Source organism: Schistocerca serialis, chromosome 4 (genome assembly GCF_023864345.2).
Source record: "Schistocerca serialis cubense isolate TAMUIC-IGC-003099 chromosome 4, iqSchSeri2.2, whole genome shotgun sequence".
Taxonomy (NCBI): domain Eukaryota; kingdom Metazoa; phylum Arthropoda; class Insecta; order Orthoptera; family Acrididae; genus Schistocerca; species Schistocerca serialis.
The window spans coordinates 181,586,894-181,731,072 of NC_064641.1; the positions used below are offsets into that span (position 1 = coordinate 181,586,894).

At 41.3% G+C, this 144,179-nt stretch overlaps 2 non-coding genes across 2 annotated transcripts; one reads left to right on the forward strand and one right to left on the reverse strand.

Annotated features, from left to right (window-relative positions):
• Positions 1-97,513: 97,513 nt before the first annotated feature.
• Positions 97,514-97,588, reverse strand: Trnas-cga (transfer RNA serine (anticodon CGA)). The gene has a single exon. It is a non-coding gene; the product is annotated as a tRNA-Ser (tRNA).
• Positions 97,589-97,683: 95 nt separating this feature from the next.
• Trnas-cga (transfer RNA serine (anticodon CGA)) lies at positions 97,684-97,758 on the forward strand. Its single transcript has one exon. It is a non-coding gene; the product is annotated as a tRNA-Ser (tRNA).
• Positions 97,759-144,179: the final 46,421 nt, after the last annotated feature.

The window sequence follows — 144,179 nt, forward strand, 5'->3', positions numbered from 1 at the left end:
GACCGCAGTTAAATGGATTTACTCGTGCTGGATAAGTTCTGTGTGATCTGTCTTCGTTGCCTAGCCCTACAACCCTCTGTAAAATGCTCAAAACAATACGAAAATATTAAACTTCGAAATTTAGTTTCTACAGAAGCATATAAGAACTGAGATGTGATTCTGAATGTATGGAATGCTATGAACGTACTCTTGAAAGTTTTGGCATTCAGACGATCCCTATATGTTTTCCTGTTCCAGTAGGGTCACATATCAAACGTTTAGGAACATTGGGCCAAAACATATGTTCGAAGTTATATTGAGTGAATGACACAGGTACATGGTCTAGCGAACAGCTGTGAGGCTGTATCAGTTTTAGCAGTCACCTCCATTCTGCACTCATTGTATCGTACCGGCGTCAGCTGGATTTCGTAATACGTGTAACAGTTGGAGTGGAAGAATGGGGTGTGAAGTGAACAGGGCTGGGTCTGTGAAGATGTAATGATAATTTAGCAGTGACACAATTTGTTAAGACTACTGATGATCACAATCGCTAAACTATTAAGTAAAATTATTGTAAAACGATTATTTTAGGAAGCGTAATAACATAAGAAAGATCATACTGGTTCGAAATCAAGAATAATTTTTCCCAGAAACCGCAACATTACCTTGCCCGCACTTGCCCGCGAAAGGCAAAGGTCCCGAGTTCGAGTCTCGGTCGGGCACACAGTTTTAATCTGCCAGGAAGTTTCATTACCTGTTGATCATTAACAGTGGAATTGGATCACTGCGTATGAAGGGCGCTCAATTTAGTAATGAAACATATTTGTCGGTCATTTTGGGTTGAAAAATACAGAATCTGATGTGGGATATTCTGGAATATTCTCGCTTCAGCTCCTATGATGTTCCGATGGATAGCGACCCAATGCGAAGGCTTCTACATAGTATCTGTAAAGGAGGTGCATTCCAAGCAGAGAGCTGTCATTGAGCTCCTTTCGGAGGAAAATCAGAGCAACGTAGATATTCATAGGCTCTTGCAGAATGTATATCGAGACCTGGCAGTGAATAAAAGCACGGAGTACCGTTGGGCGTGGCATCTGTCATCGCATCAAAGTCGCTCAAACCTGCCGGATCTCCGGCGCTCCGGGCCGCCGCACACGGCTGTGACTCCTGGAGTACTGTGAACGACGGGTCACAATCAAACACTCAGAGAAGGATCCTTTCCGCAGGAAGCAGTACGTCGATGGTTGTGAGGTCAGTGACACTGCAATACGTTGGCTCCAAAGTCGACGGGTGGAGTGGTACAACGAGAGCAACAGGCTCTCCCAGTAAGGTAGTGGGAGGCCGTCGCACTGAACTGACATTATGTTGAAAACTAGGGATTTGTAAGCAAAAGAGTGGGAAATAATATGGTATTCGAATCCTGAATTAAACCAACCTATTTTTACAAAAAGAAAATGTTGCATTACTTATTAAGCGCCACTAGTGTTTAACAAGTCTCACAATCCATATTGAGTTCCAACAAGGGGAGGCCGCCAATTGTGAAATTCAGATTCGATTCATACTGCGCATAATAAAAGCTCATGGCCAGAGGTGTAATGTGGCAAAGCACCAAGATGCACTTCTCAGCCGTTGTCGAGAAAATCGACAGTTAATAGAAACCGTTGCGGTGAAATACTCTCTACGATTAACAATTCTCTACAGCGTCGTGGCGCAGCGGTAAGCGCTCGGGTTCGTAATGTGAAAGTCGCCGGATCGAATCTCGCGCCATGTAACTTTTTTTTATTATTACTTTTTTGTAATTAATATATATATATATATATATATATATATATATATATATATAAATATAAACTATTAATGAATTGCTTATGCATGTTGGTGAAGGCGGATCGCTCTCCAAATGCACCGCCTCCATTTTTCCGTTTGTTTAACAGGGTGCACCAAAGCTCTCACGTCCGCACTGATTTTCGACGATGTTATAAGTTGCGCTAGGGACCACATCTACCTTCCTTCGAAGTTAGCAGGCAACTACGCTGTTACGCGGCGGCTCGTTTCGGCCCATTCAACATCTGTCCTTCAAGTGTAACGAACGAGTAACTGAGTGTATATTTCATACCTGCCACAGCAAATTTGTGTTCGTGGGGTCTCTATTCTAATTCGAACGTTTGACTTACGCTATACGTATTCGTTTCGGAATATCGTTTCTACGTCTTCCGATAACTATACGTAGTTAACATTATGAAGACAATTAATAACATTTGTGAAATACAACTTTGTTTCCGGAAAACATAATGATGTTCGAAGTCGCCAGTTTTTCCACGACAAACGACTTTCAAGAACTTATTATATGCATAATTGATGCAACTCTATATATATATATATATATATATATATATATATATATATATATATATGTGTGTGTGTGTGTGTGTGTGTGTGTGTGTGTGTACACACACATTTGAATTACAAAAACAAACACTAAAAAAAAAATGTTGCATGGTGCGAGATTCGATGATCCGGCGACCTTCGGATTACGAACGCGACCGTTTACCGCTGCGCCACGACGCTGTAGAAACGCATTAATCATAGAGAGTATTTCACCGCAACTGTTTCTTTTAACTGTCGATTTTCTCGACAACGGCTGAGAAGTGCATCTTGGAGCTTTGCCACGTTACATCTCTGGCCATGAGCTTTTATTATGCGCAGTACAAATCGAATCAGAATTTCACAATTGGCGGCCTTCTCCTTGTAAGTCAATAATACTCGAAATCATCTATGAGAGATTAGTCAAGAAATTGACGCTAAAACCATAATCCAAGAGGTATAGTATGATATTATAATTCAGACATATATATTGCACAGTACATCATAATCGAGCAGGTAAACCGTAATTCTACCTTAAGGGGAGTAGGACGTCAAACGGGCTGACTTGGAGCAGGAGAGTCACCACAGGACATTTTAATTTCCACTGTCTATACTTTTACAAACAAATTCATAAAACTTTGTCGCCATGACCAGGAAGGATTGAGGACTCACAGTCATCGCAGTGGAAGTTCAAAAACGTAGCAAAATACCTTTTTTTAAATGTGAAGTTTCATTTTTTTTCTCTTATTACTGGCTGCATTTGTTGCTATAGGTACACTTTTCTTCCTAAGTAAGAGAGATTTCTCGATGAATTTTTCATAGCAAACGAACAGTATGGTTCTTGGTGTGGGTTCCTCTAGTCATGTCCGAGTTCATGAACCGAGGGCAACGTATGAGTGGCCAAGTAAGTCGTCCCGACAGTCGGGATACCAGTTACTTTGGAATAAGGCTGGGCATCTCGGAAATATTCTGAGTCGTGGTCACCTTTGTGCTCATACGGCAAAGACTACCAAATCCACCGGTTAGTCCCTCAGCCGTTAAGTGTAAAACCCAATAGGACTCGGGGCAAGTAAGGCTAGAACCTGCTTCCCTGATACTTTAAATATGATGCTGGCAACACTCAGAGCAACATGCCTCGGACCTTTGGAGGTGACAGAGTCCCACCTCTAACTGACAAACCAGGGACTCCTAAGATACGACTTCGCAAACAAATGGTAATGAGATGGGGAGCTATTAATATCAATGGGGGCTACTCTGGGAAGAAGGTAGAGCTGGCAGAGGCTGCAAGTAAGATGGGGCTGGACGTTTTAGCTGTTAGTGACATTCGGATAAGGGGTGAGAAAGAAGAGGAAGTGGGAGAATACAAGGTCTACCTGTCAGGAGTCAAAGCAGGAATAGCACAATGGGGTGTAGGGCTTTACATCAGGAAAGAAATGGAAACCAGCGTAGTTGCAATAAGGTATGTAAACGAACGACTGATGTGGATAGATTTGACAGTGTCTAGCAAGAAAATTAGGATTGTGTCAGTATATTTGCATTGTGAAGGGACAGATCTAGATAAGATGGATAATCTTTATGAGGCACTCAGTGATGTCGTTGTTAAAGAACAAGGACAGTGTTCTGCTCATGGGTGATTTTAACGCCAGGATTGGAAATCGAACAGAAGTGTATGAAACGGTTATGGGTAAATTTGGAGAGGTTATGGAGGCCAACAGGAACGGGAAACAACTCGTGGATTTCTGTGCCAGTATGGGCTTAGTAATCACAAACTCCTTTTTTAAACATAAGAACATTCATCGGTATACTTGGGAAGGCAGGGGAAGCAGATCTGTCATTGACTATATAATAACAGATCAGGAATTCAGGAAGGCTGTGAGGGCACACGTGTATTCAGGGGATTCTTTGATGACACTGATCATTATTTAATCTGCAGTCAAATTGGGATTGTGAGGCCGAAAGTGCAGGTCAGGTCCGTATGTAGGAGGATAAGAGTGGAGAAACTTCAGGATAAGGAAATCAGGCACAAGTACATAACAGCGATCTCAGAAAGGTACCAGTCAGTTGAATGTAGTCAATTACAGTCATTGGAAAAGGAAAGGACAAGGTACAGGGACGCAGTACTAGAAGTGGCTAAAGAATGCCTTGGAACAGTAGTGTGTAAAAGTAGGATGAAGCAAACAGCTTGGTGGAATGACACAGTCAAGGCAGCCTATAAAAGGAAAAAGAAGGCGTATCAAAAATGGCTATTTACTAGAACTGAGGTAGACAGATAAAGTTATGTTGAAGAAAGAAACAAAGCCAAACAGAAAATTGCAGCATCCAGGAAGAAATCTAGGGAAGACTTTGGAAACAGGTTGGAGACTATGGGTCAAGCTGCTGGAAAACCATTCTGGAGTGTAATTAGCAGTCTTCGAAAGGAAGGTAAGAAGGAAATGACAAGTATTTTGGACAGGACAGAAAACTGCTGGTGAACCCTGTGGATGCCTTGGGCAGATGGAGGGAATATTGTGAAGAGTTGCTCAATGTAGGTGAAAATACGATCAGGAATGTTTCAGATTTCGAGGTAGAATGGGTCCATGAACAATGGACCTTGCCGTTGGTGGGGAGGCTTGCGTGCCTCAGCGATACAGATGGCCGTACCGTAGGTGCAACCACAACGGAGGGGTATCTGTTGAGAGGCCAGACAAACGTGTGGTTCCTGAAGAGGGGGCAGCAGCCTTTCAGTAGTTGCAGGGGCAACAGTCCGGATGATTGACTGATCTGGCCTTGTAACATTAACCAAAACGGCCTTGCTGTGCTGGTACTGAAGCAAGGGGAAACTACAGCCGTAATTTTTCCCGAGGACATGCAGCTTTACAGTATGACTAAATAATGATGGCGTCCTCTTGGGTAAAATATTCCGGACCTAAAATAGTCCCCCATTCGGATCTCCGGGCGGGGACTACTCAAGAGGACGTCGGTATCAGGAGAAAGAAAACTGGCGTTCTACGGATCGGAGAGTGGAATGTCAGATCCCTTAATCGGGCAGGTAGGTTAGAAAATTTAAAAAGGGAAATGGATAGGTTAAAGTTAGATATAGTGGGAATTAGTGAAGTTCGTTGACAGGAGGAACAAGACTTTCGGTCAGGTGATTACAGGGTTACAAATACAAAATCAAATAGGGGTAATGCAGGAGTAGGTTTAACAATGAATAAAAAAATAGGAGTCCGGGTTAGCTACTACAAACATCATAGTGAACGCATTATTGTGGCCAAGATAGACACAAAGCCCATGCCTACTACAGTAGTACAAGTTTATATGCCAACTAGCTCTGCAGATGATGAAGAAATAGATGAAATGTATTACGAGATAAAAGAAATTATTCAGGTAGTGAAGAGAGAGGATATTTTGATAGTGATGGGTGACTAGAATTCGTCAGTAGGAAAAGGGAGAGAAGGAAACATAGTAGGTGAATATGGATTGGGGGACAGAAATGAAAGAGGAAGGCGCCTTGTAGAATTTTGCACAGAGCATAACTTAATCATAGCTAACACTTGGTTCAAGAATCATGAAAGAAGGTTGTATACCTGGAAGAATCCCGGACATACTAAAAGGTATCAGATAGATTATATAATGGTAAGACAGAGATTTAGACCCCAGGTTTTAAATTGTAAGACATTTCCAGGGGCAGATGTGGATTCTGACCACATTCTATTGGTTATGAACTTCAGATTGAAACTGAAGAAACTGCAAAAAGGTGGGAATTTAAGGAGATGGGACCTGGATAAACTGAAAGAACCAGACGTTGTAGAGTGTTTCAGGGAGAGCATAAGGGAACAATTCACAGGAATGGGGGAAAGAAATACAGTAGAAGAAGAATGGGTAGCTCTGATGGATGAAGTAGTGAAGGCAGCAGACGATCAAGTAGGTAAAAAGACGAGGGCTAATAGAAATCCTTGGATAACAGAAGAAATATTGAATTTAATTGATGAAAGGAGAAAGTATAAAAATGCAGTAAATGAAGCAGGCAAAAAGGAATACAAACGTCTCAAAAATGAGATCGACAGGAAGTGCAAAATGGCTAAGCAGGGATGGCTAGAGGACAAATGTAAGGATGTAGAGGCTTGTCTCATAGGGGTAAGATAGATACTGCCTACTGGAAAATTAAAGAGACCTTTGGAGAGAAGAGAAGCACTTGTATGAATATCAAGAGCTCAGATGGCAAACCAGTTCTAAGCAAAGAAGGGAAGGCAGAAAGTTGGAAGGAGTATATAGAGGGTTTATACAAGGGCGATGTACTTGAGGACAATATTATGGAAATGGAAGAGGATGTAGATGAAGATGAAATGGGAGATATGATATTGCGTGAAGAGTTTGACAGAGCACTGAAAGACCTGAGTCGAAACAAGGCCCCCGGAGTTGACAACTTTCCATTAGAACTACTGACAACTTTGGGAGAGCCAGTCCTGACAAAACACTACCATCTGGTGAGCAAGATGTATGAGACAGGCGAAATACCCTCAGACTTCAAGAAGAATATAATAATTCCAGTCCCAAAGAAAGCAGGTGTTGACTGATGTCAAAATTAACGAACTATCAGTTTAATAAGTAACAGCTGCAATATATTAACGCGCATTCTTTACAGACGAATGGAAAACTGGTAGAAGCGAACCTCGGGGAAGATCAGTTTGGATTCCGTAGAAATGTTGGAACAGGTGAGGCAATACTAGCCTTACGACTTATCTTAGAAGAAAGATTAAGAAAAGGCAAACCTACGGTCCTAGCATTTGTAGACTTAGAGAAGGCTTTTGACAATGTTAACTGGAATACTCTCTTTCAAATTCTGAAGGTGACAGGGGTAAAATACAGGGAGCGGAAGGCTATTTACAATTTGTACAGAAACCAGATGGCAGTTATAAGAGTCGAGGGGCATGAAAGAGAAGCAGTGGTTGGGAAAAGAGTGAGACAGGGCTGTAGCGTCTCCCCGATGTTATTCAATCTGTATATTGAGCAAGCAGTAAAGGAAACAAAAGAAAAATACGGGGAAGGTATTAAAATTCATGGAGAAGAAGTAAAAACTTTGAGGTTCGCCGATGACATTGTAATTCTGTCAGAGACAGCAAAGAACTTGGAAGAGCCGTTGAACGGAATGGACAGTGTCTTGATAGGAGGACATAAGATGAACATCAACAAAATCAAAACGAGGATAATGGAATGTAGTCAAATTAAAACGGGTGATGCTGAGGGAATTAGATTAGGAAATGAGACACTTAAAGTAGTAAAGGAGTTTTGCTATTTAGGGAGTAAAATCACTGATGATGGTCGAAGTAGAGAGGATATAAAATGTAGACTGGCAATGGCAAGGAAATCGTTTCTGTAGAAGAGAAATTTGTTAACGTCGAGTATAGATTTAAGAGTCAGGAAGTCGTTTCTGAAAGTATTTGTATGGAGTGTAGCCACGTATGGAAGTGAAACGATAACTAGTTTGGACAAGAAGAGAATAGAAGATTTCGAAATGTGGTGCTACAGAAGAATGCTGAAGATAAGGTGGGTAGATCACGTAACTAATGAGGAGGTATTGAATAGAATTGGGGAGAAGAGAAGTTTGTGGCACAACTTGACTAGAAGAAGGGATCGGTTGGTAGGACATGTTTTGAGGCATCAAGGGATCACAAATTTAGCATTGGAGGGCAGCGTGGAGGGTAAAAATCGTAGAGGGAGACCAAGAGATGAATACACTAAGCAGATTCAGAAGGATGTAGGTTGCAGTAGGTACTGGGAGATGAAGAAGCTTGCACAGGATAGAGTAGCATGGAGAGCTGCATGAAACCAGTCTCAGGACTGAAGACCACAACAACAACAACAACATGGGATAGGAATGATGATGGAAATAGGATCACATTTGAGGAACTGGAGAAAATGGTCAACAGATTGCAGTGCAATAGGGCAGCTGCGGTGGATGAAATTAAGTCGGAACTCATCAAATACAGTGGAATGTCAGGTCTTAAATGGCTACACAGGATAATTGAATTGGCCTGGGAGTCGGGATAGATTCCATCAGACTGGACAAAAGCAGTAATCACACCAATCTTTAAACATGGAAACAGAAAAGATTGTAACAACTACAGAGGTATCTCTTTAATCACTGTTGTGGGTAAAATCTTCTCAGGTATTGTTGAAAGGAAAGTGCGAGTATTAGTTGAGGACCAATTGGATGAAAATCAGTGTGGGTTTAGGCCTCTTAGAGGTTGTCAGGACCAGATCTTTAGCTTATGGCAAATAATGGAGAAGTGTTATGAGTGGAACAGGGAATTGTATCTATGCTTTATAGATCTAGAAAAGGCATATGACCAGTTCCTAGGAGGAAGTTATTGTCTGTTCTACGAGATTATGGAATAGGAGGCAAACTTTTGCAAGCAATTAAAGGTCTTTACATGGATAGTCAGACAGCAGTTAGAGTTGACGGTAAATTGAGTTCATGGTTCAGAGTAGTTTCAGGGGTAAGACAAGGCTGCAACCTCTCTCCACTGTTGTTCATATTATTTATGGATCATATGTTGAAAACAATAGACCGGCTGGGTGAGATTAAGATATGTGAACACAAAATAAGCAGTCTTGCATATGCGGATGACTTAGTTGTGATGGCAGATTCGATTGACAGTTTGCAAAATAATATTTCAGAGCTAGATCAGAAGTGTAAAGACTATGGTATGAAGATTAGCATCTCCAAAACGAAAATAATATCAGTGGGAAAGAAATATAAACGGGTTGAGTGCCAAATAGGAGGAACAAAGTTAGAACAGGTGGACGGTTTCAAGTACTTAGGATGCATATTCTCACAGGATGGCAACATAGTCAAAGAACAGGAAGCCAGGTGTAGCAAAGCTAATGCAGTGAGCGCTCAGCTACGACCTACTCTCTTCTGCAAGAAGGAAGTCAGTACAAAGACTAAATTATCTGTGCACCGTTCAATCTTTCGACCACCTTTGTTGTATGGGAGTGAAAGCTGGGTGGATTCAGGTTACCTTATCAAAAAGGTTGAGGTTACGGATATGAAAGTAGCTAGGATGATTGCAGGTAGTAGTAGATGGGAACAATGGCAGGAGGGTGTGCACAATGAGGAAATCAAAGAAAAACTGGGAATGAACTCTATAGATGTAGCAGTCAGGGCGAACAGGCTTAGATGGTGGGGTCACGTTACACGCATGGGAGAAGCAAAGTTACCCAAGAGACTCATAGGTTCAACAGTAGAGGGTAGGATGAGTCGGGGCAGACCAAGGAGAAGGTACCTGGATTCGGTTAAGAGTGATTTTGAAGTAATAGGCTTAACATCATAAGAGGCACCAATGTTAGCACTGAATAGGGGATCATGGAGGAATTTTATAAGGGGGGCTATGCTCCAGACTGAACGCTGAAAGGCATAGTCAGTCTTTAATGATGATGATGATGATGATGATGATACAAACAGTAGATACAGGTGAAACTTCCTTTGCCTTTCGCGAGCTAGTGCTCTACCGAATGAGCTACCCAAGCACGACTCACGCCCCGTCCTCACAGCTTTAATTCCGCCAATAGTAGTTACAGGTGTATGAAACTCTAGAAGTTCCCAAATTTATTAAAAAACTGTGGAAAAAATTGAGATAATTACCTATAAAACTTGAATTTTTACTAAACATGAAGTTTAAAATGTAACAGTTTATTCATTTCTTTATAAATTAAATAACTTCTAGAGCTTCATACACCTGTAACTATGGTTTGTATGCTGTGCAAAAGTCATCGAAGAATCTCTCTTACTTAGGAAGAAAAGTGTATCTATAACAACAAATGCAGCCAGTAGTAAGTGAAAAACTGATGAAATTTCACATGTAAAAAAAGGTGTATCTTTACGATTTTGAGCTTCCACTGCTATGAGTATGAATCCTGATTCCTGGTCATGCTGTTAAGATTTTATGAATTTATTTGTAAAATTATAGACAGTGGAAATTAAAATGTGCTGTGGTGCCTCTCCTGCTCCAAGTCGGCCCGTTTGACGTCCTACCCCTCCTGAAGCCTGAATATTACAACAACTGAAAACCTTGCTCACAAACACACGTCATCCGACTACACGAATAACATCATTTGGCGAGAGCATTACAAGCTCCGGCTTCACTTTGAGCTTCCATTAACGAATAGAACAATCCGTAATGGCATACAGATACGAAAGAGGTAACCAGTGGATGATATATACGGACTCGACTAATGGGCACCTGATCGGTACCATGCTCCCATTTATGTTCGAGTGGTACGTGGTTTTCGCAACATCCCTCTACAAAGTAAGTTATTTTCGTTTATTTTTGTGCTCTTTCTCCCTCTGACAGGCCTTCCTTTTGTCCCGGCACGAGCAGTCGCCTACGCGTGGCGCTGGGACGGGGAGCCAGTCGGCTACGCCCCACCCGCGCCGTCACACGGCAGCCAGTGGGCCCTCTCATTAGCGGCTCTGCGTGGCCCGGCCGTCATTAAATCAGGCAGGGATGCCGGCTGCCACTAATGTATTCATCCGCCGCGCGCCCGCAGAATGCAGTGCGGTGCAGCGCAGCGCCGTGGCGCCGCACGTGCCACATCGATCAGACGCCCCAGAGTCCAGCCGCTACAGCTGCGGGGTCTCACCACTCACTCAGCCCCCTCCTCCAGCACACTGTGCCGCTACCTCCCACGGCGTCACCGTTACAGATGCCACCCGTGCGCGACACTGCACTACGGATGGGAAAAACCGACACCGGTATTTTATTTCTGAATAACTGGTATTTTTCAATATTTCTTCCGTCTCTGTTATACACCACTGGCCATTAAAATTGCTACACCAAGAAGAAATGCAGATGATAAACGGGTATTCTTTGGACAAATATACTGGAACTGATATGTCATTACATTTTCACGCAATCTGGGTGCATAGATCCTGAGAAATCAGTACCCGGAACAACCACCTCTGCCCCTTGATATGCCTTGGCACTCAGTCAAACAGAGACTGGATGGCGTGTACAGGTACAGCTGCCCATGCAGCTTCAACACGATATCACAGCTCATCAAGAGTAGTGACTGGCGTATTGTGACGAGCCAGTTGCTCGGCCACCATTGACCAGAAGTTTTCAATTGGTGACAGATCAGGATAATGTGCTGGGCAGGACAGCAGTCGAACATTTTCTGTACCCAGAAAGGCCCGTAGAGGACCTGCAACATACGGTCGTGCATTATCCTGCTGAAAATTCAGGGTTTCGCAGGGATCGAATCAAGAGTAGGGCCACGGGTCGTAACACATCTGAAATGTAACGTCCACTGTTCAACCTGCCGTCAGTGTGAACTAGAGGTGACCGAAACGTGTAACCAATGGCACCCCATACAAGCACGCCGGGTGATACGCCAGTACGGCGATGACGAATACACGCTGCAAATGTGCCTTCACCGCGATGTCGCCAAACACGGTTGCGACCATCATGATGCTGTAAACAGAACCTGGACTCATCCGAAAAAATGATGTTTTGCCATTCGTGCACCTTGGTCGTCGTTGAGCATACCATCGCAGGCGCTCCTGTCTGTGATGCAGCGTCAAGGGTAACCGCAGCCATGGTCTCTGAGCTGATAGTCCATGCTGCTGCAAACGTCTTAGAACTGTTCGTGCAGATGGTTGTTGCCTTGAAAACGTCCCCATCTGTTGACTCAGGGATCGAGACGTGGCTCCACTACCCGTTACAGCCTTGCAGATAAGATTCCTGTCAACTCGACTGCTAGTTATACGAGGCCGTTGGGATCCAGCACGGCGTTCCGTATTACCCTCCTGAACCCACCCATTCCATATTCTGCTAACAGTCATTGGATCTCGACCAACGCGAGCAGCAACGTCGCGATACGGTAAACCGCAATCGCGATAGGCTGCAATCCGACCTTTATCAAAGTCGGAAACGTGATGGTCCGCATTTCTCCTCCTTACACCAGGCATCACAACAACGTTTCACCAGTCAACGCCGGGCCGGCCGCGGTGGTCTCGCGGTTCTAGGCACGCAGTCCGGGGCCGCGTGACTGCTACGGTCGCAGGTTCGAATCCTGCCACGGGCATGGATGTGTGTGATGTCCTTAGGTTAGTTAGGTTTAAGTAGTTCTAAGTTCTAGGGGACTGATGACCACAGCAGTTGAGTCCCATAGTGCTCAGAGCCATTTGAACCAAGCCAGTCAACGTCGGTCAACTGCTGCATGTGTATGAGAAATCGGTTGCAAACTTTCCTCGTGTCAGCACGTTGTAGGTGTCGTCACCGGCGCCAACCTTGTTTGAATGCTCTGAAAAGCTAATCATTTGCATATCATAGCATCTTCTTCCTGTCGGTTAAATTTCGCGCATGTAGCACGTCATCTTCGTGCTGCAGCAATTTTAATGGCCAGTAGTGTAAATCTTTTTTACTAATAAGTGCCTAAAAACCGGAACATCAATTAGCCGTGGTACTGCTAAAATGTTTCGTTTTTAAATACACAGTTTTTAATGAAATAATAAGTCTTATTAGTTAATTAATAGTTTTGAAATTGTTAAAAAACTGAAAAGCGGTAAGTGCTATTTTAGTAACAATGTTGACAGAAATGAGCAACAAACACTTGGCATTAGAATTAGTACAGCGCTGCAGACACATTAATGTGCGTTTTGCCGTGTGTCCTTCCTTAAGGTAAGCGTGTACGTGCAGTGTGTATGACTTCCACCACTCTCCCCCTAATGCCGGACAGTGTGGCCGAGCGGTTCTAGGCCCTTCAGTCTGAAACCGACCTGATTTCAGAAGTAAATGTGGTGTGTTGTTTACAGAAGTCCCCTTGTACAATGTCACGCCTACTGCCGAAGCGGAAGCCTAGCGGTAGGGGCCAGCCCCTTGGCTCAGTTTATACTCAACAAATTGTGCTTCTTGACGATTTCAGAACTTTTTCATTTTAACACCATTTTGGGCAAGTTTAGGGGTAGCATAAAAACTGTGATAATTCGTCACTTCAGTTAATCCACGTATGTTAATGTAGCTATGAAAGTACAAAAACTGTTCGACTTAACTCCGTAAATTATTGATTTCCTATATAATTTATGCCCAATCGTACTCTTTTACAGATTACAATGAGTATTCAGGGTTAACTGAGCCAATCAGAAAGCTCGTATTTGTGGTAAGTTTATATGCTACCGTCAAGTATTGCGTGCCAACCCGCTTGGTCGTAGATTTTACATAGGACATCATTGTACCCACAATAAGAACGTCGAACTGATACAAGATTTACATTTCTTCAGATTGTGCACAATTCCCTGCGCGAGGAAAGCAAACAAACGTCAAACACATGATGGGAGTGTTAAGACTCAAATGACGTTTTGGTGCCCCTCGTGGTTAGAAATTACATAGTAACTCATGCAGAGAGATCTAAGAAGAAAATTTTATACATCTGTCAAAAAAGACTTCGTGACTATATTTCAAAATACCAAGACCGTAAGATGGTGACATCTTTCAAGCTGGCAATAAAACTACTTTCGGTTGATGGAACTTATTTCTTCATACTTAATGTTTTTCTCCAATTTCATTTATTATTCATCCGGTCATTCACCATGGTCGGTAGACCCCATCAGAAGGTGAACTTTCTGATATGTGGTGCGAGCCAAGTATATGCTGTGTAACTAAAGGGGCAATCAGACAGAAGGCGGCATATTTTTACTCCCGATACTTTTACAGGGAGCGGAGAAAAGTATGGAAACTGCAGATTGCCATTTTTAATACGACACAGGAAACCCGTCGGCATTCATGATAGCTTCCAATCGTCTCGGAATTGATAAATGTAGGACCTTTGTGTTTTCAGGGCAATCTTGTACCATTCTTTTTGGGAAATAACGATAAATTTAGATGACGTTGGTGAAGATGGATAGCCACCTGGCACTCTTATCTCCAAAGCAGATCACGGATCAACAATGTTGAGATCTCATGACTTTGATGGCCAGGGGAGGTGCGACAATTCGTCGTCGCGCTCACCAAACAGTCTTAGATGATACGACCAGTGCGCACAGGGGCCCTGTCATCTTGGAACATGAATCACCACCGGGGAACAACCATTCTACCATGGGATGAACATGACCAGCGAAAATAGTGCTTGGTGCTAATGAGATCTTACCTAGTAACCATGAGGCCCATGGTGTACCACGATATGGCAGGCCAAATCATCACCGAAGCCCAGATAAGTTTCCCTCTTGGGACATAAACTCGGCCAAAAGTTGGAAACGATGTGAGACAAGTCTCCCCCGCCAAAATGACTTTTCTTCCATTGCTCAGTTGTCCAGGTGTTGTCGCTTTGGCACCACGTTTTCCAGTTACGGGCATTTTCATCATTAATGAGTGGTTTTGGAATTCCAGTTCGCCCTCCAATTACATGGTTACGGAGCTCCCTTAGTGTCATTTTGGTGATGACAAGAGTTCACTAGTGCGACATTCGGCTCTACAGAGATTTTTGCAGCTGCCGCCCTCTCCAATGACCGTCTTTCACGGTCACTCAGTGCACATTTTTGTTCTTGCTGTTCTGCTTAACGTGCATGCGATAAAAACCTCTACAAGTCGCTCCTTGAAACACCACACTTGATTACTAAAGCATCCATCATACGAGCACCTACAGTTAGCCCATATTCGAAATCTCTTAGCTCCGACGTAATTCACTGGCAACTACGCAGAACTCTGTTCTGACCACGAGTGGCACTTGCAACGTGTTGAGGACACTGCACGGATGCCACTCTTGATCAAATACAGCAGCTCCACCTGTAAGCTTGGCTGGCTTCTGCATTTCTGTTGTTGCAAACATTTCTCGCGGTTTCCATATTTTTGTCTCATTCCTGTATTTCATTTGTATATGACTAATGCCCCCGGTAGATGAGTGGTCAGCGAGACAGAATGTCAATCCTAAGGGCCCGAGCTCGATTCCGGGCTGGATCGGAGATTTTCCAGGCTCAGGGACTGGGTGTTGTGTTGCCCTAATCATCATCATTTCATTCCCATCGGCGAGCAAGTCTCCGAAGTGGCGTAAAAACGAAAGACTTGCACCCGGAAACGGTCTACGCGACGGGAGGCCCACGTCACACGACCTTTACATTTCCATGACTAATAGCTACCTTTTACGCCGTTTTCAAGTAATTTTCTGTGCAAGAAAGATTGCATTACACTGTCTCCACGAATAGAAACGCACTGATATGAATGTCACTTATTACAACCGTTTGAGTCTTAAGATAGAAAAACGTGACATGTGCAGTAATAAGGCAGCGTTTCTAAACTTGCGTTTTCTGTTCATTTAAGTTCACACACTTGCTGTCTTGTTCATTTAGTAGTTTGATATTTTAATACGGCGCAACATTTGCCAAAGAATAAAGATAACCATGATCATAAATTTTAGATAACTATCACTGCATATTTACGTTCGTAGTTGAGTCAATGAAGATAAAAAATTTCTAATAGGGGAAACAATGCATGTAGTCTCACATTTCTGTGCAGGGGTAGAAGGCTATGATCCACATACAAATTCCTGGCGTTCGATAAAGAGAATAGGGGTGGGTGTGCATTTGAAGATACCTTTTTCACGTTTATCTCGAAAAACACATTCTGTAACGAAAAGGTGTACAAGTATAAAATTAACATTAATTAAATTTCTGACGAAACGGTCCCATTTCTTTTTTTCTCTAGTACTAATAGTTTGCGAGATGTAGAGGACATAAAAATTGCTAATTATTCAAAATGGTTCAGACGGCTCTGAGCACTATGGGACTTAACAACTGGGGTCATCAGTCCCCTAGAACTTAGAACTACTTAAACCTAACTAACCTAAGGACATCACACACATCCATGCCCGAGGCAGGATTCGAACCTGCGACCGTAGCGGCCGCGCGGCTCCGGACTGAGCGCCTAGAACCGCTAGACCACCGCGGCCGGCTGCTAATTATTAAAAATAGTTTTATTGTGTTCTGGTATTGTAACTGAGTTCAGGGGTAGGTGCGTAATGGTATAAACGTGATCTGACGTAGGTCGCCGGATTGTTGTCTTGCACTCCCCTCCCTCGCAGGCCTGTACACTAGATAGCGAACTGGCGAGTTCCCGTTCTCTATACCTCACTGTGCCATAAGATTCAACTAAATGCTGTCTCACAAAGCTAGACCCACCCTTCCGCAGTGCGGCTTACGAATCGCCAAAGACGAAGTGAGCAGACAGGCTTGAGCAGTCTTAATTCTCCACAGGGTGCGTTAACACCACATTAAATACAGCTATGTGTTACTAACATTACTAAATCTAGAAACACTTACTTGCAAAATCTACCTAAGGCTCTGCCCATTGTTCTACACTCCAACAGGAGAAACTGCTTATTATTAATAACGGGAAGTACCTCCATTACATAAACGCCAGATCAGTCATGTCATTCATCCCACTCAATTTTAATAAAATATACAACCTAACGCAAAGGTCACCAGTCTCCTCAGGACGTACAAATGGCCTCATTTTCCGAAAGGGAGTTTTTTGCTCTCGAAGTTTCAAAAAACCAATTTTTTCATATTTGATTCCGCATAATTTTAATAATATGTTAACCTAAATATCACGTTTCAGTGGAAGCACGCATACGCCTGCTCTAACCACTCTCGGTGCTTGGGCCGTTTACGACACCGATCAATATCTCCTTCTCTGTAAAGTTACTGCAACATTGTAGGTCGAAGTAAATATCGATATAGATGTTTTACTTGCCCACCAGATCTCTCAAGTTTTCACAAAAATGTGGTGAAAAGAAGCTGTTATGGCCAAACATAGTCACAGGAGTTCAACGAATGACAATGCACAGCGCGATTACTTTTCTGAACGTCGGTGTAAATGGAAGCAAGCTGAGATGAACAGGACGCCCGATACTTCTCATCATCAGGCAGCACTCATGAATGAAGTGACTGAAGGTATTGCATATATGTACAAACATAAGACTGACGAAACTTTAATGGAGATATGCCTTGGAGCATGTACGCAGAACATCAATGAAGCACTTAATTGATCAGTTTGGACTGCATAACATGTGCTTTCGAGTGTAAAAATCGTTCATATTATAACAATCGGACGTGTGAAACATATTTAACGACGTATGTAAGGGTGTCCTGCATAACATGAAAGTCATGGAAGTCGTTATCGGCACCGTGGCTTGCTTACTCGCCTTGAGAAGGGACGAGACAGAGAGGAAGTGTCCATTATGAAGAGGTGTAACATTGAAATTTCAAAATGGCTGTGAGCACTATGGGACTTAACATCTATGGTCATCAGTCCCCTAGAACTTAGAACTACTTAAACCTAACTAACCTAAGGACATCACACACATCCATGCCCAAGGCAGGATTCGAACCTGCGACCGCAGCAGTCGCGCGGTTCCGGACTGAGCGCCTTAACCGCGAGACCACCGCGGCCGGCCATTGAAATTTCGAGCGAGTACTTTCGGGGTAGGGTCGGACAACGTCTCACGAAATGACTACGATGAAAAAATTCGAGAAATTAGAGCTAATACAGAGTATTGCCGACAATCGTTCTTTCCACGCGCCATTCGAGAGTGGAACAAGAAGGGGGGATCAGTTAGGTAACAGAAGTACCCTCTACCGCATACCATCAGGTGACGTGAGGGCGGGCGCTCGTTCCACAGCAGGATTGAAGCTAGATTTGCTGTCAGGGGGGTTCGCGCCTAAGAAGATGAGATCTGCGAAGAGAGGAAGGTTTGCTGTAAGGGCCAGGAATAGCAGTTTAGTGGTAAGGTGAAAACTTTTAAGGTTTTACTCGTACACACAAAATTTGAACTCAAACATTTAAATGCGTCTTTCTCGAGACATCGTTTGTTAAATGGTTTGCATGGTTAAAAAAATTAAAATAAAAAAATAGGTCTTGATACTATTGGATTCTGTGTTGAATGTAATGAAATAGGCACTTTTAATTTTGGGGTGAACCTCAGAAAACAATAAGTTTTTCATAATATCTGTTTTTTATTTACAGTTAAAGGCAGCAAAATCGCTCGATTTTCGCTATCTATGTCTCCAGGTGGCCGCGATTTTGAAATGCACTTCAGGAGCTATGATTTTCGAGGTTCACGCCACAGAAAATTTAATTTTGATAATGTACGTGTGCTTAATTTTGATTACAGACTTGCATTTTACCCTCAGTCGGTCGAATCATTTAGTTGCGCAATCCGCACAGAAGTATTTCGACCGCCATTCTGTGCTACAGTGTCTCATCAGTTTACTAGCCAAAAATTATCTACATAGTATTTGAGATAAATACTATTGTTTGTTAATAAATATTTGTATAAAAACACAGAAAATAATGTGGAACATGAGCATAGAACAAGGCTCCGATACCAGAGAACTGTCTTAATAAATCAACACGCAGTCTCACTCAGCTGCTTGGCTGAGGGATTTATTATTTATAGTTTTGTAGAGAGCATCACAACATGCTCTCTGATATACGTCCGAATTTCCGTGTTTGGCGTCCGCGTATCCTTCCTCTGTGCAGAGTTCGCTATGGCCCAGGTGACCATAAATCCACTTCCTCATCCAGCAATTTGACCTAGTGACTATCCATCTTATTAGTCATGTCTTGTCGTCGGCATAATTTATTTTCGCAGTGGTTACTACTAGTAGGAGGAAGGAGTAGACATCGGGAGTCCATTTTCACGATTCGTTACCAAAATGTATATGGAACATTTGCTGGAGGAAGCCCTACAATCAGCCAAATAAAATATTCTTTTTCTAGCGAATCATCTACGGCTGCTGCCGTTTCTCCCCCCCCCCCCCCTCCCCCCTCCACCGTCCTTCTGTCTTGACTTTCCTCAAATTTCATATTACCTGCTTCCACTGCGTTGTGGGAAACCCCATTTCTTCTGTGGTATACTATCTGATATCCTTTCTTTATTCATTCTACTCACATGACCAAATCATATCGGTTGTTTTTATTGGGTGTTGTCACAGGCATCCCTAGCCACTTTCATCCTTTGCTGGATTACGTCATTTCTCACACTACTGATCTTTTTTTTATGATAACGTCACAGGCCTCTGTCCGTACAAAACTACACTCTTGACTATTATCTTATAAGTTTCTTCTTCGTTGTTGTTCTTATACTTTTAGTTCCACAGAACAGAGTTTATTGCACTTGTTACAGATGACCCTTTATTAATCCTACAAGTGATTTCATCATTACTTGTGCCTAGAAGAAAGAGAGACTTATACAAATAGAATTATTCGTCCAGAAAAAGTTCTCAGTGACTAGATAGAAGTTCTTAAACAATTTCAATGATAATTGTAAATATTTTAGAGAACGTCTTTAAGCTGCTTTAATGTAACTTTTCTCAACTGCGCACCCCTCCTTTATTCCATCCGTATCCTCCACCATCCACAAGTAGTTCCCAATGAGCAGATGGAACACAAAAAGGAAAGTTACTTAAACAATTTTGTTGAGAATTTTAAATACTTGTGTGCATCTCTAAGCTATTTTTAATATGTTGTTTTTGTTGTGGTCTTCAGTCCTGAGACTGGTTTCATGCAGCTCTCCATGCTACTCTATCCTGTGCAAGCTTCTTCATCTCCCAGTATCTACTGCAACCTATATCCTTCTGAATCTGCTTAGTGTATTCATCTCTTGGTCTCCCTCTACGATTTTTACCCTCCACGCTGCCCTCCAATGCTAAATTTGTGATCCCTTGATGCCTCAAAACATGTCCTACCAACCTATCCCTTCTTCTAGTCAAGTTGTGCCACAAACTTCTCTTCTCCCCAATCCTATTCAATACCTCCTCATTAGTTACGTGATCTACCCACCTTATCTTCAGCATTCTTCTGTAGCACTACATTTCGAAAGCTTCTATTCTATTCTTGTCCAAACTAGTTATTGTCCATGCTTCACTTCCATACATGGCTACACTCCATACAAATATTTACAGAAACGACTTCCTGACACTTAAATATATACTCGACATTAACAAATTTCTCTTCTTCAGAAACGATTTCCTTGCCATTGCCAGTCTACATTTTATATTCTCTCTACTTCGACCATCATCAGTTATTTTACTCCCTAAATAGCAAAATTCCTTTACTACTTTAAGTGTCTCATTTCCTAATCTAATTCCCTCAGCATTACCCGATTTAATTTGACTACATTCCATTATCCTCGTTTTGCTTTTGTTGATGTTCATCTTATATCCTCCTTTCAAGACACTGTCCATTCCGTTCAACTGCTCATCTAAGTCCTTTGCTGTCTCTGACAGAATTACAATGTCATCGGCGAACCTTAAAGTTTTTACTTCTTCTCCATGAATTTTAATACCTACTCCGAATTTTTCTTTTGTTTCCTTTACTGCTTGCTCAATATACAGATTGAATAACATCGGGGAGAGGCTACAATCCTGTCTCACTCCTTTCCCAACCACTGCTTCCCTTTCATGTACCTCGACTCTTATAACTGCCATCTGGTTCCTGTACAAATTGTAAATAGCCTTTCGCTCCCTGCATTTTACCCCTGCCACCTTCAGAATTTGATAGAGAGTATTCCAGTTAACATTGTCAAAAGCTTTCTCTAAGTCTACAAATGCTAGAAACTTAGGTTTGCCTTTTTTTAATCTTTCTTCTAAGATAAGTCGTAAGGTTAGTATTGCCTCACGTGTTCCAACATTTCTACGGAATCCAAACTGATCATCCCCGAGGTCCACTTCTACCAGTTTTTCCATTCGTCTGTAAAGAATTCGCGTTAGTATTTTGCAACTGTGACTTATGAAACTGATAGTTCGGTAATTTTCGCATCTGTCAACACCTGCTTTCTTTGCGATTGGAATTATTATATACTTCTTGAAGTCTGAGGGTATTTCGCCTGTCTCATACGTCTTGCTCAACAGACGGTAGAGTTTTGTCACGACTGGCTCTCCCAAGTCTGTCAGTAGTTCTAATGGAATGTTGAATGAGACACTTAAAGTAGTAAACGAGTTTTGCTATTTGGGGAGCAAAATAACTGATGATGGACGAAGTAGAGAGGATATAAAATGTATACTGGTAATGGCACGGAAAGCGTTTCTGAAGAAGAAAAATTTGTGAACATCGAGTATAGATTTAAATGTCAGGAAGTCGTTTCTTAAAGTATTTGTATGGAGTGTAGCCATGTATGGAAGTGAAACGTGGACGATAAATAGTTTAGACAAGAAGAGAACTTAAGCTTTCGAAATGTGGTGCTACAGAAGAATGATGAGGATTAGAAGGGTAGATCACATAACTAATGAGGAAGTATTGAATAGAATTGGGGAGAAGAGGAGCTTGTGGCACAACTTGACTAGAAGAAGGGATCGGTTGGTAGGACATGTTCTGAGACATCGAGGGATCACCAATTTAGTATTGGAGGGCAGCGTGGAGGGTAAAAATCGTAGAGGGAGACCAAGCGATGAATACACAAAGCAGATTCAGAAGGATGTATGCTGCAGTAGGTACTGAGAGATGAAGAAGCTTGCACAGGATAGAGTAAGATGGAGAGCTGCATCAAACCAGTCTCAGGATTGAAGACCACAACAACAACAACCCTCATTTTTGGACAGTATAATGATTAACTTTAACTATGATCCTCAATGATTTCGGCTCTCTGGTCAGTAACACTGATCAAAATCTGTATATTGTTATCTGTGTTCCATTTTTTTTTAAAATATTTCTGACAAGAAACACCATGTATGTTATTGTGGCTATAATTTTTATTTGATCTCTTTTTAACATTTCCGTAAGATCTATAGCTTTGTAGAGGCAATGCTCCTTAGTTACATACTCTTGTAACGTTTTATGACTATTAATTTATGAAACCATGTGTTTGTTATTTTTATCACATATTTCATTCCTTTCCCTTGCCCTTCTTCTTATACACATCTACAACCCCATAGTATTTCATTATTTTGACAGTAAATTACTTTCATAATGTTTTTAAGGTCAGGGTTAAAAAGGCCACTCTTATTTTTCCCATTTCAGCTTCTTTTGTGTCTATATAATTGTTGTATAACATGATCATTTCTCTGTATTTTGATTTTGTAACTGAGTATTGTCTTCCTTTACTAATTTTTAGTCATAAGTTACATGGTCTTTTCGGATTTTGTCTTATGACTGTGTAGTAATTTTGGTGAAGTTTATTTTTTAACCAATATGGTAAAGTGTAGGTTCATACCAAGTCTATTTATTAATTTTTATCTCTATGACAAATAGAATCTTAATTTCATTTTATGACTCTCTACTCGCTGAGATGAAATGTTTTTATAATCAATACGTTAAAGTTTAGATTCATATCATATTTCTTCATAAAAATTATTCATTAGATTTTGCCATATGTATGAAATTCTGTACATTTTGCATTTAAGTATTTTACACTCATTTTATATTTTCCTTCACTCTAAAAATTCTATTTTCTTCTTATGATTTTAATTTAATATGTATTTTCGTCTGGTGTGTCATCATTAATTTAAAATTCATGGACTGATCTGTAGCTTGTTCTTCACGTGTTTACAGTTTTTGAATGGATTGTTAAATTGTTTGTATTTTCACTTTCATCAGTCCTATTTATCTGTTACTTTCTATTTTATGTTATTCGCGTTTTCATGTAATCTCAGTCAAGTGTTAAATTGTTAATACTTCAATTTTATAATCTGATTGTCACAGAACTAGTTAATGACAACTTCTTTGGATTCAGTCTACACTGTGTTTGACCTTGAAGTTCTTTGATTTCTTCTGCACTACATCACTTGTTGTTCTTGTGTCAAAGTGCCATCATATTTTTATCTTGTTACAATTTTTGAGTTTATATTCTCTTGGAAATTATGCTTTACTGTGACAACTTATATTAAAGCATGTATTACATCTGATACATTTGTGATAATTTTCGTAAGTATTTTGATCGATTTTAAACTTTTATGTTTTTCTTATTTTGTTTAGCATTGTGTCATTGTCCACATTTGTATGTTGTACAACTGCTGTTGATGATAGCTCAGGATCGAAACCAGTAGGAAAATACAATAATGTTATTGTAGACAGCACGATGTTACACATTATTCACAAGTTGGGTATCTTGTTGCATGCTGAAATATTTTGCCTGTTATAACGGTACTTGCAGGTGTGTCAGTTAGCAGCACATAAATTTAAATTGGGGATAAATAAACTTTATTTTAGAAGAATTAAAAAGGGGAAAGTAATACGAAACTTTAATAACTGCACAGTATTACTAAGAAGCAATATAATGAAAAGTAATAAAAAGCAAAGTAGCAAGACCAAGCGGGACATAGAGATATAGGGGCGCGTTTGTTTTTTAATACTTATAAAAGAACATGTAACACATTATTGAGCTCTCTACCTTCAGTTACAGCGATCGGGCTAGTGGATGAAAAAGTGGAACGCGACTGCGAAATTTATTAAGGAGACTATTTAAAGACTCTTCAAGCACGTTCAAAATACATTACATGTGACGAAGTGATCAGAGACGTTAACTGTCGGGTGAAGTGAAAATGATTCGCCGGCCGAAGTGGCCGTGCGGTTAAAGGCGCTGCAGTCTGGAACCGCAAGACCGCAACGGTCGCAGGTTCGAATCCTGCCTCGGGCATGGATGTTTGTGATGTCCTTAGGTTAGTTAGGTTTAACTAGTTCTAAGTTCTAGGGGACTAATGACCTCAGCAGTTGAGTCCCATAGTGCTCAGAGCCATTTGAACCATTTTTTGAAAATGATTCCGACAACATAATTCGAACTTTGTATTAGCTGGGAAGAATACTCTTGGGAAGCTATTATGGTTGTGGAACCCACGAAAGTTGTACGCAACGGAAAGCTATACTTTAAGTAATTCTGCATTTTATAAAATTGTGAAACGCGTGTGCGCGGAACATTAAGAGAATCTTATCCTTGGACGATTGCGGGGGTAACGGATACAAGCAACGCGCCAGCATAAAAATAGTTCGCTTATTAACTACTAGATATTAATTAATGGGGACCTAAAATACTAAAAACAGTGCATACACCGTTAAATTGAAGGACAATCCCATCGAACATTTCGAGAGCGAAGAATAGACATTTAAGTGCCGAATTGAGAGCCTGGGTTGTGTCGATATTTTTACATTATATGACACGCGTTATCCAGCACACGATATCGACCATCCTAATACTGAAAAGATGGATAGGATCATCACCTCCAATCCCGATTCATATTTCGTATTTAGTTAGTGAAGAGAAAAGTGTTAATATACAAACTACAGTACAATTTTATCCACGATTTTGGCGTCATTACAGAGTCATGACTACATGATAAACAATATCTGAGGAAGTTGTATACAATGTATCGTCATAATATTAGCCAACCAGTATTGTGGGACACCAAAAATGTAAATGCATGAAATTGTTCTTACAGCGGATGTATAATGTGTGATTGCGACGAACTATATTGAGAAACGGAACATCAATTACGTACTTGCATGTTTGTCTCCGAAAATGGTCCTTGTCGGTACATCAGCATAAAGTTCAAATATAATCGCTGGAACATTGCAAACCATTCAGATTAATCGAACATCTAAATACGCATAATGCTGGTATCACCAGGATGTGTTTTTTCTCCTCACCCCCGTGGCAGTAATTGAATTAAGAGTCAGCCGGGAATAACATTTAAATCAGCTGACGACCATTGAGTTAGCGCCACGAATTTTCAAACGTCCACTGCCATGTATGAAGGTGAGTGACATTACGAGTGCTTGTGTCGATCGAGGGGTGTCGTAGTGATCGCATTGAATGACATTGAGCGGTCACACAGTGGAACACTGATAACAGGCTTTTAACCTATGAACTATTTCATCACGAATTATGCCAGAAGAAGCGGAAAAATCACGACACAAATGAATGGAGATCAGCCGTTTGATTGCTTTGCGGTTGAAGATCTGGGCAAACACGGACTGAACACCTTCGGTTATACAAATAAATTTCAAATTAACAGTGAAAATGAGTAATATCAGTATAAATTGGAGAGAATAAATTTAAGCACTGATGCCTCCACCTACTTGTTGAAGTTTGAATAGTTTGTTACACTCCGCATAATTGAGTGGCCCAGGGATGTGGCTGGTCTCAATTTTTGGCTACGTTTTTCGTCATAGGGTGCTAGCTCACACCTGTCGTAAACTCAGGTTTCAGGCTGAAATAAAATACAAAACAATAATGCAGGTAAGTTTTGAGGTGAAATTTAAAATACTGAGTCACTCACGTTGATTTATTGTTTTAACAAATAGTTTATTTCTATTTTTCCACGAATAGTCCACAGTATATTCACTAAACATTTAAAATGCAGTCTGAGGGGCTTTTACGGAAACAACAACTGATGCTACAAAGCTTCACTGTAAAATTCATTTGTCGCGATAACGGTACTCGACAGTCTGTTCTGATTTCACAAAATACACTCTTGTCTGCTGTCCTAAACCACTATTTTGCGCTCCACGTGATCGCTTTCGATAGTCCCTACATACATATTTCTCCCCGAACGTGGCTCCCAACCCACTACTCCCCCGAGATGCACGGCATTTCCCGCTCTTAGCGTCGCTCAGAACCAACTCCTCAAAGATCAAAGATGGACGCCCTATGCACCCTCGAAACGACTGCCTAACTCAAAACAATGTTTGACAAAAAGAATCACAAATATTCTAAAACTAAAGACAAGAACACATATGACACATCGAAAAATAAGGAAAATTTCCGGGCAATAACATTTTAAGGTCCAATTTTCTATATCTGCCACAGTTTTGTCACAAATAAAATTCTTGTGGCGTGATATGGCTTTTTCCAAATTTTTAAACTAAACATAAATAAGCAAATAAAAATACATATTTAATTACTCATCTATCTCTTTAAACTTTAGAATTCTGCCGCTAATTTCGTCTCTTTAAATTTTTTATTACCAAAAACCGTTTCTCTCAGTCAAATCCCATATTCCGGCCACTCATTCCAAAAATGGTACTTGTTTTTCTAAATTAGTAATGATTCCTCGATGCAGATCTACTAGCCGCATCCGTATTCCCTTTGTTTATATTAATCGGCCAAGGCATGCCGAGATATGAGCTTTTGAACGTCCATAAATTTACAATTTTTAAGACGACAGTAACTTTTAAACTACAACCTATTTTTGTGGCGCGTCTTGATAATTTAATTTTAAATATCTTTCTGTCCATGAGCACCAACTGACACCTCCATGTCACCCTTAGTTCTGTTTTTATCAATTTTTCTGTGGAATATAAATTTCTCCAAGAGCGCAAACACGGCCAAGCGTCCACTCCGGTTTCTCCAACGCCGCGTACACGCTAACCACTCGCAACGGCCCCGTAACAACGGCCAGCCACGTGCTCTGCGGCGGGAAACTGCCGCTCTAACCTCCTGCCACAGCTTGTACGCTCACATCTAAAACATACCTATTTAATATCCTTGAAATGCATACAATAACAACATATCAAGTAAACAGGCTACGCACTATAATTAGTCACAAGAGTCTCCGTCTTTTAAAAACAAATTGAATTTATCCATCAATACAATCAACGTCAAAAAATTTTGTCCAAATCGGTGATAAGGATACACACCCTAAACCAGTTTTCAACAAATTCAGAGAGCAAATACGCTATGCACAAAGATCAATAGCAAAGATGCGCCCAGAGAAGAACTAGAATGCTCACTTCAGATTACTCAACAAGTTCGACAGGCATTTAAGTATGCGCTTGAAACTGACTCAAAACCCAAGCAGTTTTAATGTAAACAGATGCGCCCGAAATTAACGTAGAAGCATGGCCTGAATTTGTTTAAAACAAGACTCTACAAACAGCAATTATATAATAAACAGACATGCGCCCAAGAAACCATTACAATAAGTACCTTACATTAAACAAGTACCAAGTTATCTATCAAATGGGCTAGAATCAAACACAATCAGTGAACGAGAATTTGGATACGCTTACCCGCTTCGTCGTATTATCCCTTGACTGCTGGGAATAAAGATCACTTTTCTGAGATAACTTGCAGGTGGGAATGACTGTCGAAATGGTTTGAGGAAGATTTCTGTGTACACATACGTAAACTGTTGATCTCAGAACATAGCAGCTGCAACGTAACAAGAATATATTAAAATATTTAATCTTCATCTTCAACTAGTTATGTAGTAATATTCCACGCAGAGTTTCAGATGGTTCAAATGGCTCTGAGCACTATGGGACTCAACTGCTGAGGTCATTAGTCCCCTAGAACTTAGAACTAGTTAAACCTAACTAACCTAAGGACATCACACACATCCATGCCCGAGGCAGGATTCGAACCTGCGACCGTAGTAGTCGCGCGGCTCCGGACTGAGCGCCTAGAACCGCTAGACCACCGCGGCCGGCAATGTTGGTTGCTTTTCAATAAACATAAGTTATTGACATTTAACTGACACGAGTCTTCAATCATTCAGTATAACTAATCATTATGTGAAAGTGAAAGGAGTACCTAAATAAAGATGTCTCAATTTATTGTGTCTAGTTAATCTTCTTAAAACCAACTTCAGGAATCACAGTCTACGAACTACACAAGAAAAAAGAAGATAATAAGATTTTGAAATGACAGTTTATGAACATTACCAACAATACCAACTAGATTGGGTTTGGATATCCCGAAAGCCACGGAAGAGATAGTTGCTTATTGCAGGGTTTGATGATTTCCGAAATGCTTCTGACTAAGTTCGATATTCAGCAAACAATAGTACGGAGTATGAAGCGAAATTGGTGACTGGATTGAAGATTTCTTGGTATGTAAGTTACAGTAAGTTAGCTTGAATTATTAGTAATCGACAGATATAGAAGCAACTTCAGGTGCGCGCCACAGAAGTCTCTTAGGAGCTTTGCTGTTATAGGTAGTACGTACATTGTCCATTTGCTTTAAATATTCAGAAATGTAAAACTGTACATTTCACAAGACTAAAATATTAACGTAAAAACGTACTCGTGATACTCATACAAATATCTTGATGTCACCATTTGTAGGGACATAAAACGGAAACGTAACATAGGCGCTGTTGAAGACACAGCAGGTGGCCGATGTCGGTTCATTGCTAGGATAATGGAAAACATACAACTTGTCTGATAAAGAGGTTGCTTAAAAAACACTTGTGCTCAAGTGTTTGAAATCCTTACCCGATAGGACTAACAGACTACATCGAACGCACACAAAAAAAAGAGCAGCACGAGTGGTCAGAGGTGTGTTTGACCGTTGGAAGAGTGTGAAGGAGATGCTGAAAAAACTGAATTGGCAGACGCTTGAAGATACACGAAAACCGTCCTATTAAAGCCTACTTACAAAGTTACGATAATCAGCTTCAAGTGAGAAATCTATGAATATACTACAACCCTTTATGTAGCGTTCTTGTAAGTTTGCGTTCCTGTGCCCCATCATAATTGGAATGGGAAGAAACCTAAGAACTAGTTCTTTAGAAAGTAAAGTTGTTGCAGATGTAGATGTAAACATAGAAGTGTCATGTTATGTGTGTCTCATAACACCGGGAAACTCAATACCATCCCGAAGCATCACATGCGGTGGTTGTCTGCTATGCTGCTCGAAGTACTGACTGCCAGGTATCCCTGTAGCTTTCAAATCGTATGAAGCGTAGCTCTGGGTCACGTTGCATTTTTCTATTCAGTGCGCCACGACTTTTTGGTCCAAAATGGTTCAAATGGCTCTAAGCACTACGGGACTTAACATCTGAGGTCATCAGTCCCCTAGAACTTAGAACTACTTAAACCGAAGGACATTACACATATCCATGTCCGAGGCAGGATTCGAACCTGCGACCGTAGCGGTCGTGCGGTTCCAGGCTGAAGCACCTAGAACCGCTCGGCCTCACCGGCCGGCCGACTTTTGGTGCCGATGCAGTTTGAAGACATGTGCTACGACGAAGTCCATTCCTCGACATCTACAACTATTTCGCTATGACTCGTTAACAAGCTGATGGCTCCTTATTTGATGACCACGAAGTAAAAAGACACTTGTTATTAAACTGTCACTTCGTTTAACGGATTATAACAGACTGAAGTGTGTGCAGCAGTGACCTTTACAGTGACGCTGAGGTACCTACAGGCAGGCTACAACAGAGATGTCAAGAAAAGTGTTTCCCACATTTGAAGATTATGTAATGTGTTCAGCAACGAGAGCATTAAGAATGTGAAATAAGTTGTAAAACAACAAACAGTGTTCAAATGAAGGAAAATCTAAGAGAAATTCGATAAAAATCTCAACGCTTGTTAAATGTGCATGGAGTAATTATTAGCAAAAAGGGCCTAGTAATAGCTAGTAGTGGTAGCTAGTGCGAAAGCCGGAAGGGTTGTTCTGTCTCCTGGAGGTAATGGCCCGTCTTCCCTTAATCCAGGAAACTGGGTGGTGGTCTGATACGATCAGGCTGTTTGCAGAGGGCTGGCCGTAACTAGCATGTTGTAGCTAGTGTACCGTGAGGCGACACACCTTTGACGTGAAGTAAACTGTGCTGGACTGTAGTGTTACCCCGAGGCGGTGCCGAGAAGTGTGTTCGGCAGCTGCTGGGGCGTTCACCTTACAGAGCAGTGTGAGACAGAAGGAAGGGACTTATAGCAAAGAAGATGTCCAAACAAATTTCGTTCTTGTAGCCGGTCGTCATTTAATTCACCCCACGATATTTCGACTGGGCGCCTGCCAGCCATCTTCAGGTGAGCCATCGAGGACTGATGAAGACTTTTTTCTTCCTTAATTGAGTTTAGATCCCCCCCCCCCCCCAAGGGGGCGGGCTGGCAGGCGTTTAGTATGCTGCTCTTCAGCCTACAGAATTTTTAAGATATAAGAAGAAGATAATCAACAATAAAAGCAGGCGACAAAAACGGTGACTTAAATTGTAAAATGGTGGAAATTTGTGGAAGTTAAAACATAAAACAAAGGGTTGGCGATGCTAATAAAATAAAAATGTAGCAGACAGGTAAAATAGTAGACAGACAATTAAAAATACACGGCGACAATCTGGTTTCTGTTCGCAAGAGATATAAAAATCATAGCCAGCGACAGTATGATTTCCGTTCGCAACACTGAACACCCACTTGAAACACTGCACTAAAAAGTTGGCATGAAGATGACACACCACAGCCAAGGGCAAAGGGGGGGGGGGGACCGAGACAGATGAGGGGAGAAAAGAAGAATTGGTGGAGGGGGGCTGGGACCGACGGAGGGAGAGGACTGATAAGGGAGAGCAGGGCAGACGCGAGAGGGAGTGAGGAAAGGCAGCGGAGGGGAATGCAAAAGGACTAGGGGGAGAAAAGGGAGGCAGAGAGAGGGTAGGCAGGAAAAAAACAAGATGGAATGGGGGAGGGCAGAGGGAGCCCAGGAAAAGGACAGAGGAAGAGAGGGGCAGGTGCGGATCAGAGTTGATAAGAGGGATGGAGGGAGAGATGGCATCATCCGGGAGATGAAGACTTCATCCTTTCCCATATATATAGAGCGCTGCGAGTGTTCTGCACGTGTGTCAAAATTCAAGTTCACAGACGGACGAGACGTCCCGGCTGCACCGCTCTCGCTAGTGGAATTACAGAACTCAGCTGTCCTCTGCATTACCGCTCACCGTGGCTGCTGGCGCACTATGTCTGTTGTGGATTGGCCAGAGCGCCAACCCACAATGAGAGGAGGCCGAAAGGCACGCGTTTAAGCTCACGCAGGCTGGCGTGAGGTCTGGAACAGGAAAAGTAATGGAGACTAGCAAATAAAGTACGTAGCTTCTGGAATACTTAACTTTAATCCATAATTGGTGAACATCGCTCTTGACGGTACATGCATCACCAGATAAATAGTAAATGATAATGGCGCCTTGCTAGGTCGTAGCAAATGACGTAGCTGAAGGCTATGCTAACTATCGTCTCGGCAAATGAGAGCGTATTTGTCAGTGAACCATCGCTAGCAAAGTTGGCTTTATAACTGGGGCGAGTGCTAGGAAGTCTCTCTAGACCTGCCGTGTGGCGGCGCTCGGTCTGCAATCACTGACAGTGGCGACACGCGGGTCCGACGTATACTAACGGACCGCGGCCGATTTAAAGGCTACACCACACTGTCGTCTTTCATGAGAACAAATCGTGGATATGATGGTTTTCTATGTTCTGTTTAGTCGGTAGCCGCTATCACGGTTCATGAGATTTTCCGCCAGACTTATTTCCTCGGATTCTTTAAAAATGCTTTTGTGGGCAACATTTCTTTTAAAACAGCAAGAATCCTCTGTAAATTTCAGATGAAAATGGTTTTAAGTCAACCATCTTAAATTGCCGACCTTTTGGTATCAGTGATGACTTGCTATTTCGGAAGGCTGGAATTTGCCAAATATCTTGTCGACGTGTTATATTTTGCGTATGACTGTCAACAGATATTGTGAAAGAACGCATCACTTATCATTAACGTTGCACTCGCCTTTTGCTGCCAAGCAATTCCACTATTGCGGAACACTGTATTTCAGTGGGACATTCAGTGGAGTGTGAAAGGACTATGATTCTGACCACAGCTACATGTTTTTGGGACTCGTTTATTAAAGAATCCGTGGAAATCTGCCTGACCCAAAAGCTAATCAACCGTGAAAGTGGTTACCAGTTGGACAATGCATGGAACCCCGTTATCGCTACGATTTATTCTGACTGCAGACGACAGAGTATACCAGCATCCGTGGCGAGCGGGAATGTAAAGGACAGGTGGATTCTGCGGTTTCACCAGCGACGTTGCTGTCACCGTGAAGCTACATATTGCGGAACGGAGCAAGTCTTCGGCAGTCTTCGATGGCTCACCTGAAGGTGGTTGGAAGGTCTCCAGTCGAAATATCGCGGAATGTGTTAAACGACAACCAGCTGCAAGCCCGAAATTTGTTTGAACAATTAATACGCCAAGAAAATTTTAAAATTAATGAAGGTGATGTCTGTCGGACGGGCCTGAGTACGCCAGCGCGGTGGAAGTGGTGTAGTCCTGCTGGATTAGACTGGTTTCTGTAGTTTGGAAGGAAACGCTGCCCAGCTTGGGCTCCATGTCGCGTTACCGATGATATGCTTGTGGCACTGCATGAAGAACTGAGTCTACTCAACAGAACAATGCAGTCGGGCACTGTATGGAAACGGTACGTGAACTTTGCTAAATAGACCACGGCATGAGAGTGTAACTTCCATTACCTTTCTGTTTTATGCAAAGTGGAAATCTATCCTGTGTTTCCGTACGGTATGTGGATAGGTAATTGACTAATGGAGCTTGAATTAATATGTGCTAAGCTATATTGCTGTGGCAAGACTGCCGGCCAGAGTGGCCGAGCGGGTCTAGGTGCTACAGTCTGGAGCAGCACGACCGCTGCCGGCCGGAATGGCCGAGCGTTTCTAGGCGCTACAGTCTGGAACCGCGCGACCGCTACGGTCGCAGGTTCGAATCCTGCCTCGGGCATGGATGTGTGTGATGTCCTTAGGTTAGTTACGTTAAGTAGTTCTGAGTTCTAGGGGACTGATGACCACAGCAGTTAAGTCCCATAGTGCTCAGAGCCATTTTTTTTTTTTTTTTTTTTTTTTGCACGACCGCTGCGGTCGCAGGTTCGAATCCTGCCTCGGGCATGGATGTATTTGAAACAGTTAACGTAGAACAGGGAATCAGCGATCATAAAGCGGTTACGGCATCGACGATTTCAGCCGTTAATAGAAATATTAAAAAAGGTAGGAAGAGTTTTCTGTTTAGCAAAAGTGACAAAAAGCAGATTTCACAGTACCTGATGGCTCAACACAAAAGTCTTGTCTCAAGTATAGATAGTGTTGAGGGTCAGTGGACAAAGTTCAAAACCATCGTACAATATGTGTTACATAAGTATGTGCCAAGCAAGATCGTGAGAGATGGAAAAGAGCCACCGTGGTACAAAAACCGAGTTAGAAAACTGCTGAGGAAGCAAAGGGAATTTCATAGCAAACATAAACATAGCCAAAGCCTTGCAGACAAACAAAAATTACGAGAAGCGAAATGAAGTGTGAGGAGGGTTATTCGACAGGCGTTCAATGAATTCGAAAGTAAAGTTCTATGTACTGACTTGGCAGAAAATCCTAAGAAAATTTGGTCTTATTTCAAAGCGACAGGTGGATCAAAACAAAATGTCCAGACACTCTGTGAGCAAAATGGTACTGAAACAGAGGATGACAGACTGAAATCCGAAATACTAAATGTCTTTTTCCAAAGCTATTTCACAGCGGAAGACTGCACTGTAGTTCCTTCTCTAGATTGTCGCACAGATGACAAAATGGTAGATATCGAAATAGACGACAGAGAGATAGAGAAACAATTAAAATCTCTCGAAATAGGAAAGGTTGCTGGACCTGATGGGATACCAGTTCGATTTTACACAGTGTACGCGAAGGAACTTGCCCCCCTTCATGCAGCGGTGTACCGTAGGTCTCTAGAAGAGCGTAGCGTTCCAAAGGATTGGAAAAGGGCACAGGTCATCCCAGTTTTCAAGAAGGGACGTCGAACAGATGTGCAGAACTATAGATTTATGGTCGATGAGTTGTAGAATTTTGGAACACGTATTATGTTCGAGTATAGTGACTTTTTTGGAGACTAGAAATCTACTCTGTAGGAATCAGCATGGGTTTCGAAAAAGACGATCGTGTGAAACCCAGCTCGCGCTATTCGTCCACGAGACTCAGAGGGCCATTGACACCGGTTCGCAGGTAGATGCCGTGTTTCTTGACTTCCGCAAGGCGTTCGATACAGTTCCCCGCAGTCGTTTAATGAACAAAGTAAGAGCATAGGGACTGTCGGACCAATTGTGTGATTGTATTGAAGAGTTCCTGGATAACAGAACGCAGCATGTCATTCTCAGTGGAGAGAAGTCTTCCGAAGTAAGAGTGATTTCAGGTGTGCCGCAGGGGAGTGTCGTAGGACCGTTGCTATTGACCTTGTGGATGAAATCGGAAGTTCACTGAGGCTTTTTTGCGGATGATGCTTTGGTATATCGAGAGGTAGTAACAATGGAAAATTGTACTGAAATGCAGGAGGATCTGCAGCGAATTGACCCATGGTGCAGGGAATGGCAATTGAATCTCAATGTAGACAAGTGTAATGTGCTGCGAATACATAGAAAGAAAGATCCCTTATCATTAAGCTACAAAATAGCAGGTCAGCAAGTGGAAGCAGTTAATTCTATAAATTATCTGGGAGTAGGCATTAGGAGTGATTTAAAATGGATTGATCATATAAAGTTGATCGTCGGTAAAGCAGATGCCAGACTGAGATTCATTGGAAGAATCCTAAAGAAATGCAATCCCAAAATCAAAGGAAGTAGGTTACAGTACTCTTGTTCGCCCACTGCTTGAATACTGCTCAGCAGTGTGGGATCCGTATCAGATAGGGTTGATAGAAGAGATAGAGAAGATCCGACTGAGAGCAGCGCGCTTCATTACAGGATCATTTAGTAATCGCGAAAGCGTTACGGAGTTGATAGATAAACTCCAATGGAAGACTCTGCAGGAGAGGTATACCGACAATCCTTCTTTCCACGAACAATACGAGACTGGAATAGAAGCGAGAACCGATAGAGGTACTCAAGGTACCCTCCGCCACACACCGTCAGGTGGCTTGCGGAGTATGGATGTAAATGTAGATGTAGATGTCCTTAGGTTAGTTAGGTTTAAGTAGTTCAAAGTTCAAGGGGACTGATGACCTCAGAGGTCAAGTCCCATAGTGCTCAGAGCCACTTTGTTGCAAGTCTACGTTACGATTTTTGTGATTGGGACCGGGCAACTGTTATCCTTTGTAGGCGCGGGAACACTGCGCACTCTTACGTACGTTGCATGGCTCTTGCAGTTCCATCAAGTTATACTGAGAACTCGTTTGACGTTTCAGTTTGTACTGTGATTGAGATTGTCTGTCACTGCCGAACGCAAATTCAGGCAAATACATGAGCTAAACTGCGGTAATCTGTTTGTCCTTGAGTTACCACTTGCTGTAATGCTCAGTTAAAATGTGCCTTGTTTAGAAGTGATAAATTTAAGCTGGGTTAGCACAAGCATTGCTTGATCTGGTTGAGGAAACCAAACGAAGAACACCTTTGGCGACACCCCTTCTGTCGGGTTGCTTGAATTGGCAATCGCGGATACCTGATTGGGTAACTTCAGCGCTAAATAACGGGGAAACGGCGCGACGTATCAGATATTTTGTTATCAGTTGTTTCTCAGCATAGCCTCCCCTGCAAGTCCCTTACAAGGTTTTCAGATTGCTTCTGACCACCCTGCAGATATCAAAGGCAACCTGTTTGAAGTGACGAAAGGTGTGACGACTACGTAAAAAAGGCGCTTGAACGGGAATTGCCACAATTCTAAGAAAATGTATTTCAGAAATAATAGATGTTTCTTACGAAAGTACCGTTCGACCGATTCATGACTGTCGCTCGTTACTCTGGGACTCCAAACAGGTGGAATTCCCATAAGAGAAGGAGGAGGTGATTAGTGTTTAACGTCCCGTCGACAACTAGGTTCCAATGGCTCCGGGCACTATGCGACTTAACTTCTGAGGTCATCAGTCGCCTAGAACTTAGAACTACTTAAACCTAACTAACCTAAGAACACCACACACATCTATACCCGAGGCATGATTCGAATCTGCGACCTTAGCGATCGCTCGGCTCCAGACTGTAGCGCCTAGATCCGCAAGGCCACGACAACTAGGTCATTAGAGACGGAGCACACACTCAGATTAGGGAAGACGGAGATGGAAAGTGGCCAAGCCCTTCCGTGGTACCATCCCGGCATTTGCCTGAAGCGATGTAGAGAAATCAAGGAAAACATAAATCAGGATAGCCGGACGCGGGTTTGAACCATCTTGCTCCCAAATATGAGTCCAGTGTGCTAGCCGCTGCGCTATCCCGCTCGGTCAAATAAGAGAAGCGCGTTTCGTCACAGATTCACTTAGTACGGGCGAGAGTTTAGGGAGGTGTTCATCTTCAGCGGTGACAGAGGTGCAAGGGGCACGGTGCAGCAGGAATGGATTAGGATAAAATTCTGTGAGCGCACGTGCATAGAAGCCTCAGGCGATATATTTCTTTTTGCCACAGATATCTTGGTAAATGGCTGTGGTGGGCAGATGAGGGAATTCGTATGGAGGCTCACCGGCTGCAAACGAGAGTGGTATCCAAAGCACCTTCCGCCGCACACAAATGGTGCCGATAGAAGCCGAGGAGTTCACTCAAACGTGTGCATTCAAGCGGTGAAGACGTTCGCAGCTTTGCGGCTCGCAAGTCCAGCGGTGTAGCAAGAAAGTAATTTCGAGAAAAAATAAGACAGTGTATAGTGCTAGATTGTTTTAATTGAGCTATAAGGTGGTGTGGTAAGTCCGCTGTTGTTTCTGTCTACATAAATGATCTTTTGGATAAGGTGGATAGCAATATGCGGCTGTTTGCTGATGATGCTGTGGTGTACGGGAAGGTGTCGTCGTTGAGTGACTGTAGGAGGATACAGGAAGACTTGGACAGGATTTGTGATTGGTGTAAAGAATGGCAGCTAACTCTAAATAAAGATAAATGTAAGTTAATGCAGATGAATAGGAAAAAGAATCCTGTAATGTTTGAATACTCCATTAATAGTGTAGCGCTTGACACAGTCACTTCGATTAAATATTTGGGCGTAACGTTGCAGAGCGATATGAAGTGGGACAAGCATGTAATGGCAGTTGTGGGGAAGGCGGATAGTCGTCTTCGGTTCATTGGTAGAATTTTGGGAAGATGTGATTCATCTTTACAGGAGACCGCTTATAAAACACTAATACGACCTATTCCTGAGTACAGCTCGAGCGTTTGGGATCCCTATCATGTCGGATTGACGGAGGTCATAGAAGCAATTCAGAAGCGGGCTGCTAGATTTGTTACTGGTAGGTTTGATCATCACGCGAGTGTTACGGAAATGCTTCAGGAACTCGGGTGGGAGTCTCTTGAGGAAAGGTGGCGTTCTTTTCGTGAATCGCTACTAAGGAAATTAAGAAGAACCAGCATTTGAGCCTGACTGTAGTACAATTTTACTGCCGCCAACTTATATATCGCGGAAAGACCACAAAGATAAGGGAGATTAGGGCTTGTACAGAGGCATATAGGCAGTCATTTTCCCTCGTTCTGTTTGGGAGTGGAACAGGGAGAGAAGATGCTAGTTGAGGTACGAGGTACCCTCCGCCACGCACCGTATGTTGGATTGCGGAGTATGTATGTAGAAGAAACACAGCCGTGTATTTTTGAAATCATAACTAAAACGTACCACAGCGAAAGCCAGTGCGGCACAACATTAAACGAACATACAGTGCGTTAATACGATTTCGGCTGCAGGCAGTAGTGGAGAAAGGCAGAAAGTGAAATCTCGGTGTTCACAGTAATACCGAAAAATATTTGTCATTTAGACGCCTAAGAGAAGTGGCAGTGAAGATGTTTGCATATAAAAACTCAGATTTCTGTTCACCAGAGCCATGGAATCTGAAGGCAGCCAATAATTTCTCGAAAGGAGTAGTTGCTTTTCTTATCGGTATCTTGCTTCGTCTTTTTCCTATTGAACAAGGTCTAATAGAAATCGATAATTATCGTCGCTCATTCGCAGTTAATTTAGAAACTAGTATTCATCCTCAATAAGCATGTTTTGAAAAAAAGGTCTTGTGCCCTCTCCACCCTTCAGCTTACCCGCATTTTTTACTCACGAAGGTTGTTTTCGTCTTTTTATGGTGTTCCCTGCTAGGACGCACAATACAATGGCCGTACGATGGGCGCAGAGAAAGCGCCGCTGTGCCCCACCGACATCACAGGACAGGATATTGCCATGTGAGTGCTTTCGAACTGGGAGTGATTGGTCTGTCCTTCCGTGGTTCCGTAAAACTGCGGCTCATACAAGGCCACGCTGCTTCAACAGTTAGGCGTACGTGGAACCACTGAGGAAATGAGGGCAGTACACGGCGCCGACAGGGTATTGGAGTACACAATGAGAACACAGCGCTAGTGGCCGCCATCTTGTCCGCTTGGCAATAACGGACGGAACAGTTTCGTCCAATTTGTTTGGAGCACTGCAGCGGATGTAGAAAGTCTGTGTCGACGGTTCAGCGTATTACTGACACTCCTGCCATTGCGTCGGCTTCCATTGACTGACGCTGTGGACTGAAATGGGCACGTGAACTGAGTGGCAAAATGTAGTATTTTCGGACGAGTCCTGTTTCAACTTGTCCTACAGTGATGACCCCATAAGCGTACTACGCCGCCGTCGTGGCCGCAATCGGGTACACCAGAACTACGGTAGTAAACAAAAACTACGTGTGATAATTTGAAGCGCTATTGACTGTAACAAGCGATTTCGCCTCCTACGTCTGGAGTGCAACCTGAACACCTACCGCTACATCACGGGGGTTTTAGTCGGCCGGTGTGGCCGGGCGGTTCTAGGCGCTACAGTCTGGCGCTACAGTCAGGTTCGAATCCTGCCTCGGGCATGGATGTTTGTGATGTCCTTAGGTTAGTTAGGTTTAAGTAGCTCTAAGTTCTAGGGGACTGATGACCTTAGAAGTTAAGCCCCATAGTGCTCAGAGCCATTTGAACAAATTTTGAACTGGGGTTTTACAGCCCGAGGGTCTGCCCCTCCTGCAGGCCGTTCCACACGCAGAATTTCAGCTGGATAACGGCCGGCCGTATGTAGAAAGGAATGAATGTGCAAGACCTGTTCGAAGAACGACGAGTATAACTGCTTCCCTGACCTGCCCGTTCGCCTGACATGTCGCCCATTGAACATGTCTGTGTTATGGTCGGTCGGCAACTTGTTCCCTCAGACCCTCCTGCAGCACAGTCGATTCATTGTGAACACGTCTTCAAACCACGTATTCCACAGCAGGATATTCAAGCGCTCTTTGATTCCACGCCACGATATCTCGGATTGCAGCACGTTGTGGCACTAATCCGCACTGAATTTCCACAACCACAGTACACATAGAGATCTGTAATACTAATCATTCGTGTGGTGTCATAACCCTAATCGGCGATATAAATTTCATTGTGATCACATGTCCCTGTCTTACTGTCTCACTTTTTCCTAACAGTAACGTTGATGAAAGGAGAAAATATAAAAATGCAGTAAATGAAGCAGCCAAAAAGGAATACAAACGTCTCAAAAATGAGATCGACAGGAAGTGCAAAATGGCTAAGCAGAGAAGGCTAGAGGACAAATTTAATGATGTAGGGGCTTATCTCACTCGGGGTAAGATAGATACTGCCTACAGGAAAATTAAAGAAACCTTTGGAGAAAAGAGAACCACTTGTATGAATATCAAGAACTCAGATGGAAACCCATTTCTAAGCAAAGAAGGGAAAGCAGAGAGGTGGATGGAGTATATAGAGGGTCTATACAAGGGTGATATACTTGAGGACAAAATTATGGAAATGGAAGAGGATGTAGATGAAGATGAAATGGGAGATAGTATACTGCATGAAGAGTTTGACAGAGCACTGAAAGACCTGAGTCGAAACAAGGTCCCAGGAGTAGACAACATTTAATTAGAACTACTGACGGCCATGGGAGAGCCATTACTGAGGAAACTCTAGCATTTGGTGAGCAAGATGTATGAGACAGGCGAAATATGGTTCAAATGGCTCTGAACACTATAGGACTTAAAATCTGAGGTCATCAGTCCCCTGCAACTTAGAACTACTTAAACCTAACTAACCTAAGGACATCACACACATCCATGCCCGAGGCAGTATTCTAACCTGCGACCGTAGCGCTGGCGCGGTTCCGGACTGAAGCGCCTAGAACCGCTCTGCTACATCGGCTGGCACAGGAGAAATACCCTCAGACTTCAAGAAGAATATAATAAGTCCGGTTCCAAAGAAAGCAGGTATTGACGGATGGGAAATTACCAAACTATCAGTTTAATAAGTCACAGCTGCAAAATACTAACGCGAATTCATTACAGACGAATGGAAAAACTGGTAGAAGCCGACCTCGGGGAAGATCAGTTTGGATTCTGTAGAAATATAGGAACACGTGAGGCAATACTGACCTTACGACTTATCTTAGAAGAAAGATTAAGGAAAGGTAAACCTACTTCTCTAGCATTTGTAGACTTAGAGAAAGCTTTTGACAATGTTGGCTGGAATACTCTCTTTCAAATTCTAAAGGTGGCAGGGGTAAAATACAGGGAGCGAAAGGCATTTGTACAGAAACCAGATGGCAGTTATAAGAGTCGAGAGACTTGAGAGAGAAACAGCGGTTTGGAAGGGAGTGAGACAGGGTTGTAGCCTATCCCCGATGTTATTCAACCTGTCTATTGAGCAAGCAGTGAAGGAAACAAACGAAAAATTCGGATTAGGTATTCAGATCCATGGAGAAGTAATAAAAACTTTGAGGTTCACCGATGACATTGTAATTCTGTCAGAGACAGCAAAGGACTTGGAAGGGCCGGTGAACGGAATGGATAGTGTCTTGAAAGGAGGATATAAGATGAACATCAACAAAAGCAAAGCGAGGATAATGGAATATAGTCGAATTAAGTCGGGTGATGCTGAGGGAATTAGATTAGGAATTGAGACACTTAAAGTAGTTGAGGAGTTTTGATATTTGAGGAGCAAAATAACTTATGAAGGTCGAAGTAGAGAGGATATAAAATGTAGACTGGCAATGGCAAGGAAAGCGTTGCTGAAGATGATAAATTTGTTAACATCGAGTATAGATTTAAGTGTCAGGAAGTCGTTTCTGAAAGTATTTGTATGGAGTGTAACCATGTATGGAAGTGAAACGTGGGCGATAAATAGTTTGAACAAGAAGAGAATAGAAGCTTTCGAAATGTGGTGCTACAGAAGAATGCTGAAGATTAGATGGGTAGATCACATAACTAATGAGAAGTTATTGAATAGAATTGGGGAGAAGTGGAATTTGTGGCACAACTGGACAACAAGAAGGGACCGGTTAGTAGGACAAGTTCTGAGGCATCACGGGATCACAAATTTAGCATTGGAGGACAGCGTGGAGGGTGAAAATCGTACAGGGAGACCAAGAGATGAATACACTAAGCAAATTCAGAAGGATTTAGGTTGCAGTAAGTACTGGGAGATGAAGAAGCTTGCACAGGATAGGGTAACATGGAGGGCTGCATCGAACCAGTCTCAGGACTGAAGACCACAACAACGACAACAATGTTTCGTTTTCTTATGCGTGCTTTAGGAAACTTGGGAACTGGCAGTAACGTCGCTTGTTGGATTTAGATGCTCAAATGGCAATAAGCACTACGGGCCTTAACATCTGAGGTCATCAGTGCCCTAGACTTGGAACTACTTAAACCTAACTAACCTAAGGACATCACTCACATCCGTGCCCGAGGCAGGATTCGAACCTTCAACCGTAGCATCAGCGCGGTTCCGGACTGAAGCGACTAGAGCCGCTCGGCCACAGCGGCCGGCGATTTAGAGGCCGGTGCCCTTGAAGAATCGATGGTGTCGAAAGAAAGGTGCACAGCAATTTCGAAATACACTCTTCGCCAAAATGATTTAGTGGTTTAGCTTGCACGTTTCATAGCAGGTGGCAGGTCGAGAGGTACCACTTGCCGCACTGGACCGGGCTTGTTTCCGCGCACGTCGCCGCCGCCGCCGCCGCCGCCGCCGACCGCGGCCGCGGAGCACGGCGAGCGCTGGTGACGCGGCGCCGCCCCGTGACGTCAGAGTGGCGCGACCCACGGCGGCCGAGTCGTGGGCGGAGCGCGCACTGCGGACGCCGCGTGTCACCGTGCCGCTGTTTCGCTGTCCACGCGAGACAAGCTGTCCTCATTACGGCGCGTAACCTGCGCGCTGTGCGCTGGCTCGCAGCAGCTGCGAGTAGCTGCTGCGCTCGAATAAATCCACGTTTCCACAGGCAACGAAAACTCACGGGTGCATTGCCCCACCGTCGCCCTTACCAGCCAATGGTCCCACGAGCGTGATCTGGTTCTGTAACACCACTGTATTGTGTACTTCGTCAGTCGAAATAAATAGTGCACGCATAAATGTCATTGTGTAGCACGACACAAAGACATTACGTGCCAATGAGCATTGATTTAAATCAATGGGAAAAATCAAAAACTTGTGGGAGACTGGGATTACAAACTAGGTCTCCTGCTTACTAGGCAGATGTGCTGACCAGTGCACTATACGGACTGAGTGGGCAGCATAACTGCAGAAGACTACCCCAGCACGCCTCCAGTCAGACCCACACTCTCACCTTGTCCACACAAGTATTGGGACAACCTGCGTAAGTGATTTCCCCAAATCGTTGCATGGGGGCTTAATTAAACATGTTTGAAAATACTTTTTTAGTTTTTAATAGCTGTAAGTCCGATTACGCTGTTTCGTAAACGGTTGGCCCTGACTAGAATTATTACGCAATCTGACTGCAAAGAACAACAACAAAGAATGAAATGAAAATTTTCGTTAACACAATTAATTAATTAGATCCCCAGCAACTATGAAACCTACGAAACCAAAGCATAAGTATAACTGTTCTGTATGTGGAAGTATGACTCAACGCACATCTGGCACGGTTCTTCTTCAACAAGACAGGAATTTTTAAATACCAATTATACTGATGTGACAAAAGAAAATTAGAAATACTATAATTGCGCAAGAAACTAGAATTAAACTCTAATACAAGAACACACGCCAGATGCTTTGTTGACTGAACCTGTAATGACGCATTACTTAGGACACTGAAATAAAAAGAAACGGAGTTTATTACCTCATTTATATTGATGAAAATCACTCTAATCCTTACATTATATCTCACACCGACTCTCTACTATCACATCTCAACCAGAACTCTCCAATATCACATCTCAGCAAGCACTGCCTACTAGCACATCTCAACAAACACTCTCTGCTACAACATCTCAGCACAGACTACTCCGAGTCCTCGACAGGCACTGACTAGTACGAGCTCTCGACAAGCACTGACTTCTACGAGTTCTCTCCAAGCACTGTGGAGGCGGCAGAATAATACTCTTTGGCGCAATCTCTGGCGCAGTGGCTCAGTGAAGCCACCTTTCATATGCCCCTCCTCCACAGGCCAGAATTGGATGGTATTTTTGCAAGCATTGGTGGTGAAAATACAACCAAAATCGTCCACAAAAATACAGACAAAAGTAAAAAATAATATTAATACCTAAATATCACATAATTAGTTAAAATTTTGGCTTTGCACTGACCTTTCAATAACCTAATATATAAAATGCAGTAGGCAATACAAATTCTTTCATACATGTGGCTTTACATAATAGTTTACACAATACACAAAAAATTAGTTTATACAAATGTTCACATAAAATACTTTTAATTATTCAAAAAAAAAACAAATAATTGATAATTTCATCCCAGCAATGGTCAACAGGTGCAAACACCAACAAGTGACATCATTTCAGCAGAAACAGTCCATCAGTTGCACCCAGCAATGTTGAGAGCAGGTGCAGACACCAACAAGTGACATCATTTCAGTAGAAGCAGGCCATCAGTTGCACCCAGCAATGTTGAGCAGGTGCAGACACCAACAAGTGACATCATTTCAGTAGAAGCAGTCCATCAGTTGCACCCAGCAATGTTGAGCAGGTGCAGACACCAACAAGTGACATCATTTCAGTAGAAGCAGTCCATCAGTTGCACCCAGCAATGTTGAGCAGGTGCAGACACCAACAAGTGACATCATTTCAGTAGAAGCAGTCCATCAGTTGCACCCAGCAATGTTGAGCAGGTGCAGACACCAACAAGTGACATCATTTCAGTAGAAGCAGTCCATCAGTGGCACCCAGCAATGTTGAGTAGGTGCAGACAGCAAGAAATAACATCATTTCAGTAGAAACAGTTCTAACAGTGGCACCTAGCGATGTTGAGTAGGTGCAGACAGCAACAAGTGACTTCATTTCCATACAAGTAGTCCATCAGTTGCACCTAGCAATGATGAGCAGGTCCAGAGAGCAGTCCATGATATTCACTATCACTGATCACACTGTTCATCAGAGTATATAAGCACAAATTAAACATGTCCTAGTGGCACCAATCATGTAGAAAAAGTACAAGTAACAGTCCATAATATTCACTATCACTGATCACAGAGTTCATCAGCAGAAATTGAACATGTCCTAGTGGCACCAATCATGTAGAAAAAGTGCAAGTAACAGTCCATAATATTCACTATCACTAATCAGACAGTTCAAGCATGAACAATAGTTTGAATACACATACTAATCACACTGTTTATCAGCAGAAATTAAACATGTCCTAGTGGCACCAATCATGTAGAAAAAGTACAAGTAACAGTCCATAATATTCACTATCACTAATCAGACAGTTCAAGCATGAACAATAGTTTGAATGCACATACAAATGCTTTTACACTAAACATACAAATCATAACAAACACACAAATGATGTCAGTTAATTTTCATATTAACTACTACAAATACTCAAATATTAGTAAACCTATAATATTTATGAGTGTCAGTGCAAGCCACAACAAACAAATAAAATAATATTTAGGAGATAAGTGGGTAGGATTAGGAAAGGAAAACACACAAAACACACTTACTCATCTTTCATCCACAATTATTACTTCTGTGTAATTGAATAGTGTTAACTGCGTAAATGCAATTCTGTCAAAATCTGATGTTCATCATGTGTATCAAGTAGTAGTGGCAGCAATGTATAACAGTCAATAATAGCTAAGTCAACGTCATAGTCATCATGTCAAGACCAATGTTTGCCAAGCCAGATCAAATGTACTGTTGTTGAACAACTGTCAGTGAGCCAAGATATGCAAATACTTCCTCTCTTCAAAAAAAAGTATATACTGCTTAGTGATTTAGCAAAGTGTGTGTAGACAATCTTCCTTCCACTTTAGTGTTCTAGTCTGCTATCTTCATCCTCCTTGTTCCATATAGACCAACAAAAAAAATATGCTCCTCACTTACTTTACCTCTTATACACCAAAACTCCAATAATCATCAGCATCACATAATCTCAATACCTCAATAATACCTCTTACGTCGATACATATAAATCTTATCATCAATATCATTTACCTTACCTCTTGTCCACAAAAACTCCAATAATCATCAACTTCATATAATCTCTACACCTCAATAATACCTCAATAATACCTCTTCAATACATCGATACATTTGAACCTTATTGCCAATATCATTTCACTTCCACAACAACTCTTTCCTCAAGTCAGTCTCCTCGAACAAGTACAGATAAAATCCTAATGCAAACCTCATCATCCCATACAATCCGAAGACACATTGTCAACACACAACCTCTGTGTAATCCGTCTGACCCAAATCTTCTACTCATTATGAATTATAAACAAAAGAAATGCATACATGACCTCTAACAGACTTAGTTCGAATAACTCTCAGTAATTAAGTACGATTACGGAATGTGAATGATCATAATATTTCACAGTGTGTACACCACTTCAAGAATTATGGCAGAAGCAAACATGTGGAGTATTTCTTTGTGTCAAGTGTCACTTCCTATTTCAATTGCTCGCGAAAAATGCAGTGCAATAACTGTCAATGGTCTAAACCTAGTTTCGGTATGTCATTTCGTTAGCTTCCTTCCTATTAGCATAAATTTATACAGCTTCCATAAAACCTCCAGCTCATGTGACTTCAACGAAGTTCTTTGTACCAATGTCGTTCGTCGAATTATAGCAGTTCATTTTCTTATCTTAAAAATATAAGGCACTGAGCGTAAGCAAAACAAGAAATAGCGAGTAAATATACCAGTAGAGAACAGAATGTCAACAAGTGGATGCAGCACAATTCTTACAACGAGGCTCTGCCAAGCGAACAATCTATAATTAATCCAATAGTGTGACCTAAACTCTCTGTTTGTACACAGTATATCAGCATTTCTATACACCAAATTAAAGAGTAGTTATGACAACAACAGATATGTATAAATATGCAATCCATACGCAAAGCAGTAAACATGTCATTAGCATCATATCAGCATAAGCAAATAAATGTTCATATGTCATCTTAATAAGTAAACATGAAGGCGCAAGCAGATAAATCACAAAGTATAACTTACATACCTAACCACATCAGCACAATTAATCAGGTGACAATTATAATTTAAATAAATAAGCACAGCAGGCACATAATTAAAAAATATGACATCAGTGAAAAAGCAGTGCAGCCAAGCGATGCATAATATATACAAATAACAATCCAGTTCATTAATAATCATTGTCAAAATCAGTTAACGTACGCAAGCACGTCGCTCCACAAGTAAATTCATAAAACATGAAATTAGCACAAAGTATGAATCACGTAATCGCGAGCAGCAAATTACGTCTAAAGTACGTACCTAAGTGGAAATATGTTACCTGAAAAATAAACTCAATTAATAGTTACCTTTTTTAGTTTATTAGTTTCTTCTTCGAAATTACATTCTTCCTGAAAATTTCTCGATAGCAAGTCCTCTTAACGTCGGAGACACACAGAATTTACCTGAAGTTCTTAAATATTTTATAGAACCGTATCCTGAAAAATACTGAATGTTAATAACATAATTCATCAAGTCACTATAGCTTTATACTGAATTTAATCGGAGAAATTAAACTGTGTATTTGTTTACAGCTGTCAGTGCATTCGCACTGAGCGCTCGATCAGCTGTAGGCGCGTGACGTAAGAAGCAATTGTTCGCGGTCAACGACTGCCTTGTGCGGCGCGAAGACTTGACTGTTGCTTTGGGTATATGCCGCCGCCAAAACACAGCGCGGTATCCTTGTACTCTCCGCATGTTTACATCTAGCTGTTAGTTTCTCTAAAGTATGTCATTCCACAAAAATTTTAACGTTTGATATATGATGTATTCCTTTAGAGCGTCGAGATTTAAGGGTTTCCACTTCGACAGTGTTATCATGAATAATTTTACGAATTCTATATGGACCGTTATAAAGCAGAAAAAATTTGCGACACAAGCCTTTTCCTTTGTGAGGCAAACGATGAGACTTAATTAACACCTTCTGACCAACTGACAAGATTTTTGAACGACCAGGACGCTTAGCTGATTTCTCTCTTCTAGCAGCCGCAGATGCAATATTTCAGAGAGCCAGGTTGACAACTTCAGAATGCCGCAGTTTCCGTGAAGGCGGAAAAGGAACGATTTCAGATATGCGAGTTGTCGGTGCTTTGTTTTTTAATATCAATATAGGCGGTAAAGAAGTTGAATCATTAGGGAGTTCATTCATAATGTTATGAAAAATATGAAGATACTGATCCCACGTTCTGTGATTCTGATGACAATAAAGACGACACAATTTATTGATTTCCTTCATCCATCTCTCTGAAGCGTTAGATTGAGGGTGAAAAAGTGAAATGAAAATTGGTTTCATTTTACGACGCTGTAGAGTACGAAGCCAAATTTTAGAACGAAACTGTGATCCATTATCTGATATAACCTTATCAACATGACCAACTTCTTTAAGAAAATGTTGATGAAAGCGTTAGATACTGAACGAGCTGTTGCTTTGCGTAAAGGTGTAAAACACACATATTTTGACGTCAACTCCACTGCTACGAAAATGTACGCAAAACCATTAGTAGATCGAACCACTGGACCGAACAAATCGACTGCAGCCATCTCCTTTAATTTCGCTGGAATGATAGGAAACAACGGTGCTCTGTGAGAAACTGTTGGCGGCTTAGCCTTTTGACATAATTTGCATTTGGCCAGAACAGATCGAATACGTTTTTCCATATTACTGAAAAAACAATTTTCTCGTAATTTGTGAAAGCACTTTCTGGGACCAAAGTGTGCATAACTGAAATGCGTATACCAAATCAGCTTATTAACCCACTCATCAGGAATACAAACTAATCAAACAGAGTTGTCGACCGATTTTCGTTTAAAAAGAACTTTCCAGATAGATCGCAAAAACGAGGTGTGGCCAAATCGTCCAAACTAACAAAGCGTCTAGGAAAATTAGAGACACCAAGGAAACTACGAACATCACGTTTTGTGGTAGGAACAGCATAGTTACGAATAGCGTCTAATATTTCTGGATCAGGAAGAATACCTTCTGTAGAAATAATGTGACCGAAAAATTTCACCTGAGAACGACCAAATTCAGATTTTTCTAAGTTCACTGTAATGCCAACTCTTGCAAAAATACGTAATAATGAATCCAAAATTTTGTTGTGCTCACTCCAAGAACGTTTAGCAATAAGAATGTCGTCAACATATGAAGTAATATTGTTACGAAGATAAACAGGTATAATCTCATTTAAGCTACGAATGAATGCTGCTGAAGGTACAGTAACTCCACATGGTAATTTCCGAAATCACTTTTGGGTAAATTAGTCATATCAGGTTATTGTTTACTTACTGTCTAGATAGATTGATAGTCGAAGAGTTGTTTTGACAGATGCAAAGAATAGTAAAAGAGTAGGCAGCGGTACAGAAAACTAAAAGAGAAATAGCACCACTACAGCTCGGGGCCCTATGCTCGCTACGGCATATATTCACTTACAGTAGTGAATCCCCTGAGGACACATATCCGGTTACTGTTTATCTACTGTCTAGATAGATTGATAGTCGAAGAGTTGTTTTGACAGATGCAAAGAATAGTAAAAGAGTAGGCAGCGGTGCAGGAAACTAAAAGGGAAATAGCACCACTACAGCTCGGGGCCCTATGCTCGCTACGGCACATATTTACATAGTGTAGTGAATCCCCTGAGGACATTAATAGCCGCGCATTATTTCCAGTTTGTGACTTAGAGGCAAATTTGGCGGAAGTGCGTACGTAAATTGACCTGACCATGAACATGGATGTATGTCGTTCTTAGAATTGCAAAAGATCTTAAATTTCCGAACAGTTAAGAAGTGTTTATAGTCAAAGTTTTCGCCTCGTGGCGACAAAGACCTACCGCGTCTGTCCCAGTCCGAATGTCGATTATTGTCAAGTTCACGCGTCTGGCGCTCTCTTGTTGCTTCTCGTAAATGAAATAAATTATTTTCTTCAAAGCCCTCTGCTAAACTAACACTTGTCAATTTATCTGAGAGCTCCTCAACTCTTTCCGATGAGTCACTTAATTGTTCTTTCTGTTTATTTACGTCTTCTGTAAATGTCGCGACTCGGGTTTCGGTGTTGTCACATTTAGTAGTTAACTGTTCACACTGTTGCGTTAAGTCATTTATTCTGTCATTTGGTACGGATTCCTCGATTCTTTCCATTATTTCTTCCTTATCTTTTGCACGTTGTAAATTTAACTCTGAAAATTGCTGTACTATCACGCGATCTCTTTCTTCCTGTTCTCTGCCCTGTTCCTCTTGTCTAATTTCTGTTGAAATTAAGCTATTATTGTGAGAATTCAAAATTGTTGTACTTCTTCTCTGATTTCTTTCTTTAATTCATCTTTCATGTTTTTGAAGCATGTCCCTATTCGTGAGTCTAACCGTGTTTCCATTGTTTCCATCTCTGTTTCTATACGTGTTGCCACTGTTTTTAATTCAGATCCCAAAGTTCCCATCTCTGTTTTAATTGCTCCAATCTCTGTTATAAATTGAGATCGAAACTGTTCCATTGTTCCCCTATCTGTTTTTAATTCAGATCGTAATTGTGATCCCAGTGAGTCTAACCGTTTTTCCATTGTTCCCATTTGTGAGTCTAACCGTGTTTTTAATTCTGATCCCAAATTTAATATTACACCCATCAACTGCTCCATGTTAACTGTTTCAAAATTCTTTTCGCCCCTAACATTTCCCGCAAAACCAGCTTCCTTCGTCATAGCTGTAAAGCTATTTGTGTTCGATACTATTTCAGAATCTTCTATCGTTAATCTCGTATTCTGTGAATTTTCTGATTGAGAAAAATTTTGAAATGGTTCCGGACTGTCTTCCCGACTTATTAAATTGTTTTCAACTCCATTATTCATCATACTGTTGTCCTGTGTTGGCGAGTTCGCCATGTCAACAATTTCGTCATTCTCACTATTCATCATTTTCGCCTTTTTCATCGACCGCGTAATCATTTACAAAACATAAAAATTTCGTCACTGTACGAAAATTATACACAATGACTCTTTATCTCCAACAATACCATTTACATGAAATGTTTCCCTCAAACACGATTAATCGAACAATTGAAATAATTGCACTAAATTGTCAAACGCATATACAAGACAACAAATCAAATTCTGAGAAAAAATACCATTAGAAGAATGACAATTACCAAATCTACACATGCAAAATAGACTACAATTACTAAACTACAAATTACTACAACAATACTACTGTCGACTATTTTTACAATCAGAAGAATTCCAAGGGACGATCCTGGCAGGGTCGCCACGTGCATGGGGGCTTAATTAAATATGTTTGAAAATACTTTTTAGTTTTTAATAGCTGTAAGTCCGATTACGCTGTTTCGTAAACGGTTGGCCCTGACTAGAATTATTACGCAATCTGACGGCAAAGAACAACAACAAAGAATGAAATGAAAATTTTCGTTAACACAATTAACTAATTAAGTCCCCAGCAACTACGAAACCTACAAAACCCAAGCATAAGTATAACTGTTCTGTATGTGGAAGTATGACTCAACGCACATCTGGCACGGTTCTTCTTCAACAAGACAAGAATTTTTAAATACCAATTATACTGACGTGATAAAAGAAAATTAGAAATACTGTAATTGCGCAAGAAAGCAGAATTAAACTCTAATACAAGAACACACGCCAGATGCTTTGTTGACTGAACCTGTAATGACGCATTATTTAGGACACTGAAATAAAAAGAAACGGAGTTTATTACCTCATTTATATTGATGAATATCACTCTAATCCTTACATTATATCTCACACCGACTCTCTACTATCACATCTCAACCAGAACTCTCCAATATCACATCTCAGCAAGCACTGCCTGCTAGCACATCTCAACAAACACTCTCTGCTACAACATCTCAGCACAGACTACTCCGAGTCCTCGACAGGCACTGACTAGTACGAGCTCTCGACAAGCACTGACTTCTACGAGTTCTCTCCAAGCACTGACTACTACGAGCTCTCGACAAGCACTGTGGAGGCGGCTTAATAATACTCTTTGGCGCAATCTCTGGCGCAGTGGCTCAGTGTAGCCACCCGTCATCGTTTCAGGCAAATGCCGGGATGGTTCCTTTGAAAGGGCACGGCCGATTTCCTTCCCAATCCTTCCCTAACCCGAGCTTGCGCTCCGTCTCGAATGACCTCGTTGTCGACGGGACGTTAAACACTACCCACCACCACCACCACAACCTGCGTACGGGGACAAAGTACCGTTATCCATGATGGCGGCCGTGACGTCAAAAGACACACCCCCATTGACGTCATCCAAGATGGTGATTGTGACGTCACAGACACAGCACCAGTGACTTCAATCAAGATGGCGGATTTTGGCGGGAAGTTTGAATTTTGGCAGGAAAGTGCACGCCCCTATTCCCCAGAAAAAAGGCGGGAAATTCAGACATGATAATGCGTCACATTTAGAAAAATGGCAGGAAAAATGTCTTTATTATTTAATCAATTTCAAGCACATGTGTCCACCACGAGCTCTAGAGCCCAATTGCCTTAGTTCACATCGTCGCTACCAGAGAACGCCACCGTGATATAATCCGAGATGTTGGATTTTGGCGGGAGGTTTGAATTTTGGTGGGAAGTTTGAATTTTGGAGGGAAGAAAGTCAATTGGGCTACCTCCACTAACCTAATCCCCCTCCCCCCAGAAAATGGCAGGAAGTTCAAATTCCAGTGCTATAATGGCGAGAAAAACGGACTTGTCTTTATTATTTAACCTATTTCAAGCATGTGTGATCGCCACCGGGTCTCGACTCCAACTAGCTTAGTTCATATCGTCGCCACCAGTGAGCGCCACTTTGACGTCACATGATGACGCAAGTGCCGTCATTCAATATGGCTGCACCCCATCTATCCACCACGAGCTCCAGAGCTCAAGTGGCTTATAGTATGAAAGCTTTCACGACCGAATGACATATCTTATGGTAAACCTTCCGGGATGTAAGGTCGTGGTCCATGTAACTCTTCGGCTCCTAACGTTTCGTCCTGAGCTGCGCTGGACGAAACGTTAGGAGCCGAAGAGTTTCATGGACCACGACCTTACATCCCGGAAGGTTTACCAGAAGATCAAGTGGCTTAGTTCATATCGCTGCCGCCAGAGAGCACTCTCCTGATGTCAGATCATGACGCAAGTACCATTATTCAAGATGACAGCACCCAATGTGTTCACCGTGAGATCCATAGCCCAACTGACGTAGTACACATCGTCAACACCAGACGACACCACCGCGACGTCGCGTGATGACACAACATAGTCTGCTCTCTTTCTCGCGCGCGCGCTTTACAACCGGACATGCGCCGTGCCACCGGCCCGCGGGTGTCCGACCGCTTACCTCAAGCTCCCTCGGCCACCACCTCCATACACGCGCCGGACACCGTCTTCTGTAAATATGCTAACTAAACTAACACGTACATTGCGCATCTAACCTATTAATTACTTAACTACAGACCGAGCGAGGTGCCGCAGTGGTTAGACGCTGGACTCGCATTCGGGAGGACGACGGTTCAATCCCGCGTCCGGCCATCCTGATTTAGGTTTTCCGTGATTTCCCTAAATCACTCCAGGCAAATGCCGGGATGGTTCCTCTGAAAGGGCACGGCCGACTTCCTTCCCCATCCTTCCCTAATTCGATGAGACCGATGACCACGCTGTCTGGTCTCCTTCCCCAACCGACCAACCAACTTAACTACTGAACTCCATTTCAATTTTAATCATATTCAATAATTGAATTTACAATTTCAATATTCAATGATCAAATGAGAAGTTCCACATTTTCCCACTATCAGCGTGGTATTCATTCATGACCTAGTACCCTCCACCCCTAGAATTGTGCATACTTATTGGCCACGTGATTCGATTTCACATAGGTATGAAAAGGTGTTCACTATACTTTCAACTATCTAGTTTCAACTACTTTTCAAGGTCCAGACCGCCACCTCATCCTAGGAACCAGCGCCGAGTTTGAATTCTGCCAGTAAACAAAGCTCACTTGCGTTTTCGCTACCAGCGTAAGAAAATTTGCTGCAAACGAAGCTCACCACCACCACTAACCTATGCCGCCAGACCGCCACCGCTTCCTAGGGGTGGGTGGTAAAAGGACTCAGCCTGCACGAGATGTAGGAGTGTACTTTATTTATTTGTGAGCAATTTATTAAGAATGGAGTTATGTATCACAGGACATACGCTCTGACATGCCCCACAGCATACAGACCTGCATACTACTCCTACATATCTCATGTATAGGGCTCTTCACATACTTTGGCTAAGTGTAAACTGTCAAAAATAACACATTGCACAACATACAGAGATGCAGACCACTCATAATAATGCAATGCATTTACGCGCAAACAGCAAAAAAATTCCTAAATTGTCAAAATAATAATCCATCTAAAAGACTCTGCTTGGTATTCGTCAACTGTCGAAATCATACACCAGAATTTATTTAAACAATTAGAGGCAGCACCACCACCAAGTGTATTCGCCACTGAGTCCATAGCCCAACTGTCTTAGTTCATATCGATGCCACTAGATGACGCTGTAGTGGCGTCAGGTGATGACGCAAGTACCGTAATCTTAGATGGCGCCACCTAGTGGGTTCATTATGAGCTCCAGACCCTAACTTGCTTAGTACATTTCCTCGCCATCAGAGGGCGCCACAGTGACACCAAATGATGACGTAAGTACAGTTATCCATGATGCCTGCAAACACTGTTTTTTCCACGAGGTCTAAGACTCAGTACCACCAGCAGAGGACGTCCTTTTCGTGACGTAAAACAAGATGGTGAGGGAAAATGATGGGAAAACGACTCAGCCTGCTCTGGGCTGCTGGGGAGAGTAAGGATGAAGTGCACTCTATTTATTTTCAAACAACTAATTTAACGTTAGATTATATATATCACACTGATATAAAAGATCACACTTGGTTTAAGAATCATGAAAGAAGGTTGTATACATGGAAGAACCCTGGAGATACTAAAAGGTATCAGATAGGTTATATAATGATAAGACAGAGATTTAGGAACCAGGTTATAAATTGTAAGACATTTCCAGGGGCAGATATGGACTCTGACCACAATCTATTGGTTATGACCTGTAGATTAAAACTGAAGAAACTGCAAAAAGGTGGGAATTTAAGGAGATGGGACCTGGATAAACTAAAAGAACCAGAGGTTGTACAGAGATTCAGGGAGAGCATAAGGGAGCAATTGACAGGAATGGGGGAAATAAATACAGTAGAAGAAGAATGGGTAGCTTTGAGGGATGAAGTAGTGAAGGCAGCACAGGATCAAGTAGGTAAAAAGACGAGGGCTAGTAGAAATCCTTGGGTAACAGAAGAAATATTGAACTTAATTGATGAAAGGAGGAAATATAAAAATGCAGTAAGTGAAACAAGCAAAAAGTAATACAAACGTCTCAAAAATGAGATCGACAGGAAGTGCAAAATGGCTAAGCAGGGATGGCTAGAGGACAAATGTAAGGATGTAGAGGCCTATCTCACTAGGGGTAAGATAGATACCGCCTACAGGAAAATTAAAGAGACCTTTGGAGATGAGAAAACGACTTGTATGAATATCAAGAGCTCAGATGGAAACCCAGTTCTAAGCAAAGAAGGGAAAGCAGAAAGGTGGAAGGAGTATATAGAGGGTCTATACAAAGGCGATGTACTTGAGGACAATATTATGGAAATGGAAGAGGATGTAGATGAAGATGAAATGGGAGATATGATACTGCGTGAAGAGTTTGACAGAGCACTGAAAGACCTGAGTCGAAACAAGGCCCCCGGAGTAGACAATATTCCATTGGAACTACTGACGGCCGTGGGAGAGCCAGTCCTGACAAATCTCTACCATCTGGTGAGGAAGATGTATGAAACAGGCGAAATACCCTCAGACTTCAAGAAGAATATAATAATTCCAATCCCAAAGAAAGCAGGTGTCGACAGATGTGAAAATTACCGAACTATCAGCTTAATAAGTAACAGCTGCATAATACTAACACGAATTCTTTACAGACGAATGGAAAAACTAGTAGAAACCAACCTCGGGGAAGATCAGTTTGGATTCCGTAGAAACACTGGAACACGTGAGGCAATACTGACCTTACGACTTATCTTAGAAGAAAGATTAAGGAAAGGCAAACCTACGTTTCTAGCATTTGTAGACTTAGAGAAAGCTTTTGACAATGTTGACTGGAATACTCTCTTTCAAATTCCAAAGGTGGCAGGGGTAAAATACAGGGAGCGAAAGGCTATTTACAATTTGTACAGAAACCAGATGGCAGTTATAAGAGTCGAGGGACATGAAAGGGAAGCAGTGGTTGGGAAGGGAGTAAGACAGGGTTGTAGCCTCTCTCCGATGTTCTTCAATCTGTATATTGAGCAAGCAGTAAAGGAAACAAAAGAAAAATTCGGAGTAGGTATTAAAATTCATGGAGAAGAAATAAAAACTTTAAGGTTCGCCGATGACATTGTAATTCTGTCAGAGACAGCAAAGGACTTGGAAGAGCAGTTGAATGGAATGGACAGTGTCTTGAAAGGAGGATATAAGATGAACATCAACAAAAGCAAAACAAGGCTAATGGAATGTAGTCTAATTAAGTCGGGTGATGCTGAGGGAATTAGATTAGGAAATGAGGCACTTAAAGTAGTAAAGGAGTTTTGCTATTTGGGGAGCAAAATAACTGATGATGGTCGAAGTAGAGAGGATATAAAATGTAGGCTGGCAATGGCAAGGAAAGCGTTTCTGAAGAAGAGAAATTTGTTAACATCCAGTATAGATTTAAGTGTCAGGAAGTCATTTCTGAAAGTATTCGTATGGAGTGTAGCCATGTATGGAAGTGAAACATGGACGATAAATAGTTTGGACAAGAAGAGAATAGAAGCTTTCGAAATGTGGTGCTACAGAAGAATGCTGAAGATTAGATGGGTAGATCACATAACTAATCAGGAAGTATTGAATAGGATTGGGGAGAAGCGAAGTTTGTGGCACAACTTGACCAGAAGAAGGAATCGGTTGGTAGGACATGTTCTGAGGCATCAAGGGATCACCAATTTAGTATTGGAGGGCAGCGTGGAGGGTAAAAATCGTAGAGGGAGACCAAGAGATGAATACACTAAGCAGATTCAGAAGGATGTAGGTTGCAGTAGGTACTGGGAGATGAAAAAGCTTGCACAGGATAGAGTAGCATGGAGAGCTGCATCAAACCAGTCTCAGGACTGAAGACCACAACAACAACATAAAAGATCCACCCTGATGTGCCTGGAGTCATGTTGCACAGCCCCCAGACACGCAACCAATTCGCCATTTCAGTACACAATAGCAAACTGCTCCTAAATAATTCTTCATACTGATGTGTAGACACGCTCAGTACTCGTAAACTGTCCAAATAGGGCATAGCAGGGTGTACTAAGCTGCTAACGAAATAATGCAATCAACATGAGCACAGTCCACTGCCCCTGTCCAGTAGAGTCCACAGGAGGTAGCGATAAGTGACGCATCAGTGGAATGTCAAACTGTGCACAGCCCCTGCTCAGCTTCCGCAAGCATGAGATGGCAGCACCCCCATTCATACGTACCACCTGAGAAATTCCTATCCGCTAGACACAGATGATCACACAATCACATGTACGGTCGATGCGGCCGTCAGCTGTCAAAGTACTCACAGACCACCATTTAGGGCCGCGCGCCACAATACTCACAAAGTGAGGCAGCCTTAGCTCAGGTCCCACGCGTTCCGCCACTGTCCCCGAGACGGCATCGTCAAACACCAGTGAAAGTTGCATACCACTATACAGTCACCGTTATACTGTCATAGCATTCCAAAGTGCGTTCACATCAGTCACATATTCGATTCATCTCCAGGCGCCACTTGTCTGTACCATTGAAGGCAGAATAGCACAGAGCATGTTGACACATGCGTTCAACCGCACGTACCCTCACACATCGCCATCTAAAACCTTCTCAGTCTTATTCTTACATCACATGGCATTGTGAAAAAAAAATATCTGCCAAGTCCAGCTCTACATAATTTTATAGTGCCCCAGAAATAGTTAATGCTCGCTTACTTGCTGTCTCAGTTTGAATGCTCCAAAATTCCTGCCCTAACAGAACCTGTTTACCAAAATATCGCCGAATCCAGTCTTCCTCATGCACATAATGAGATATATAGCCTTCCTGCTCTCAACATACGAAAATGTTCGCAAAGTTGTCTCCAGGTCATCAAATTCATACGATACTTGCAAGAATATTGGAGCATCAAGCCGATCTCCTAACATGCAATTCATATCCCCCACCATACCAAATCATCCCCTTTACATCATCAAACCAAAGTCACTCTCTCAGAACTGATATCCAAAGACAGGTTCGTTTCACCCCGGCACAAACGCGCTACTGTTTCCGCTTTCTTGCTCGTATTTCTACAGACATCTCCATACTCATCGATTAAAGGAACGAATATATTTTCGCTATAATATTATAAAATTACAGCCCTACTTGTCGATATCAAGCACACAGCAGTAGCGACCAGATCGCTAATACGACATAATGCTCTAGATATAGACTGCAAATTATTTCGCCACAAACACCAAACTTTAACGAGGTGTAGCGTGCTGTAAACCATTGTCTAACTAGAAACGAATAGAGTAAACATATATTTGCTCCCTCGAATACCGAAGTCGGTGATGTAACAGATTCCAGATGATCAGTATCGTTTACAAACCAACTACAGTCTTTCCCACGTCTAGAGAACAAGCAAACGTGTGTCCAATACACCACAATCGATATTCCCTCAACTAAATAAAGACACCAAATGTACAGAAGCAGTGGACGGAACAAATTACATGGGAGGGAATAACGCTCCACCGCAAATGTAACATCTTCTCAAAGTTACACCTGATCACGAAAGCCGCCCAACAAATGCTAAGTATTAGTTCGCTATTCAGTCATCTAGAAGATGGTAAAGTTAACTATGATACGTTCCTACACTCCAACAGGCCTCTGCATTCAGAAGACTGCTACCATTAACATGCGAACGCCAATCAATACCACCACAGACTTTGCATACACGAACACATTCTAGAAAACCCCTCACATATATCTCCTATCACTATAATTACAATTAAATCTTACGATCGCGGTCTCAACTGAATGGTATTCGGCAATGAGCGAAATATTGGAAATACGCTGTGTTGAATGCCGTGGCTCTGGAAATACCTGTACCTTCCATACCACTAGACATACTCTTCCCTTCGCTATCACAGTACTCCAAGTCAAATCCATACCCTTCCTACAACAGCACATAGACATTTCCTTTACACAAACAGATATACTTTATAAACCTGATACTCAAATCGAACATATCACACACCCAGCACTAATACTAAGTATAATATTACGTCCTCAATAACTGATTACATACGGCACCAAATAATACTGACCGAAAATCAACGATGCCTGTGCATGTCTCTTACGTTCTCCCTGCGAGTCATACCACCGTGTCACTTACCTAATCGAGCACATGTTAACGAAAAAATGGCGATACCAACAACTACTGCATGTTATTCTCACAAGCGCCGATCGTTCTACAGGTGCACCCAACTATCCATGTTAAAACCTATAACCGCTTTGCGAATCGATGTACTACATTACCTCTGAATGCGGTGGTGTTTTCCGGACAAATATCGTGACGGTGATCGTAGAAATATGTGTATTATGAGCCAAAGATACAACCTCGCGATATACTCAATGAACTTGGAAAGTCATTCGGCTAAGGATCAGCTATTTGTGACTCCATCTCACCGCAAGCAACTGCATAAATCAGTAGTTTTTGCGACGCATTCTGTCTCCAGACCATATCAGATATTCTACGATATATCCGCTGGGTTATAGGCGATAACAGACAGTAGTAGTAGATGATGTGCTGATTGAGGTCCTAAGAAGAAAAATATACAATAACTTCTCAGATCTCTAGCCTTACGCTATATATTAGAAATTACAACCATTCAAACATATACTTGCATAGGCTCACACCCACAAGTCAATCATATTTCATGCACTCTCATATCTCTAAACGAGTCACCTTCCTCGAATTTGTCTGCTATAATAAAATTACAACCTCCTTTTAATCACACCCTACACATCCTCCAATCGCACCCATTTCTACAGCATTTCACAAGTGCTAGTTCCAATTTAAATCGGAGAAACACATATCCAACACATTCTGCAGCTCCTGTAGAAACAAATCGAGCTGAGTTAATGCAACAGGACCGTGTTTTGAGCATTCGGTGGACATGCGCGCAATTTGGTGCGTACCCAAACCAGATACAAGTACTACAGATCCCCAACAACCTATATTCGTTACCCTATACCCACTGCAACGTAGAAAAATTACGAATTATAATAGTTTATACTATTTATAAGTCACCCAGGTGTTGATGCAGGCACAATGACGAAGTCCTACGGTGGGCCTTTCGTGCAAAGAAAGACATTTCACAATAATTCTCCAGAATAGCGAAGCGTACAGCCACCTCGGCATTCCTAATGGTTCACCAAGTCCGACACATCAAACCGCAGCTGCCTGTGTGGAGGCGATCATATTAAACATACAAACACCACATAGACAACTTTAAACTTACATCACCTATACTCTAAGCGAATCATCGTATGAGACGCTCCCTCTGCTCCTGTTTCAAACACTGTTTTCTAACACGCATTTGTACATTGCCAAATATTTCGTTTTCTGCCACGACTTCGAGGTTTGTGTCAGATTCAAAAAAATGGTTCAAATGCCTCTGAGCACTATGGGACTCAACTGCTGAGGTCATTAGTCCCCTAGAATTTAGAACTAGTTAAACCTAACTAACCTAAGGACATCACAAACATCCATGCCCGAGGCAGGATTCGAACCTGCGACCGTAGCGGTCTTGCGGTTCCAGACTGCAGCGCCTTTAACCGCACGGCCACTTCGGCCGGCGTCAGATTCTAAACTGATATTAAGACGCTCTGATCCACGATCTCTCACAGAAAACTAGACATCACACGATATGTATCATATTCTTATTGCGGATACCATAACACACTTACAACATAAGGAAACTAGAAGAGTTTGGCAGCGTTGTGGAGAGTTTAGAAACTACCGTCCGAAAGTGATTCATGACCTCTACATTTAAATTTACATGTCACCGTGACGGAATAGATGATGGCTCTGCGATCCATTTCGAGTTATTCCTAATTTTGCACTATGTACGCGATCACTGTTTAGCTGCTAGCAACCCCCAGAAGTTGTCACCCATCCACAAAACGTCTTCCCCAACTCAAACAAGCGATGTCACTCAATCATTATGTGGTAACCAATGCAAGGATGTGATGGAAAAGACACCGTCGATGTACTGTAATATTAAGCAACAGACTTGATAATGCGAAGAATTTTGCACTAAGTTTAGATCCTGCCAATGATGTGACAGCATGTTTCCCCAATTTCAGTATCATAGCTAAACCATACCCTCTCCACCGTGCGTGTATCATTGCGAACATCGATAGATGACTGAGCAGTATGTCCATTAACTCTTAATTCTCCAACACGTAAGTGATCAAAGTATACGAGACAGCGCTCTACATATTTATATCACCTCGAGCATAGTGTTTACTTTACGATTTATCTCTCAGCGTATGGGAGTCACAGAGCATTCCCCCCATCTTAGGGTAAAAGACCAACCTCACACAGCCATTGACCAACCCACTCTGCCGTCAGGTTCGCTGTCACATCCGAATGCTCCGCAAACGTGCATATTGCACAATTCCATCACCGGCCAATGGTGTCCCTTCCAATTTTCATCATGTGCTGATAACGCGGCCTCACACATGTACATGGCGTCTCCGTGCCCTTGCCTATTATTGCCCCTTATACACCCTAACAGGATCTGTGTCTATGCTAAACACGTACAGTTCTAATGCAATCTTGTGGCCGTTTCACGTGTCATAGGGAAGTTACACAGAGTTTGTCACTAACTATTGCCAAAAGTATGATAGGAGCTAACAAGTTTGTGGGACGAAAGTGGCATGGGACAACAGGGGCGATAATATGACGTTGATTTTTTGTTGCTAGGTGGGGTCGCTTCAGAGATATAAAGGTCATATTCGCCTTTTTTTTTTAACCAGATGCTATAGTTAGCTACTTATTTTCTGATAGTGGTTATCGAGACGAATCCAATGATATGGAACAGTAAGGTCTTTGAAGGTCAACGAAAGTCAAAAAGGTGGTATGAACGTCCATTTAAAGAAGGTTTTTCGAAGTGATGACCATTGGTATCAATGCCGTGGTGCAATCTTCTTATCGTGGACTGAGTGGTAGTCCTTATCACATCGGCACTTATCGAAGTACATGCTCTGACGATTCTTTCTCGCAAATCTTCAGGTGTAGTTGGAACGCCTTTACAAAACAACGTCTTTTACGGATCCCCACAAGAAAAAATTCAGAGGCGTCAAGCCACGACACATTTCTTCCGCGTCCAATCTCATCAACGAGTGCTACAGTGCGCAAACCGCCTCGCCTGTTCCTTTGTAGAGTGCTGCGTCCGCGCTGTCGGTATTGGAGTGTGTTCCTCGCTGTGTCGTTTGGAGGATTGATGACGCCGCTCGTCTCGGTACACGGCTACACGCCGACCCGTTGCAGCACGCCGCACTGTTGAAACTAGTACTATTCGAGGAGACGCACTCGTAGAACTCTATCTGACGAGACCTCGACTGTGCATGCGATATTCTGAGGGGGCGGACTAGTGACAGACTGAGTCCTGCTACTTCTAATCTTTTCGCTGTTACAAGCGTTCTCTGCATTCCGTGCTGAGGGCGGCTTTTAGTATTGCTGTACTGCTAGCCAAATTCTGGTGCCTGTGATGAGACACGGCATTCTAGACAATATGAATCATCCTAATTCTCCAATGCTTTTAAATGACAAAAATTAATTTTTGCATGCATGTATCAAATTAAGTAAAACATTGCACGAAATTTTAAAGATTTTTCAGAGCCAAAAACGAATTGAGTAAGCATTGTGTACGGTTGATTTCAGATCATACGTTGCAGTGAATGAAATACAGAAAGATATCGAAATTTTATGTAAAATTGTGAGCGGAATTACATGTCATTTCGCTCTCGAGTTATTGGATTTTATACCGATGGATGGTCGAGCGGGACGCGCCCGTTCACGTCCTTGCGCATCGCGAGTCATGTGGTCACAACAAGCGCCATATCTCATTAACTGGTGAAGATAACGAAACGAGGTTTTTGTAAATGATTGCACGCAATGATGCACATATTTTGTATAATAAATACGAGACAGCCTTTTATTCACCGAGATGTGGAAACAACTCGTTCGTAGCAGTGACAAGCTGGCAGCTGAGAACGCATACAGATGTCCATAGCACCGTACGAAAATCCAAGCAGCGCACTTATAAACGTCCAGAGCACCTCGGGAACGGCGTAGTAGGGCATGTATACACATCCACAGCAGCAAAACGACTAATAAGGTAGCAGCTGTCTACTTCGTCCGCATCACCGCCGAAAATTAACCCGGTCAGAAGCCTGACATAACACACGCTTTCAGTTTGCCTGTGAAATGAAATGATTGTGTGGCATTCCTATCGGGGGAAGTTAGCCCGCCGAGTTGCAAGTCTTATTTCAGGCCATGCCCCATTGGGCGACTTGGGTGTCGGTGATGATGATGAACACAACACCACATCCAGTCAACGAGCGTAGAAAATCTCCAACCCCATCGGAGATCGAACCTGGGCCTACTGCATGGTAGGCAAACACGTTGCCACTCAGCTAGGTAGGCGGACTGTTTGCCTGTGCACCACAGCGAGCGACATGGATGCACGTGTGATTACAATGCGAACTTTAACTAATCCATACTTCTGTTCAGCTTTATTTGCTTCATTAGTGTCATAGCAGTGTGATCTGGCTATTGTGTGAAATGCAGAGGCTTCCTAAAATGATAAAAGTAACAAACCCTTCACCAATTAGCAAATCAGAGAGACACCCAAATCTTAGAGCTGCCACTTGAGTATTACACATTATTTCACGACTGGTAAAATGTCACCAAATGTAAAACACTCTTCAGTGGAATCATACCGCAACCCAGCGACCCTCTCCCGCGCCCGAGTTCCCGGGTTCGATTCCCGGCGGTGTCAGGGATTTTCTCTGCCTCGTGATGACTGGGTGTTGTGTGATGTCCTTAGGTTAGTTAGGTTTAAGTAGTTCTAAGTTCTAGGGGACTGATGACCATAGATGTTAAGTCCAATAGTGCTCAGAGCCAGCGACCCTCAGCGATTTCAGTTAGTGTCAAGAAGGCGCTAACATGACGCACTAGTTCGTAGATGATGTCGAGATGCGAGGCAATCTGATAATAAGAGATAGCCTTATTGTAGCTGCTGGAATGATTCGTTGATGCTGAAGCTGCCCACAGCGTAATATAGCGTGATGGAGCGCAGAAGAGTCTGGTAGCTGCTCTGTAGCTCTTGTTGTGGTTAACTTCACAATATCTCACGCACCTACGTCTTTTTCTCATAGCAAACTCATACAGGTTTCCGTCCTGTACCCTTGTATCCGGTCACTAATCCCACTCGCCGGGAAACCATAAGCCGTTCGTATTTATAGCCTTGTTTCAGTGAGGCGCAGTTACTGTATCGACTAGACCTTTTTCAGTTTTGTTAGGGAGCTTAATAAGGTTAATTCATATACTTTCCTTCACCTCCATCTTTTCAAAACAGCGCCTCCAAGACCTGAAAAACTTCGCATTAGTTCGTATCTTTCTCCAGCTAAGGCAAAAGGGACGGTGCCATTCCTGCGGGGAAGTGGCGTCCTCGCCGAAAATCTGCGTCTTGACTTGAGGAACCAGCAGCATTATTACTCTTCCAACTCCTCTGGAAGCTTCCCGACGCCCATGTATTCCTTTCTGAGGAGAACTCGCCGTAATGTCAGTCACGTTCGCACTCAATGCTTTCGCGCATAGATCCTCCTCCGGTGCGCAGTTCGAGCCCACATTAGCTCTTTAACATCAGTTACATGCAATCAGAATTTTCGATAAGGATTTCCCACCGCATCACCTTTTATTAACTTGAATAATTGGACCCACAGCAGCTCCTGAAATAAATTATTCACTAATGCTGGTGGAATGTGGCTGAATGGAGCGTGAACGCTACGAACTGGGAAGGCCTAAACTTTAGAGCTCACATGAACAACAACATGTTGTGTGAGCATGACCCTTGAAACTCTTTATTTCCTTTATAAAACCTGTCTGCTACTGCGCTTTGTAGTACAGCAATTATGAGAAACACATAGGAACAGAATGTACTAGCATACCGAAAGCAACGCTTACATGAAGTGTTCAAAATGCCCCGTGTTTAACTATGAGGCGCGCTTCAACACTCAGTAACACTGAACCCCGACGCAGGGATGGATTTCTCGAGTATTGGGCATATTACCGCAACGTTCCTCCTGATCTTTGAAGCTGTCCGACTCTGTTTGTTGCAAAGGAGGTGATACGACTTTTCAAATGCTCCAACAAATAAAAGCCTAGTGTATTTGGTCTGCACAATATGAACGCTACGGATCTGATACACCACTTTGTGTCCATATGGCACGGAGTTTATTTACATGCTGACAAGAAATAACAGAGGAATGCGGTTCAATTTTGTTGCGAATGATGTTTCGTCGCACTGATAAAAGAATATCTCCCAGCACATGAGATAGAGTGTTCTCTAAGACAGTATCGTTACTTCGTCCATTAAGTGTAGATAGGAGAAACTGAGGCCGAAACATCACCAGCGACGCAGGCCCAAATATTAATAGAAAGATTTATACTGACGTTGAGACTTAAAGGTTCCGTGGGAATTTACGTCAGCCTATACATGCTGACTGCGAAAAGTTACAGCCTGATAATGTCTCATACGTGAACAGCTCTGTTGAACTACACGATAAGCTGTCAGTAAGAAGACTTAATTATCTGAATAGTTTGTCGTCATTCGCTGGTGTTTCCTCTTGCTCTATGTTCCCTTTGACTATTGTGTTATCAAGAGCTGTAGAAAACAGAATATGGAAATAAAACGTAGCCTCACACAATTCACATCAGTTATTTTCTTCTTGCAAGTGTAGGCATGTGCCCTAGGAGACTGGTCTTACCTTTTTGCTACACGCTGTATAACTACAATAGAGAAAAAGAGTCTGCGGCATTGTAGTCAGTCAATACCACACGGGGGCAAATAGTTACAGGTTCAGAGATTGGCATTGGGGGTTTCGCTGTTGTCCGACACCGGTAGCGACAATGATCGGCACCAACAAAACGCTGGCCGCCCGAGTGCCACGCCCCCTGAGCTGAGTCGCCACCGGCGCCAAGTATCACGGGGATAAAGGAGATACAGTTCTGGCAGAGTTTCTGCTGAGTTCTTGCCCAGTTGGGGCTAGCACCATTGGCAGCAGTTAGATTCATCATAGTGCAGTCGCAACTTTGTCTACGCAAGCTGTACATAAAAGACGGTCCTAAGGCTTATGTTAGTTAAAGTGTTTAACTTATCCAGGTCTCACCAAGGAGTCGTAAAAGGATTTCGTCAAGGAGTTGTTGTGCTAAAGTAAAGCACAACAAAATATTTCTTCTCTCAGACCGTGTGTCCTCTCATTCTTTTGATTTCTCCCACAGGACCTATACGCCATGTGACGGAACTTTTGGCAACGAGATATTGCCTGCACACTTCAGAATGAAGCGCAGTTGTTGGGAAAGTTTCCAGTGCTCCATCCTCCCTCTCACATGTGCCTTAAGCGGAAAGTGGCAGGCTATCGATCGTCAATCACTGACCTGTAGCACTGCTGGGGCACTCAAGTAGTTCTTCACCTATAAGAACAATACCGGTAGACGAATGTGTCTTCGGCCCTTCTTCCGATCTCGGTTTGACCCCTACGACCTTTACAAAGCTTGTCTACCTCGATCGTTGCCTAGATAAAGGATTTGTGCGCAGGTATTCCGTCACGATGCAATCTGCCGCGATTTTTAGAAAACCGGTCTATACCGAAACGTTCTGCGTCGTACAACACATCTGTTGCTGCTTCACTTTCAACACTCGCATCACACGACGTTGACGTAAATCTACATCTACATCCATACTTCGCAAGGCTGTGGGTACTTTGAGTATCTCTATCGGTTCACCGTTCTATTCCAGTCTCGTATTGTTCGAGGAAAGAAAGATTGTCCGTATGCCTCTGTGTGGGCTCTAATCTATCTGATTTTATCCTCATGGTCTCTTCGCGAGACATACATAGGAGGGAGCAATATACCGCTTGACTCCTCGGTGTTGGTATGTTGTCGAAACTTCAACAAAAGCTCGTACCGAGCTACTGAGCGTCTCTCCTGCAGAGTCCTCCACAGGAGCTTATCCATCATCTCCGTAACGCTCTCGCCATTACTAAACGATCCCGTAACGAAGCGCGCTGCTCTCCGTTGGATCTTCTCTATCTCTTCTATCAATCCTATCTGGTACGGATACCACACTGGTTAGCAATATTCAAGCAGTGGGCGAACAAGTGTACTGTAACCTACTTCCTTCGTTTCCGGATTACATTTTCTTAGGATTCTTCCAATGAATCGCAGTCTGGCATCTGCTTTACCGACGACTAGCTTTATATGATCGTTCCATTTTAAATCACTCCTAATGTCTACTCCCAGACAATGTATGGAACTAACTGCTTCCAGCTGCTGACCTGCTATATTGTAGCTAAATGATAAAGGATCTTTCTTTCTGTGTATTCGCAGCACATTACACTTGTCTACATTGAGATTCAATTGCCATTCCCTGCAACATGCGTCAATTCGTTGCAGATCCTCCTGTATTTCAGTACAATTTTTCATTGTTACAAACTCTCGATATACTACAGCATCATCCGCAAAAAGCCTCAGTGAACTTCCGATGTTATCCACAAGGTCATTTGTGTATATCGTGAATAGCAACGGTCCTGCGACACTCCCGTGCGGCACAGCTGAAATCACTCTTATTACTTCGGAAGACTTCCTTCCATTGAGAATGACATGCTGCGTTCTGTAATCTAGGAACTCTTCAATCCAATCACACAATTGGTCTCACAGTCCATATGCTCTTACTTTGTTCATTAAACGACTGGGGGAACTGTATCTAACGCCTTGCGGAAGTCAAGAAACACGGCATTTATCTGGAAACCCGTGTCCATGGCCCTCTGAGTCTCGTGGACGAATAGCGCGAGCTGGGTTTCACACGATCGTCATTTTCGAAAGCAATGCTGATTCCTACAGAGCAGATTTCTAGTCTCCAGAAAAGTCATTATACTCGAACACAATACGTGTTCCACAATTCTGCAACTGATCGACGTTAGAGATATAGGTCTATAGCTCTGAACATCTGTTCGATGTCCCTTCTTGAAATCGGGGATGACCTGTGATCTTGTACAATCCTTTGGAATGCTACCCACTACTAGAGACCTACGGTACACCGGTGCTAGAATGGGAGCAGGTTCCTTCAGGTGCTCTGTGTAAAATCGAACTGGTATTCCATCGGGTCCAGCGGCCTTTACTCTTTTGAGCGATTTTAATGGTTTTTCTGTCCCTCTGTCATTTATTTTGATATCTACCATTTTGTCATCTGTGCGACAATCTAGAAAAGGAACTACAGTGCAGTCTTCCTCTGTGAAACAGCTTTGGAAAATGACATTTAATATTACGGCCTAGCGTCTCTCATCCTCTGTTTCAGTACCATTTTGGTCACAGAGTGCCTGAACATTTTGTTTTGATCCACCTACCGCTTTGACATAAGACCAAGATATCTTATGATTTTCTGTCAAGTCAGTACAGAGAACTTTACTTTCGAATTCATTGAACGCCTCTCGCATAGCCCTCCTCACACTAAATTTCGCTTCGCGTAACAAGTGTTAACCGGCATGGAATAAAGTTGCAGCTCAGGAAAAGGCCTATTCAGCGAGTCTGCGAGGCGTGCCTCATGCCGGAGGAGGTGAGGTGTAGCACTGTTTCTCGTCTTGCCAATCGTTGACATTCTTTTGAGATACCGATACGATTCAAATGCATCGACCAACTGATCAGACTGGTGAGGAATGAGATGGAGGGGCTTGGTAAGTCTAGCGATCTATATCACATCCGTGCTATGTAAACATCTGTGAAATGTCTTGTTTAACAATCGGGTTTCTGCCGGCTATTAGTGTCTTTCTTGCACGATATTTCAACTGCGTGACTTGCAGTCTTCTTCACATTGTGTCTGATACTGATTGCAGTGAGAAACGAGTCCAGCATTAATGCTTACGTTGAGGTAGGCACTCCGTTTGCGGTCTCCACCGCGTCAGGCTCTGTATCCGTGGTATGCTCCGACCAATAGCAGCGACTGTAGCGTTTTCTTCTAGCCGTGGCCGTTCTGAACGCTGTGCGCGTATCACAAAGTACGCAGAAACCCAATTGTTCAACTTGACAACGCCTCGCCGCGAAAGCTCAAAGAATTACAACTGTTCTGCCGGGTATTAGAGTTTCTTCGCGTTTCATTTTCATATGGAGTGCGAGAATACTGACTACTTAAAAGGCTGTGTGAATGCTGTAGTTAGTGTAATCTGTCTTCCTGATCTCTGCGGGAGCCATACGTAAAGGCCAATAGTATAATCCAGACACTTTGCAGATTGCTGGTCCTGGAAAAATTGTGAGTAAGGTTTCGTCGAATTGTTGGAATCTAGGTACAACTGTCTGTCATTTCAGAGTTTCAGCATTTCTTTGACGACCTCCGATAGATCACATAAATCTGTGGCCATTCGTGCTGCCCTTTCACATACGTTACATATTCAATACCCTATTTGGTAAATATCCCACCTACTTGAATAGCACTCTAGAATGCATCGCACGAATGTTTTGTAAGTTATTTGCATTGTAAAATGATTGTAATCTGCCAGTATCCTATTAATCAACAGAGCCACATTTCGATTGAACTTATTATCATTCCATTTCAGACTTCACAAATTGTTTATATGGTTTGACAGATTACAATTGAAACGTTTAGTCAGTGTAGTCGCAGGATATTTTTTTGATACGGGATAATATCTCCCTGCGTTTTCTTAGGTGTACAGTTTTATAATTCTGAATCTGTAAAGCATCTTATCGGGCTTAATGCCCATTTAAAAAAAAAACGATTCGCCCAATGTTTGTGTAGCACATTCTGCAAAAATGTGACGTTATTATTGACATTGCCATGTCATAAGTATTAAATATCAATAGCTAGTGTCTCAAAAAACTTCTCTAGAGGAACCCTAGACTTACTTCTGCATTTTTTGATGACTCTCCAACCAAGATAATAATATGTTTCAGCCTAGAAATCGCTAGTCCAGACCATTATTTCGTTTGATATCCCATATGACAGTGCTTTCGCTGATAAACTTTGGAATGGTGTCGAGACAAATGTTTTTCGGAAGTCAAAAAATAAAGCAGCCACGGGACCATTAGACTTCGGGACCGAAATGTTTATTCGGTCAACCGCACTACAAGTGTGATATGGAATCCAACAAATCTTACTGTTTTTAGGGATCGCAATCTTCTATAGTATTCTGATCGCGGGAAAAATCAATAATAAATGAAACCGTCAAAAAAGACTATTTTATGATACTTTCAAGCTTCTGCTATAAACATGACTCGTTTCACGACTCCAAACTTCGGCACCTATGAGGTGAACTACATCACCTCTACCATGCGGCTGATCTTGGCTTCCGTATTTCAAATAGTTATTGTGACACCTATTTCAACTGAAGAAAAGAGTGTGAGGATAACAAAACTGGTATCAGGGAGAGAACTTTGCCGTATAGAAGCTGGCTCCTGGTGTAAGTGTGTGCACAATATTGCCTTTGTATCACAGAAAACTGGTGCTAAAGCTAGCACTCAAAAATGACGCGCTTCTGGCGATCCACTTTCATCTTAGTTGGGACACTGCTCCAATGCACGGTTTTTGTATACTAGCGCTCAAAAGCATCTCTATGACACGTTTGGCTTGGTATGCGGTACTGTATAGCCTTTGGGTTTGAATGACGCTCTCAACAATACAAGCAGGCGCGCGCCTCTACTACCTGCATTGCCGCGAGGGACTTCCTCATATATCACGTATGTATGAAACAACTACCACTGCAGAACACCTAACTAAAGTGAAACCTGACTAACATGATACTTTCTAGCAGCCTGCAATCTAATCGCTTTTGTGGTCTTTCGACAGAAAGACCACTAGTCACAGCACGAATTTCAGTTAATGCTAATTTCAAAGCAAAAAAAAAAAAACACCATTTTTCTTATATCAGTGAATGTCTATGTTTCATGTCCTCACAGAACATTTCCTTACATATCTAGAACTGTTTCAATGGAAAGAAATCTTTGTCTCTAGTAACACATTTCTACAAGCTGAGCATGTAAGTTGTGAAATTTATATATTGAGTGGTACTTCTTATAAATGAACACCCCTTATGATAGACATGATTCTGTCATAAAGACTGTTCATTTATAAGAAATACCATTCAACACATAAATGTCACAGCCCCCAAGTCCAGCTTCTTTTAAAGGGCGAATTGAGGTTATTCTTAATAATAATAATTTCTCATTTTACTAGTAACTATTCATTAATATAATATGTAGGTTATGCACCATGTTTATTATACAACCTCATGTGGTTTTAACAGAAAATCACATGTCAATATATATATAATATGTTTGTTAGACGAAAACTCATAATTCTAATGTGTAAACAATTCTTCAAAGTCTTGATGCTAACTGAAAATGGAGAACATTTTACTTATCAGCCTTAAAACTGGTAATGGTTTTACAATAAAGAAATCTTGAATACGACTTGATGAAAGATCATTCTGAGGAAGTCGATCAAAGTCTTGTATATTTGCAAAGCTTTCTCTACTTGCGTTTTATCTATAAAAATTCCATCTTTTGGTTTGGTAATATTTGATGAAAAGCGCATTTTTTAAAGTTAAATGAGCCATGATTTTTGTTCTGTTGAAAGAATATTGAAACAAGTTTACAAACATGAGCAGATTGAATTAGAAGGTTCTGACTCACTTCTGTTTCAGTAACTCACTCATGTGGTTACTCTACTTTCGAGACACAACTTACCCAGAACCTACCAATGCAATCTACTATTATCTAGTTTTCAAGTGTAAATCAATGTTATCTCACAAAAGGTGAAAGATAGAAAAAGAATTTAAATAATTTTTTTTATAAAAGGTGCTTGTAAGAAAAAATAAATGAATTGTTTAATGAAGGTAAAAAGATAATTCACTTTTGCCTAAAATTTTCCTAATTCTTCCTTCTACAGCAGCGATAAGATTTTTATTAACTTCTGGATTTTATGTACTTTTAGTGATATGTTGAGAATATATAGTTCTACCACCTTCACATGTAGGTTTATTTTTCTGGTATCCGTTTTTACATTCTTTACAAATCCAACATTATCCATCTCTTCGATAGTTATATTTCTAAAATTCATTATTTTTCTCTAGACAGTCACCACACTGCTTTAGATGTTTGATATTGTCCAATTAAAGATTATAAAATTTTATAGGAAAAATTAAATTTTCAAAATATTTTTGTTTTTTATATTCTCTGTTTCTGAAAACACTTTTAAATGAAATACAAACAAACTGTGAAGACTTATTTAAGTTTTTCTAATGTTTTATTCATTTATTTAATCAAAAATTTTCAGTAAGTATTCTGTGCTGTGCACCAAGGTTAAAATTTCTTAACATGCATTGATACATACATTAAAGTATCTTTGTCTACGAGATATGTTTATCACATAGATAGGATAGTTCGTTATGAAATTATCTGGAGATGAGTAAGTGTTTGGTTTAGGTAGTGTAACCCATTTAAAATCGAGAAAAGAATCGTGTATTTTGAGATAATTATTTGGAGGATTAATATTCCACATTTTCTGTGGGAAAATTTAGTTTTTTTCCATTTTTCATGTATATATTCTGTACACTGATGTGGTCGAATAATGTTGAAGAGTCATGTGCCTGATTATTTTTTACGATTTGTCTGAAATGTAACAAATACAATATATGGCATATAAATTTCCACTGAGCTATAGCAATTCATGATATCTTTTCCCAAATTTTTACCACTCAGTCCTGTAACTTCTACAGATGGTAGTTGATAAAAAGACATTAGGATTTTGATTTTTCAGAATATTTTCTCATTGTTCTAACTCTTAAGTTGGTTCATATTTAACAAATGGTACACGAATTTCTATCAATTCTATTATAATTTTTCCATCCTTTGAAAGTGTATCTGCAGTTACATCTCCAACATCATTATTGCCAGACAATCTCAGAAGTGCATCTGCAGAACTAGAAGACCAAGTAAATATTACTATTAATTGTCCTTCCATATAATTTTTTTATAGTCCATACAAAATCCACCAAGCATTGGTGAATAAATTACTTAATTTTCCTTACTACTTATTTCTCCATTATGAAGAATAAGTCCTTCAAAGCTTATTTTATCTGTAGGATGGCTGTTGATGAAATAAAAGGATGTTCCATTCCAGGTAAAATATTATATCCTTCCTGTATGGTCACAAAATCAAACGGTTTTGACACATAATTATCGATTAATTTATTATTGGAGTTTCTGTCTTATATTGGGTAATCCATTTTTATCCATCTGGACTAGTTACTACAGTTCTAAATTTCATGTATAATTGACAATGATTCGGATGAAGCAATCCATCTCCAATATTTATTTCAATTTCTTTAGTCCTGTTAGGTGCATTTAAATTATTTTTTGTTTTCTCAATCACAAGGAATGAGTAAATCTAATAATTCAAAATTTTGTTCATCTTTTATAGGGGATAAAATTTATTAAGCCATTTTTAAAATAACTGTAAGATAAGCACAATTATGGTCAAACACATTTTCATTTTCATCAGTTATATTAATTTTTTAATCTTGAATAGGATGGGAAATAGGAATGTCTACAGGATAATGTGGTTTATCAATTATTGGTCCTCCAAAATCAGTAGTTGGATTAAACAAAGCAATAATATTATTTCTTTATGATAACTATCAGTATGTTTAGCAAACATTCCATCAGACAAATTAAAATTCACATTAATTAATTAAAATGGAATAATTATTGGAACATCCTTTGCAACAGACTTTTTATTATCTTCAATAATTTGATTATTAAATCCTTGCTCACTTGCTCTATTATTTTCTTTTATATCCATGTTTAATTTTACATAACTTTCAGTAAGAACTCTACTTAAAAATTGAGTATAAATATTTGGATTTTTCAAAGGGACAATTTTTTTCTACATTTTTAAAACTATATTGACCAATAGGAATTTCCATTGTTTCTCCACTGCAGTAAAGTTTATTATTATTCGATATTTGTTGTGAAAAAAGCTGAATAAAAACCAACTAGTGAAACATTTTAATAATTCTCTCTTCTGGGAGTGGTTAATATTTTTTAAAAATACATGAATTATTACTTAAATGAAATAATCTACTCATTTGACATTAAAAAATTTATTAAATGAATGACAGATTGGGTACTAAATGTTAAAACTCCAGAAAAGAAACATGGTAAGCTTTACCAAGTTCAGTTTCATTTACAGTCATAGGACCATGTGGTTGTGGAAAAACATTATTGATAAAAATTATACTCTAGCTTCAGAATAGTTGAATTTTAATAAAAGTAATCATTTGTATGTTTATTTAAAAGTATCAAGAATTTGTAAAAAATAGGACAAAAAACTGAAGATAGAAACAATGAAAAAATACTACTTGTTGGAAAATAATGAAGAAGTAATTCCATTACGCGAATGTCAAAATAATTCAGTTGTTGAATTTGATGACTTTATTCTGGAAAATCAGGATGTTGTTAGAGAATTTTCAGTTGAGGAAGACAACAAAGGAATCGATCGTTTTTTAGCTCAAAATTATTCAAAAATAGCAAAACAATTAGAGGTAATCTTAATTTTTCAAATATTTTCAGACCAAAAAAAAATATTTATCATGAGTTTGTTGGTGGTAATTTCAAGTTTGATGATTTTAAAGAAGAATGCAGGAAACCCTGGAAAGATCAAATTGGATTTCTTACAACAGACATTACTAGGAAATCTAATGAAGCTAAATGCAGAAGTAAAATACAGAATTTGATAACAACATAAACAAAAAAAATCCTTAATAGAAAGAAAACCGAAGAATAGGAAGAATAAACCGAGCTTTGGATAACTACCACAAACTCAATATGAATCTCATCAAAAAGGTCAACCTGCTATTGATGCTATTGAGCAAGTCAATCAAGGAATTGAAGGATAAGTAGATAATTTATTGAAAGCTATTGAATAAAATATAGAAGTTAAAAACAAATGGTAGCTATCATCAACATTTTTTTCAGAGAGTCGTTCTTCCCGCGAACCATACGCGACTGGAACAGGAAAGGGAGGTAATGACAGTGGCATGTAAAATGCCCTCCGCCACACACCGTTGGGTGGCTTGCGGAGTATAAATGTAGATGTAGATGTAGATCCTCATTTAGAAGAATTTGCAGAATCTGCACCAATTGGAAAAATACAAGATTGGTCCAATGATGTCATAGTAAGTATGACTATACTTTAATTGGATCAGAAATTGAAGCTACATTGAATAAATTTGAAAAAGAGAATATATGTGCTGTTAAAAATTAAAAGAAGATAATATTAAAAAATAAAAGAGATGGATGGTGTTAAAAAATAAATGTTAGTGAAAGAACGTGACAGTAAGGTATTTGTACATATAAATTTGTTGGTAAATTACCTATAAAATTTAATAGAGATAAATTAATTAATGACGGTAGTACATATGAAGATACAAATAATTTAATGAATCTTTAAAACAAAAAACAGGTAACTTTGGAAGACGTGAATAAACTATTTAGTGGTTCAGATTTATCAAATTAAACGGATATATAGTACCGTTCAGGAGCGTTATATTCTGATAATAATCCTAATAAAATTAAATCAGCTTAGAGGAAATAAATTTAAATACTTGATAAAAAAATTGTTAGTGACTTTTTCCTTTATTGATTTGAAAAAAATTAGATGATTCATTACAATGTGAGGAAGGAGAAATTGGTGAAGTTAAGTAAAGAACTATTAAAACTGTTGAATAGATTTGGATGAATGATGTTACAGATTTAATAGACAGCTTAACAGTAATTCATGGTGAAATTTAGATATCAAACTGTAAAGAACTTCAGTCAGCTGCAAAGGAAAGAAAAACCGAACACATATTAGTTTGAAAGAGAAAATAGCAACTACTGCAGTTTGAGGAATAACATATGGAAAATGCAAATTAGGATTGGGTTTGGAATGGGACAAAAGTGGTTGGGGATTGTTTAAATATTAAGTCTTATGAATTTTTATCGATATAAATGAATAACTTTTTAAATGATTATATTTTCACTATGAAGTGGCAGGACTAAACCAGTATCAACTAAATTGAAAGTCAACAACGAACAAATAAATAGAACTGAACCATTTTTAAGTGGTGTTGGAAAAAATTTAATGTCTGTGAGAAATTTACTTACTACATTACGTATTCCTGGTGTGAAAGAGATTGTATTTCAAAGAAAAAATAAAGAAGGTGCATTTCTTCCATCACTATCAGCTGCTACCAATATTGGTGCACTTCCTGGTGGTTCTGCAGCAGTCTCAAATTCATTAATAAACTAGAAAACAGCTAATTCAGAATTTGTAGAACAGTGAAGACAGAATTTGAATATGGAAAAGGAAGCTAAGGGTACACACGAAATTTCGAAAAAACAATGAGGAACTGTGACAATCCTTTATCCAGATTTGACATTAAAGATTAGGTATTCAATTAAAAATTAAAGAATTCCGTGTAGTTCTTATGATTGATGATTTACCTAATGTGCCAAAAAAATTTGGAGTGTGGAATAGTTAAATCAGATACATCTTATAATCGTGGTACTTACTGGATTTGTTATTATAAGAATAAAATTCACAGATGTGCAGTCTGATTCAATTGCTGAAATTATTCCAAAATAATTCGTTAAATATCTCAGTTCAATTGAGTTATATTATAATGGACAACGAATTCAGAGTTTTGATGAAGTAATATGTGGGCATTTGTGTATTTGTTCCTATACTATTATGCATGAATTACAAATTTAATGATATTTTGACTTTAGTAAATGGACATTTTTTGAAATATGGTACAGTCTAAATGTCACAATTAATGATTATAAAAATTAAGTAAACATAAGAAATGAACATCAAGCAAAAGAACCAACTTTAATTAATTGAATCCTTTTTTAGAGTTACGTTTTTAAAATCACGAAAGGATACATTGAAACTAAAGGTAGCAGAACTGCGAATGTAAATGATCTAGCAAATGGCTATGATGCTTTTTCTAAACAGTACTTAGAAAAATAAATTGTTCCACAACCTGGATATACGAGTATTATAATGTTGTTGAAAAATTATGTTACTAAAACACCTTTTACCGAAAAACAGTCACAGCACAGATTCATCAGGATATTTTTAACAATGTAACAAGTCTTGATGAAAAAATGAAAAGCTTGCACACAGATCTTACAATTGCTTTAGGTATGTGTTATAGACTATAAAATATGGTAAACAATAGACAAATAATTGGTTTTATTTTTATGATTGGAGGTGGGAATTTAAGGAAATGGGACCTGGATAAACTGATAGAACCAGAGGTTGTACAGAGTCTCAGAGAGAGCATAAGTGAACGATTCACAGGAATGGGGGAAAGAAATACAGTAGAAGAAGAATAAGTAGCTTTGAGCGATGAAATAGGGAAGGCAGCAGAGGATCAAATAGGTAAAAAGACGAGGGCTTGTTGAAACCTGCGGGTAACAGAAGAAATATTCAATTTCATTGATGGAAGGAGAAAAAAATGAAGTAAATGAAGCAGGCAAAAAGGAATACAAACGTCTCAAAAATGAGATCGACAGGAAGAGCAAAATGGCTAATCAGGGATGGCTAGAGGACAAATGTAAAGATGTAGAGGCTTATCTCACTAGGGGTAAGACAGATACTTCCTACAGGAAAATTAAAGAGACCTTTGGAGAAAAGAGAAGCACCTGCATGAATATAAACGGCTCAGATGGAAACCCAGTTCTAAGCAAAGAAGGGAAAGCAGAAAGGTGGAACAAGTACATAGAGGGCCTATGCAGGGGCGATGTTCTTGAGGACAATATTATGGAATGGGAAGAGGAGGTATATGAAGATGAAATGGGACATATGATACTGTGTGAAGAGTTTGACAGAACACTGAAAGACCTAAGCCGAAACAAGGCCCCAGGAGTAGACAACATTCCATTAGAACAACTGACAGCCTTGGGAGAGACAGGCCTAACTAAACTCTACCATCTGGTGAGCAATATGTATGAGACAGACGAAATACCCTCAGACTTCAAGAAGAATATAGTAATTCCAATCCCAAAGAAAGCAGGTTTTGACAGATGTGAAAATTACCGAACTATCAGTTTAATAAATCACAGCTGCAAAAGACAAATGCGAATTCTTTACAGACGAATGGAAAAACTGGTAGAAACTGACCTCAGGGAAGATCAGTTTGGATTGCATAGAAATGTTGGATCACATGAGGCAATACTGACCCTACGACTTAACTTAAAAGAAAGATTAAGGAAAGGCAAATCTACGTTTCTATCATTTGTAGACTTAGAGAAAGCTTTTGACAATGTTGACTGGAACACTCTCTTTCAAATTCTGAAGGTGGCAGTGGTAAAATACAGGGATCGAAAGGCTATTTACAATTGGTACAGAAACCAGATAGCAGTTATAAGAGTCGAGGGACATGAAATGGAAGCAGTTTTTGAGAATGGAGTGATACAGGTTTGTAGCCTCACCCTGATGCTATTTAATCTATATATTGAGCAAACAGTAATGGAAACGAAAGAAAAGTTCGGAGTAGGTATTAAAATCCATGGAGAAGTAATAATAGCTTTTAGGCTCGCTGACGACATTGTAATTCTGTCAGAGACAGCAAAGGACTTGGAAGAGCAGTAGAACAGAGTGGACAGTTTCTTGAAAGGAGTGTATAAGATGAACATCAACAAAAAGCAAAACGAGGATAATGGAATATAGTCGAATTAAGTCGGGTGATGCTGAGGGAATTAGATTAGGAAATGAGACACTTAAAGTAGTAAAGGAGTTTTGTTATTTGGCGAGCAAAATAACTGATGATGGTCGAAGTAGAGAGGATATAAAGTGTAGACTGGCAATGGCAAGGAAGGCCTTTCTGAAGAAGAGATATTTGTTAACATCGAGTATCGATTTAAGTGTCAGGAAGTCGTTTCTGAAAGTATTTGTATGGAGTGTAGCCATGTATGGAAGTGAAACAGAGACAATAAATAGTTTGGACAAGAAGAGAATAGAAACTTTTGAAAAGTGGTGCTACAGAAGAATGCTGAAAATTAGATGTGTAGATCACATAACTAATTAGGAGGTATTGAACAGAACTGGGGAGAAGAGGAGTTTGTGGCACAACTTGACTAGAAGAAGGGATCGGTTGGTAGGACACGTTCTGAGGCATCAAGGGATCACCAATTTAGTACTGGAGGGTAGTGTGGAGGGTAAAAATCGTAGAGGGAGACCAAGAGATGAATACACTAAGCAGATTCAGAAGGATATAGGCTGCAGTAGGTACTCGGAGATGAAGAGGCTTGCATAGGATAGAGTAGCATGGACACCTGCATCCAACCAGTCTCAGAACTGAAGACCACAACAACAACATTGGAGATGAACAAAAAATAGCCAATTTTCAATTAGATTTAAGGCCTAAAAGAATATTTGTTGCTGGTAAGAATATAATAAGGGATTTGGTATTTTTACAGTTTTCCTCTTACACTATGTGTATCTAAGAAACTATATGAGATAGATAATAATAATTAATCAATAACTGTAGACAAATCAATTTTTTTAACAAAGAATCAAAGATTTTGTTAAAACTGTTCCATTTGTTGTAAAGTTAAATGTGTTTTTGAAAAAATTTAAATCTTGTTAAATTTTTATTTTACATAAATAGAAAACCATATGAATTTTTTCAAGTGCAAACAGATTACTGAAACACATAATCGTCACAGACTAACAACTAAAGATGAATTGTAGGTATTTTATGTATGTAAAAGAAAAACAGTAAATTCATAAAAAAATGGTAACTGAAGCGATTGTCTCTGAGACACCTCCTTCAAATATTTCTGAAGAAATTATTAATGAATAACAGAACGTAATGAGAAAAATATTGAAACTGGAAATGTAATTTCCTTTGGAACAGGTGGTATATGGCAAGCTGATTTAATTGAAATGGATTCAGGTAATCTGAAAGGAATTTCGAAAGTTAATAAAGGACATAAATAATTTTCAACTATTACAGATGTTTTCTAGTATTTGCTTTTACTATTGCAGTTAAAGGTAAAATGGGTAATAATGTAGCGATGCATTTGAAAAAATATTTATGGCTAGAAACCCAAAAAAATAGCAAATAGACAATGGAAAAGAATTTTATAATAGAGAATTTCAATAATGAAAAGAAAAAAATAACATTCTGCATTATTCAGCTTTTGGGGAATTAAAGGCAACTGTTGTTTAACGATGTAACAGAACAATTAAGGAAAACACACTGAAAAATTGTCTCCTCAAGAGAAATTAATAACAGGTAGACTTATTTTGTAAATCAGTTAATGAAAATAGTATCAGATTACCTCTTCTATAAAAATAAAGTCGAATAGTTAATGAAAAAATTTAAGACCTAGGTTGGCATCTAATGAAGAAGCGAATATTTGACAAAAGAGGTAAAGTTAGAATTAAAGAAATTAAACAAATTTTTGAAGCTGGATATTTGGCAAATTCATAAAAAGATATTTTTGAAATTGATCATGTTAATCATTCAAATCCAATGATATATCAATTGAAAGATTTAACACCAGACAAATAAAATGGAATTTTTATGAGTACAAATTAAAAAAAACAATATATATATATATATATATATATATATATATATATATATATAGATCTTATTGAAAAAGTTTTCAGAAAGAAAGGAGGTAAAGATATGTTAAATGGTTAGGATTTGATATTTCACACTGCAATTGAATAAACAGAGATAAAATTATTATATAAGTTTGAGTTTCCCCAAGGGCATGCACTTTACTGTATGGATAAATGATGATGACGTCATCTTGGTTAAAATATTCTGGAGGTAAAATAGTCCCCCATTCGGATCTCTGAGCAGGGACTACTCAGGAGAATGTCATTATCAATAGAAAGAAAACTGGCGTTCTATGGATCGGAGCGTGGAATGTCAGATCCCTTAATCAGGCAGGTAGATTAGAAAATTTAAAAAGGGAAATGGACAGGTTAAAGTTAGATATAGTCGGAATTAATAAAGTTTGCTGGCAGGAGGAACAAGACTTTCAGTCAGGTGAATACAGGGTTATAAATACAAAATAGGGGTAATGCAGGAGTAGGTTTAATAATGAATAAAATAATAGGAGTTTGGGTAAGCTGCTACAAACAACATACTGAACGCATTATTTTGGCCAAGATAGACACGAAACCCATGCCTTCAACAGTCGTACAATTCTATATGCCAACTAGCTCTGCAGACGACGAAGAAATTCAAGAAATGTATGATGAGATAAAAGCAAATATTCAGTTAGTGAAAGGAGTAAAAAATTTGATAGTCATGGGCGACTGGATTTCGATAGTTGGAAAAGGAAGGGAAGGAAACGTAGTAGGTCAATATGGATTGGGGGGGGGGGGGAAGATATGGAAGAGGAAGCTGCCTGCTAGAATTTTCCACAGAGCACAACTTAATCATAGCTAACACTTGGTTTAAGAATCATAAAAGGAGGTTGTATACATGGAAGAAACCTGGGGATACTGACAGGTGTCAGATAGATTATATAATAGTAAGGCAGAGATTTAGGAACCAGATTTTAAATTGTAAGACATTTCCAGGGGCAGAGGTGGACTGTGACCACAGTCTATTGGTTATGAGCTGTAGATTAAAACTGAAGAAACTGCAAAAAGGTCGTAATTTAAGGAGATGGGACCTGGATAAACTGACTAAACCAAAGGTTGTAGAGAGTAGCAGGAATAGCATAAGGGAACAATTGACAAGAATGGGGGCAAGAAATACACTAGAAGAAGAATGGGTAACTTTGAGGGATCAAGTAGGTAAAAAGTAGGTAAAAAGACGAGGGCTAGTAGAAATCCTTGGGTGACAGAAGAAATACTGAATTTAATTGAAGAAAGGAGAAAATATAAAAATGTAGTAAATAAAGCAGGCAAAAAGGAATACAAACATCTCAAAAATGAGATCAACAGGAAGTGCAAATTGGCTAAGCAGGGATGGTTAGAGGACAAATGTAGTGATGTAGAGGCTTCTCTCACTAGTGGTAAGATAGATACTGCCTGCAGGAAAATTAAAGAGACCTGTGCCGAAAAGAGAACCACTGGTATGAATATCAAGAGCTCAGATGGAAACCTAGTTCTAAGCAAAGAAGGGAAAGCAGAAAGGTGAAGGAGTATATGGAGCATCTATACAAAGGCGATGTACTTGAGGACAATATAATGGAAATGGAAGAGGATGTAGATCAAGATGAAATGGGAGATACGAAACTGTGTGAATAGTTTGACAGAGCACAGAAAGACCTGAGTCGAAACAAGCATATCTTAGAAGCTAGATTAAGAAAAGGCAAAGAGCTGCATCAAACCAGTCTCAGGACTGAAGACCACAACAAGTACAATAACAACAAGTTTGAGATAGGTCTGCAGAAGTACAATATTGTTTACTTACAAAAGTTTTTCTATCTAAATACAAAGAGCAGATAGAATGAGAATATTAACACTTTAATTTTTTCTGACTGTGTGTTATCAATAAAAAATATTGTCCCTAAATTCATAGATCAATTAACTGATTATAATGATAACTATTTTAATACAGAAATCTGCATCTTTTATGAATAGTTTCAATGACAGAGCTACAACAATGTTTCATTTTTATTTCTACATTTATATTAGATTTTATTTTTCTCAAACCTAGTAGATTTTTGTACGCAAATTGAAGCAATCAGTACCAAATCGTGTAAATATTGTCATTCTGAGATGTCAACTGATAATTTTACTTCACAGAAAAATACAAAAGATGAATATAAAACGACGTGTAGCCAATGTGTAAATGAATAGTACATAAAAATTATAATAATAATCGAATTCCTAGTGTAAGTGGAAAAAATGTTTCTATATATTGTCATAAAAATAATTTTCAACGATAATCGAGTGAAGAACATTCAAACTCACTGTTTCGAATTGAAAATGAAGAAAAACGTGAAACTGATAGAGCATTCAGTTTGTCAGGAGAAAAAAAGATATAGATTATTTCAGAAAAATCCTTCGCATGAAGATAACCATAATTCTAAATGTATAAAAATGTTTTAGAAAAATGTGGATAATAACACATGACAATCAACCCATTTCAATTTTAAATAACTATTAAATAAGACTTCTCACTGATCAGCTTTGTAAAATAATTTTTTAGAAATTTTGTGAATTTTATTTTCTAAGAATGGAAGACCAAATGGTGCGATTCAACTTTGTTATTATTGTAAAAGAAATAATTTAAGATGGTGTAGTAATTTAAATGAAGTCAATCTAATTAGATTTATGAAGTGATATATAACTAATTTAAATCTAGAATGGGTAAACTTTGGAAGCGACTCACTGATCATAAAGTTAAAAATGATAATAATGTTTTGGAACTAAGGAAAATAAAGTATTAAAAAAATATTTCCATTTTTTACTGGTCCTGTTAGCAGGACAAAAAACTGAAACTAATGATGATAAGCCATTGAAGAAATTTCCATTTTCTAACAACATCTTCAAGAAACAAACCTCAAGATGTAATGAGGATAAACCACTAAAATTTTGCCATTTTCTACAAATGGTTTTACGAATCAAAAATTAGAACCTATAAATAAATGTTAATTCCTTTTTTACCCATTTATTTGGGAAATCAAGAGACAGAATAGCAGTTACAGATCATTTAGTTGATACTGCATTTAAAAACAGATTACAAACTACAAATTTGGAAAACTCATGTTGAACCTAATCATTTCTTAACTGCAATAAATCCGAAAATCATGAAAATTGTAAAAGATAATCTAAACATACATGGTGGGTTGAAAATAACTCTAAGCCTTTTTTGTGAGTACCAAACGCAGGCAAATAGAAATATTAAGGAATTTCAGTTCCAAATTGAAAAATATGGAATCACAAATGAAAAAGAGATAATTAAACAATTTTAGACTGGTAAACAAAACATTTTATCAAAAATGGGTGATGGACATAAAATAGAACATCAGAATACAACTAGGAATTAACAGATATGTTCCAATGAGATGTTCATTTTACACTTAATTACAGGATATAATAGAAAAAGCAAATATTAATGTAAAAAGAAATGTCGAAAATGTTTTCCATAGGCTATAAAAGCTGCCTTATATCCTGCAGATAAAAATACTGAAAGAGTTACGAAATATAAAAACGTTGGTCTTAATCTTGATCAGAAACTAGGAAATTTTTAATTTGCTACACTGGTTGATCATAGTCCAAAAATTGAAAATACAATTAATACACCTATCTAAATTTATTCATTTGATAGAACTATCAAATGTATCGACTAAAAATTACGAAAAGTAAGAAAGACTAACATGTAACTTTAAATATTTAAATGGATACTGTAAAAATCCTGCTGTTTGTGGAGGAGAAAACTGTCATTAAAAATTTATTGAATCTAAATGTTGAAGAAATTGGAAATATTTATTCTGAAGCTGATGAAATGAAACTCTTACTTCACTGACAAATATAGTGATTCATCATCATGACAATTTAGCCAGAAAATTGATAAAACCAATATGTAATAAATGTTATCTACAGTTAAAACATCCTAGTTTTTTACCAGTTTATTTACATTATTTACCAGGATATGATCCACATCTGCTTGTGAAAGATAGGTGTCATGATAAGAAAGAAATAGAGTTAGTACCAAACAACAACGCCAGAAAAGTTTAAAAATAAGATTTAATGACACATTTAAATTAATGGGTTCTTCACTTTCATCCTATATGAAGAGAGATGGAATGAAAAACCTTAGAAAATTTTTCCCAGGGGAGTTATTCGATTTAGTCATCAGATAAGATGTATATCCATATGACTACATGGACTCTTGGAAAATACTGGAATGACACAACTACCTGCAAAAGAATTTCATTAAAGTCAATTAAATGACTGAATTGATGAAGCTGTAAAAATAATTTGGAAAAAATTTAATATTGAAGTTCTATGTGAATAACATGATCTATTTCTTAAGACTCATGTCCTGTTATTTTCTGACACATTCGAAAATTTTAGAAAAACTTTATTGTAGCATATGATTTAGATCCATCTTGGTATTTATTGCACCAGTATTGTCTTGGGATGCAATGTTCAAAATCACTAAACACCCATTTGATTATTACATGATCCTGATATGGTTCTAATGGTTAGAAAAGGGACTAGAGGAGGAATATCACAGTTTTGTAACCGATATGTTAAAGCAAACAATAAACATATGAAGGATTTTCATAGTAAAAGGTTATCAAATCATCTAATGTATATAGATGCAAAAAATTTATGTGGATATACTATGAGTCATTATTTACCATATGATGAATTAATATGGGATAATCTAGATTCTTTTCAAAGTACAAAACTAAGTGAAATTTCGCATACTGATAACATAAATGTTAGTTTGAAGTAGATTTAGAGTATCCAAATAATTTCGTTATTTACATAAGGATTTACCACTAGCTCCTGAAAATTAAATAGTGCCTGGAACTAACCAAAGTAAGTTCTTAACAATTTTGAATAATAAAAATAAATATGTAGTTCATTATAGAACTCTTAAGCAGTATTTACCCTTAGGAATGAAATTAACAAAAATGCACACAGTTTAAAAATTTATACGATCAGATTGGTCGGGGAACTATATAGATTTAAATACTGAAACGAGAATTAAAGCTAAAATTTATTTTGGAAAAGATTTCCAATAATGTAAATAATTCGGTCTTTCCAAGATAATGGAAAATATTAGAAATAGAGTCGATATAAAATTAGTGTCATTTGGTCAAATATGTGATAAATTAATAGCATAGCCAAACTTTAAAACAAGAACTATATTTAGTGAAACTCTTGCTGCTATTTATGTAAATTAGACAAAAATCATATTTAATAAACCATTCCTTGTTGGAATAAGTATACTTGATTTATATAAGGAACTAAGAATGATTTTCACTGTAGACCAATGAAACCAAAATATGGAGAAAATACTGAGTAGTGTTGTCAAGATACAGACAGTTACATCTGTTATTTACAGACTGAAGGTTTTTATGAAGTTATGAAATCGATGATTCATAAATTTCAAACTAGTGATTATCCTCAAAATAATATTTAAAGTATTCCACAAATTAACAAGAAAGTGTGGGAATAATGAAAGGTTAATGGAATGGAAAATAATGGATGAATATTGTGGTCTGATGGCAAAAATGTATACTTAGAAAGTTGGTGATTAAATAGGGAAAAAATCTAAAGGAGTTAAGAAATGTACTGTCAAGAACAGAATAATCTTTGAAGACTATAAAGATTTTTTGTTAAACAATAGAAAACAGTGTAGATGAATCAATATGATAAGAAGCAAAAAACACAAAATATGCACACTTGTAATAAACAAGAAAGCATTGAGTCCTCATGAAGACAAAAAATATGTCTTGAAAAGTAAAATAGATGTATTACTGTACTGACATTACAAATGATAAAAAAATTTAAAAATTTCATACATTAACCATAGTTCATTTACTTAGTTTCTTACATTCACCTTTCATAAAGAAATATTAAATTTTATTTTCTTACATTCACCTTTTGTGAAAAAAGTGAGTTAGACCTGAAAAGTGAATTATGGTACATTGCATTGGTAAGTTCTGGGTAGGTCTTTGCTCACAGAAACTATTTGAGTCAACTAGTGAGCCAGTAGTAGCCAGAACCTACCAATGCACTCTACTAACATTACGAAAAATGTTCCTCCAAAGAGGTGCAATAACCTTTTAGCGTTAAACTCTAATATACACAAGCAGAAAACTTTAAATAGTTACATTTATTGCCCCATTTGTGTAAGGACCTCATATCTTCAGTACACAGATATCGAGTCAACTTTGGTATGTAGAAAGCAATGAATTTTTTTGCAAGTGGGAAAGAAGAATATTGATATATAGGGTGCAACTTAAATTTAATGTGTTTTCTTTATTTCTAACGTGGAGTCTACCTTCCATCAGTCCCAAATACGTCATTTACTTTTCCACAGATGGAGCAGAGGAGGGACGTACAAATATCCAGAGATTATCTATTATAAATAATCTCCCACATGACATAAATGCGATTCTGCAAAAACTCAACCTACTGACGACTCCCTGTCTTGCAACATAAATGTACAGAGCTGTTCAATTATATTCGAGTCTGTAGACTTCACTGACCACTACAATATCTATATCCCTTGCATCGTTCCTGATTAATTTCATAATGTTAAAATGGGTTGTAAGCACCTCTTGCACTGGTGTGATATGTTAGAACTATTATTATTTGATATTTTACCACATTGCTTGTACTGATACATAAAGCATTGTGAATCTTAGGGTCGCATTTGTATATTCACTAATGTTCAACCACACCATTACACTGTTTACTATATCATTTAACATTAGACAGTAAGTAGACTGTAGCTGTTCACTGTATACACATCAATAGATCATACCCAAAAGTGTTAAAAACATGGATAGGAAAGCAAGTTCTGGATGACATGCCACAAACTCGAAAATATCTCAAGCACAGATATATTCTGATCTCTTTGAACGAAAATAAAATTACCAATTGCTTTTCACTTCTGATAACGTGTGTGGCCAGAAGTGACTGTTGATTGTTCTTTAGTATATGAGTAGTTCCAGAATTTTTTCTTTGTGACCTAGTTTTTAACTACTGGCGTCGAGTTGTAGGTTATCAGGTAATGTTACTTAAGTTTTTCAGCGATACTGTGGGAAAAATCTTGACAGTAATGAATGCTGACATGTCACAAACACTATGCACAACAACACTTTCCATTTGTTAGCGAATGCATATATTGTATATATGTTGTTTCACAGGATTCTGCATAAAATTCAAACCTCACTGAAACAGAGAATTAGTAGAAACAATAGCAAGTGCGCCTAAAGCGATTTATATTAAGATATGGTACTCGCTAGCTGTTTTGGCTGTACCTGATAGATGCTGACTGTCTCATGACTGTACTGGGGACACTACTAGCACCGGCGACAGCGTTTCAAGTAAAATTACAAGCACTGATGAGCAATGTAAATGTACAGATATTGTGGAATCTCAGTAAACTCAGATTCAGGCGCAAACCGTTGTCCACAGTTTCTATGACATTTAGAAAATGTAATAAAACGCAACACAGTCTATAGAAAAATCAAAAGGTATTATACTAAATCACATTACTAAACAATTACCTGTATAGTTGCTGAAAAGTGAAGGAAATAGATAAAAGTGACAAATTATTACAATAAACAGGAGACTGTATGGTCATGAGAGTGAGATACAATATCCTACAGAAACTGCTTAAGCTAAATACAGCTGGTCTTCTACCTAGACATTAAACTGAAAAACCTTTCAGATAAGCACTGGAAACCACAACAAAGAGACTGATGCATTTTCTCACGTCACACCGCACAACTCATATTTTCTGTCTTTGACTTCCATAAACGAAACTAAATGGATAAAAGGACAATAGAGAAAGAAAAACCTAAAAGCACTATATTGTGGGGTGGCAGGTGGAGTGAATTGCTTATTATATAAATGTTTGGATGTAGAAACACTGCAGTTTCGCGGCAGATTTACCATATATGGGGCGGCTGGTGGAATTATTATTTGTTTATATAAAATGTTGAATGTTTTTCCCAGTCGATGCACCATATGTGGGGCGACGGGTGGAATTATTATTATGCTGTTATATAATGTTTAGTGTTTTTCCTGGCCGATTTACCATATGTGGGGCGGCAGGTGGTAATTTTTTTGCTGTTGTATAATGGTGGGTTTGTAATGTAATATAGATGCAGAAAAGATGCATTTCCTGGCCGTTTAACCATACATGGGGCGGCGAGTGGAATTAATTGTTATATAAATGTTCCTATTATTTATACTGTCTTTTGCCGTTCTCAACACTGGCTCTCTAACTACAATATTGGCAACCAGAAAGTGATTAGCAAAACGTGAAGCCTGAAATTAGAATTCCTAGTGCCCACTTCATCTAAGAAATACACTTATAGCTACAGCTTATAGCTCTGAGGAATTAGGAGATTGTCTGGGATTCATAATCAAAAAAGATCATGAAAAAATGTTCGCTATATTCTGAAAGTCACAGATGAAAAAACAGAATCCACACAATCCAACTACCAGAGCAGTTCAGAGTCTAATGCACTGATGCAACTATAACTGTCCAAATTAAATGTTTAAGTGAATGCTCGCCATAATTTAATGATAATGTTCATCAAACGCCACGCTAAATAATGGTAGAATGTTTGTCCCGCGACGGCACGTGAAAATACGACATACGCAAACTGAAGATAGATCATTAAAGTCATCCCAGAATTAACACTTCACTTGAAAATGATTTCATGGTTACGCGTAACCCGAGTGACTTAATATGGCATCCGAGGCTGTTTATAGCAATGATACCGACGCGACGCGACTCCTGACACAGATGGTGTGCTATTCAGCGTCTGGAGAGAACTGGGGCCTTTCTTCCTCACGCAGCGTTCTCATATATAAAGCCGCGGTGCGGACAGCTAAGGGAACGCCTGATCAAATCGGCTCTCCCGACTAGCCGCTGGGCTGGTAATGCATCACATTAAGATATTGAATAAATCATCGCTTCCTTTGCTGATGGCTGATGAAGCTCTCAATTTAAATGTGCAATCAGCACACAGGTAAGTAATCGTAATAAAAGTCTGACGTGCCTAAGTCAAATATTTTGGGCGAGAGAATTAATTTAATTACACTACACGCAATAGACGAGCTCTGAACTTTCCCTTTGGAAATACGCTATCGCTATAGTTTTATAGTTATTCAATTGAAACTTCTCACATCTTTACGATTGTAGTGGATCTCCATTCCACTTAAAGTTAAACATCCTAGCCTTATTTATTCGCCTACTTAATCTATCTTGCTTCCTTAATTTCTAAGACAAAAATCAGAAAATCATGAATTTCCACTAAAATTTTAATTTGTGAGATCCAAAGTACTGTTTCTATTAAATTATTATGAAAAAGGAATCTAAATATAAATTCTTAAGTCTCTAGCTCTTTTCTGTTGCGCCAATGATTTTTACAGAAAAACATCCAAATTTCGAAAATGGTTTGTTATTGAACTGACATTCAACACACGTTGATTTAGTATTACTCCTGACACACTAGAAACGTTTCAGGTTATTTACTTGATTTTTAAAGTATTGTGCAACATTTATGACATCAGAGCTAGTTACAGCGGACACTTAACGGAAAGACTGATGTGAATTTTATACAGTGTGAGTAGGCTGCTTCCCTACAATATGTAACACTTTCGACACTACACACTTACACTTCAGGCATACACACACATTTAGGTTTGCCATACCTAGACGGGACCATGTCAAGACACTCTGAGATGGGGGTGTAAAAATGAAGTGAAAAATTTATTTAATGTAATTATTTGTTGTTTAGAACTCAATTACAAGGAACTTGTTGCGTCAGAAAGATTTTATCGAACCTTTTTTTTTTGAAGATTTCTCCTATTTCAGAAAGTTTTTTTCACTTTTATGTCTTTATAAAACGCAATGCAAGTCAGCTTGTAGTTAAACTAGCACTATAAGATTGATTCCACAGTTCCTGGCAGCAGTCAATTTCTTTCGTTGATCCACTGCGCCGACATCAGCGAAAATAATCTTTCCACGGAAGGGTTGAGTGCGGGAATAGATAACAAATACCCTCGCAATTTTAGCAATTGACATTGTGTTTCGGTTTCCTTGAGAAAGTAAATCCACCTTTTTTCCATGGAGTGGTTACGCTTCCATTCCTCCAAGTCACACTTAATTCCGAAAAAGCTCTTCAGATGCATATATCCCTGAAAACAATTGTCACCTGAAATCTTCACAGCATTTTTAGCCAGGTACATAGTAGTGTTTTCAATTATCACCCAATCTGGGGTTTCAGATAGCAGCATCAAATCAAATACTTGATATCTATTAAAAGAAGTACCCCATTTCTCTATGTATTCAAATGCTGTCGTATAGAAAGTCATTGCCTTTTCCCCATATTTCGAAATAAATTAATTACTTGGTTAGGGTTCTAGTTCTTTAATTTGTTCAAAATCATCACCCTTTCTTTCATAAATCTTTGAGTGTCGATTAACATATTTCTTATTTCAATTACCGAGACTTCATTCTTCTTGCGCTTTTCATATTTTTTTTTCAAACAGAACCATGTTGACTGCTAAAACATGGAAGTATGTATCACAAACCGGACTACTAAAAAAAATCTGAAATTATGTTAAGTGGTGAGTCTTCAGCCTCAAAAAATTGTTTTAGTGGAATCCGAAGCTTAATAATTCTCTCAACTGTGTGCATCAAGGACAACCATCTTGTTTTTGAGTGAGACAGAAGATTGTGATAATTGGCATCAACGCATAAACAGAACTCTTTCAGCTTTTCTATCTTTAATGTGTTTATTCTAAAACATTTTTCATGAGGATCATTTGAATGTCGACAGTTAAGACTCCGGCAGCGCCTGATATAGTATTGTGGAGAATAGTGGCAGGGTGTCCAAATCCTTCTACATTTCTTTCTAGTTTCTTTAATTTGGTGAACACATTCCGCTGGCCGCTTCGGTAAAGCCCTTCGTAATTTGTAGTGATATTGTCTCTACAAAAATTGATTAATTTATCTAATAGAATTTCCAGTTGTATAAAGTATGTAGACAAAACTTGGAAGCGGTCTCTGATGTTTTGTGATTCAGCGAATAAAACTTCTATAGCTTCTGTTGGATTCCCTCAGTTTCAGTAAAGCATTGAACAACTAAAGGAAACATCTGTTCAGCCTTGTGGTTCGATGCGTCAGTGCCTATGGAATAAAATGAAATTTCTTGCAATTGTTTTACGCATTCGGACGTGGAGAGTGGTGCGAAAACATTTTTAACAATCACTGCCGCTTTCGCCTTGGCTACTGACTGCCTTGCCGTGACTTTGAAGTCAGGATACATTGCGGAATTCAGTTTTACTGTACAGGCCAGGGAACTGAAGGATTCATGATGGTTGACAAATTTATATGGTGTTGGTACTTCTGCAGCAGCAATGATCAATCGGTTTTTACGACTCTTCGTAGAAGAGTGATGCCTGACATCTGCTTTCCGTCTGTAAGTTACTGAGATGAAACAGCTACAAACCCCACACCACGCTTCCTGATCCATACATTCTTTTTTTGACACAAGACCAATGTTTTGTGAAATAATCTGAAAAGTGATACTCTGATATTTTCGTTAGCTATGATAAGTCTATTGGAGAGCGGTGTGCTGACCACATGCCCCTCCACATCCGCATCAAGTGACCCCTATGGTCTGAGGATGACACGGCGGCCGGTCGGAGCTATTGGGCCTTCATGGCCTGTTCGGGAGGAGTTTAGTTTTTTTATGATAAGTTTATTAGACCGTAAACAGTCGACAATAACGCTTCAGTTATCGAAATACACGCCACCATACACTTCACGCCCTATATACTAGCAGTAAACTCTGCAAATATAACTAACTTGCCCTCGTCGATCGTATTCTGTTTAGAAACAGTCGTCTTATCAGATCGCTTTGTAAATGGAAACGGCATGATTCTACATAAATAATTTCAGCCCCGTTCTGTGGGAGAAGCCTGGTATTTTCTCGAATGATGGCGCTAAATCTAGAAGATGCTTGAATCGTCAGTACAGGATACGCAACATGCAACGCCATCTGCTAGAGGACCATGTCAACATAAAATTGTTCACATAAATAAAGCTGCCTGCGCTAACAGGTCACGTTACTACAGTGCTTGAGGGGAGCTCGTAACAATATTTTGCAGAATCGTGTCAATGCTTGTTGTCGGGATGTCGGGACAAGAAGGTTCTTAGCGGTGAAGGTCCCGATACATCGGAGTTGATGGCAACTCTACACGCGCTACACTGTGAAAGTGGTATGGTCATTTTACGAAAAGAACAGCTGTGTAGTCTCGAAATGCAGCTTCGCAGCTCGTCGGATTATGTTCACTCATGCCGTACATGGAAAGAAACAGAAAACACGAATATCTACGTCTGTGTTCTTTACCAGTCTTACTGTATACCAAACATATGAAAGGCCTGAAGTGGCTGCCTAACAATATACTGGAGTACTTAAAACAGAATCTAGTTATCAATTAAGTCACGTAATGCTACAGTTGTCTAATAGAGAAGTTCAGCGGAATAAAAGTAAATGACGTCTAGAAGTATATGAGAATTCTGCAATCAATAAGAATTCTGTGCTCCAGATTTCGGGAGGGGGGCGGGGGAAGGGGGGAGCGTACTATCAATTGCCGACCATTCCCCACCCCTCCGCCTACTGAAGCCTAAGTCCGTGATACGCATTACGATACGGTACAGTCTAGGTAGCCGCTTCTGTGAATCCAGGCACGTGCTAGCTGCCTCGTGTCCGTACTGGCATCAGTGACCATCTCTGGCGACTAAGTCTTAAACCAAAACACAAGCGCCAATGCGATAAATACTTAGTAAGTTGGAATGACAGGTCGCTACAGGATGTTATAGTGTGCAAAGTGAATGATGGTAATTTATTGAGCTGGATAAAATTTCTAGTAGTTGGCAGCAAATATTCGTTTGAAAGGGGTACGTTCTTGCGAGTCAATTCTGGATGAAGCTTCTACCGGTTCTCGCACTCCAGCTAAAGTCATCAAACACTAAATAGCACCCCTTTCTTATGCGTCCAGAAATAAAAACCTGCAATCCTCATCGTTGTTTTGCATGTTGGGAGGTTCTGGACAAGAGGACACTGTTATGGTATTGTTGGCTGACATACTCGAGATAGAGACAGAACACTATGCTTTGCTTTTAAGTTTTTACATTTACGAATACCATAAGCACCGCAATTCCTACATGCTTCCAAGCCCATTGTGTCCAAACATTGTAAAAAAACATTTGCAAGGCTTACTTATGTAGGCAGTATTACTACCCTAAAGCTGTGGCCAAGAAAAGAACTGCAAAGCAGTCGTGTTACGTGACATGGTCAATAGTAAGTACATTCATTGGTTGTTCTAAGGAATATTGCATAGCAGAGCCGTAGAAGGGCTGTTAACAAATAGACAAGCCCTATTTGTCGGTGTTCACGTAGGAAAGTATCATCGACCATGAGTCGGTTTTATCAACGTGCAAAGGGCAACTAAAACAAGTAGAAAGGTTTATACGTTCAGTAAACAAGGCCAAGAATCAGCAGAGACTCGTCTCAAGGACGAAAGGAAGGGAGTTTGCAAAGGACCAACGCTCGAGTTTAGAGGAATAGATGTTCAAAGACTATTTACATATCTACATACTACAACAGGTCGTACTGGGACCTTGTTAGGAGTACAGTCTCTATAAAGAAACTTGTAGGAAACAGCGACTACTGCACGTTGAGTATAAAACAGAGCTTTGTATTATACAGTATACCTACTACACAAAGGAAATGTATGAAAAGGGCAGTGCATCAAGACGTCCCTAAATACCGTACTAAAAAATTTGAAAACTGTGTCTCAAAACGCAAAGACATTCTGTTCATATGCAACCGCTCCCAGTATTACTGCAGTTAATGTCAAGACACGTATGACATAGCAGCTGAAATTAAAACTAGCGAAGTAAGATTAGAAAGCCTATACTCCACTTTCAAATGTTGGTACACAAAGGAAAGTCTGCCATTGTTACTGCTGCATTTTAATTCTCACAACTTTGCAATGTTGAGTGTCATAGACATTAGTGTCAGCAGTGCTTTTTACAGCTTACATTACCAAAAACTGGACCAGATGCGAGATTCCACTGGAAACCCTATTAGATTATACTCTGCATTTGTTACTGAGTTAGCTAATCATTTAACCATGATCTACCACAGTCATACCTAGCGAAAAACTTAGTAAAGCAGTTGCAACAAAGAACAAGTCATACGCATATACAAGAAGGGTAACAGTTGTTCCCACAAAATTACGGTCCAATATCCGTGACCCATATTCTGATCCAAAACATAACGAGACCTCTCCATGCAACGAGAATGGATTCGCCAAACATCGGCCATGCAAATCCTGCTCTTGCGTTACTCACATGACGTCCTGAAAGTCACGGATCGAGGTACTCAGATGGATGTGGTACTGAATGAAATTCGAAAATAATTACATTCAGTACAAAGCCACATTTATTAATGGAAGGACGATCATGTATGGAACCAAGCAAAATTTGTGACTGAATTGTGGTTGAGAGAACTCAGCAAGTTATTTTGGATCGAGAGCCATCGACGAATCTAGAAAAAGTAACTTCACACGTGCCACATGGAAGTGTCCTGGGACCCTTGCTGTTCATATTATTGTTTAGTGACCTGGCAGACATTATTACCAGCAGCTTCAAACGTTTTTACAGATGGTAAAGTTGTTCATGAGAAAAAGCTATATCATTATTCAGACAGATAGTGATATCAGAGTGGTGTAATGATTTGTAAATTCCTTTAAATGATCGGAAATGTAAAATTATGCACTTCACAACGCCCCCTATTCCATGACTACAATATCAATGAGTCAATATTCGATGCACTATTAAAACAGAAAATGATGTAAATAAGTCGCCGATCACTGCAGATTTGTTTTATGAGTTCCGTGTTGGAAGAAACAACGCTAACTGCTAAGTAATTACTGTTCTTGCAGTTTCGATCCACAAGGCTTACATCAGACCACAGAACCATATCTTACCATGTGAGTAGCTAATCAATAAAAATTACCTTTATGTTAATTCCTTGTCGAGTTTCAAATAAACGCGGTCAAATCTGCATTGAAGTATCAGATATGAACAAAATTACCAACTGAGGATATTCTGTGGCTCCCAGTCCAGTAAATAGTGTCATTTGGAAAATGAACACCTCTCTTCAAATGATCTGCTTAATGTCATCCATTGCAATCTATCAACATAAAGTATTCTTTACATGTGACATTTCAAAGATAAAAATCTCGGAACATACTTGACATTATAGGTTTAAAACTTGTGACGCTATCGTTGTTGTCGGAAAGTCGTGTTGTTTATACATAACGTGCAAGATAAAAGTGGTCCCGCTTCGTAAACAAAACACTGTGATTTTAGTGTTTACATCCCCTCTTGATCTTCGGATCACTTGACAGGTGTTGTTAAGTGTCGCTCTTCAGTTGTTGCTTGTTGCTTGAGAGTGCTGTGACCGTTTTTGCCGTTATCTGATTTTTCGAGTACAATATACGGTATTCTCCTTATAGCATAAGCTTATATCTGCACTGAGTCATTTACGAGGCCTATTGAGGTTTTATTGTGACCAAATCCCGGACTTCACGATTTTTGCGAAAAAGGTATGTTCCGAATTTTATGACAAAAAGGCATACCAGAGGTGATGTCTCTCATTCTAAGCGTAACGATAAGCCGTCAGTTCGAACCATCGAAGGGGTCATAAACATTATGCAAAACATTTGCATTACCCCAAAAAAATGATTTCAGGTGTCTTTCTCAACAGATACTTTTTGAAGTGCTGTATATCTTTTTACCTTGTTTGCTTCAGTTCTTACTCTTGAATTCTCACCGTATTTTATGCGCTATACCTACACTTTCAGCTGATAAGAGAAAGAGGCATAAGGCCGACGGACTACTATTCCCGCAACGGAGATACTTAGCGCCAATTTCTGCTCCGATTTTGCTACAGCATGGAGCTATCCCCTGAGCAAGACAATCACAGTTATGATTTTGCAGAAAACGCGGGAATTTGCCCGCCAAGACTGCCTGGGAACACAAGTCATTCACATGCCTCACTGGTAGCCCGCTAGAAAGTGTTTTCACGAAGTTTCAGCGAAGCTACGGATCTAGCCCAGCCGCTCCGTCATGCCCCTGTGGGCGTGTTGCCCCTGCTCTTATGACAATGTTGGCGTCTAGAAAGCATCAACTCGACTCCCTCACAGCCGTCACCTTAACCCTTTCCTGATCAGCAGAACCCGCCTGTCACCGGACCACCTGGGTGACGAGAGAGACTGCGTGGGAAGCCCGCATCTGAAGGAATAGCAACTTTCCACTTCATGCAATTAGAGAGGAAATTCGAATTGCTCAGAGTAAGATATAAATATGAGAGGGGGCTCATGCCACCTCTCATAATGCACCGTTCAAAGTATTGGACATAAGTAGAGAAAAAGGGAAACGGCATGGGAGCAAAAAACAAGCTAGCCTGCAGTCTGTATCAAAGCAACCATTTCCTCTGTCAAAAGAAACATTAAATGACCTGAAATCTTTGATGCCATTCATAAGTAGCAGTGGCAGGATGTACTACGCCACTTTCGTCAATACTTTGGCATGCACCTCCGATGGGGATGATGACACTATTGTGAGTTCGAAGACGGGGAGAACTAGTGTTTGTTTTAACTGACCTAGCATCATTCTTTATCTCATAAAGTTCTAATTTATAACTTCTAATGTATGTGTACAAACAAGTTGTAATCAGAATGAGATTTTCACTCTGCAGCAGAGTGTGCGCTGATATGAAACTTCCTGGCAGATTAAAACTGTGCGCCCGACCGAGACTCGAACTCGGGACCTTTGCCTTTCGCGGGCAAGTGCTCTACCAACTGAGCTACCGAAGCACGACTCACGCCCGGTACTCACAGCTTTACTTCTGCCAGTACCTCGTCTCCTACCTTCCAAAGTTTGGAAGCAGTGAGTACCGGGTGTGAGTCGTGCTTCGGTAGCTCAGTTGGTAGAGCACTTGCCCGCGAAAGGCAAAGGTCCCGAGTTCGAGTCTCGGTCGGGCGCACAGTTTTAATCTGCCAGGAAGTTTCAAGTTGTAATCAGTTACACAATCACTTAAAACTAGTAATAACTAAACCGTTTTTACATGTTGTATCTGCATTGTTTCTTGAACAGTTTGAAAGTATCATCTGCATGTTGTACATGAAATATTACCACAAAATAAAAGAAACCTAGACATACAGTATTGTAATTGTGTGTTCATTCCTCTTACATAATGTTCTAATACTTTCTAAAATGAGTATATATGGGCCACAATCTACATAAAATAATAAAATGAAAGAAAAAATGTTAGTACAGCAATTTGTTGCAGTTTAATTCTATTGAGAATTGCGCAGCAAAACTTCAATCAGCCGTAGCTGAAAATGGAGATTTTGGACATTTGCCTTTTTAGCACCAAGCCACAGATATATCTATCAATTAATGACATCCACCTCTCTCTCCACATACACCACTGCTGGCGGCTCATGTCCAACTGCCCAGTGCTACGCGCTGTTCACATCCAACTGCCCGACACTACAATAGCGAATATTCCAACAATGAGTCCAACCAGCCACATACTGCACACAGCGCAATAAGCGATTTTCTTACAGAGCACTACGTGGCGTCACCGACATAAAAATCTGAACAGCCTACTTACACAGTAATAAGACTTCGTAATAGGAACTTTAGATTGCAAGATTCGACGTCTAAAACGCAAATGTGTATGTAATTGCACGCTGATGGCTCCCAGTCTTCGTCCGCAAACCAATCGCTTTGTATTGCAGTGAAATAACTGAAAGACTAACTCTATATGCATCAATATTATAAAAATATTGACCATTTCCAGCCACACAGAAACAGCAATCAGCTTACATAATTATTATTACTCAATTATTTTTAACAATATGGAACATGAAATTACAGAAGCGACACTATCATTTTCAAAGATATACGCTACATTTTGATCTCTGATACGTCGAGATATATGTTAATTTGTTGCAATGCTGTATGTTTTGTAGATATTGCTTCCCACATCCTTGTTCCATTCGTGAATGGCGTGTGGGACGAATGAAAATCGGTATCCCTCCCTAGTAGCTCTAGTTTCTCCGATATTTTCGCTGTTCTGATTTCGCAGCTCGTAGTTACAAAGACGGAAGTCTTGTTACCCTACTCTTTCCGGAACGCACACTCTCCGAATTTCAAAAGTAAATGATGGGCCATTTTTATCTGTCTGTCTGTCTCTCTCTCTCTCTCTTCTATTAAATTAACGTCGTTAGGTTCTCAGAAAGTGAGCAATACACAACCGTTTGTTGAAGAAATGTTCGGTAAACCACTTCTTTCTCAGGTACTGTAAATTACGTTTCCTCAAGATTCTTCAAGTGACTCTGCTTTTGCAGAGTGTATGTGTCATATGTTCAATACACAATCAGTTACTATGGATGGTTACTTCTTGATATTTTACGACACTTAGTGTTTTCAGAGGATTTTCGCTAACAGTGTAATATAACAGTAGTGTAATTAGCCTCTTTCAGCCGAATATGTTAGATTCCCAGAATGAAATTTTCACTCTAGAGCGGAGCGTGCGCTGATATGAAACTTCATGGCAGATTAAAACTGTGTGCAGGATCGAGCCTTGAATATGGAACCTTTGCTTTTCGAGCACTTTCCCGCGGGTCTTGGTCTGACACTCAGTTTTAATCTGCCAGGAAGTTTCATGTCAAATTTACTTACGTTCCAGCTATTAGGCTCTGCACAAGTCATCGACAAACTGCAGGTCCTTCTGCAAACCGGATACAGTCTTCCAGCGTTAGTGGACACTTGTATTTTTCGATTACCCTGTAAGCTTATTTCGTTGTCAATTGCTATTGCACAGAAGTCGGACACTCCTAAGAACAACATATTGACTTCTGGCAGCAATGAAATACTGAATCCAGTCATAATCTGCTCTCCTACTTAGTAAGCACATTTTTGTTCGCTTGAACCTGAACCTTTCCAAAACAAAAGTAATGTCCTGTTGGAGAGGTGAAAGTCAAGGACAGTCTACTAGAAGAGGTCAGTGAATATGTCTACCTTGGCCAGATTATAAATATGAAGGGAGACATAAGGCCAGAAATCTATCGACGCATCAAGCTTGGCTGGCAAGCATTTCGGACGAATTCAAAAGTATTCAGATCAAAAATGCCAGTAAATCTAAAGAAAACAGTATTTGATCAATGCATTCTTCTTGTGAAGACGTATGGCTGCGAGACATGGACACTGAACTCATTTAGAAAAGGGAAACTTAGGACAGCACAGAGTGCCATGGAGAGATCAATGCTGGGCTATACAAGAAAGGACAGGAAAAGGGCAGATGACATCCGGCCTGTGACGAAGGTTAATGACATCTTAGAGAGAGTAGGTTCCTTGAAATGGCAGTGGGCTGGCCACGTCGTAAGAAGAAAAGACAACAGATGGACGAAGCTAGTACTGGAGTGGAGTCCGATGAAGCACCGGAGGCCTAGAGGAAGATCACCAGACAGATGGGGCAAAGACATCAAGAAGATCGCTGGTAACACCTGGCAGAGAACTGCCGAAGACCGTCCCACTTGGAGAAGACTTCTGAAAGCCTAGCTGAATCCACGACTCGAAGAGCCCACATCATCTAACGATTGAATTGGCTGATGATGATGGTGAAACCACTCTGAGGAACTGTATGAAATGCCTTCCCGAAGTGAAGGAGCACGGCATCGGGGGAGGATAGTGTTGCCTACGGCGCTTTTATAACTCAGGACGAGCAGAGAGCGCTCAGTTCTGTAGGACCCATCCTGGATGAATCTCTGCTGATTTTTCATTTTACAACAATGTCATATTACCTAAGCAGAAATCTGGTTCCATAATTCTGCAACAGACTGACTTCAGGAAAAAAAGGCATATAATTACAGTATGTCCATCTGTCTTACTATCTTTCCTAACAACGGAAGTGACCTGTGCTTTCCTTCTGTCACTAGGTACCGGGTTGTAATAATTAAAGTGTAATTACTCACGGAAGTCCGATGTGGATTGCAATAATCACACGGCAGCAAACTTTTATAGATATGCTTATGCGTTAATGTGGGACAAATCTACGCTGCTAAGAAACTTGTTCCAGTTTCGGCCAGCAGGTACAAATCTGACGATGTACCTCATCGAAGTCTCCGGTGATAGTATTGAACCAATTTGTAAGCAGTATTTATTAATATAGTCAAAATTATGCCTTTCTCACTTGTTTGAGCTTTCCGCCCACGTTCCGTTGTTAATCGAATAAAAATGGGCACATTTATTTATGTCGTTTTTTGCATTAACGGCGCCAGATTTGTACCTGGTGGCCATAAATTGAACTAATTTTTTCAGCGTAAATCCGTTCCCCATTGATGCAATGGAATATCTGCCAAATTTCGCCACCATATGATAAATACAGCCCACACTTGAGCTCTGCACTTTATAATCGCCCACAACGTCCTGTGGTTGCAGAAAGCTGAAATAAATTAGTGGTGATCTCGTGAATCGAAACTGGTTGTACAACAAAGAGGTCCATTAGCAACTGTCGGTGTATGTTTCTAACACGACTGCCTTAAATTACACTACTGGCCATTAAAACTGCTACACCAAGAAGAAATGCAGATGATAAACGGGTATTCACTGGACAAATATATTATACTAGAACTGACATGTGATTACATTTTCACGCAGTTTGGGTGCATAGATCCTTAGAAATCAGTACCCAGAACAACCACCTCTAGCCGTAATAACGGCCTTCATACGCCTGGGTATTGAGCTTGAATGACGTGTATAGGTACAGCTGCCCATGCAGCTTCAACATGATACCACAGTTCATCAAGAGTAGTGACTGGCGTATTGTGTCGAGCCAGTTGCTCGGCCACCATTGACCAGACGTTTTCAATCGGTAAGAGATCTGGAGAATGTGCTGGCCAGGGCATCAGTGGAACATTTTCTGTATCCAGAAAGGACCGTACAGGACCTGTAATATGCAGTCGTGCATTATCCTGCTGAAATGTAGGGTTTGACAGGGATCGAATGAAGGGTAGAGCCATGGGTCGTAACACATCTGAAATGTAACGTCCACTGTTCAAAGTGCCGTCAATGCGAACAAGAGGTGACCGAGACGAGTAACCAATGACACCCCATACCATCACGCCGGGTGATACGCCAGTATGGCGATGACGAATACTCGCTTCCAATGTGCGTTCACCGCGATGTTGCCAAACACGGGCGCGACCATCATGATGCTGTAAACAGAACCTGGATTCATCCGAAAAAAATGACGTTTTGCCATTCGTGCACCCAGGTTCGCCGTTGAGTACACCATCGCAGGAGCTCCTGTCTGTGATGCAACGACAAGGGTAACCGCAGCCATGGCCTCCGAGCTGATAGTCCATGCTGCTGCAAACGTCATCGAACTGTTCGTGCAGATGGTTGTTGTCTTGTAGACGTCCCCATCTGTTGACTCAGGGATCGAGACGTGGCTGCACGATCCGTTACAGCAATGCGGATAAGATGCCTGTCACCTCGACTGCTAGTGATATGAGGTCGTTGGGATCCAGCACGGCGTTCCGTATTACCCTCCTGCGCCCACCGATTCCACATTCTGCTAACAGTCATTGGATCTCGACCAACGCGAGCAGCAATGTCGCGATGCGGTTAACCGCAATCGCGATAGTCTACAATCCGACCTTTATCAAAGTTGGAAACGTGATGTTACGCATTTCTTCTCCTTACACGAGGCATCACAACAACGTTTCACCAGGCAATGCCGGTCAACTGCTGTTAGTGCTTGAGAAATCAGTCGGAAACATTCCTCATGTCAGCACGTTGTAGGTGTCGCCACCGGCGCTAACCTTGTGTGAATGCTCTGAAAAGGTAATCATTTGCATATCACAGCATCTTCTCCCTGTTGGTTAATTTCCGCGTCTGTAACACGTCATCTTCGTGGTGCAGCAACTTTAATGTCCAGTAGTGTATGTTAGCAACAGGCTTGCAAGACGGCTAACAGTGGAACAACGCAGTGCAGTGGTTGCCAGCAGGAGCCTCCTGACACTGCGGACGCCCTGGGGGCGGGCCACGTACAGCGAAGCGTGTTCAGCCGTCAGTGCTGCCAATGCCGCCGGCTGCGCCTGTGGCAGCGCTAATTGGGCGAACGTGGGGGCACAGATTTACCGCAGTCTGCCGACGGCCAGTCACGCGTGACGGCGGCATAACAAACGGTCCGCCCACGCGTCCAAGCGCTCTCTCACATCACCGAGGTCAGTACATCAGTAACGCCAACAGCGCACGAATTCACAGGGGCCGAATCTCGAACCAATCTCAGCCAGAACCTCAGTTATCGAGAGCTTCCCTTCAAATAATAGCACATAAATAATAGAAATTAAAGGGTTGTACATACACAATTTAAATTTTTGTACGTTAATTTTGGTACGTCAGTTAGTCAGGATTCATTGTAAGTTTAGGGATTAAGTTTACATGTTTAATCATACAAGAGAACTGTTAGTAACGTCCCCGCGTAGAGGAGTCACTTAAGTGAAGGAATGGGTATTTATTTTAATTTTTTACTTATAACCGATTAAAAATGAGAAATATCAATTAGCCATAGAAGCAGAGCTAAACTTTTTCGTTTTTAAATAACCTTTTTTAAAAAAAAATGTAAGAGCAATTTTTATTCGTAAAAATTTCATTGGTTTTAAGTAGTGTTTTATTATAGAAAACGGGAGAAGCGATCAGTGCTTCTTTAAGAACAATACCGACAGAAACGAGCAACAGACACGTGACATCAGGCAGTAATGTCCCTGTCGGCGTGTGTCGAGGCTTCAGGCAGGTACATGTAGTCTCCAAGAGTTGCCCCCACCTGATCTATACGGTAGTCTCTCGCTGTCCTCGCCTGACATCCGTTGTGTTGTAGAATGACACTAACTGTAGTGCGGAAATATATTTACGAAGTAGCGTAGCAATGAGGCACGATGCGTCGTTTGCTTAAAAAGTTAAAGATATTTGTCTACCATTTCTGTGAAATAATGACAGAGGAAGGAAATTATGGTAAAACAAATAAATTAAAAAATTAACAACAGTTCATTCAAAGTGTGCAGTAAAAAATAGAAAATCTGATCTCCTGCCTATGCTTGAGGAATATTCCTGTATTTGCCCGTAGATCTTGAAAACAGATACGTTAACACGAAAAACAGGGTCCTTCAATTCCACTTTTTACTCTTTAGCACTGACTATTCGTAGCGCCGAAATAAAGGTATGATACCCGATTACAACATGATTTTTAAGCAGTGTTTCAGAAAATTAGAATCAATGGGTTAAAACTTTCGATTTTTTGCAGGATCAACCACCTACCACGTTTCTAGAAAAGCATCGAACTGCGGACGCACTAAGCTTTTTTTTCATTTCCTATTTAATGAAATATTTTGATTTTATGTATCCAGAAACTGACTGAGACAAATTTTTCAATCTTTGTTCTACTTCTACGTTTATAATACGAAAAAATACCGATAAAAAATCGGAAATCTGTTATTTTAGAAACCGACTTTTTTAAACGGTTTTAATTCTTAGATTAAACTGGCGTGAAAGAAAGCGATATAACCGAAAATCGGTTATTTCAGTTATAACGGCCACCCATGACCGAAAGTTCCGGTTTCATGGCATTACTTCTTAGTTCATTAATCCAAATTCGCAAAATGGAGGCTGATAAGAAGCAACAGCTGTACGTTTCAATGTGGCTAGGCTTCTATGATAAGGCAGCCCTCCCCTAGGATGTTAGAATGTAGGAAGGCGCCCTTACGCCGGTAAAGTGAAGTATGTTTCCGCAATGTAGGTGTGTCTTGCTGAAGTTGTTCCTATCGCAGTGATGCTCTATGGTCTTATTTAAAACAGAAATAAAACGTCCTGCTGTTTTCCTGCGACGCACACCGTGTTTAACGAGTGAGAAGTGGCAGTAAAAATTGAGTTTTCCACTCTCTGATGAATATTCTTCATCGATAATATATTGCTTCAAATTTCGTACTGAGAACAGATTGTCAATTCAACGCTTTCATTTAAAAGCTTAGTTGTAAAATTGGTCTTTAACGGACAAACAGTCTTCTAAGACTGCCCAAGAAGGCGGACAACTTTCAAGTGACGCCTGTGCTCTGCATTGATAACGCCGTTTCTCCTTGTCCCCCCCCCCCCCCCCCTCCTTACACAGAAGTTGGCAACAAGGTGTAGTTACAAATAGTTCCTTCTTCTATAGTGGTTGGTTACAGGCACCGCTGCCATAAAATCTAGACTGTAGCAGCAGAAGAAAGCCATTTGGTCAACTTCTGGCTAAATTTACCTTCTATGAATGAAAACACTGGGGGGGGGTTCGGTGATGATTTGGGCAGCCATATCGTTGTATCCCAATAGCCCCGTGATTCCTGTACAAGGCCGCATTACGGTCAAGGTTTATGTGACCATTTTGGCTTAACAAGTCCATCACTGGGTACAATGTTTGCTCCACAGTCATGGGGCACTGTTCCGAAATGCCACGCGGGGTGGCCGTGCGGTCTTGGGCGCCTTACCACGGTTCTCGCGGCTTCCCCCGTCGGAGGTTCGAGTCCTCTCTGGGGCATGGGTGTGTGTGTTGTTCTTAGCGTAAGTTAGTTTAAGTTAGACTAAGTAGTGAGTGAGCCTAGGGACCGATGATCTCAGCAGTTTGGTCCCATTGATCTTTCCACAAATTTACCTTTTTCCAAAATGACAGGGCCCTTGTTCACAGATACTCATCATTTAGGACCGGTTTTGTGAGCAGAAGGATGAACTATTGACTCTTCTCTAATTACAACAGGCACCAGATTTCAACAGTATTTAGTATACTTTGGAGCCATGTCTGAAGGAACTTGTAGTGCTTAGGGTCGTCGTAGATTTCCGCTCATTACAGCATGAAACAAATACAAAAAAACACACATTAGCACACACATATAAGCTAGTCCTGTCAATAGCCGGCCGCGGTGGCCGTGCGGTTCTAGGCGCTCCAGTCCGGAACCGCGCTGTTGCTACGGTCGCAGGTTAGAATCCTGCCTCGGGCATGGGTGTATGTGATGTCCTTAGGTTAGTTCGGTTTAAGTAGTTCTAAGTTCTAGGGGACTGATGACCACAGCAGTTGAGTCCCATAGTGCTCAGAGCCATTTGAACCATTTTAGTCCTGTCAATAGGTCCACACTGAATTGCCCTCTCTGTTTATTGATAGCCACTGAATTGCTATTTATTTATTTAATGGGATAATAATAATTATTAAAAGGTGGCATTTTTATTTAAGCACCGTTTTTACTCTTTCGATTGTTGCGAGTCAGCGATAGTGCAATGCTGTTCGCTTTGGAGAATACACATTTTATAAGAATTACTTGGTCCAGGAAACACTTTTGCAATCACGGTTAGGATTTAGACGGTATTCGCGTAATTGTACTGATTTAAAGTTATCGCTTCCGAAAGACGCAGGTTCGATTAAACCTGTGTGCACTTTTGCGCGTATAATGAAAATATTCATAACACGTCGCGTAACAAAAAGAAACATGCGAATCACAACCGTGATCAAACGAAGAAAATATATGATAACATAAATGTTCTTCGCTGTTATTCAGGGCAGGCTCAGATTAGACCTTGCATTTTTTAGTTATAGGAAATCACAAGACGTTGCACTTTAGAGATATTTGTTTTGAATAACTTGTATTTACCTTCTCTCTCTCTCCTTTTTACAGCCTTTATACCTTCACATCGATTAAGGAACATTTCCTTCTCTACCGACCAGTACGAGAACAAACTTCAGACTCCACAAAATGTCTTGCATCGAATTATAACATGCTTAACCCTTAACAATCATATATAGTTTCGCAGTACAAACAATGCTAATTTATTCTGTGCACTAGAAAGTCATTGATACACTGAGCACAAAATTAAAATAATAAAATTATAATTACATTTTTAATGTCATGAATACTTCTTTAAATCATGAAAATAAGGTTCGACATCGTCGTAATATTAATTTTCATCATGTAACCTCCCCCTCACTTATCGACCTTAATGACAGTGAAAAATTAAACCGCGTGTACCTAATGGAAATTTGGGAAAAAGCAATCGTCACCGAAGTTAATTTGTCGGTAAAGAGGGAGGAAAGGGTTACATCTAAATGAAATGAAAAATGCAAATGAAACTGGTGGAAATTAATTTTGAAAAGGGGTAAAGTTAATGAAGAAAGTAAATGTGCGGCCGTTACGTTAACAATTAACTAGCGGTAATTAGATATTTGAGATTTGGGGGAAATTACGGTCGCCAGTCCTAAGGACAATTACTATAGTAACTGAAAAAGAAAGGTAATTACACATATAATTAGCACTAGAAGCGTGGCAACTGAAGGTTGACACGTGTAGTGTGAAAACTGAAAGTTTGTCAGAAGTAATAACTTTCGCTGCACTCTGACTTAATTTAGCAAAAGAATTAATAAAACCGGAAAACTGAAAGTTAATTTAGTGACTGAAATTAATAAGAAGCTTTCTTTCTTAAGCACATCGAAATTCAGTAAAATACGGTTAGTCTTGGACTACCTCAACAATCATTTCATAAGCTACTTGAATCTACGCAATTTAGAAATAAGAGATTTAGCTTTGAACTTGAATTAAATGATTCTGAACAATTAACAATAGTAAGATTTAGTACGTACCAAGCTGAGCTGCAGTCACAGGTAAGCTAAAATACGGTACCTAAACTCGCACTCTTAATTTGTGCTTGCGTAATCTAAATATTGCAGCCAGCTATGAATACTTAAACTGAACTTTAAAATTAAAGCAGTGAAATGGAATGATTGTACTTTAATGCTGGCATCTGAATTTCAACGACACTCGGGTTGATTTCGGAAAAGGAAGGGACCCTGCTTGGTAAAGCAATTGGGACAATGAGCAACAAAGGTTCATGCTAAGTTGCTGTAATTTTGCGAGGCAAATGGAACAATTTGAAATGCTGAGGTCTGCCATACAGTTCTAACACTTTACGTGCTTCCAGTCTTCCTTGTTGGTTGATTGAAGGTTTGAAGCCGTCGATCGAGGAGGTGGCGACAGTCACTCATTGTCGGCCGTCGCTGTTGCAGAAGCTGGATGTTGGCGCGCCTTCTTCTCAACACGGTCACCAGACGAAACGGGCTCTTGATGTGCGCCAGCTAATGCTTCCCGTCCGCGACACCATGTCAGAAACTATTAACGCAAGTCGAGCTCAATTACATGCTGCCAAACCCCCCCGAAAGCGCGGCAACTCGCGGGAGCTACACACAACACACCTGCTCCACTCGCTACTCCAGCCAGACTCCCTCTGCCCGCGCTCCACGCGGCAGACTTAACACTACCAAAGATCCTACACACTTTGATTCTTCACACGACCCATCGATGTAATCGTTCGATAGCAGTTTTCCCTAGGCAAGACCCAGCGTAAAAATACAAATAATATTTACGAAACAAACCAATTATACATCGACATAAGTGCATATATATATATATATATACTCCTGGAAATGGAAAAAAGAACACATTGACACCGGTGTGTCAGACCCACCATACTTGCTCCGGACACTGCGAGAGGGCTGTACAAGCAATGATCACACGCACGGCACAGCGGACACACCAGGAACCGCGGTGTTGGCCGTCGAATGGCGCTAGCTGCGCAGCATTTGTGCACCGCCGCCGTCAGTGTCAGCCAGTTTGCCGTGGCATACGGAGCTCCATCGCAGTCTTTAACACTAGTAGCATGCCGTGACAGCGTGGACGTGAACAGTATGTGCAGTTGACGGACTTTGAGCGAGGGCGTATAGTGGGCATGCGGGAGGCCGGGTGGACGTACCGCCGAATTGCTCAACACGTGGGGCGTGATGTCTCCACAGTACATCGATGTTGTCGCCAGTGGTCGGCGGAAGGTGCACGTGCCCGTCGACCTGGGACCGGACCGCAGCGACGCACGGATGCACGCCAAGACCGTAGGATCCTACGCAGTGCCGTAGGGGACCGCACCGCCACTTCCCAGCAAATTAGGGACACTGTTGCTCCTGGGGTATCAGCGAGGACCATTCGCAACCGTCTCCATGAAGCTGGGCTACGGTCCCGCACACCGTTAGGCCGTCTTCCGCTCACGCCCCAACATCGTGCAGCCCGCCTCCACTGGTGTCGCGACAGGCGTGAATGGAGGGACGAATGGAGACGTGTCGTCGTCAGCGATGAGAGTCGCTTCTGCCTTGGTGCCAATGATGGTCGTATGCGTGTTTGGCGCCGTGCAGGTGAGCGCCACAATCAGGACTGCATACGACCGATGCACACAGGGCCTACACCCGGCATCATGGTGTGGGGAGTGATCTCCTACACTGGCCGTACACCACTGGTGATCGTCGAGGGGACACTGAATAGTGCACGGTACATCCAAACCGTCATTGAACCCATCGTTCTACCATTCCTAGACCGGCAAGGGAGCTTGCTGTTCCAACAGGGCAATGCACGTCCGCATGTATCCCGTGCCACCCAACGTGGCCAAGGTGTAAGTCAACTACCCTGGCCAGCAAGATCTCCGGATCTGTCCCCCATTGAGCATGTTTGGGACTGGATGAAGCGTCGTCTCACACGGTCTGCATGTCCAGCACGAACGCTGGTCCAACTGAGGCGGCAGGTGGAAATGGCATGGCAAGCCGTTCCACAGGACTACATCCAGCATCTCTACGATCGTCTCCATGGGAGAATAGCAGCCTGCATTGCTGCGAAAGGCGGATATACACTGTACTAGTGCCGACATTGTGCATGCTCTGTTGCCTGTGTCTATGTGCCTGTGGTTCTGTCAGTGTGATCATGTGATGTATCTGACCCCAGGAATGTGTCAATAAAGTTTCCCCTTCCTGGGACAATGAATTCACGGTGTTCTTATTTCAATTTCCAGGAGTGTATATATATATACAAACAGTGAAACAATTACAATATATAAAGAGACAGAAATGTCATATCTTGAGGTAACAAAACAAGGAAAAAAAATAATAGTACAATAGATGGAAATAGGAGGATATGCATTTCCGGCGTTACAATCGTTGTAGCACTACAAACTTTGCACTGTTTTTCGTAAAACACAGGTACTGCGATATCCTACTTAGTTGCCCATACCAGGCAGTGACTTTCAGTTAAAAATGTTCTCCCCTGTAATGGGAATTACCATAATGCGTGTACTAATACAGGTTCTGACGTTGGAACGACGACATATGGAAGTTTGGAACTAGCCGCGAACCGTGCACCTATAGCCGAAGTGGTTAAGGCGACTGCTCACGTGAAGCTGTAAATCCACATTCTAGTCCCCATCCCGGTCCGAAACCAATTTTCATTGTCGTCTTTCCTCTGTACAAACAGCTGATAGTTATTTGTATTCGCACTGTGAACACATTTTATGTCTTACTTAACGGGTATAGTCACCGCTGAGCCTGTTCTTTTGGACACGCATGCGTGTCCAAAAAACACTGCATCGTTCTTCTTAATAACACAGACACTACTACATCGTATTTATCCACGGATACTGGGCAGTGAATTTCAATTTAAAACGTCCTTCCCTAGGGGAACCACATAATATGTGTACGAGTACAGGCTGCAATGCAGGAACAATAAGACATGTAAGTTTCGGTCTGGGCATGATTAATGAACAGATAGCCAAGGTGGTTAAGGCGACCGGGAACACAGACATTGTGTACATGTTATGTTTTACATCAAAATTTTTGCATCATTTCCAGAATACAGGCATGAACCGCCCACCACGAGAGACCCGCCACTTTTCGATGTCATCCCCAATGGCATGCAAATTAAGGAGATCCCAACTGCTTCCGAGCAATATTTACAGTGCTCGGGTATTTGTTATAACAACAAATTAATTTGTTGCTAACCAAAAGTTTTCAGCCGATCTGAAGACAACAGACATGCGTTATGACTAACGTAGCCCTCACACACCCACGCGCATTCGTACGTATACACACACACACACTCTCTCACACACACACACACACAGACACACAGCAGCAGCAACAGGAGCATAACATCAATAATTGCTCAGTGCACTCAAGCACAAAAAAAGCAAATTACAATTGCCCCAAATGATCAGAAGATGTCACACAACAGCATAACATCTGTAAGAAATACAGTTTTCAAAAGTACCTGCAATCTGTATCAACCACTCCATGCGTCTGCTTTCCGTTGATCATCGAAATAAGATACTTTGACAGTATGGAAAAATCATCCTAGAGCGTAGTCTGCAAAAGAAATTGTTGGTCGAGTGGCACACACATCTGGAGATAGGTACAAAGTCACGCTGGTAAAATGGTTGCACCACATTTATGTCTGCGCTTTACGCCGCATGTGTAGCACTCATCTGATGTGTGTGTCCTTGCAGTTGTGGTAGGGTCATTCGAGCAACATCCATTGACATGGAAATAATGCTCGTGAAGAAAAAAAATAGTAAACAGGCCGTGAATGATTACATAGCTTTTACGTCTGCTGTATGTACTTCGAGCAGTATATTCCCCATTATATCTCAGTGCACGAGTATTTGTTATAACAAGAAATTAATTTGTTATCATCCCCAAAAGTATTCGAACAATCTGACAGTGTGAAAAAGTCTGTAAGTACTTTAATGCATGAAGTATTTGTAGTACTTATCAGCCATGCATTGTTGCTTAACACTCGGAGAGTGAGAAGCAGAGTAAGACGATCTGATATAAAAACGACGTCACGTAAGGAGAGAGCGAGACAGAGGGTCAGAGACACTTATGCCTGTATTGCGGTATCTGTTGCCTGTGTATCACTAGCCTTTTGGAAGAAAGTCCGTTGTTTACATGGATATGTCTTCCCTTTATTATGTTACAAATAAGTGGGCACCTAATCACTTAACATCCTTATTCCATCACTTAACCTTTTGTACATGACTGAAACGAGTTAATGTGAGTTTTCGGGGAAGTAGTCAGTAGTACTTAGCTGATGCAGTTTTGTCTGCTCCTACAGTTGTACCAATAGCGTTAGAGTAAGTAAAAAGGTAGTGAGGTCTAACTTGCTCATCAGAGCACACAAAAGAGTTAGATTGGCAGTAGCTAAGACGTCCACGTCTTTGGTGTGCCCCTCCACCACCACCCACCCACACTCTCCCCAATCAGAGGGGTAGCGGAAGCGGCACACTGGGGTTGAAAGGGTTACTGATTGGCACATAAAGTAACTATACCAAAACTCATTACTGAATCAAAATGCACACTCTTGGTTCTCATGATTTAATTTCACAAGTTTAACCTACATTTTTAGAATGAACACTACCATACCGGCCTGGGAAACCAAGTCCCCTTTGGTTCTACCACAGACAAGAATGTCAGTTGATCCATGCCCACGTTATTGTTACAAGAACTCAAAAAATGATATGAAGCTTCACACGAAATATAACCCCACTCTAACTAATGTGATTTCCTATGGTTCCAAATGAAATTGCAATGAAATGACTAAAATTCCGCACTTCAAATGTTTCAAATCATGCTTGGGCTACCTTTAGATCAGTCCGTAATTCATGCAGTCCCAACCCAAACACTAACACTTTCAGCCCTAGTGTGCTGCTATCCCTGGGAAGGGGCGGGGGTGTTAGGGGGGGAGAGGGGGTTAGCGGAGGGGGGGGGGACGCAGCACCAAAGATGTTGACATCTTAGCTGACAGCCTAACACTTTCGTGTGTTGCTGTACTAGCCCTGATGACAAAACTAGACCTCTCCACCTTACTACCACCTAATGCTTTGGGCGAAACTCGAAGAGTAGACGAAATCGCATCAGTTAAAAGCTACTGGCTACTCTTACGAGCAGTCATATTCACTCGATTTAGTCATGCAAACAGTTTAAACGATGAAACAAGAATCAAGAATATGGGAGTGATTCAGTTGCACATTTATTTTTAACATAATAAAGGAAAGAAAAGGCATATCCATCCTCCTTCCAGGAGTTTGTGCGTGTAAGACGGATCTGATGGAGCCCTCTCACCCTGTCAGAAAATTCCTAAACAAATCTCCTGTGGTCTAAGTAGTTGAATGAGTAGTCTTACCTATGAGTCTAGTTTAACGAGTAGTCTTAGCTATATGACGTTATTATTTATGTCAAACCATCTTACTCTGCTTCTCACTCCTCGAATGGGGAAGAAATGACACATGATTGATAAATACTACAGGCACTTTAAGTACTACAGTACTTACCGACGTTGTCTTTTCCTGACATCATCAAACCGTTCGCATACTTTAGGGGTTGTTAATAAATTGTGTACAATAAATGCACTTGCCCTGAGTTACAATAGGGAACACATTGTTCTAAGTACATACTTTAAACATGATCAGTGTGTAACAGTTTACTTCCTGTTTACTAGTTTTTCTTGAAGAGCATTATTTGCACGTCAGGTGACTGTTGCTGAAACGACCTCACCTCACGTGCAAGGAAATACACAGCAGATGAGTGCTATACATGTGGTGAGAAGCGCGAACACATTACTGTGCTTCATGAGAAACAGCGTGTGACAACATGCATGCAAATTATATGCTCAAAAAGTACATGCAGAAGAGATCAGATTATGTTACTCCACTATTCACCACAGAGCAGTGGCCTCGAAAGGGTAATATATACTGCAGGTACTTTTGAGCGCTGTACTGCTTAATGACGCTGCAGTGGTGAATTCAGTCGTCCGATCGTTTGGTTCAAAAATGGTTCAAATGGCTCTGAGCACTATGGGACTTAACTTCTGTGGTCATCAGTCCCCTAGAACTTAGAACTACTTAAACCTAACTAAGCTAAGGACATCACACACATCCATGCCCGAGGCAGGATTCGAACCTGCGACCGTAGCAGTCGCGCGGTTCCGGACTGCGCGCCTAGGATCGTTTGGGGCAACAACAAATTAACGATCATTGAGCAACTACGGACATTATACTGGTGTCTCTCTGCGTTTGTATGGCGCGGGGGTGTGGGTCAGACGTCTACATTACCAAGAAGTGACGCATGCGCGACATAGTCAGATCATTCGAGTACTTTTGTGTTGTTACAACCCTCCGAGATCAGGGGTTGTAATATGTTAAAACGACAAAGAAGTATGGTTTGGGAGAGAGGCGTAACTCATGTTGCAGGGTGCAGAGAAACACCGGTAAAATGCGTCATTTACGTTATTGCATCGAAAGTACACTGTAGCCTTCCGCTGATCCCAACGATTATGTGTGTGCATGATTGGGTCAGCATCAATGCCCATGCAGGCATGTGCTGCGTCGGCGTCCGACTGCCCAGACTTGCGTTTCTTCTCACGCCACGGCTAAGTAGCTACAGCGCGTGTTGGTTGCGCCGGTTGCCGGGGACACGGCTGGCTTCTCCTTCAAGGGCAACTCGTGGATCCCATGTGCAGCCCCAAGGGGAAACAGCCGTCCGCCGTCATTGTAATTACACTTAGCAGCTCCGGCTGTCGGCCCAGGGCAGCTCGGTCAGTGACCGCAAACAGCTCTGCACCCAGGAGACCACGGCTTCACACCCTGGTCCCGCCCCTGCGGACGGCAGCTCGCATTCCGCCGGGCAGAGAGCGAGGGCTAGCAGCCCTCTCATTCCTTGCGTCGGTGCAGCCCCGAGGTGCAGCTATGGCGCATCAATGCAGTAGAGATTGGTAGAACTTTCTTCATTCTCTCCTGATCTAGAAGCAGACAGAATGGCGACATGACACCAGATTTGAGCCTCCGGAATCACTCATTTATGTCTTTGCCCTTCGCCTCTGCTGTAGTTTTTCTGGAGGGGACAATAGTCTATAATAATTACAACGTAAGCTTTCCTCATCCCGCTTCTGCCCCAAGACACAGGTCACTAGCCGCTGTTGTAACTGCAATGATGGGTTGTTCACAGCATGTCTGTGACCTGCGCGGCCCTGATTACTTTACACCTGTATGCAGTGACTGCCGGGCCATGCCTTCACGCCTGTGATCGGTGTCTTAAACCTGCCTCGCAAAATCGTTTACTAAATGTAAACATTGCAAGCACCTGCCATCCGATTGGTCCCTTAACTACCACCTTCCAGCCACATCTGCTTGAAATTTACAAGTATTCCCCACATCCTCGACTGTACTTGTTTTCGGCCCAGCGTACTTCCTCGCTTGTGCTCCCCCTCAACTCCCGTAATTATAATAATTTACGTAGTGAGGAAAATCTGAATTCACCATACAGGACACACTTTGCTACCACCACATACCCGTTATCGTAACATTATTCACTAACTAAGACTTGAAAGTAATTGCTTACCTGACGAATGCCGGTCAACCAGCCTACTGACAACGGGTGTGCTGGAATGTCCGCAGGCTGTACCCTCTTGCGTCTTACCCAGAAATACAGTACTCAAAAACCAACTAGAGACACTGCGTGGGGGCTTAATTATAATGCAATAATTTTAGTAGCTTTTTGTCCGGTTACGAAGTCTCGTAACCGGTTGGCCTGACTAGTGTTAGTACGCAATCTGACTGCATAAAATAACAATAAAGAATGAAAGGAATTTACCGTTAACACAACTGATTAATTAAGTCCCCTGCAACTATGAAAGCTACGAAACAACAAAGCACAAGTGTAACTGTTCTGTGTGTGGAAGTGTGATTCAACGTACATGTATCTGGCACGATTCTTCCTCAATACGACAAGATATTTTAAACACCATTTACAATGAACTAATTGAAAAACCAGAAATATTATAATTGCACATGGAAACCAGAATTACAAGCCTAATACATGAACACGAGCCAGATGCTTTGTTGACAGAACCTGTGACCAAGAGGCACTGTCGTTGAGGAAATGTGAAATTTTTTTTTTTTTTTACCTCCATGTATACTGACGAAAAATACACTGTGATCATTGCAGCCTCTTCCTTCTATACATTACACCAACTGAACAGCATCTACTGTCTCGCCCAACAGAACAACAACTGCACACGAAATCCTCTGTACTAGTTCTGCTCTCGACATCCTCTCAACAAGAACTGCCCACGGCAACCTCTGAACTGCTACTGCCCCAGTGGAGGCGGCGGAATAATAATCTTTGGCGCAATCTCTGGCGCTGTGACTCAGTGTAGCCACCTTTCATATGCCCCTCCTCCATGGGCTAGAATTTGATCGTATTTTTGCCAGCATTGGTGGTGAAAATACCACCAAATTCGTCCAAAAAAAAATACAGACAAAAATAAAGTATGATATTAATAAGCAAATATCACATAACTAAAAATATTTTGGCTTTGCAACCTCTTTGTGATCCACCTGACCCAAATCTTCTACTAATTATGAATTATAAAATACATTTTGGTTACTTTGACCATCATTATATAAAAGAAATGCATGCATGACCTCTAACAGCCTTTAGTTTGAATAACTTGCAGTAAGTAGGTACGAGTACGGAGTGTGAATGATCACATAAGACTTTGAATGGATAAATCGTAATATTTCACAGTGTGTACACCACTTCAAAATTCATGGTAAAACAGAAGCAAACATTTGGTGTATTTTTTTTTTTTTTTTTTTTTTTTTGGTGTGTGTGTGTGTGTGTGTGTGTGTGACAAGTGTCACTTACTATATCAATTGCTCACGAAGAATGCAGTGTAATAACTGTCAATGGTCTAAACCGAGTGTTGGTATTTCATGTCGTTAGCTTCCTTCCCATTAGCTTAAATTTATACAGCTCCCATAAAACCTCCAGCTCATGTGTCTTCAATGAAGTTTCTTATACCAATGTCGTTTGTAGAATTATAGCAGTTCATTTTCTTATCTTAAAATATAAAGCACTGAGCATAAGCAAAACATACAATAGCGAGAAAATATACCAGTAGAGAACACAATGCCAACATGCGGATGTAGCACAATCCCTACAACGAGGCTCTGCCATGCGAACAATCTATAATTAATACCATAGTGTAACCTAAACTCCATGTTCGTACACAGTATATCAGCATTTCTATATACCAAATTAAAGAGTAGTTATGACAACAAAATAGAAATGTGTAAATATGCAATCCATACGCAAAGCAGCAAGTACATATCTTACATAATAAACAGGTCATTAGCATCATATCAGCATAAGCAAATAAATGTTCATATGTAATCTTAATAAGTAAACATGAAGGCGCAAGCAGATAAATCGCAAAGTATAACTTACATACATAACCATATCAGCACAACTAATCAGGTGACAAATATAATTTAAATAAATAAGCAAGGCCGGCACATAATAAAAAAAATATGACATCAGTGAAAAAGCAGAGCAGCCAAGCGATGCATAATATACATAAGTAACAACCCTGTTCATTTATCAGTCATTGTCAAAATCAGTTAACACAAAGTATAAATCACGTAATCGCAAGCAGTAAATTACGTATAAAGTACATACCTAAGTAGAAATATGTTACCTGAAAAATAAACTCAATTAATGGTCCAAATGGCTCTGAGCACTATGGTCATTAGTCCCCTAGAACTTAGAACTACTTAAACCTAACTAACCTAAGGACATCACACAACACCCAGTCATCACGAGGCAGGGAAATTCCCTGACCCCGCCGGGAATCGAACCCGGGAACCCGGCCGTGGGAAGCAAGAACGCTACCGCACGACCACGAGCTGCGGACAAATTCAATTAATAGTTACCTTATTAGTTTATTACTTGCTTCTTCGAAATTACATTCTTCCTGAAATTTTCTCGATAGCAAGTCCTCTTAACGACGGACACACACAGAATTTACCTGAAGTTGTTAAATATTTTATACAACTGTATCCTGAAAAAAAACTGAACGTTAATAACATAATGTACCAAGTCACTATAGCTTTATACTGAATTTAATCGGAGAAATTAGACTGTGTATTTGTTTACGGCTGTCAGTTCATTCGCACTGAGCGCTCGATCAGCTGTAGGCACGCGTGACGTAGGAAGTAATTGTTTGCGGTCAACGACTGCCTTGTGCGGCGCGCAGACTTGACTGTTGCTTTGAGAATGTGCCGCCGCCATAACACGGCGCGGTATCCTTGTATTCTCTGCGTGTTTACGTGTAACTGTTAATTTCTCAAAAGTATGTCATTCCACAAAAATTCTAACGTTCGATATATGATGTATTCCCTTAGAGCGTCGTGATTTAAGAGTTTCTACTTCGACAGTGTTATCATGAATAATTTTGCGAACACTATATGGACCGTCATAAAGCAGAAAAAATTTGCGACACAAGCCTTTTCCTTTGTGAGACAAATGATGAGACCTAATTAACCCCTTTGACCAACTGACAAGTTTTTTAAACGACCAGGACGTTAACTCCATACCTAATATAATTTGTGTACTGAGTAATGGAACAATAATAAAATTAGCAGATAATTCATATCCTTGACAAATGAAATATAAGTTGGTCTGATGTTTGCCTTCCACAGGTTTTCCAGAAATAGCTCCTCGAATTGTAGTTTTAGAAACAGGTAACACAGGACAAGCAATAGTTCTTACACTTATACGAAAAACTGATTCACTAATAACATTCAGTCGGCTCCCAGAATCTAAAACCGCAGTGTACTTATTCTTACTCACTCATACTTCAATAACAGGATGTAAAAATGCGTCTACATTATTTTCCTTTTCGTCTAACAAATTGTCTCTCATGTCTTCCATGCGTACGTAGTGTAAAGTCGTGGTGTCATTACTTTCTGAACCGTCTATATTGCTGACAGAAGCCGAAGCTACAAGTCATTGTCGATTGTTTGCGCCACGTCTTTGATTATTCGCGTCATTTCGCGGATCAATTTCTACGATTTGCACTTGTCTCTCTGAATTTCTGTCACGCGGAGGATGCCAGTTAGGTCCCTCCTGTCTGTTACATGTAAATTCTTGGTTGTGTCCGTTATTAAAATTTCTATTTTCCTGGCTATCTGCATAACAACTTCTTGTGAAATTTCGACTGTCACTTCTGAAATTATTGTTATATCTTCTACCCTGGTTATTTCTGTAGTAAGAATTTCTATTATTGTATGAATAATTTCTGTCTCGATGATACCGATTACTGTTTCCGTATGATTGATCATTCCGGTAGGAATTCCCGTTATTATAATTTTCTGTGTAATTTCTGTTAGAACATCTGGTATAGTCGTAAGGCTGGTATCTGTTGTCCTATCTGTTTCGTCTGCCATTTTCAAAATTACCGTTATAACGCCCGTTCCGATCATAATCCCTTTTCTCTGAAAATCTATTGTGGTTACCGTTACTGAAAAAATTACAAGAAGTTCCGTCGTCGTTGTCATACTCAAAGTTCTTGTAGCACAAGTCTTAAAAGTTTCAACGTCGTCTTTACATCTTCCGGCTAAAGTAATGTGTCTTATCGATTGTGGCAGCTTAGTTAAACAAATGCGAATTAATTCAGTCGGGCTATAAGGGTTGGACAGGAATTGGTTCATTCGAATCATGTCTTCAAAGTATTCTGCCGGCGTGCGGAACTCAGATTGTTTAACATTACGCTGCATAATAAGACTATGTTTGACTCTATCTTGCGTGTTTTCGGACTAATATGCCGATAGAAATGCATGACAAAAATAATTTAAATTATTACAATCTCTAATAAGTGCTCACATCCGCGTCGCCGGTTCGTTTTCTAAATATCCACACATAAATTCCAGTTTGTGAATTAGTGGCCAATTTGGTGGAAGTGCGTACATAAATTGATCTAACCATGGACATGGATGTATGTCATTCTTAGAATTGCGAAAGATCTTAAATTTCCGAACAGTTAAAAAGTGTTTCTAGTCAAAGTTTTCGCCTCGTGGCGACAAAGACCTACCGCGTCTGTCCCATTCCGAATGTCGATTATTGTCAAGTTCGCCCGCCTGTCGCTCTCTTGTTGCATCTCGTAAATGAAATAAATTCTTTTCTTCAAACCCCTCTGCTATCTGTGATTCTAAATTTCTTCTACTGTCTTTTCCTACGATTTCGCTGTCAATGTGTTTGACTTGCTTTCGTAACGCCTCAAATTCCCTTTTAACACGATCATTAAATTTTCCATGATTTTCAACATGTTTATTTAAATTCTGGTACTCTTCTGTTTCTGCAAATGGCAATGGAGGTGTATCATCTGAACCTCTGTCCCCATTTAAACTAAGATTTGTCAATTTATCTGAAATATCTTTCCGATAAGTCACCTGTTTGTTCTTTCTGTTTATTTACGTCTTCCGTAAGTGTCGCGACTCGGGTTTCAGTATTGACACATTCGGTAGTTAACTGTTCATATTGTTGTGTTAGGTTATTTATTCTGTCATTTGGTACGGATTCCTCGATTCTTTGAAATATTTCTTCCTTATCGTGTGCATGTTGAAGATTTAACTCTGAAAATTTTTGCGCTACCACGCGATCTCTTTCTTCCTGTTCTCTATCCTGTTCCTTTTGTCTAATTTCTATTGAAATTAATCTATTATTGTGATCATTCAAAATCGGTTGTACTTCTTCTCTAATTTATTTCTTTAATTCATCTTTCATGTTTTTAAAACGTGTCCCTATTCGTGAGTCTAACCGTGTTTCCATTGTTCCCATCTCTGTTTTTAATTCAGATCCTAACTGTGATCCCACATTTAATATTGCTCTCATCAACTGCTCCATATTAACTGGTTCGAAATTCTTTTCGCCCCAAACATTTCCCGTAAAACTAACTTCCTTCGTAGTAGCTGTAAAGCTATTTGGGTTCGATACTATTCCAGAATCTTCTGTCGTTAATCTCGTATTCTGTGAATTTTTTGATTGTGAAAAATTTTGAACTGGTTACGGACTATTTTCCCGGCTTATTAAATTGTTTTCTACTTCATTATTCATCATACTGTTCTCCTGTCTTGGCGAGTTCGCCATATTAACAATTTCGTTATTCTGACTATCCATCGTTTTTACCTTTTTCATCGATCGCGTAATCATTTACAAAACATACAAAACTCGTTACTATACGAAAATTACACACGATGTAACACTTTTATCACCAACAATACCATTCACACGAAATGCTTCCCGACAAACACGATTAACGAACAATTGAAATCTTTATAATTACACAAAATTGTCAACCGCGTATACGAGACATCAAAAATTAAATTCTTCAAATATACCATTAGAAGAATGAAGGGACAACTACAAATGTTCAATTACCAAATCTACACATGCAATATAGACCACAATTATTAAACCATAAATTACTACAACAATACTACTGTCTGCTATTTTCACTGTCATAGGAATTCCAAGGGACGATCCGAAGCAGCGGTCGCCACGTGCATGGGGGCTTAATTATAATGCAATAATTTTAGTAGCTGTTTGTCCGGTTACGAATCTTGTAACCGGTTGGCCCTGACTAGTATTAGTACGCAATCTGACTGCATAAAAGAACAATAAAGAATGAAAGTAAAGTTTCGTTAACACAATTGATTAATTAAGTCCCCTGAAACTATAAAAGCTACGAAACAACAAAGCACAAGTGTTACTGTTCTGTGTGTGGAAGTGTGATTCAACGTACATGTATCTGGCACGGGTCGTCCTCAATACGACAAGATATTTTAAACACCATTTACAATGAACCAATTGAAAAACCAGAAATATTATAATTGCACATAGATACCAGAATTACAAGTCTAATACATGAACATGAGCCAGATGCTTTGTTGACTGAACCTGTGACCAAGAGGCATTGTCATTGAGGAAATATGATTTTTTTTTTTCCTCCATATATATTGACGAAAAATACAATGTGATAATTGGAACATCTTCCATCTATACATCACACCAACCGAACAGCGTCTACTGTCTCGCCCAACAGAGCAACAACTGCACACGACATCCTCTGAACTAGTACTGCCCTCGACAGCCTCTCAACAAGAACTGCCCACGGCAACCTCTGAACTACTACTGCCCCAGTGGAGGCGGCGGAATGATAATCTTTGACGCAATCTCTGGCGCTGTGACTCAGTGTAGCCATCTTTCAACACGCAACAACTGGTGACCGACACGCTCAATAAAACTTTGTGGTCCTATTCTTCCCGGAAATGGTGTAGATGCTGCCACATATGTTCCATCGAAATTCCCCCTTGCTGTGACTTTCTCAATCTGTCCAAGGATTGAAAATGCACAGGACTGAATGTGTCATTTAGATAAGTTAAATTTTGAATGAGTAATACCTTTAGAGGTCCTTCTGGCCAATACAACGTACTCCGCGACAGTGTCATAACAGTTGAGTCAGGAAACGTAGCCGGAAAACGAGATTCCGTTTCGACAACCTCACAAGTCGTGCCATCAGTGATCATTCCGTTTTCACGAAGCTCGAGTTTTTCAACCGTACCGGTCGGCTTTCTCGGCAGCAATTCAACACACAGTTCCCGGCGTGAATGTGGAGTGTAGCCAAAGTGCACCCTTCCTCTGCAAATACGTTCTTCCCACAAATCATCCCCCAGAAACAAACTCGCTTCACACGTCCGCTATCAGTCCATACTCGGCCACCCGAACAGATCACAACCTTCCCTTGTACGCACCATTCCAAATCTACCCGTGACATTACCAAGTGAGCCTGTCTGTCCTTTGACACTAGCAGTACTTGCCACGTTCTCACCTTCATCCACTTCCCCAGTATCCCCCATTTCAATGGAGAAGGCTGAATGCTGTAGCAGTGAAATTCAGGAGTTTCTCCCTGCAACAGGTACATGGATAGCTACATGTACCCTGTTCCATCCGTTTTCACCTACACCCTAACTATGTAGAAGAACAGTGCGAGATTCTCCAGCGACACTACCTTTCTGCGTCCCGAAATCCCATTATGAATTCCCTCGATGTAGCCAATACTGGACTGAGTTGCCCATTCACCACATGAAGCAACGCCTCATGTAATATCGCCACATCACGCCTGGCATGCGCAGATTGGTCCACTTGCCCACGCAGCAATTTCGCCAAGCTAAGTTCGTTGTGCAGTGCACTCAAATGCTTACGTATTTTCTCCAGCAGTTCCTGGTTTCGTTTCCACGCTGGGTTAGCCCTGCTACTAATCCCCATACTAGTCTCGTATTATTCAACAACCCTTGTTCTAAGTTTGAAAACCGCATTTTTTGCCACACCACAGCTGCCTTCACAGAACTTGCCGTCTGCTGAACCTGAAGAACTGTGAAACTTCCTGGCAGATTAAAGATTGTGTGCCGGACCGAGACGCGAACTCGGGACCTTTGCCTTTCGCGGGCAAGTGCTCTACCATCTGAGCTATCCAAGCACGACTCACGTCCCGTCCTCACCGCTTTATTTCTGCCACTACCTCGTCTCCTACCTTCCAGACTTCGCAGATGCTCTCCTGCGAACCTATCATTCTGAAGAACTGTGTTGTCTACCTGCTATTTATCTCCTGCATTTCATCTTTGTCTGCTGTCCGGAATGATGTCATTAACACTTTTCTTCCAGCATTTACCCATCCCTCTTCTGCCAACTTGTAGCGTAGGGAACCACATCCATCAACTGTGTGGCAACTGACCCATTAATTTACTGTAAGTGAAGTGCTACTCCTGGTCCTCTCCTTTAACTCCCTAAATAAATTATCCACCTGTGCCCACTTACACAATTCCGAAAAGGCATCTTGCAACCTATGTACCTCATTCCTAATGTCACATAGCTCCACTGCCGTTTTTAGTGCCTATTTATGACTAGTAAACCATACATTCGATTTTCTCGAGGACGTCACACTCGATTCTAGAGGCTGAGCAACTGTTACCGGCTCTGCTTCGTCATGGAGACGTACAACAACAGCAGGACCAACCTCGTTCCTCAGGAAAATATCCATTTATCAATAAAAATACACACTCCCTAATATACTAAACTAAAAAAAAAAAACAAAAAACAAAAATTAGAACTATGAAACGTAATTACGTGACCTTAACCTATACATCTCATCACGTACCTTACGCTCATAAATTCCAGGTTCCTTCTTTTTGTTCTTTGTAGCTTTCACCTTTTTCACCTTCCTGGTTGGTTGCCGATATTTAGTGCTGATAACCTTGGTATCCCCACTACCATTCATTCAAACTGTTTCATGCAACTAACATAGTATACAGGGTGGTCCATTGATAGTGACCGGGCCAAATATCTCACGAAATAAGCATCAAACGAAAAAAACTACAAAGAACGAAATTCGCCTACATTGAAAGGGGAAACCAAATGGCGCTATGGTCGGCCCGCTAGATGGCGCTGACATAGGTCAAACGGATATCAACTACATTTTTAAAAGTAGGAACCCCCATTTTTATTACATATTCGTGTAGTACGTAAAGAAATATGAATGTTTTAGTTGGACCACTTTTTTCGCTTTGTAATAGGTGGCGCTGTAATAGTCACAAACGTATAAGTACCTGGTATCACGTAACATTCCGCCAGTGCGGACAGTATTTGCTTCGTGATACATTTCCCGTGTTAAAATGGACCGTTTACCAACTGCGGAATAAGTTGATATCGTGTTAATGTAAGGCTATTGTGATCAAAACCCTGGACGACATCATCCAAGTGTCCGGACCGTTCGCCGGATAGTTACGTTATTTAAGGAAACAGGAAGTGTTCAGCCATATGTGAAACGTCAAACACGACCAGCAACAAATGATGATAATGCCCAAGTAGGTGTTTTAGCTGCTGTCGCGGCTAATCCGCACATCAGTAGCAGAAAAATTGCGCGAGAATCGGGAATCTCAAAAACGTCGGTGTTGAGAATGCTACATCAACATCAATTGCATCCGTACCATATTTCTGTGCACCAGGAATTGCATGGCGACGACTTTGAACGTCGTGTACAGTTCTACCCCTGGGCACAAGAGATATTACGGGTCGGTGACAAATTTTTTGCACGCGTTCTATTTAGCGACGAAGCCTCATTCACCAACAGCGGTAATGTAAACCGGCATAATATGCACTATTGGGCAACGGAAAATCCACGATGGCTGCGACAAGTGGAACATCAGCGACCTTGGCGAGTTAATGTATGGTGCGGCATTATGGGAGGAAGGACAATTGGACCCCATTTTATCGATGGCAATCTAAATGGTGCAATGTATGCTGATTTCCTATGTAATGTTCTACCGATGTTACTACAAGATGTTTCACTACATGACAGAATGGCGATGTACTTCTAACATGATGGATGTCCGGCACATAGTTCGCGTGCGGTTGAAGCGGTATTGAATCGCATATTTCATGACAGGTGCATTGGTCGTCAGAGCACCATACCATGGCCCGCACGTTCACCGGATCTGAGGTCCCCGGATTTCTTTCTGTGGGGAAAGTTGAAGGATATTTGCTATCGTGATCCACCGACAACATGCGTCAGCGCTTTGTCAATGCATGTGCGAACATTACGGAAGGCGAACTACTCGCTGTTGAGAGGAATGTCGTTATACGTATTGTCAAATGCTTTGAGGTTGACGAACATCATTTTGAGCATTTATTGCATTAATGTGGTATTTACAGGTAATCACGCTGTAACAGCATGCGTTCTCAGAAATTATAAGTTCACAATGGTACATGTATCAAATTGGAACAACCAAAATGAAATGTTCAAATGTACCTACGTTCTGTATATTAATTTAAAAAACCTACCTGTTACAAACTGTTTATCTAAAATTGTGAGCCATATGTTTATGACTATTACAGCGCCATCTATCACAAAGCGGAAAAAGTGGTCTAGGTAAAACATTCATATTTCTTTACGCACTACACGAATATGTAATAAAAATGGGGGTTCCTATTTAAAAAACGCAGTTGATATCCGTTTGACCTATGCTCCTGGCGCTCTAGCGTCTTTGTGCTTACCTTTTGCATATTTGTCCTAACATCCCTAGTTCTTCTGGCAATCTTTCTCGCCGACACACCAACGGGTCCTAATTTAGGAATCAAAACGTCAACGGGAGACGGCATTTTCCTGCCGTACACAACCTCAAAAAGCAACAAGCCCGTTGCGCATGAACCTTCGAATTACAGTCACACTTTACATAAGTAAATAATGTCCCAATCGTCGCGCCTGGAACCTGTGTAATATCTCAACATCTTTGCAATTGTCATCCTCACTCGTTCGACTTTACCACTGGTCTGCGGATGAAACGGACACGTCCGTTATTTCCTTACACGCCATACGCGGCATAGATGTTTCATTAAATACGAGACGAACTTCGTACCCTGATCCATAATTATGGTTTCAACCACGCCAAATTTTAATATCCAGTTGTTAAGTAACGCTTGCGCTACAATACTAGCCAGCTGGTCCGGTATTGCCATTGCCAAAGATCGAGAGAAATGATCGATAATCGTGAAAACATACCTATTTCCTGCAGGTGTTTTATTAAGTGGCCTGAGTACATCCAACCCTTAAACATGGAAAATGGACTGGACGCCTTTGGTAAATTTGGCAACGGCACTTTCTAATTCGTAATACCGCTCCTCCGGGCGCTTCACACACAGTCCTGACATATTTCCCCACGTCACGCTTCCTGCTTCTCCACCAAAACTGCTGTGCTACACGTCTGTCTGTCGCACGTCGACCCCCTCCCCCTCCCCCTCCCTTGATCCCACAACATATGGTCTTGATCTTGCTGCAAAATTCTCTTCCGAAAACCCTCTGGAGGGGCCACACATGGTCCATCCATCGGAGTTCTACACAAGAAAAAACCTCGTGCATAACGAAATATGGCTGTGACTAAAATGCTTAAATGCCTGTCACTCCTTATCGCTTGCATGTGCCCGCTGCCGCTCTTCAACGCTCTTCCCTTGTGTACTTAACGTCACTACACTGCAGCTTCAACGCTCTTCCCTTGTGTACTTAACGTCACTACACTGCAGCTTCATGTATCTTCATTTATGTGAGGTCTTCTTGGTTAAGTGCCCACCAAGTGAATCTACAATATGGATTTTTCAAATCGAGCAACCATTTCAATGAGACACGGTCTGTCACGACCTTAAACTTCCCACTATACAGATAACTTCGAAAATACGCAATACCATATATGACCGCCAACATCTCTTTCTCCGTTGTGGAGTAGTTAACGCTCCACCTTATTTAAGCACCTTGGAGCGTAAGCTACCGGATGTTCCTGACCATTTACCATATTTCCCAAAACACCACAGACTGCCTCATTTGAAGAACCTCACGAAAGGATAAATTCTTTCACGAAATCTGAAAACAACCAATATTGGATCTGAAACTAATGTTTCTTTCAGTTGTTCAAATGCATCCTGACATACCAGCGACCAATGGAATTTCGTTCCGTTATTAAGTAGCTTGTTCAAGGGTGTGGCTATTTTCGCAAAGTCTTTTACGAATCGTCTATAATAATTTCAGAGGCCAACGAACGACTGTTCATGCTTAGTTTTTTATGCTATTGAATAATTCCGTAAGTTGACGATCGATGTGTGCACCACGCTCACTAATCACCTGCTTCAGATAGTTTACTTGAGTTTGCGCAAAATAGCACCTTCCACTCTTAAAGTAAAAGGTGCCGATCTTAGTCTACTAAAGTCATCCTCCTAACGTTTCACATACACCGTTAAATCTTTTGAAAAGACAATTATGTCATTTAGACAGACCAATCAAGGTTTTGGGCCTTAATCCACTCAGTACCATATTTAACAACAGCTGAAAAGTTGCCGGTACGTTCTTTAGTCCAAATGGCATGCCTTTGTAATGAAAACGTCCTGCTGGGTCTGTAAACGGTGTTTTCGGCCTTTCATGAGGTGCCGCATCCAATTGAAGGTATCCGCTCCTGAGGTCCATAGTTGCAAAGAACCGATGCGACCCTGATTATCCAAAATTTCCTTGATGTTTGAAATTGGATAACCATACGAAATGGTTCGCGCGTTTGGTTATCTGTAATCACAGCAAAATCTGTGTCTCCGTGTCCCGTCCTCCGATTTCTTCGGCACAACGACAATATTTGTGCCCCAGGGACTACCACTCTGTTCTTTGATCCCATACCATAGTTGTTGTTCAATAAATTCTTCTACTAATGATTGAAGCTGCTTTGCTGTACGCTATCTCTTGTCAGAATGTAATGTTGCGTCAGCGGGGTTGCCGGTAACCCTCCATTCGCAAAAAATAATTCACTAAACCTCAACTACAAGTTTTCCATAAACATTCGATCATTGCCCTTCAAATGATTCACTCTTCTTTGTAACACTTCCGTATCGATGGTTTGCTTCTGGCTCGATCTATCGAAGTACTTATTTTCCAAGACTTCCAGAATGGCTACTATTGCAACCTTTGACAGAGTCATCCCCCCTCCACCAAAGTTATAAACACTAACCGTTTCCCATTAATGTTATTCGCATGGCCCAAACTCCTGCGGGTAAAACAATTCGAACTATCCAACTCTTCATTGCTTAAGAGCGTTTCAGCCATATATAATGTTTCCCTCTCCAAATCGGTATCCTCTGAAACCCACACTATCTTTCCTATACCTGCTGGTAATTTATCATGATAACCCGTCTTTACTGAAAATGTAAGCAGTTAAGTTGGTCTCACCCCGATGATACGTGATCCTTAAGTGTCTCAGTTGCTACTGTTTCTTCCAGTTGAAACAAAGGCCCACTGAGTTCCAGCGTGCGTTGCAAAAGATCAGTCTTAGCGTGATGCTTGTCGAGAAAGTCTAGCCCGAGAATCACTGAATAACCTGTGCCTACACTTGGCAACACCTCTGTGCATTCGTTGAACCTATTTTCGCCAGTGAAAACTTCAGTACTGCCGTAAGCAATGATTGCACCCTACTATTGCCAGCCTCACGTGACTTATACCGTCTCCTCTTTCCCCACGAGGTCCTGACTGATAACTGGCACATTCGCACCTGTATCCACCAAAAATTTCACTTTCCTGCCGCCCACTACGCTGCATTCCGTCTGCGCACAAACTCGTGCCGTGTAAGGGTCTATCGGGTTGTCTTACGACGGTCAAAGCAATTCGGTTTGTGTTTAATGGCGGCTTCCCTTGCAGGTGCTTTCGACCCTTCCTATCTCTACTCTAAAATGCCCGTTGGCCCACTGTGCCACACGGACAGCACTCTGGTCGTTTACACTGCTTCTTTACATGCCTCTCCCGACCACATCAATGACACTTGATTTCCAGAAGCCAACATGTGGTGGTCCACTCTCTGTTTTGTGACCATAACCACTTCTTCTATAAGTGTTGCGATCCTAAGAGCTGTCTCTAAGTCCTGTGAGGTCTCCATCCGTACCCTCAGTGACATTTCAGAGGGTACAGCACGTAAAATAAAAAAAATAATTAAAAAGTAAAATCCACAGCTCTGTTTTCTGCCTCCATTAACAGAACCCTATCACATTTTGCATTTTGCTTCTGTACGTATGTCTTTACATTTAGCTTAGGGATACTATTCGAGAATACTCCCAAAAACTCGTTGCACTACATCCAAATCGTACTTAATTTCTCCCGAAAATATGGCACTCCGTTCTGCTTTTGGTACCGCTGGCAGAATCCAGCGGCCCCTCTTGGAACTTAGGTGTTTTACTCAGTGTCTCGTGGTAGACAACATATCCTCTGGTGTCTTCCACCAAAAGCATATTAGAAACGTACAGGGTTACTTAACCTGAGCACTCATATGCTTCCACAGCGTCCCTGACATTCTTAACGACAAGTGTCACGTCCTCCATTGCCTTGGCCGAGGAGAGTTAATCAAGCTCAAGGGTTGCAGTACGCCCGAAGGACTGAGAGGTCTGGTTTGAGACAGAATGGTGACTCACGCTGATGCACGCAGAGAAACACCGGCAAGTGTCTCGCTGACTTTATTGTATCGGAGGTACACAGTGCCATTCCGCTGATCCCGGTGATGATGCTGCACAGTATGCGCGAGTGCGTGTGTCGGCGCCAATGACCATGCCAGAATCTGCTGCGTCAGCATCTGGCCGCTCAGCCTTGCATACACGGAGCTCCTATTCACGCAACTGCTAAGTGGCCACCACATGTGTTGGTTGCGACGGTAGCCCGGTACACAGCTGGCTGCTCCCTCAAGTGCCTGTGTCGAGCGCTGACGCCATCATTACAGTGAACTTTAGCAGCTCCGGTCATCCACCCAGGGCACCTCGGTCCGCAGACAGCTCTGCAGCCAGGAGGCCACTAGTTTGCACTCATGCATCGCCCTTATGGACGGCAGCTTGAAATTCGTCCGACATTGTCACCCAGAGAGCGGAGGCTAGCAGTCCTCTTGCTCCTCGTGCCGATGCAGCTCCTAAGTGCACCTATGGCGCATCCATGCAGCAGAGGCTAGTGGTAATTTCAATGGCCACTTGGCCACGGATATCTATTACCAGAAGGTCGTTGTGGTTGGCCTGCAGCATAAACAGTCATTATTCTATCAAGGTTTAGAAATGGACATAATTGCGACGTGACTCCTGATATGAGCCTCCAGGCATCTTCTATCAACTCCTCAGACGCAGTTCCTCTGGAGGGGACAAGTGGCGTGCCCATTTATAATTACAACGTCTACTTTCCTAGGTCCGTTTCAGCTCCTACACAGATATCACTAGTCACTGTTTCAGCTGCGGTGTATTGGTTCCTCACAGCATGTCAGTGCCCTGTGCTGCCCTGATTATTTCACACTTCTATACAGTGCCTGCGGGACTGTGCCTTTTCGCCTGTGATTGGTGTCGTAGACCTGCCTCGACAGGTACCCGTGGTCTAGGGGCAGTGCGGCTCTCGCAGCCGAGCGAAGCAGACGTGCGGTGTGTGCTCTCCGCTGTCAGAGAGGGCCCGCGCGCCTTGTTTACTTTCTTCGGTCGACACTAACGTGACGCCGTAGCGCTACAAGACCATGGCAAACCAATACAGAAGATCAACCTTGAAATTCACCTTTCGGAACGACTTTACCCGACCAAAGGCGCTCGAAGTCGAACGCTTTTTAAAAGAGGAAGCCAAGATCCCGGCTGCCGACATTGTCGGCATTCACTTTTCGATCGTCAGTAGCACGGTCTATGTAAAGCTCATAAGCGAAACTACATGCGACAAGGTGCTTCGTGAGATGAAACAAGAACTCCACTTCTGAGACGCAGATGGCAATGTTGGCAACGTTGAGGTCGGCCATGAAGCAATGGGACTGCGGACTATCCGCATATTCGAACTTCCATTTGAGCTCCCGGCGGCAGAGGTTGTAGCGGCGCTCCGCCCCTACGGCACGGTACACGAACACGTGGATCCAGTTTAAGACGTATCCAGTACTCAATGGAGTACGCTAAGTGCGCATAGATCTCCAACGACACGTGCCATCCTATCTACAGATAGGAGGATGCCGGGCCATAGTTATTTATGACGGCCAGCCGAAGACGTGTTCCGGATGCGGCAAAGAAGGACACCTTCGTTCCGAGTGCCTCCAGAGTCGGATCACACAACTCCCACCGAAGGACGTTGCACCACCAGCAGCGAAGACTATTCTACCCGTGACTTACGCGGCGGCGCTCACGACGTTCTCCACACAACAGTACGGCCGACCGCTTCAGCGGTACAAGAGTCACTTTCCACGGACAAAAACCTGGATGATCCGCCGACCTGGCCAGTGGTGGAAAATAGTACTACGACTCTGGAGCTACCGACCGCGACAGACATTGACGCCGGAAAGATGGCAATTGATTCCCTTATTGTACCGACCGAAGCGTTTGTTCCGGCGGAGCGTGAGTCAGTGCCGTCTTCTGACAATGAAGGCCATGTACGGAAACAGCGATCACCGAAACGCCGAAAGCGCCGTCGTCGGACCGTGTCGGAACACAGCGGTTCGCATTCGGCCGGGGAAGAACAACTGACCACTCAAGAAGCCAGCCGCGAAGCTGAGGCTGTTTCCACTGACTCCAACCTTGCAGAACAGACAGAAAAACATGCAGCTTTCGAACATCAGCCCATTGACAGACACAGTGAGCAGCGGGAAGATACCAGTGCAGGCAGCGAAGTCGCCCGGTCCCTTACTACCAAACATTTCGAGGCTATGGAACATGAACAGACATCCGCGCCCGCTTCGTGGGCCGAGGACGTCGAGACACAAGATCCCGACCCGCGGCCAGCTGAGGCGCCGCCGGACCATTCAGCATAAGCAGCACAAGGAGGACCGCGTTTGGCGGGGGGTGACATCACTTCCGATGTTCGCTTCTCTCCAACTTCAACATGGATAACCTCGCCGAAACAACGCGTTGCCAGGCTTACCGCCTGGCGACAATGAATATCAACATGATCAGTTCTCCTGTCAAGATCCAACTTTTGAAAGAAACCATACGAGCCATGGGAGTCGACTTTGCTTTCCTACAAGAAGTGAAAACGACTGCACTCCCACACTTTTACGGTTATGCCACACATGTGACGCCCGGTAGCCCTGCAGACACCGGAGTGGCAATATTAGTGCCTGAAGGTATTGAAGTTACCGACGTCACGTTTCTTCCCTCCGCGCGAGGAATAGCATTTACGGCACTCAACACCCGATTCATTAATGTTTACGCGCCGTCGGGTACCACAAGATGTCACGACCGCGCCAGATTCTACTCCACAGATGTCGCTCCCCTTTTCCTTGGACGATACGACCACAGCGTCTTCGCCGGCGATTTTAATTGCGTACTTCACCCCAAGGACCAAATCCCACATTACATGCCTTGTCCGGAACTGGGTGCGATGATCCAAGAACTTCACTTGTGCGACACGTGGGAAAAAGTCCACGGTAACCGCTCTGGCCACACTCATCTTACCAGTCATTCGGCCAGCCGACTTGACCGCATATATGTGTCACAAGATCTCACACAAGGTGTGGTGGACGCCGAATTATGGCCTCAAGCCTATTCCGATCACAGTGCCCATATATGTGCACTATACACCTACGCCCCCGACAAGTCTGGCGCAGCAATGGCTTTTGGAAGCTCAACATAACTCATCTCCAGGACCTGGATTGCCGTCGGCAAGTTGCTGCAACGTGGACTGACTGTGAACGCCGCCACCCACGATACACCTCGACCCTGGAGTGGTGGCTCCTCTGTGCCAAACCAGCAATCCGTAGGACACTTACGTGATATGGCAAGGACGTGACTGCGTGGCATCGACAGACCCTCGATTTTTACTACGCGGCACTCAGGGACCTCGACGCCTTACCCCCTTCCCCGGAGAGACAACATGACCAAAGCAGAATCAAGGCTCACATACTATCATTGACGAAGCGTCGACTAGAAGGTGCAGTAGTCCGCTCGCGACGGCACGACCGAACGGTTGCAGAGGAACCCACTATGCACCACGTTGTGACGGATAAGCGCCGATAACGCCAACATTTAATCACACAACTCAGGACACACGACGGTCGCTTATGTACGACCCAAGCAACCATAGTAAAGGCGGTGGAGGATCATTTTCGTCATCTTTACAAGGAAAGAACCGTCAATGACGAGGCCACTACTGAAGTGTTACAGCAGGTAACACGTACTATCGACGAGGCTACCGTGAATGCACTAACAGAGGAAATCTCACTCGAAGAAGTCGAAGACGCCGTGGACAAAAGTGCGGCCAATAAATCTCCTGGACCTGATGGATTGCCCATCGAATTCTACCGGACTTTCCGTGACATCATGATGCCTCGCTGGGTTATAATGTTCCGCGAACTTATGTCTCCAGACTGTGTTGTGCCGCCACCAGTACACAAGCCAGGTGGAGGGCTATCGATTAACGACTATCGGCCACTTACAATGCTGAACGCCGATTACAAGATTTTCACCAGGATTATGGCGAGCCGTATTAAGACAACTTTGCCGATGATCCTCGCTCCAGAACAGACGTCGCAGGGGGGAGAAGCCAACATACACATGGCCACCGGTGACTGCAGGGACTTAATAGCGATCGCTTCTGCGTGCCGTCTGAGAGCGGCGATCGTCTCCGTCGATTTCAGCCGCGCCTTTGATAGAGTGCACCACAACTTCCTCCTACGAGTGATGGACTGTATGGGATTCCCCCCGGGCCTCATCGACACCCTACGGCGTCTATGGACCGCAGCCAGCTCACACGTCCAGGTCAATGGAAGGACGGTAGGACCAGTACCCATTAAGAGGTCTCTACGGCAGGATTGTCCCCTTTCTACCCACCTTTATGCAATCGCACAAGAGCCACTCCTAGGGGGCCTTAACCACCGCCTATCTGGCATCACGCTGCGGGACGTCACCTTTCGCTATAGGACATACGCTGACGACCTGCTACTGCTGGTTCTTTCCAATGACGAAGTTCAAAGCGTACTAACCTGGATTGAGCGATACGGACAGGCCGCAGGCAGTCTTCTGAACATCAACAAGTCGGCGGCTTTGGACATTGGGCGTGGTCTCGGACTGGAAGCCCTCGCTCCCCTCCTACCAGTTTCTGATCTGCGATATTTGGGAATCACGTTCAAGAAAGATGTACGTAAAACAGCTGCAGCAAACTACCGACGGTTATTACAGATCATACGCGCAATGGTGCGACAGAACCTGCTCCGGGACTTGAATCAGCTACAACGTGTTGAATACCTGAACCTCTACGTAGCATCAAAACTCCACCACGTGGCACAGGTCCTCCCACTACCGCTGCAGATAGGTCGCCGGTTTCAGGCGGCCTTCAGTTACTACGTTTCCGCAGGTCATATCTTTAAAGTACGATGCGACACTCTTACCCTCCCAGTGCACAAAGGAGGGCTGGGATTGGTCAACGTCAGGGCGAGAGCAGCTGCCCTTTACATGAGCAACATGAGGAAACGATGGAACAGTCAATATAACTCTCTCACGGGTCGTTTACTACAGGTTCTGATGCCAGCCTCTAACGTCCCGCCGGTGTCGGTTGCGCACGTCGCACCACAGCTCTCCCATGTGTCGACCTTCATTCTTGATTACAGCTATGTCAGCTCGAAACTCTCCGCCACACGTCCACCAAAGGCGAAAGATTTTTATACCAACCTTCTGCGGGCTGTTCACCATAACGTGGTGGACAACAAGTACCCTACTGTTCGCTGGCCAAGAGTGTGGAAAACGATACACCACCACTTTCTGTCATCCACGGTGCGTTCGAAGTGGTATCAGATCGCCAACAAAAAATATGCCACACGCCAGCGACTTCACACTATTGGACTGGCAGACTCCCCTTATTGCCCAGATTGTCACCTTTTGGACACCGATGAACATCGTTTTACTTGCACATCATCGTCCGGAGTTTGGCGACTAACACAGAAGATATTGGCTTGTTACCTCCGCGTCACACCTGATATGATTGACCCGCAGACCCTACTCTGTCCCGATGAAACTTACTTTCCGGCTGCAAAATATCATGCGCTTACATGGTTCAAAGGACTTACCGTCGCCTACATCTTTAGCGACGGAGAGAAAGAGCAGCTTGATTACTGGTGGTTCCTACAAAATGCTCACAATGCCCTCGAAAGCACACCGAAGTACCGTACGCTCTTCGCAAATTATTTACGCAGCGTTTTCGTTAACCCCCCACTCAGCTGGGGAGTGCCAGGCTGTGGTTAATGTGCTGTGCCGCATCACACTAACGGCTCAACGTTTTGCCTTGTCAGCCATGACCAAAGGAAGAGACAAGCTGCTGCAAGGATACTGTTTTCCTTGAGGCACTAGCGAAGCAGAATGCCTCCGTTGCAGATGCCCTTCAAAGGCGCTATTGGAGATTTCATATAACGATGGCGAGGCTCCAAGTGGAACCAGTTACATTATTGAAGAACCGTTTGGTTAGAATTACATCAGTGGTTTATATTTTTATTTTTTTATTACTCTTTTATGCCACCTTTGTTGTTGTAACACTTACTTGTAACACTTAGTTACTAGAATTCTCATTTGTACACGCTCCCTAAATGTAATCATATGACAAGTGGCGGTGGCACTTAGGTTTTTTATTTTTATTTATTTTTTTCAGTTCCATTTTCCTAAGGGGCTTTTTAAGGGAAAAAAATGGTAGCGTCTATTATTATTATTCTGGATTTACAATGTGAGTACATTTTTCCAGCACCTATTCTAGATTACAGTAAGTCACTAATTATTGTTCTCCACTCTTCTCTATTTGTCCATAAATCTTCAGGAATGTTGTTCTTCCTCATTGCTGACTGAACTCCCTGTATCCATGTATCAGGTGGTCGTCCCCTTTTTCTTCTTCCAATTGGTACCCAGTCGATTATGCATTTTGGTAGCCTTTCCTGTTCCATTCGTCTGATGTGTCCATACCATTTAAGTTGTTTGTGCTCGATGAAATCAATAATTGAATTTTTACATTTCATCTTGTCTCTGATTACTTCATTTCTTATTCTTTCTCGTCTTGATATTCTTGCTGAACGTCTCCAGAAATCCATTTCTGTGGATAATAATTTTGATTTCAGTTGCGTCTAAAAAAAATAACAAAAAAATAAAAAAATAAAAAAAGTTGGTAGAGCACTTAAAAAAAAGGGGTAGCGTAAAAAAAATGGGTAGCGTAAAAAAAGGGGTAGCGTCTTTGATTCATAATCAAAACGTCTTCGGTCCCGGGTTTGATCCCCGCCACTGCCTAAATTTTGATAAATAATCAGCATTGACGGCCGAAGACTTACGGCATAAGAAGTCAGCCTCATTCTGCCAAAGGCCTTGTCAAAGAGGGCGGAGGAGTGGATAGAGGTTCAGGGCACTCTCTCGTCTTAGGGGTGGGAAATTGCCCCTAAAGGCGGAAGAATCAGCAATGATCAACGGCATGACGATGCAGAAGGCAATGGAAACCACTGCATTAAAGACACGTAACGTGTATACACAGGGCATGTGGCCTGTAATTGAAGAAGTGCCATGATAATCTCTCCATTGGAAAAGATTCCGGAATAGTCCCCCATTCGGATCTCCGGGAGGGGACGGCCAAGGGGGAGGTTACCATGAGAAAAAGATTGAATAATCTACGAAAGGATAACGTTCTACGAGTCGGGGCTTGGAATTTCAGAAGCTTGAACGTGGTAGGGAAACTAGAAAATCTGAAAAGGGAAATGCAAAGGCTCAATCTAGATTTAGTAGGGTTCAGTGAAGTGAAGTGGAAGGAAGACAAGGATTTCTGGTCAGATGAATATCGGGTAATATCAACTGCAGCAGAAAATGGTATAACAGGTATAGGATTCGTTATGAATAGGAAGGTAGGGCAGAGGGTGTGTTACTGTGAACAGTTCAGTGACGGGGTTGTTCCAATCAGAATCGACAGCAGACCAACACCGACAACGAAAGTTCAGGTATACATGCCGACATCGCAAGCTGAAGATGAACAGATAGAGAAAGTGTATGAGGATATTGAAAGGGTATTGCAGTATGTAAAGGGGGACAAAAATCTAATAGTCATGGGCGACTGGAATGCAGTTGTATTGGAAGGAGTGGAAGAAAAGGTTACAGGAGAATATGGGCTTGGGACAAGGAAGGAAAGAGGAGAAAGACTAATTGAGTTCTGTAACAAGTTTCAGCTGGTAATAGCGAATACCCTGTTCAAGAATCAGAAGAGGATGAGGTATACTTGGAAAAGGCCGAGAGTTACGGGAAGATTTCAATTAGATTACATCATGGTCAGACAGAGATTCCGAAATCAGATACTGGATTGTAAGGCGTACCCAGGAGCAGATATAGACTCAGATCACAATATAGTAGTGATGAAGAGTAGGCTGAAGTTCAAGACATTAGTCAGGAAGAATCAATACGCAAAGAAGTGGGATACGGAAGTACTAAGGAATGACGAGATACGTTTGAAGATCTCTAACGCTATAGATACAGCAATAAGGAATAGCGCAATAGGCAGTACAGTTGAAGAGGAATGGACATCTCTAAAAAGGGCCATCACAGAAGTTGGGAAGGAAACATAGGTACAAAGAAGGTAGCTGCGAAGAAACCATGGGTAACAGAAAAAATACTTCACTTGGCTGATGAAAGGAGGAAGTACAAACATGTTCCGGGAAAATCAGGAATACCGAAATACAAGTCACTGAGGAATGAAATAAATAGGAAGTGCAGGGAAGCTAAGACGAAATGGCTGCAGGAAAAATGTGAAGACATCGAAAAAGATATGATTGTCGGAATGACAGACTCAGCATATACGAAAGTCAAAACAACCTTTGGTGACATTAAAAGCAATTATGGTAACATTAAGAATGCAACAGGAATTCCACTGTTAAATGCTGAGGAGAGAGCAGATAGGTGGAAAGAATACATTGAAAACCTCTATGAGGGTGAAGATTTGTCTGATGTGATAGAAGAAGAAACAGGAGTCGATTTAGGAGAGATAGGGGATCCAGTATTAGAATCGGAATTTAAAAGAGCTTTGGAGGACTTACGATCAAATAAGGCAGAAGGGATAGATAACATTCCATTCGAATTTCTAAAATCATTGGGGGAAGTAGCAACAAAACGACTATTCACGTTGGTGTGTAGAATATATGAGTCTGGCGATATACCATCTGACTTTCGGAAAAGCATCATCCACACAATTCCGAAGACGGCAAGAGCTGACAAGTGCGAGAATTAATGCACAATCAGCTTAACAGCTCATGCATCGAAGCTGCTTACAAGAATAATATACAGAAGAGTGGAAAAGAAGATTGAGAATGCGCTAGGTGACGATCAATTTGGCTTTAGGAAAAGTAAAGGGACGAGAGAGGCAATTCTGACGTTAGGCTAATAATGGAAGCAAGGCTAAAGAAAAATCAAGACACTTTCATAGGATTTGCCGACCTGGAAAAAGCGTTCGACAATATAAAATGGTGCAAGCTGTTCGAGATTCTGAAAAAAGTAGGGGTAAGCTATAGGGAGAGACGGGTCATATACAATATGTACAACAACCAAGAGGGAATAATGAGAGTGGACGATCAAGGACGAAGTGCTCGTATTAAGAAGGGTGTAAGACAAGGCTGTAGCCTTTCGCCCCTACTCTTCAATCTGTACATCGAGGAAGCAATGATGGAAATAAAAGAAAGGTTCAGGAGTGGAATTAAAATACAAGGTGAAAGGATATCAATGATACGATTCGCTGGTGGCATTGCTATCCTGAGTGAAAGTGAAGAAGAAGTAAATGATCTGCTGAACCGAATGAACAGTCTAATGAGTACACAGTATGGTTTGAGAGTAAATCGTAGAAAGACGAAGGTAATGAGAAGTAGTAGAAATGAGAACAGCGAGAAACTTAACTTCAGGATTGATGGTCACGAAGTCAATGAAGTTAAGGAATTCTGCTACCTAGGCAGTGAAATAACCAATGACGGACGGAGCAAAGAGAACATCAAAAGCAGGCTCGTTATGGCAAAAAAGGCATTTATGGCCAAGAGAAGTCTTCTAATATCAAATACCGGCCTTAATTTGAGGAAGAAATTTCTGAGGATGTACGTCTGGAGTACATCATTGTTTGGTAGTGAAACATGGACTGTGGGAAAACCGGAACAGAAGAGAATCGAATCATTTGAGATGTGGTGCTATAGACGAATGTTGAAAATTAGGTGGACTGGTAAGGTAAGGAATGAGGAGGTTCTACGCTGAATCGGAGAGGAAAGGAATATGTGGAAAACACTGATAAGGAGAAGGGACAGGATGATAGGACATCTGCTAAGACATGAGGGAATGACATCCATGGTACTACAGGGAGCTGTAGAGGGCAAAAACTGTAGAGGAAGACAGAGATCGGATTACGTCAAGCAAATAATTGAGGACGTAGGTTGCAAGTGCTACTCTGAGATGAAGAGGTTAGCACAGGAAAGGAAATCGTGGCGGGCCGCATCAAACCAGTCAGTAGACTGATGACCAAAAAAAAAAAAAGACCTGCCTCGCAGAATCGTTTGCTAAATATCAACATAGTCCACACCTTCGATCCGATGTGGCAGTTGGTCCCTTAACTACTACTACTGCCCAGCCATAGCTGTTCCAAATTTGCAACAATTCCCCAGATTGGTGCTTTTACTTATTTGTGGCGTAGAAGTTTAATAATAAATTAACTTTTTATTATAACAAACACCTGGGCACTGAACATATTGCTCGAAAGTAGTTGGGTGTTCCTTAACTTACATGCATCTGGTAATGATGTTGATAGGCAGCAGGGTGCTCAGGGCAGTTGCCTAATTTCTGCATTCCTTGAATGATGTGAAAATTCTGATTTGAAATAAAACACAGGCATGGTGTCTGTTTTCCCCATACTGCCTTGGAGATACGAAAACATCTGCAAAATATAGCACTTCCGCGGAGCATCTGCGGTGCACGCACTGGGTGCGGGTAGGTGGGTGCCTTATGCCCTTTGCAGGAGCGTATGGCACATGGGGTGGAACTGCTTGTGGTTGCATGCTAATACTAATGTCAGCAAAATATGAAATGATATGAACTGCAGTCGACTTTCCTTCCCACTAAATCATGAATTTAGGACTGTGTTTCATACTCCACTGGCTGCAGAGTCATTTGGAGTGGGCATGCGTCATGCAAATTTCTGGAGTGCAGGGGATGGGGTTCCCCAGAAAGTCTTCCCTTCCCCTCTTTGGCCTAGGCATGCGGTTATTGGACACAAAGAAGTGCTGATGCTGACATCAGCAAAATCTGGCATGCAAAACTGCACGAGATTTCCCAGAATGACCTCTCTGTCAGGGTTAAGGTTATCTTCTTGCCCTACCACTTCTCCCCACACGAAGTGGGAAATCAGGTTTCAATTCCTGATCTGGTACAAATTTTCGCTGTCGTCATTCCCTTCTGCGATAAACGACTGGACTCCAGACTTGGATATGTCACTCAGTAGAAGCAAGTGCCGTCCCAGGGAGGGTAAGTTCATTGCCCTACCACCGCCAACATTCTACCAAAAAAACTAAAAACTAAAGTACGTCCGAACAGACCTCGGTAGCCCCAATGACACCAACCGACCGCCGTATCACCCTCAGACAATAGGCGTCATTGGATTTGGATACAGCGGGCAACGTGGACAGCTCACTGCTCTCCCGGGCCTTGTTAGTTTTCATGACTAGAGCAGGTGTTTCTCGTTCAAGTAGCTCCTCAATTGGCCTCACAAGGGTTAAGTGCACCTCAATTGCCAACAGCGGTTTCCCATCCAAGTGCTAGCCAAGCCCAAGAGCGGTTGATCTAACAGGAACCAGTGTTACCACTGCGGTAGTGCTATAGGCACCCACGTAGCAACTATCTCAATATTACCATACAATACACCACACGTTATACATTACGAAATAATAACTCGGCAAACAGTAACTGGAACCATTTTTAAAGTTTCATTCCCGTTTACATCTACATTTTTTGAAGGACGATGTGCTACTTACACGTGCTACACGAATGTCCGGTGGGAATGGGCTCCAGGTTTACTGGCGTGGCTTAAAAACGAGAACCCCTACACACCCACCATCGTGGCTTGCAATCCTGACCGTTGCATAGAAATCAAATTCCAAATTCTTCTCCTATTGTCCTACCGAAGGCTAAATTCTCCTTGGCTCACTGTTGATAACAGAGGAGGTGGCCAATCACGAGTAAAATTTTAGACAGAATGGGAACGCACAACTTTGTTCAAATAAGACCACAACCTTTGTTACATAGATGATCCAAATAATTATGACGACCTCCTTAATGGCATGTTGAGCCGTCTTTGAAGCGAAATACAACCAAGATTCAGCGTGGCTTGGATTCGTCAAGACATTGATAATTTTTCATATATATGTGAGACCACGTAACTATGCTCAAGTCCCGCAGTTTTCGTGGATTACGTGCAGGTGCTTTGAGGCGTAAACTAGATGCCCGATAGCGTTACACATGTTTTCCATCGGTTCATATCAGATGAATCTGGTAGGGAAGACAGCAAATAGGACACATGCTGTACAAAATGTTATATTCGAATTAGTCTGTACTACTACGTGCTGAAAGATTTACTTTTCCCCCTGTAATCTGTTTGATTACCTTTCTTGCCACGTTGTTCGTTGTAAGCATGTGAACAGCAGTACTTATTTTCAAAATAGCACCGTATATTTTTTATTCGACTATAGACTCTTTTCCTCAGAAGATTAGAACCGTAACACGTAACTGACTGATACTTCTGCACTAGCACCCAATGCGGGTAAATGAAGTAACACAACTCATCCAGTTGAAATTGATGGTAAAAAAAAATGCAAACACAAAGAAAATGCACACGAATCACAAAGTCAACAGTTTTCACTCGAAGATTTGTGTGAAATGATTGTAAACCAATGAACATACAAAAAATGATACTCATGACTGAGTCTACAGTGTATTTTATCCTTGTGTCTTAATTTTTTTACAATCAGCTCCAGCAAGTAGACGATTCTGGTAACTCGGGCACATGCATTGTGTGCTGGTGCAGTATAGACAGTCAATTTCGTGTTACCTTTTTAATGTAAAGTTGCGTGAATGGTACACTGTGATACTATTTACAGTAATGATATATCATAAGTTATGTTTGTGGTTAAGTTTAAAGCACTCTTACTGTTAGATTTGCATCCTTATTTTTATTCACATAACATTAGCTGTAAGACATTCTTTTTAACGTACTTTTACATTCCTTCCGAATTCAGTTTTAATATTTGTTCACAACTGAAGATTAACTCGTTTATTAACGACAGTAACCTTCTTTTCCATATTGCTGGAATAACGCAATAGGCAGTAGAGTAGAAGAGGAATAGACAGCCGACCGGGGTGGCCGAGAGGTTCTATGCATTACAGTCTGGACCCACGCGACCACTGCGGTCGCAGGTTCGAATTCGGCCTGGGGCATGGATGTGTGTGATGTATTTAGGTTAGCTAGGTTTAAGTAGTTCTAAGTTCTAGGGAACTGATGACCTCAGAAGTTAAGTCCCATAGTGCTCAGACCCATTTGAACCATTTGAGGTATTGACATCTCTAAAAAGAGCACTTATAGAAGTTGGAAAAAAACACTGGTTAAAAGAAGGTAACTGCGAAGAAACCGTGGGTAACAAAAGAGATACTTCGGTTGATCGATGAAAGAAGGAAGTACAAAAATGTTCACGGAAATTCAGAAGTACGAGTCGCTGAGAAATGAAATAAATAGGGAGTTCAAGGAAGCTATGACGAAAAAGCTGCACGAAAAATCTGAAGACATCCAAAAAGAGTAGCTTCGTAACCCCTAAGGTATCTACTTTTAAGAAACTCGTGCTAGCAGCTGTTCGTGTTTCAAATTCTGGAATATTCCATTCGCCTTCCCCGGTGAAGGAATTTCGGAAAACTGCGTTCAATAACTCCGCTTTAGCGGCACAGTCGTCGGTAACAGTACCATCGGCGCTGCGCAGCGTGGGTATTGACTGCATCTTGCTGCTTGCGTACTTTACATACGACCAGAATTTCTTCAGATTCTCTACCAAATTTCGAGACAATGTTTCGTTGTGGAACCTATTAAAGGCATCTCGCATTGAAGTCCGTGCCTAATTTCGCTCGTCTGTAAATTTTAGCCAATCTTCGGGATTTCGCGTTCTTCTGAACTTCGCATGCTTTTTCTGTTGCCTCTGCGACAGCGTTTGGACCTGTTTTGTGTACCACGGGGGATCAGTTCCATCTCTTACCAATTTATGAGGTATGAATCTCTCAATTGCTGTTGCTACTATATCTTTGAATTTGAGCCACATCTCGTCTACATTTGCATAGTCAGTTCGGAAGGAATGGAGATTGTTTCTTAGGAAGGCTTCTAGTGACACTTTACCCGCTTTTTCAAATAAAATTATTTTGCGTTTGTTTCTGGTGGATTTGGAAGAAACAGTGTTGAGCCTAGCTACAACGACCTTGTGATCACTAATGCCTGTTTCAGTCATGATGCTCTCTATTAGCTCTGGACTGTTTGTGGCTAAGAGGTCAAGTGTGTTTTCGCAACCATTTACAATTCGCGTGGGTTCGTGGACTAACTGCTCGAAATAATTTTCGGAGAAAGCATTTAGGACAATCTCGGGAGATGTTTTCTGCCTACCACCGGTTTTGAACAAGTATTTTTGCCAACATATTGAGGGAAGGTTGAAGTCCCCACCAACTATAACCGTATGAGTGGGGTATTTATTTGTTACGAGACTCAAATTTTCTCTGAACTGTTCAGCAACTATATCATCGGAGTCTATGGGTCGGTAGAAGGAGCCAATTGTTAACTTAATTCGGCTGTTAAGTAAAACCTCCACCCATACCAATTCGCAGAGAGTATCTACTTCGACTTCACTACAAGATAAACCACTACTGACAGACACAAACACTCCACCACCAATTCTGCCTAATCTATTTTTCTTGAACACCGTGTGAGACTTCGTAAAAATTTCTGCAGAACTTATTTCAGGCTTTAGCCGGCTTTCTGTACCTATAACGATTTCAGCTTCTTTGCTTTCTATTAGCGCTTGAAGCGCAGGGACTTTCCCAGCACAACTACATCAGTTTACAACTAC